At 28.4% G+C, this 144,179-nt stretch overlaps 33 protein-coding genes across 33 annotated transcripts in view; 20 read left to right on the plus strand and 13 right to left on the minus strand.

Moving 5' to 3' along the window:
- Nucleotides 1-8,584: 8,584 nt before the first annotated feature.
- Nucleotides 8,585-9,091, minus strand: OCT59_019338 (uncharacterized protein; the record flags this gene model as incomplete). The annotated part of the gene is made up of 1 exon (XM_066135967.1): nt 8,585-9,091. One exon carries the CDS (start codon nt 9,089-9,091, stop codon nt 8,585-8,587), a length of 507 nt encoding a protein of 168 aa, XP_066005207.1.
- Nucleotides 9,092-9,545: 454 nt separating this feature from the next.
- On the minus strand, nt 9,546-10,361 carry OCT59_019339 (uncharacterized protein; the record flags this gene model as incomplete). The annotated part of the gene is made up of 2 exons (XM_066135968.1): nt 9,546-10,028; nt 10,329-10,361. The coding sequence occupies 2 exons, from the start codon at nt 10,359-10,361 to the stop codon at nt 9,546-9,548; spliced, it is 516 nt and encodes a 171-aa protein (XP_066005208.1).
- A 21,541-nt stretch (nt 10,362-31,902) lies between these two features.
- OCT59_019340 (uncharacterized protein) lies at nt 31,903-34,728 on the plus strand. The gene is made up of 2 exons (XM_025321071.2): nt 31,903-32,402; nt 32,530-34,728. The coding sequence occupies exons 1-2, from the start codon at nt 32,150-32,152 to the stop codon at nt 33,957-33,959; spliced, it is 1,683 nt and encodes a 560-aa protein (XP_025169818.1). The 5' UTR covers nt 31,903-32,149; the 3' UTR covers nt 33,960-34,728.
- Nucleotides 34,729-44,145: 9,417 nt separating this feature from the next.
- On the minus strand, nt 44,146-44,517 carry OCT59_019341 (uncharacterized protein; the record flags this gene model as incomplete). Its single annotated transcript, XM_025327711.1, has 1 exon — nt 44,146-44,517. One exon carries the CDS (start codon nt 44,515-44,517, stop codon nt 44,146-44,148), a length of 372 nt encoding a protein of 123 aa, XP_025169820.1.
- Nucleotides 44,518-47,440: 2,923 nt separating this feature from the next.
- OCT59_019342 (uncharacterized protein) lies at nt 47,441-48,061 on the minus strand (the record flags this gene model as incomplete). The annotated part of the gene is made up of 1 exon (XM_025327712.2): nt 47,441-48,061. The coding sequence occupies one exon, from the start codon at nt 48,059-48,061 to the stop codon at nt 47,441-47,443; it is 621 nt and encodes a 206-aa protein (XP_025169821.2).
- A 3,353-nt stretch (nt 48,062-51,414) lies between these two features.
- On the plus strand, nt 51,415-51,796 carry OCT59_019343 (uncharacterized protein; the record flags this gene model as incomplete). The annotated part of the gene is made up of 3 exons (XM_066135970.1): nt 51,415-51,551; nt 51,659-51,703; nt 51,769-51,796. The coding sequence occupies 3 exons, from the start codon at nt 51,415-51,417 to the stop codon at nt 51,794-51,796; spliced, it is 210 nt and encodes a 69-aa protein (XP_066005209.1).
- Nucleotides 51,797-52,044: 248 nt separating this feature from the next.
- OCT59_019344 (uncharacterized protein) lies at nt 52,045-52,290 on the plus strand (the record flags this gene model as incomplete). The annotated part of the gene is made up of 1 exon (XM_066135971.1): nt 52,045-52,290. The coding sequence occupies one exon, from the start codon at nt 52,045-52,047 to the stop codon at nt 52,288-52,290; it is 246 nt and encodes an 81-aa protein (XP_066005210.1).
- A 1,123-nt stretch (nt 52,291-53,413) lies between these two features.
- Nucleotides 53,414-54,676, minus strand: OCT59_019345 (uncharacterized protein; the record flags this gene model as incomplete). Its single annotated transcript, XM_025321073.2, has 4 exons — nt 53,414-53,624; nt 53,702-53,942; nt 54,019-54,471; nt 54,535-54,676. 4 exons carry the CDS (start codon nt 54,674-54,676, stop codon nt 53,414-53,416), a joined length of 1,047 nt encoding a protein of 348 aa, XP_025169825.2.
- An 835-nt stretch (nt 54,677-55,511) lies between these two features.
- On the plus strand, nt 55,512-56,770 carry OCT59_019346 (uncharacterized protein; the record flags this gene model as incomplete). The annotated part of the gene is made up of 4 exons (XM_025332599.2): nt 55,512-55,665; nt 55,743-56,168; nt 56,241-56,472; nt 56,554-56,770. 4 exons carry the CDS (start codon nt 55,512-55,514, stop codon nt 56,768-56,770), a joined length of 1,029 nt encoding a protein of 342 aa, XP_025169826.2.
- A 270-nt stretch (nt 56,771-57,040) lies between these two features.
- Nucleotides 57,041-58,586, plus strand: OCT59_019347 (uncharacterized protein; the record flags this gene model as incomplete). Its single annotated transcript, XM_066135972.1, has 5 exons — nt 57,041-57,241; nt 57,319-57,392; nt 57,480-58,319; nt 58,384-58,444; nt 58,515-58,586. The coding sequence occupies 5 exons, from the start codon at nt 57,041-57,043 to the stop codon at nt 58,584-58,586; spliced, it is 1,248 nt and encodes a 415-aa protein (XP_066005211.1).
- A 2,048-nt stretch (nt 58,587-60,634) lies between these two features.
- Nucleotides 60,635-62,664, plus strand: OCT59_019348 (uncharacterized protein; the record flags this gene model as incomplete). Its single annotated transcript, XM_066135973.1, has 9 exons — nt 60,635-60,799; nt 60,880-61,020; nt 61,109-61,219; nt 61,317-61,488; nt 61,563-61,624; nt 61,690-61,745; nt 61,820-62,042; nt 62,110-62,215; nt 62,298-62,664. 9 exons carry the CDS (start codon nt 60,635-60,637, stop codon nt 62,528-62,530), a joined length of 1,269 nt encoding a protein of 422 aa, XP_066005212.1. The 3' UTR covers nt 62,531-62,664.
- Nucleotides 62,379-65,318, minus strand: OCT59_019349 (uncharacterized protein). The gene is made up of 4 exons (XM_066135974.1): nt 65,236-65,318; nt 64,844-64,913; nt 63,599-64,766; nt 62,379-63,508 (listed from the first exon to the last, which is right to left on the minus strand). Exons 2-4 carry the CDS (start codon nt 64,889-64,891, stop codon nt 62,964-62,966), a joined length of 1,761 nt encoding a protein of 586 aa, XP_066005213.1. The 5' UTR covers nt 64,892-64,913; nt 65,236-65,318; the 3' UTR covers nt 62,379-62,963.
- A 180-nt stretch (nt 65,319-65,498) lies between these two features.
- Nucleotides 65,499-67,181, plus strand: OCT59_019350 (uncharacterized protein; the record flags this gene model as incomplete). Its single annotated transcript, XM_066135975.1, has 6 exons — nt 65,499-65,520; nt 65,618-65,740; nt 65,814-65,851; nt 65,942-66,715; nt 66,792-66,836; nt 67,026-67,181. The coding sequence occupies 6 exons, from the start codon at nt 65,499-65,501 to the stop codon at nt 67,179-67,181; spliced, it is 1,158 nt and encodes a 385-aa protein (XP_066005214.1).
- Nucleotides 67,182-68,512: 1,331 nt separating this feature from the next.
- On the minus strand, nt 68,513-69,509 carry OCT59_019351 (uncharacterized protein; the record flags this gene model as incomplete). The annotated part of the gene is made up of 9 exons (XM_066135976.1): nt 68,513-68,520; nt 68,604-68,630; nt 68,699-68,712; nt 68,899-68,911; nt 68,963-68,977; nt 69,137-69,219; nt 69,298-69,320; nt 69,401-69,406; nt 69,477-69,509. The coding sequence occupies 9 exons, from the start codon at nt 69,507-69,509 to the stop codon at nt 68,513-68,515; spliced, it is 222 nt and encodes a 73-aa protein (XP_066005215.1).
- Nucleotides 69,510-71,368: 1,859 nt separating this feature from the next.
- OCT59_019352 (uncharacterized protein) lies at nt 71,369-74,627 on the plus strand. The gene is made up of 2 exons (XM_025321078.2): nt 71,369-73,458; nt 73,543-74,627. The coding sequence occupies exons 1-2, from the start codon at nt 71,422-71,424 to the stop codon at nt 74,428-74,430; spliced, it is 2,925 nt and encodes a 974-aa protein (XP_025169834.2). The 5' UTR covers nt 71,369-71,421; the 3' UTR covers nt 74,431-74,627.
- A 188-nt stretch (nt 74,628-74,815) lies between these two features.
- On the minus strand, nt 74,816-78,872 carry OCT59_019353 (uncharacterized protein; the record flags this gene model as incomplete). Its single annotated transcript, XM_025321080.2, has 16 exons — nt 74,816-75,320; nt 75,395-75,589; nt 75,661-75,723; nt 75,796-76,017; nt 76,103-76,238; nt 76,318-76,543; nt 76,617-76,746; nt 76,807-76,920; nt 77,007-77,137; nt 77,215-77,312; nt 77,379-77,556; nt 77,648-77,748; nt 77,825-78,057; nt 78,140-78,308; nt 78,403-78,607; nt 78,693-78,872. 16 exons carry the CDS (start codon nt 78,870-78,872, stop codon nt 74,954-74,956), a joined length of 2,748 nt encoding a protein of 915 aa, XP_025169836.1. The 3' UTR covers nt 74,816-74,953.
- Nucleotides 78,873-79,158: 286 nt separating this feature from the next.
- Nucleotides 79,159-80,813, plus strand: OCT59_019354 (uncharacterized protein). Its single transcript, XM_025309534.2, has 6 exons — nt 79,159-79,231; nt 79,303-79,645; nt 79,722-79,916; nt 80,005-80,072; nt 80,144-80,369; nt 80,449-80,813. Exons 1-5 carry the CDS (start codon nt 79,218-79,220, stop codon nt 80,346-80,348), a joined length of 825 nt encoding a protein of 274 aa, XP_025169837.2. The 5' UTR covers nt 79,159-79,217; the 3' UTR covers nt 80,349-80,369; nt 80,449-80,813.
- A 1,638-nt stretch (nt 80,814-82,451) lies between these two features.
- OCT59_019355 (uncharacterized protein) lies at nt 82,452-82,856 on the minus strand (the record flags this gene model as incomplete). The annotated part of the gene is made up of 1 exon (XM_066135977.1): nt 82,452-82,856. One exon carries the CDS (start codon nt 82,854-82,856, stop codon nt 82,452-82,454), a length of 405 nt encoding a protein of 134 aa, XP_066005216.1.
- Nucleotides 82,857-84,383: 1,527 nt separating this feature from the next.
- OCT59_019356 (uncharacterized protein) lies at nt 84,384-84,746 on the plus strand (the record flags this gene model as incomplete). The annotated part of the gene is made up of 1 exon (XM_025311621.2): nt 84,384-84,746. The coding sequence occupies one exon, from the start codon at nt 84,384-84,386 to the stop codon at nt 84,744-84,746; it is 363 nt and encodes a 120-aa protein (XP_025169839.2).
- A 1,255-nt stretch (nt 84,747-86,001) lies between these two features.
- Nucleotides 86,002-86,292, minus strand: OCT59_019357 (uncharacterized protein; the record flags this gene model as incomplete). The annotated part of the gene is made up of 1 exon (XM_025332600.2): nt 86,002-86,292. The coding sequence occupies one exon, from the start codon at nt 86,290-86,292 to the stop codon at nt 86,002-86,004; it is 291 nt and encodes a 96-aa protein (XP_025169840.2).
- A 1,184-nt stretch (nt 86,293-87,476) lies between these two features.
- Nucleotides 87,477-87,998, plus strand: OCT59_019358 (uncharacterized protein; the record flags this gene model as incomplete). The annotated part of the gene is made up of 1 exon (XM_025327717.1): nt 87,477-87,998. One exon carries the CDS (start codon nt 87,477-87,479, stop codon nt 87,996-87,998), a length of 522 nt encoding a protein of 173 aa, XP_025169841.1.
- A 1,389-nt stretch (nt 87,999-89,387) lies between these two features.
- On the plus strand, nt 89,388-89,993 carry OCT59_019359 (uncharacterized protein; the record flags this gene model as incomplete). The annotated part of the gene is made up of 2 exons (XM_066135978.1): nt 89,388-89,874; nt 89,980-89,993. 2 exons carry the CDS (start codon nt 89,388-89,390, stop codon nt 89,991-89,993), a joined length of 501 nt encoding a protein of 166 aa, XP_066005217.1.
- Nucleotides 89,994-90,939: 946 nt separating this feature from the next.
- Nucleotides 90,940-91,350, plus strand: OCT59_019360 (uncharacterized protein; the record flags this gene model as incomplete). Its single annotated transcript, XM_066135979.1, has 3 exons — nt 90,940-90,943; nt 91,016-91,248; nt 91,333-91,350. 3 exons carry the CDS (start codon nt 90,940-90,942, stop codon nt 91,348-91,350), a joined length of 255 nt encoding a protein of 84 aa, XP_066005218.1.
- A 539-nt stretch (nt 91,351-91,889) lies between these two features.
- Nucleotides 91,890-92,547, plus strand: OCT59_019361 (uncharacterized protein; the record flags this gene model as incomplete). Its single annotated transcript, XM_066135980.1, has 4 exons — nt 91,890-91,926; nt 92,098-92,131; nt 92,225-92,375; nt 92,467-92,547. 4 exons carry the CDS (start codon nt 91,890-91,892, stop codon nt 92,545-92,547), a joined length of 303 nt encoding a protein of 100 aa, XP_066005219.1.
- Nucleotides 92,548-118,532: 25,985 nt separating this feature from the next.
- Nucleotides 118,533-118,739, minus strand: OCT59_019362 (uncharacterized protein; the record flags this gene model as incomplete). The annotated part of the gene is made up of 1 exon (XM_025311623.2): nt 118,533-118,739. The coding sequence occupies one exon, from the start codon at nt 118,737-118,739 to the stop codon at nt 118,533-118,535; it is 207 nt and encodes a 68-aa protein (XP_025169846.2).
- Nucleotides 118,740-118,814: 75 nt separating this feature from the next.
- OCT59_019363 (uncharacterized protein) lies at nt 118,815-119,384 on the minus strand (the record flags this gene model as incomplete). The annotated part of the gene is made up of 1 exon (XM_025311624.1): nt 118,815-119,384. The coding sequence occupies one exon, from the start codon at nt 119,382-119,384 to the stop codon at nt 118,815-118,817; it is 570 nt and encodes a 189-aa protein (XP_025169847.1).
- An 11,979-nt stretch (nt 119,385-131,363) lies between these two features.
- OCT59_019364 (uncharacterized protein) lies at nt 131,364-132,731 on the minus strand (the record flags this gene model as incomplete). The annotated part of the gene is made up of 7 exons (XM_066135981.1): nt 131,364-131,440; nt 131,500-131,610; nt 131,669-131,807; nt 131,875-132,059; nt 132,135-132,190; nt 132,258-132,436; nt 132,510-132,731. The coding sequence occupies 7 exons, from the start codon at nt 132,729-132,731 to the stop codon at nt 131,364-131,366; spliced, it is 969 nt and encodes a 322-aa protein (XP_066005220.1).
- Nucleotides 132,732-133,281: 550 nt separating this feature from the next.
- Nucleotides 133,282-134,909, plus strand: OCT59_019365 (uncharacterized protein; the record flags this gene model as incomplete). Its single annotated transcript, XM_025321081.2, has 6 exons — nt 133,282-133,450; nt 133,525-133,551; nt 133,617-133,733; nt 133,801-134,331; nt 134,418-134,508; nt 134,576-134,909. The coding sequence occupies 6 exons, from the start codon at nt 133,282-133,284 to the stop codon at nt 134,832-134,834; spliced, it is 1,194 nt and encodes a 397-aa protein (XP_025169850.1). The 3' UTR covers nt 134,835-134,909.
- A 135-nt stretch (nt 134,910-135,044) lies between these two features.
- Nucleotides 135,045-135,314, plus strand: OCT59_019366 (uncharacterized protein; the record flags this gene model as incomplete). Its single annotated transcript, XM_066135982.1, has 1 exon — nt 135,045-135,314. The coding sequence occupies one exon, from the start codon at nt 135,045-135,047 to the stop codon at nt 135,312-135,314; it is 270 nt and encodes an 89-aa protein (XP_066005221.1).
- Nucleotides 135,315-138,646: 3,332 nt separating this feature from the next.
- OCT59_019367 (uncharacterized protein) lies at nt 138,647-139,720 on the plus strand (the record flags this gene model as incomplete). The annotated part of the gene is made up of 3 exons (XM_066135983.1): nt 138,647-138,655; nt 138,833-139,048; nt 139,274-139,720. 3 exons carry the CDS (start codon nt 138,647-138,649, stop codon nt 139,718-139,720), a joined length of 672 nt encoding a protein of 223 aa, XP_066005222.1.
- Nucleotides 139,721-141,162: 1,442 nt separating this feature from the next.
- On the plus strand, nt 141,163-141,477 carry OCT59_019368 (uncharacterized protein; the record flags this gene model as incomplete). The annotated part of the gene is made up of 1 exon (XM_025311627.2): nt 141,163-141,477. The coding sequence occupies one exon, from the start codon at nt 141,163-141,165 to the stop codon at nt 141,475-141,477; it is 315 nt and encodes a 104-aa protein (XP_025169852.2).
- Nucleotides 141,478-141,551: 74 nt separating this feature from the next.
- OCT59_019369 (uncharacterized protein) lies at nt 141,552-142,079 on the plus strand (the record flags this gene model as incomplete). The annotated part of the gene is made up of 1 exon (XM_066135984.1): nt 141,552-142,079. The coding sequence occupies one exon, from the start codon at nt 141,552-141,554 to the stop codon at nt 142,077-142,079; it is 528 nt and encodes a 175-aa protein (XP_066005223.1).
- A 1,085-nt stretch (nt 142,080-143,164) lies between these two features.
- OCT59_019370 (uncharacterized protein) overlaps nt 143,165-144,179 on the plus strand; it is a 1,375-nt gene continuing 360 nt past the window's right edge. The window contains exon 1 of the mRNA XM_066135987.1: nt 143,165-144,179. This exon is cut by the window's right edge and continues 360 nt beyond it. Within this exon, the coding sequence (XP_066005224.1) occupies nt 143,415-144,179 (765 nt within the window). The 5' untranslated portion in view covers nt 143,165-143,414.

The following is a 144,179-nucleotide window of genomic DNA, read 5'->3' on the forward strand; positions in this document are numbered from 1 at the left end:
CCATGTGGAGTAATTAATCCTCTGTTGAAACTTTTCGTCTTCTGATAATAATATTCGCAATATGGCGATTTGTCCAGAATTATTATATCCGTATCTTCATCATATTCTAACATTCTTCTGTTTATTTGTTCTACTACTTCCTTTCTAAATTTCCATTCTGTTTCTAATTTTGATTCGTGAAATTCACCTTTGTCTTTTCTTCTCCTTTTGAATGTATTAAATCTTACTTTTAATCCTTGCTTTTCCCACTCTTTAATCAAATTTTGTACTATACTTGTTTTTCCTAATCCATCCACTCCGTCGATTATAATAACTTGTGGCTTATTTTCTCTTCCCAATTTCTTTAATAATTCTTTTTCTGTCCTTTCCTCCAAATTCAAAAGTATTGCTTCTTTATCGGTAAAATATTTTTCATCATCTCATCTCCCTTTGAATCTTTTAGCATTATACCATTTATTCCTAAATTTGATATATCTCAATTTCCCCTTATTATTTTCTATTTTTGTTATTTCTTGATTCTCGTTCCTTTCTGTTTCTTTTTCTTTAAATCTCAGTCTTGATAATCCATCTGCATTTTTAATTTTCTTTCCACTTCTATGTACTATTTTAAAATCAAATTGTTGTAATTTCATTACCCATCTTGCTCTCCTTCCCGTTTGTTCCTTTCCATCTGTTAATCCTTTTAATGCTGCGTGATCTGTTATCACTATAAATTTCCTTCCTACTAAATATTTCTGAAAATGTTGTATTCCCCAAAATACCGCTAAGCATTCCAATTCTGTTGGTGGATAATTCTTCTCTGCTCCAACTGTACTCCTACTTGCGTAAGCTATTACAACCTCTTTATTTTCTTCATTCATTTGAGCTAACACTGCTCCTAATCCTATCTTAGATCCATCAGTTATCAATATAAATTCTCTGCTGAAATCCGGATATACTAAAATTGGATTTTCTGTCAATTTTGTCCTTAATACGTCAAATGCTTCTTGTTGTTCTTCTTTCCATTCAAACTTTTCATTCTTTCTTGTTAAGTTAAGCAAAGGTTTTGCTATCTTCGAAAAACCTTTCATAAATCTCCTATAATATGAACATAATCCTAAAAATGATCTTACTTCTGTGACAGTTTTCGGCCTTCTCATATTTTCTATTTGCTCAACTTTCTCTTTATCCGGTCGCAATCCATCTCTTCCTACTATATGCCCTAAGAAATTTATATTTCTCAATCCAAACTGACATTTCTTCAATTTCACAATCATATTATTCTCTCTCAATTTACTCAATACTTTATCTACATGTTCTATATGTTCCTCAAAATCTTCTGAATAAATCATTATATCATCTAAATACACTGTAACAAATTCTCCTATATATTCTTTTAATATTTTATCCATTAATCTCTGAAATGTTCCTGGTGCATTCTTCAATCCAAATGGCATAACATTGTATTCATATAATCCTTGTGAACAAATGAATGCTGTTTTCTCTTTATCTTCTTCTGCCATTTCTACTTGATGATATCCTACTGCTAAGTTCAAACTTGTGAACCAACTTCCCTTTCTAAATTTTTCTAACAATTCGTCTATCCGGGGTAAAGGATATTCATCTGACTTTGTCACATTATTTAGCTTTCTATAATCTATACAAAATCTATAATTTCCAGTTTTCTTTCCTGCTAACGTTACTGGAGATGCCCAATTACTCCATGATTCTCTTATCTTCCCCATCTTTAACAATTGTTCAATTTCTTTCTTTATAAACTTTCCTTTTTCATCAGTTTCTTTATATCTCTTTTGTGCTATTGGTCCTTGATTTTCTTCAATTATTATTTCATGTTTAACTGTATTTATCCTTCCCAGTTTCTCTTCGTCATATTCGAATATATCTTCATATTCCCTTATCAATTTTTTAAATGCTATTCTCTCCTCATCGCTCATTTCTCCCAGATGTGTTTTCTTTTCAAATTTTTCTTCTTTGCTCTCATTTAGCATCTTTACCGTCTCTCCTTCATTCAGAAAGCCAAGACCATTCATTTTTCCTCATCCCTCTTTTCTCTATCAGTTTTTACAATCGATAACAACTCTTCTTTTTCCATCTCCTCATATTCATCTTCACCCTCTGACTCTTCACTAGAATTGCCATCTATATCATCTATATTCTTTGGATCTCCATTAAATTCACCCCTATTCCCTGACTCCTCAAATTCAACATTTTTCTTTCCTCTAAAATCAATTGGTATTTCATATATTCCATTATCCCATTCTATTGTTAACAGACCTTCTTTCATATTTATTATCCCATATCTTAATAAATCAGTTCCTAATATTAAATCTTTTCTTCTCGAGTTGATTACTTCGAACTCCAAAGGTATTTCTAAATTTTTGTCAATTTCTATTCTAATTTCCACTCTTCCTAATGAAGCTATGTTATTTCCATCCGCTATTGTCAATACAACATCACTTTTCTTCATTATCGGTATATTTAATTCCTTTCTCAATTCATTCGTTATTACTGAAGGTCCTGCTCCTGTATCAACTAATGCTCTGATCATTTTTCCCTCAATTATTATATTACATCTTGTTGCTTGTGATTTTTCTTCTTTCTGATTAATATTCTTTAATTCCCCCGAGTGTAGTCAATATCTCAAACCATTTAATAATTTCTTCCTTACTTCTGGTCTTTCATTCATCATTTGTCCCCAATTGATTGGTACGCTTGAATTTACAAATTGCTCAAATGGATCAAAATCTCCAACATTTGGTATATTTCGATTTAACTTCACTTTCTCGTTTGTACATTCTCTAGCAAAATGTCCTTGTTGTCCACAATTGTGACACCTATTATTATTCTTTCTAGTTTCATATCCTTTCTGTAATTGTTCTTTTGTAAAACCCCTCTTATTATTCCCCTGTGCTTTTTGCTGTTGTCCTTACCATTGTGCATTTCTTCTTCTATCTCTTTCATCATTCATAACCTTGTCTTTATTTCTTTCACTCTTTCTAGGTGGTACTGGGAACATATCGTATCTCTCCTCATCTTCATAGTTATTCATTTCGTATCCATCGAATCCATTATTATAGTTATCATATCCATCACCCTCATTATATCCATCATATTCATCATTATATTCCATATTATACACATTATATCCTTCACCATAATATTCTTCATCAAGGTAATTAACTTGATTATTTTGGCTATATAACCCTTTATTATTTCCTCCATATGATCTTCTTTGACCTTCCCTACAAACTCTAGAAGTATGTCCTTTTCTTCCACATGTATAGCAAGTCATTCTATCCCAGTTCATATTATTTCTTTGGACATTATTATTTCTGATCGGTCTCCTATCATTCCTATTCCTTTGCATTACATATGCTTCATTTCTTTGCATTACATGTGCTTCCAACCTTTTCATTCCATTAATTAACTCATCCCATTCATCACTTTTAACTTCTTTATTTTGTAATTCTTTCGCAATTGGATTCATTCCTTTATATTTATTTGTCTCTTCTTTCAAAATTTCTTCCATGTTTTTCTCTTGTCTTACTCGTTTCATATCTAACCCCGTTGTTTTCATTAACAACTCATCTTTCGCTTCCTCTTCTCTTTTTGCTTCGTTAACTGCATCATTCAGATTCGTCGGATTACTTCTCCTAACATGATAACCTAGCATGGCATCTAACCCTTGAATAAAATAATTTACTTGATATAAATCATCTAACGCATGACCTCTAGTTGCAACTCTTAATATTGACCTAAATCTTCTAGTATATTCTTCAACACTTTCATTTGTTCCCTGTTTAATTCTTGTTAATTCTAACATTTTTCTTCTTTGAACATCATTCCTAGTAAATCTGTCGATTAATCTTCTTTTCAAATTTCTGTCCTCATTATGATCACACCAATTCACTAAATTAGCTGCTACCTTTTCTTTTTCTTCATTATACCATTGTAATGCGATTCCTCTCAAACAAGTTATGGCTATATTTGCCTTATTCTGTCTACATACACCTCCTCCAACATTTCCTTCTGGTCGTCCGCTTACTGTAAATGCTATCTCAAATTGTCTAATCCAATCATTAATATCTTCATCCTCTTTTCCACTAAAAGTTGGCATACCTACTATTCCTCCCATTCCTGCGGTCTGAATCCTATCCGCCAAAGTCTGTCCTGCTCCTAACGCATTATCTAATGCATTTGGTGCCAATCCCATAGCATTTTCCATTATTCTTCTTATTTGTGCTTCATTTGCCATATTTACTATATTCTCTTGAAATAATTCTTGTAAATTGTAATCAGATATTTCACTTTCTGTGTCAGAATTTTTAAAATTTAATGAACTATTCGAATCTAAATTTTGATTCAGACCAAAACCTCCTGTATTTATAACATTTTCGATTTCATTTTCAGATTCTTCTTCTTCAAAATCTTTATCACTTCCGTCCCATATTTCATATTCTTCTGGACTTAATATTTCTCCAATCTTTTCTGAATCATCTGTATTTTCTTCTTCTGATTCTTCATTATCACTCTTTTCACCACTTTCTTCACTATCTATCACTCCTGCTTGTTCTTTCAACAACTTATCTAACTTTTTCTTTAGTTCTTTTTCTGACTCATTTTTATTTCCTTGAAAGATTTCAATAAATTCTTTATCCAAAATTTCTCCATCTGTATATCCCATACTAGTTAATCTTAACAATTCCTCTTCAATTATCATTATTCCAATATCCTCAAAAATCTTCTGTAATCTTTTTACCCGATCATCAATTTCATTAATATCTTCTTCTTCACAATCTCTGCATACAGTTCCTCCTAATCTAAACATATCATTCATCCATCTTATTTTGCATCTTTCACACCAAGTTGTATTCTCATTTAACCACTTATGAATCTCTTTTCTTAATTCTTTATCTTCCAAATTTATCATTTCCATATATTTTTCCACAAATTCTTTAGTTATTATTATTCGATTATTTACTCCAAAACTTTTTATCCTCTGAATTTCTGATACATCTATTTCGTATCCCAATTTTTCTAAATCATCTTTTAATTCTGCTAACTCATCTTGTTCATCTTTCTGCATTTCTTTAATACATTCCCCACATTCATTATCTGTTCTGTCCATTTCGAATCTCCTAATACCACATCTTTTACATATTACTGTTTCTTTTTCTAACCATTCTCTCATCTCCAATTCTTTTTCCCTTTCATCCATTTCCTCTACCTCTTGGACTTTATCTATAAATATTTTCGTTACCAATATATCCATTTCTATCATCAACTTTATTCCTATCTTCCAAATGTATCTCAATTGATCTTCATCTATAGAACTTGTCCTTCTCTTTAATTCACTAAATTTCCATGATTTGTCTCCTATTATTATCTCTAATTCTTCCTCAGAACTATTTTCTAATTCGTAACTCGCTGGACTACCTTCACTCTCTGAATCCTCTGGTTCTTTTGTAAAGCCCCTAGTGTCTATAAATATTCTTATTATCTTTTGTATCATATTCTTATGATGTTCTTGAACATTATCTATTTCTATATTTTCATATATTATTCCTTGCATTAATTCCTTCACTTTTTCTTCACTTTCCGCTATCTTTTCTTCTTCATATAATAATTCTTTGAACTTCTCTATTGCTCCTACTTCTGCTTTTACAGCTCTAATTTCTCCTAATGCGACTCTATACCATTGCCAAAATTTCTCAAATCTTCTTTCGACATCTCAACCTTCTAAGATATATTTATGTTCTACTAATTCAGGATTCCCAATTAATCTGTCAAATACTTCATTCTCTAAATTTCTTTCGATATAATCCCTTACAATTACTAGTATAATTGTCCGTAATCCTTTTTCTTTCATTTTTGGTTGTATCCTATATCTTATTGATTCCGTTATTCTATCCATTATGTCTCTACATTTTCCCTTGTGTATTGTATCTTCTCTTTCTGAATTATCCATACTTAATAAATCTATTACTCCCTTGATCGTTACATTATTATATATTATTATTGTATCTTCGAACTTAAATAATGCATCCCAAAATTTCTTGAATACCATTAGTTCATTTCCTATCGGATGACATAATTCACAATTTAAACATTCATCTAATTCTCCCGTTCTTAACTCATGTTCTTCTTTATGTGTCTTATATTCACTTTCCCATTGATGGTACCATTCCATCGTATACTCCAATTAAATTATTATAAATATTCATCCAGAATTCAAATTGAAATTCCACTCTCTTATATATCATTTTTATCGCTTCTATTTTGATCTTCTAACCATCCTTTACTATATTGTCCTTTCCTATTACCTATATTGAATGTATAATCTTTCTTTCATTATGAATATTCATTTAACAACTTATTTTTTTTTCTAAATCTTTTACTTATTCATAATATTCTTATATTAATCTTTCAATCTTTAAATCCTCTTTTTTTTTGATTTTCACAAGTTTCTTCTGCTATTCTTATCTTTCATAATTTCATGTATATATTTTACTGCGCCATTAATTCAAAAATTATTCTAAGTCCACAATCTCCTCAGACTGCGGAGGTTTTTATTGCGCATTCTAAAAATTTCAAAAATTTTCTAAGTTTTACTGCGCCTCAAAATTTTCTTTTATCATCAAAATTTGTAATTTTCGCATTTCACGAACTTCAAAATTCTCATAACTTCTAAAGTTCGTGAATTTTTAGTTCTTTTTCATTATATATGTAATCTTTACATCTATATATTCAATATTACGCAAAATATCTTCTTTGTTTAATCTTGTACTAATTCTTATTATAACCATTATGTCGACACACAACATATTATACTTTATGCGACACACGCATTTACACTTATGCGACACACGCATTTATACTTATTTAACGGTGTTTCTTCTTATTTATTATCTTTTACAATTTAATAACCTATACTCGGCTTGCCTTTACCTTCACAATGAAGTATAGTAGTTTCGAGGTTTGCTATTCACATTTTATCATTTGACCAGCAAATATTCCTAAATTTCGCATTATTCCATAATATTCATCTTCTTTTCGTGAGTTCAGTTGCGCATTTTCCTAAATGCTTTCAGTTTTATCTGAAGTAGTTATACTCACGATGGTTTCTCTTTTTGCCTTGTGAATTCAATTACGCATTTTCAAAATGCTTTCAGTAGGGAGATGTTCCACTCACGTCTGAGTCCAGTTATTTTGATTCCCATCTGAAGAAGTTATATTCACAGCCGGTGTTTTTGTAATAGGTTCCCACGTAACCCTTGTGTTTTAAATAGGTTCCCACGCAACCCTTGTGTTTTGGTAATAGGTTCCCACGTAACCCTTGAGTTTATAGCTTACTCGTCAACTTTTCATTACAACATTGTATCCCCAGGAACTTCTGGCATTTGCAAAATACAATGGTGCCCCTCCCAGAATACAACATCTTACAAGGGCTTCCTTAATTTCTCGGTTTTACAATTATTAGCGCGAAAACTTCAAAGACGACAACTTTTGTGACTTACTACAATACTTTCCGGATTTTCCTGTAATAAATCTATTATTTTGAAACGAGTTCATTATATTCCATCATATCACCGCATCCTTCTTTTTATAATTCCTAAGGTAGGTGTATAATATCGCTATTTCGCCCGTTTCCATTTTAAAGTTTTTCAGGTACTTACAACCTTTTTCCCCAATCTTATATTTTAATTCTAATACCTCTTTTTCTGAGTTCAGATTCTTCAGAATACCACGTCGGTACCATGATCGGAACGATCTTTCCCTTCGCGAGCGATCAATTCACTTAGTTGTTAACCGTTTCCTTCTTAATACCGCATAGGTACTTGACTATAAGAAGATAGTCAAAATGTCGACGCAAAGTCAACATTTCCTTTCTCGGAGCATGCACCAAATTGTCACCCCCGTCTGCCACCCGGCGGTAAACAAGCTTCCCTGCTTTAATGTAAATTTGTTCTCCACGAAACATTAATATTCTTGCTTGGTTTAGTTTTATTACTACTTAACTTTCAAATTGCGATAACTCTCGCCACGATATTTCATCCATTATCTTCTTTCAAAATACGATAGTTCTCTTTACAAAAGTTTATATTTTATTCATTTCATAATTCTCGTTATGACATTAAATTCACCATGAATTTGTCCAATTAAAATTAATTAAGCGAACATTACAGTAAAGTTTAGGGCGAACCTATTACCTTTAAAATAACATTACGCTTTACTAACAATTAATTAAACAAAATTACTTTTTCATCATAAGAAAATAGTAACAAAAACAATCGAAACAATTAATTTTCATATAAAGGGTATTTTATTTATTCTTCATAAAATTCACAATTAACTAATTTACTTAAAGTTTTACATCGTATCTGACGACTGTGGAATTCACTTCCCATTCCGCTCCTATTTAAACCAACTTTCTTATTCTTTCTTTTCCTACTTCTTATTTCTTTCTAATATTTTATATGTTATCTTTTATGCGCTATCTTATATGCTATTTTATATGTTATCTTTTCTAATATGTTATACTATTTTAATATGCTATCTTTTCTTTAAAATAATCTTTCGCATATTATGTCGTAAAGATATAATCCATCTTTTGTGGCTGTGCTATCTTTTCTTTAAAATAAAATAATCTTTCAAATATTATATCGTAAAGATCCATCTTTTGTGGCTGTGCTATCTTTTCTTTAAAATAAAATAATCTTTCAAATATTATATCGTAAAGATCCATCTTTTGTAGCTGTGCTATCTTTTCTTTAAAATAAAATAATCTTTCAAATATTATATCGTAAAGATCCATCTTTTGTGGCTGTGCTATCTTTTCTTTAAAATAAAATAATCTTTCAAATATTATATCGTAAAGATCCATCTTTTGTGGCTGTGCTATCTTTTCTTTAAAATAAAATAATCTTTCAAATATTATATCGTAAAGATCCATCTTTTGTGGCTGTGCTATCTTTTCTTTAAAATAAAATAATCTTTCAAATATTATATCGTAAAGATCCATCTTTTGTGGCTGTGCTATCTTTTCTTTAAAATAAAATAATCTTTCAAATATTATATCATAAAGATCCATCTTTTGTGGCTGTGCTATCTTTTCTACTGCGTCTCGTCAGCTATTCTTCTACTGCGGCTGCAGTTCATCAATATTTTACATGTTCCTATTTTTTTTTGTTCCTTTAATTCGCTATCCTTCCTTTTTATATGATTTATCATTTGTGGCTTATGATTACTCCTCCTAATTGTTCCTATTGTTGAACTTGATAAACTGGTTGCTAAGCCACATCGATCAACTCCCCACTTGATCTATTGGTTCTCCGTTAATCATTTAATAAACATTACATCATGTAGATCATTCCTTCTCCTAAAAGTTTATCCTTTCCGGTTAATTTTATCCAATCATGTGACTTTCTATCGTTTGATCTTTTATTCCATATTATTCCTCCATATTATGCGATTACTTCAGTATCTATGGCTACAACGTTCCACTTAGTTCCAATGGCGTTTAGAACTCTTTCAATGCGAAATCCTCATTGTAAATTTAATGTTAAATCCTTTTCATTTAATCGTCCATTACTCCTCTTTAAAATTTTTTTTGTAACTTGGGATTTAATGGTTTGACCTTGCTTACGAGGTTTTAATGCACAAAGTAATTCCAATGTTCTGTAAGATTGCACCATGGAAACAAGGAATCTGAGCTGACATCTCCGAGCAACTTCTTGAGAAATTGAGTTCTTTATCAAACTATTGATTGAATGCCAGACGTGAGCTGATAAACTATTAATAGTTGCTTTCAACATAGAAATTCTTTCGCCTTCATTGACAGATAAAAATGATTGTAATGAATAGCTTGGTGTATTTAATATAGCTTCTACAGACGCTTGTCTGTCTGAAAGGTATCCAAAATTATTATTAGTCACAATTTCAATAATGGATGTTGGTTTGCCAAAAGGAGTCCTTTCAGTTTTATGCAAGTCTACCAAAAGAGCACTCTTAAAGGTAGAAAATTCGTCCTTATGATTAATAAAATTTAAGTAATCAATAAGTCAATTCCTATAATTCCCGGAATGTTTAAATATTAAATTATCTCTCATCGGAGGATTTTCAGGTAGCTTTTCGATACATTGAAGAAGCCAATATATGTCTTTGGCAACCAATTCAGCCGTAATATTCAGCAGTTTAACAGATTTGTTAAAATATTCAACTCTTATTCTGAGATTTCCGGCTTTTCGTCTTTCCTAACCTATCTGACTAAAATTGTATGGAATTGAGATCTCGTTAACTTTCGTCTCTACAATCCTAAGATCACTAACTGATCGAACGTGCAAAATTCTATCTGATTTCATATATTACATCAATCCAGTTTTAACGTTTATTGTAAATGACTTAATATTGGTTTCTTTTAATATATTTCAGAGCGTGAATGAGATGTTGAATACATTTGTATTCAACTTATCAGTGACTGTTTCCGCAAGTTTGACATTATCTAAAATTTAACAAATTATTAATGACCCAACTGATTAAAATCTTTCATACTAATATTATACCTTTCTTATTTTTTTTAATATTATTGTTGTCGCTTGTACCTTAAAAAAAAAAATCCAAATTAGTAAGATACTAATCAATATCAGTCATACAAATATATCAAAATCTTTTGTAATATTATATATGTCTTTCTTGGTTTTTTTTGTATTTTTAATATCATTATCATTTTTCTTTTATTGTTGTTGTCTCTTGTGCCTTAAAAAAAAAAATCAAATTAATAAAAATACCAATCAATATCAGTCATACAAATATATTAAACATACTTGTTGAAGAAATCATTTCGAGAAACCTTATTGTGGATTAGATGGAATGAAGGTAATATGAGTTAAGGAAAGTAAGTATTAAATGAAACAAAGTAAGGTAATGAAACAAATTTTTTGAAAGAGAAATTCAGATTAGAATTCGTTCTTAAATAATGTAAAATTTTCACATGCAAGTCAATTATCTCGGGAATGATTAATCACATTTAGAACTAACTAATTACAGAAAGTACACACCTAATTATTACACTAATTACAATTAGAATAATTATACATTTTTTATTTGCAACCAGTCATGTGACTTACAGTAATTACATTTGATTAATGTATTTTTTTTAACAAGATTTTTAAGATTGTTAAATTAAAAATTTATATGAATTTAATTTCATCATTCAATCTCTTTATCATTGTGAATCTCACTACCTTCAGAACAACTTGAACGATGTTATTACATTAAATACAGTAAGTCACGATTTTAGGTATATTTATGAGAACTGAATACGACGGTGTTCTACTTCAATCATTTCAGCAATCTTAGTTTGATCTTTCGCACATATAGTTGGTTCCATATAGTCATATATACATCGCCATTTACTAATTGATTCATAAAAATTTGAGGTATTAATTTCTAAGAGGTTACAAGAATTTTCACTGTAATTTCGCACTTTCTGAAGAAATCTTATTGTTGAACCCGCAAGGTTAAATGTGATCCACCTTACAGCAAGGATGCTAATTGAGATAAGTATTACAAGAAAATCAACAAAAGTCCCCATTGTAGCGACATTACGTTATATTTTATCTAGAACTTTTGTAACTGATTGGACCATCCCAATAAATATAAGTTATTTTTCATCCATAGTTTTATTCACCATATATCGATTACAGTCCAACATCCAACTTTAATTCCATGTTCTTCCACTTCTTTCAAAAGGGTTCTAATACCAGATAAGTTTTACTAGTTGATGATATTTGGAATCAAGAACCTTCTTTTTGTAGTACTTGAGTAATTACTTTGTTTGACGACTTTCTTGTTTTTAATATGAGCATTGAGTTCATCGAAAGAAAAATTGATCCATTTATTGAAATTAGACATCTGATTATATTCATGACGAATTGAATCTGTTAATTCTCCATTTGCATTTAATATTATGGCACAATCAATTTGAACAAGTAATATTTGTAACACCATTTTTTGGAAATCATCATTTTAGAGAATTGTATATTGAACTTTTGACTTTTCATTAAGGATCAAAGTATCATATTTTGCAAAAATAGCATACTTTAATCCAAAAAATCCATGTCATCTTTAAGGGTATTTGATTTGATTCGTTAAAAGAATTTTAGTTGGTTGATTTCCAGTCAAATCAATGATACCAGTATTCATTGTTGGCGTATTATAATTATCATTAAAAAATGATGTCAAAAAGGTAGTGTGCATTCTTTTTGATTCAATTTCTTGTGTTATTTTTTGGGAATTTTCGATATGTGTTGGTGTAATAATATGTTCCTTTAATCTGGTTCCATCACTAAACGGTGCAGAGTTATTAATTTTTGACAACTTTGACAATAAACATGCTTATTATCACTAATAAATTGTAGGATTTATCCTCTAAAATCTTTTTAAATAAAAATTTTCCCAATAAAACAAGATTTTGAAAAATTTCTACTATCTTTTGTTCTGTATTTTCATCTCGAGTTCTTTTGGCTAATAAATTTTCACTTTGAACTACTAAAATTTAATATAAATTACTTAATTATTTTACACATTTAAATTAATACATAAGAGCGACATTTTCACCAGTATTAGATGCAGTGCTTTTTCCATTTCCTTGAATAAAGTTATTGTTGTCAGGCTGGATGTGTAGTCACTACGTTCCTCCACCTCAACCTCACGGCCTCGCAGTACCTACTTGGACCCTATGGGCCCTGGTCATACCCCATATATACTACCGCCATGGCCACAGTGACCTTACGACTGGTCACACTACTTTCCAACTCTTTTTTTTTCTCCATTTTTTCTTATATATAAAAACTACTATGACCACTATGACCACTATGACCAGACTACTAAAAAGTGGATAAAAACACGAATAAAGCCAAAATCAGACAGAATATCCGGTCATAGTACTGTTCGAAAAACTTATGATAATACTATGGCCACCTTAGTTAGCCCTCAGGCTCCAAACACCGATTCAAGCTATAACCACCCTTTATCTACTTACCTGGGACACTGATGATCGCCAAACTATGACCACCGAACTATGACCACCGAATTATGACCGCTGAACTATGACCACCGAACTATAATTACTGAACTATGATTACTGAACTATGGCCACTTACCCCGTCTGAAAAAATAAGTAATTGAACAATGGGTATTAGGAATAGAGCGTATCCAGATAAGTTTAGAAGACAGTACTAATCTGTTTTCCTCTTTTTTGCCTCCTTAAGGCATTTATCAATATACTGCTTACACGTGTCATCGGCATCTAAAATTTTCTGTTCAAGTTTCTTGCATTGCCGATTGTAAGCCGTCTGATGCCTTTTGGCAGCAGTTTCTTTCTTCTTCTCCTTAGACTTCTTTTTAATCACCCAGTTTACCCAGTAAAAGTATTCTTATGCATGTCACAAACTGTACAATCACCATGTAGTTGATAACGTTCATTTGTGGTCATATCTTGTATTTCACTAGCAGTCTCAGTTTCCTTCTTGCACTTTAGACAGTAAAATCGTGTCATCTTGGGATTTGAAGTCTAAAATCTTTCCTTTAATTTGTCGTAATATGTTACACTTAGAGAATTACTATAAGTACTACAATCTCTCCAGAGTATCAGCACGAATTCTAAAAGGTGAAGAGCACTACAATCTATACAAAAAGCCCCTAAAGGAGAAGTCATCAAAGCGTTGTATGGAAACCAAATACAACGCATCAGGCAGATCTCGCAGAGATGCCAGTTGACCCCAAAGGATTCCACTATTTTCTTGTAGTAGTAGAAGTTGCAGGTAAACGAGTTGATGCAGAATCCCTAAAGGATAAGACTGCAAATAGGGTTCTCAATGGATTTGGCAAAATCTACAGAAGAAATCGTATTAAGCCACCAATACATCGACTGGAGACAGACTCTGGATCAGAATTCACCAATGATCAGGTATGTAATTTTTTCCTGAACAGCCTAGAGGTGATGATGAGGTTCGGAGAGCCAGGTAGACATAAACAGCAATTATATGCTGAAAGAGCTATCCAAGCCATCCAAGAACCCCTTCTCAAACGAATGGCCGCATAGAAGTTGAAGACCAGTGTGACATCCGTGGAATGGTTAGAAGATTTCCGTGATGTAGTTAGTAAAGTAGATGAACTCTGGCAAAGAAATCCCCAAGACATTCTGACAGGGTCACCCAAAGTGTCAAAAAAGACAGACCTCCTCTCTGAAGGAACACGTGTCAGAGTCAAGTTAGATGAACCTATTTCTGTACTTGGTAACAAACTTCACAGAAAATTCCATACAGGAGACATAAGATGGAACCCAAACATTCGTGTAATTAAAAAAATGATACTCTCACCCGAACAGCTTCCTACATATCTCCTTAACGGACCACATGGTCGATTAGGTGTATCCAGATGTGCATATACCCAAAAGGAATTGCAAGTAGTTCCTATTAATAAAAAGCCCCCACCTGACTCTGCAATAAGAGGACAACTTGAAAGATTTGTTCCTGAGCAGATACTTCAGCATCGCATTAGAAAAGGTCAACATCAGTACTTGGTCAAGTGGGAGCGATACCCAGATATAGAAGCCACTTGGGAACCTGCTGACCGGTTGGGAGAGGATGTCCCTGACTTAATTCGCAAGTTTTGGGAATAAAAAAATAAAAGAATTAAAGGGCCTTATTTTTTATCTCTCGATTAGCATCAGGAACTATCAGAATAAAAATATTCTTCCCATCACAGGTAAGGGCAATATGTTCACGCGATTCATGGACATCATAGTTGTAACGTTTCAAACACGTCTGGCTCAATCCAATTTCCCTATGCTTGTAATCATTTAAGACTGCAAGGTCCTCAGTGATAATACATTCAGGAGTGGGTTTGATTGAAACTTCTTTTACCATGCCGAATGTCCTACCTGTTCCTGGAGTACCATATATGTTGTGTGTAATACTCTTGTCGATATCCAACCCTAATTCCTCAGCAGCTTCTCTTTGAATAAAAAACACATTAGCACAAATGTCTGCTAAACACTGAATTGCTATCCCACTAACCTCCCTATCCAATGCTAAAAGATCTTTAGTATTCTCCAAACGAGCTATGTCAATATCCATAGGATTGTCTTTCCTGATATTCTCTTCTTGTTTCTTCTCAGCTAAATCCTAAACCTCTGGAATCTCTATGACTTTTCTAGCAGACATTATCTCCTTCTGAAGAATCTCACGGAGTAATTTCCTAAAGTCTGCAGAGTGTAGACCTTAACAGGCTTAATAAGTCATTTTTAGTAATATCTTTTGCAGGTGTAGACTTACTACCAGTAACTTTCGCAGGAATCTTAACAGGGGCTTGCTTTACCCCTTAAGGGCACACTAGAAGAGCTAACTGCTGTCTTATTCAGGGACGACTTAAGAAGTTTTGAGATACTCAAACCTACTTTTTTTTTGACCCAACACGAACCATATAGACATCACCATCTTTTTCTCTCAATTCTACCTTTTCACCAAAACTCACAGTATCAATGTCTATAGCATTATCATTAAGATCGAGATTTCTCATTGCTCAGGTCAAATCCAGATCATCACGTCTATCTTTAGCCTTCTGAAGTTGATTTGTAAGTATTTTAGACGTTCCACGTTTATATCCCATAATAAGATCAATAGCATTTTGATGATCATCTAAAGTCCAAGCAGAAGCACCAGGATCATCACCAACATCAGGTTCTACATAACTATCATCCCAATCAGGATTCTGATGATCCTGAATAACATGTCTCTATGGTTTTGATTGAACAGGTTAAATCTGCTGTCTATAGACTGGTGGATTACGAACTGGTCGAGCTTGTAATTGTTTAAATTGCACCTGAAAATTCTTGGTAAGTTCCTCAGCTTGAGCCTTAAATAACTCTTGTAATTGTTCTTGAGTAATTCCAGATGACTTTGATGTCAGTACGACAGGTTCCTATTTTTCTAACGGAGGTTGAATTACATCACTGTAATCTGCTCGAACTCGTCGATTTTTATCTTGTAACCCTAAACGCATTTCAGTCCTTCTTCGTTTTAAATTTCTCAGATGTTTAACCAAGTCATCTGGATTAAGATTGTGAAACCTTTCTGCTTCAAAAATATTATCAGCTGAAAGACCTTTAAAGAACTGTTCGATAATAAGATCATCAGTTAAAACTGCCGCCCGAAATTAGGGAATTTTACCATTTGTCGAAACCGAAATGGTAAAATTAATTTAGGAAAAATACTTAATTCCGAAATGCCAAAACTATTCCGAAATTCTGATTGGCTGTTATAATATCACGTGACCAAAATTAAAATTTTTACCAAAATTACAACTGTATTCTATTACCATAATTCTGGCTCCGTAGCGATCTTCCTGACACGTGTAGCTTCGTTTTAAGCCTATGTTTGCTTTGTGTAACATATATACTATATAAGGAAATTATGCGTCTTTATGCACTAATGTTACACAAAGTGACATAGGCTTAAAACAAAGCTACACGTGTCAGGAAGATCGCTACGGAACCAAGAACATGGAATTAGAATACAGATAAAATTTTAGCAAATTTATAAAGTCATGTGATTTTATAATAGGCCAATCAGAAGTTTCGGACAATTTCGGGAGTTTCGGAAAGATTTCGGGATTTCGGAAGAATTTCGGGATTTCGGAATTAGTTTCGGAAACAAAATTCTGGCCGAAATTATTTCAGAATTAGGAAATAATTTCGGGCGGCAGCTTTAGTAGTAATAGCAGTGACTATCAGGATAGTAAGCTGTTAAGGGTACTGAAATCACCCCTTTTTGTTATAAAATTTGAAATAATTTTATAGATTTTTAATAGAAGTTTGCTATTTACCACCACTGGTGGTCAGCACCAGTATCACGTGATTATAATTAATTAATGAAAATTAATTATTTTATTTGTATAATTTTTTTATACGACCGACTAAAAATAAAAAATTGTGTACACCTTTAATTTTTAAGAACACCCCAGTCAAATAAATAATAATGGCAAAAAGAGTATAAGGAATAAGAAAGAACAAAAATAGTAATAAGAAACAATATAGGATGAAATGATAATGGAAAAAGAACAATAGGAGACAAAATAACAATGAAAAGAAAAGTATAGGATGAAATGATGAAGAAAAAGCAATATAGAATGAATTGATGATAGAGAAAAAATGATATAGGACATGATGGTGATGAAAGAAAATTATAAAGTGATATAGAACGAAATGGTAATAAAAGGAATGGTATAAAGACGAAATTATAATGATGAAGTGATATAAACCGAAATGGTAATGGAAAAGAATAATAGGAGATGATTCAGACGAAATAGCAATGAAAAGAACAGTATATATGGGATGAAATGATGATGAAAAGCAATATAAAATGAAATGATGATAGAAAAATAGGAGACAAAAAGGTGATTAAAGGAACGGTATGGGTTGAAATGATGATAAAAACGTAATATAGAATGAAATGGGAATAGAAAAAAATGATAAAGACGAAATGGTGATGAAAGAAATGAAATGATGATACAGAACAAAATTGTAATGAAAAAATGATATAGGATGAAATAGAGATGAAAAAATAATGTGGAACGAAATGGAGATGGTAAAAAAATGATAGGAGACGAAATGGTAAAGAAAGAAACAATAGGCATAATAGGAAAGAAAAAAAAACTATAAAGCCCAAAAAAGAAGTGAAAGTCCAACCAAAAAAAGAAAGATATATAGTTAGTTAAAGAAAATTAAGTCCCAATCCCAAAAGACCAAAAATGAACTTACTATTTATAAGGATACTGGTGCCAAGTTTTAAAGCCGTTAAAATGTGGAAAGAACTACTTACAAATAGTGACAAAGTGGTGAAGTGAAATGAAATGGAGGTGGAAGAACGAAATGGAAGCAGAAGTGACAAAGTGGAACGAAAAGAAGAGAGAATAGTTAATATTAATAAAGGAAAAAAGATATACACAACGTTAAAAAATATGTATAACTTACTGAAAGCAAGGGAAGCAACTACAAAAAAAATAAAATCACGTAAAAAAAATAAAAAATAAACTAATAAATCTGATGAGTGACGCAATAACAAATAGAAACACATGACACTGGTGCTGAACACCACTGGTATTACGTAGTAATTTTATTTTTAATATTTTAATATATTAATATTTTTTTAAAAAAATAATATTTACCAATAATATTTTAATTTTGTAGCTTATGTAATTATAAAAATTTAATTGTAATTATATAATAAAGTTTAATATTTATCATAATAATTAAAGATAAATTTTAAAAATTAAATCAGTAATAAATTAAGAGTTTTATTTTTTATTGCATCTACTTTATATTGTATTCCTATAATATATTATATACAAAAGTCAAAAATGACATTCTAAATCCTTTTTGATATATTAAAAAAACTTGTAAAGTGATCAAAAATACACATAGTATAAGGTTTTTTATAGTATATAATAAATGTATAAAGTTTCATACCAAGATTTTTTAAAAAATAAAAAATTTTAATAAAGTCATATAATCAAAATAATCAACATAATTAATATATAAAAATTATTAAAAAAGAGAAATATGATATATCACAGATGTAAAAAAAACATATTCCATAAATTAATAATTACTAATATAAAATAAAGAATTTTGCTAACTTTCTTTTTAGAAGATGTCACCTAGGTGACATCACCTGTACTAAAAATTAAATTTTATAACTTTTATAACTGGAAATTTTATTTTTTAAAATAATATCATCAAATTTAATAACTTCAGCGAACCCAAACCTTACCCTAATCCTAAACTCTAACCATAATCCTAATCCTAACCCTAATTCTAATTTTCTAACCTAATTCATAATCTAACCCTACCCTTAACTCTAACTAATCTACATGACATAAGTAATATCACCTGGGTTAAATCATATAGAGAGAAAACTGTCTTATACTAAAATAAAATATTTAATAATAGATAATTTTTATTAAATTTAATGAAAAAATAGAAAAAAAAAATTTGTTAAATAAATCAAAATTGACATTTAAAATTAATTTTAATATTTTAAGTAAACTTACTTATAGAATAAACAAAAATATACTGATATATTATATATTTCTTTTTAAAATTATATTTATTAAAAATTTTTTTTTTACATAACTTTTTAATAAAATCATATGATGCATATATATTGTGCCTCAGATCGATTCTTGCCTCAGATCGAAGCTGAGATTGTCACCTGACGCACCTCATTTGAATCATGCAATAAAGTCTGTTATAAGTAAAGTTTTTTTCTCATTAATTAAACCACTTTTTGTAACATATTCAAACTTGTGTGCCATAATGAGTTACGCATTTCCTGAAATTTTTATGTAAATCTGATTTATATTGAAGTTTATACTCGTGTTTTATCTTAAAAATCATTAAATTTTAAGTCATTTTCAAATGAAAAGATTTTTATGAGTATGATTCCAACTATTCTGAAATTTTAGGATTATATACTTAAAATTATGATGAATAAGTTTACTTAATACTTAAAAATACATTAAAGTTGGAAAATTTGATGTTTAATTATAACTCATTTTATTAGCAATCGAGATGCGTCAGGTGACAATCTCAATCTGAGGTGCGTGAGCTTCAATCTGAGGCAAGAATCGATCTGAGGCACAACATATATAAATACTCTCTTAAAATATATTTTTTATTATATTATAAAAAAAAATCTATTTTTTTTTTTATTTTCTAATAATTATTATATAGTAGTTTGTATTATTAAAATTATATTTTTAATAAACTATTATTTTTATTAAAATAAAACATTAGTTTATATATTTATTTTATTTTTAATTATAAAATATATTTATTTTATATGAATTATATGAACTTATAATAATATAAGTTTATTTTTTTTTTAATCGCAGCACATTTATAAATTTATTAAAATAATAAAAGTAATACATAATAAAATTAGGGCGGTGACATATATTACGTAATATCATTTTATTATAGACGCTTACCCCCACCCCCAGGTAAGATATCCTGATCACGTGAATACAGATCATTTCCTTTTATAAAATTATTTATTGGTATTTCATCATATTTTCATCAGAATTTTTTTTTTAAAAAAAAATTGATTTAATGTTCCGTTCATTTTAATGATATAAAGCATGTTAAATAAAATTATTGTTTAATAAGAAAATTTTATTGTGAAATAATCTAATTTATTTTTACAAGTTTATTTTTATTAAAATTCTCAATCCCCCATGTTCTGAAATTCTAAAATCTCAAGTCCAAAAATCGTAAACTTTCATATAATCAAAATATGAATTGAACACATAAATCAATAATATTTAATGATATACAGTATAGCGATTGCGATACTTATTACTGTTTATAGCTGCAGTTCGCATTTTCTCGTTATAAAAGAAGAAATGTGAATTGCCGCAGCACTTCGCACAAATGCATTTAACTTAAATTTAAACTCTAAACTTTTTACGCTTCGATATTAAACTCTATTCACAATTTATATATTCCTAAAGTTTTGTAAGCTGTTTTTTTTATTGTTATCAAAATCCAACAAAATTAAATAGTTACAGCTTAATATGAACCGTCAAACCTTTTTTCTCAGCCCCAAGTTTAATAAAAAACCGATTTATAGTTTACAAACAAATAAATATCAAGAATTTACCAATGCCTACGTATATAGTATTATGGTTAAGACGGGAAATAGTGATCCTAACCGCTCTAAACTTTGTGAATTAGTGACTAAAGAATGGAACAAAATTAAAAGAAAAGATAAACCAGAAATTGATGATATTATTAAAGATTACCTAGCCACACCATATAATTTATGTAATATACAAACAATGAGGTCAATACCATCTGGATCTAGAGAAAAATCTCTTCCAAATCTTTCCACGATTTGTACAGTGGATCCTGTTCCAGAAATCTCTATTAATGTATCATCTCAACAAAAGACAGCAAACGAGATACAAATAGCTAAAAAAAAGCTTACCGAGTTTGAGCAGATCTACCACAGGTCGAAAAGTAAAAATCAGGCATCAATCAGTCACCAATCAGGCAGTTTGCTAACTTTTGATCCAGTGATCAGAAAAAAATGAAATATAGCTCATTGGAATCATCTCAACAAGACGAATCCAATGGTAGTAAAATCGCATTTCTAGGATTAATACTTGATGAGAAATTAAGTAAAATATAAAAATAAAAATGTATCATTTATATTTTATTTAATATTTTATTAACTATTAATCCTAAAAATGTGATTTTACTACCATTAGATTCGTCTTATTGAGACGATTCCAATGAGCTATAATTCATTTTTTCCTGATCACTGAATCAAAAGTTAGCAAACTGCCTGATTGGTGACGGTATTTGGCGAAAATACCAATCAGTCACCAATCGGTCACCAATCAGCTACCTGATTGGTGACTGATTGGTGACTGATTGATGCCTGATTTTTCACTTTTCGACCTGTGTACAACATCACAACTGATTCTCAATTTCGGCTTGATACTTTTAAAAAAATAGGAAGCCTTCGAGATGAAATTAGATCTAATAAAGAAAGAATCATCAAATTAAAAAGAAATGCTAATTATGCTCAAAAGTGCAGAGAAAAGAAAAGAAAATACTCGATAAAAATCAGGAAGTAATACGATATGACAAACCTGGTCATCCCTCACTTCTTTTTAACCATCCGAATTTACACGATCATATCCATGATTCTATCAAATTTAGGGCGGCTGACAAAATGACGAAAAAAGGTTATTAAGGTCTGAATCGTTGAAAACTTGCGAAAAAACTCTGAAGAAAATTATAATGTTTATATGGTGAGAACCACATTGAATAATTATTTGTTACCTCACCAATCTAATTCTATCACTGCAAAAGCGCATCATCATCTGGTGTGGATCGCGGTAGCCAAAGTTTCACATACTGAAACACGAGATCATTCTGATGGTCATTACTGCCTTGCATCTGTCAAAAGCGCAAGACAATTTGCCACTGTCTTTGCCAATAATGCCGTTATTATTTTGCAGGATGACAAGGCGAAAATAGATCTTGGAGTACCTGCTGTAGGTCGAACGTTTCACACTTTGCAATCAGTTAATGAGCTTGTTAGTGTGACAACTTGCCATCTTTGTACATCATCAATGGTCCCTTGGTACATTCTCACTTTCACACATGCAAGACCTCAAAAACCTAACTCTGGATCCTAAATATAATGATGTGTTGAAAACAAACGAAGAGATTAGACCTATTTGGGTGTTATTGGTAGATGGAGGTCTGGACAAAAATCCAAGACATTTAAAAAATATCAAAACCTATTGCCACTTTTTTCAAAAGTTCGATTTGGATTACCTGACTGTACAAACACATGCTTCAGGTCAGTCCAAGTATAATCCAGTTGAAAGAGGTATGGCAACACTGTCCGGAAAATTAGCGAGTATCACGCTACCAATCGATCACTTTAGATTACACCTAAATACACAAGGCAAGGCGTAATCATTCGAGCTAAATTTTCTTTGAAATTTTTGATATGCGTAATCACTTTGCGATATTTGGCGTAAAGATTTGATTTTTGGAAAAAGTGTTGATGCACGGTATGTCGAAGAGCTTACTAACCCGTTTGAAAACATAGAGTTTGAGGGTACAGATAAAGAAAAAGCAGAAGAGCAAAAACAACAAAAAAAGAAACAAAAAAAGAAAACAACATACCAGAATGTTTTGTGCTATGAGCATAGATCGAAAATCATTGTAATTTATGTCAATATTCTCTTGATATTAAACGTTGTACAAATTCAAGTTATTGTGGGCTATCTTATACAAAAGAAATTAAAGATCTTCTTCTTTCAAATAATGGTTTTTTGCCTCCAACTACGAAAGCTAAAGATGGACATTTCACAAATCCCATATACCTTCTTGAATATTATAATCTCTTAAAAATTCTCAGGTACGATTCACATTGCCCATCCATTGACCAAATGACCTATTCGCGCCTTTGTTGTTTGGTGTGCAACAAATACTTTTCAACTTTTAATTATTTGACAAAGCATAAAAAAGCGATGCATCCAGTCAGCCGTGAACGACCTAAGGAAAAGTTTAAGTGTAATTCAAATTCTCTTGATGATTTCTCTCTCCACTTCATGTAATAAAAGTGGCCTTTTTTTGACGAAATGAATTTAAGGGAATATATATCAGATAATGAATGATCGTATATTAACTTAATTTCCCTATTATTCTATTATTGTATGCATTTGTATACATATAAAAATAAAATTCATTTTATTTTTTTCTAAATTTAACGTGGGAAACTATAGTAATACAAATGATTAATAAATTTTTAAGCCACTAAATCGGTTATATAGGTTGATTATATCACGTGATAAATATTAATATGTGTAACATAAGATTTTTCGTGACCCCCACCCCTAAAATATTACGTAATAAATGTCATTGCCCTTATTAAACTACTTAATTAAACTAACATTATTAATTTATAAACAACTCGTCATATTATAAAATACCCACGTGTGCACTATCAAATATAACATAAGTTTACAATCTAAATATAAAATGATAATTTATATAAAATTACAAAAATTTACATTTAATTTATAAAACTTAAGTTTACATAAATTTTTTTTTACATAACTTTTTAGTAAAATCACATGATATACTCTTTTAAAAAATATATTTTTTTAATATCCAATATTCCATAGGATCATGTAAAGCAAAATTTTATAGTTATCTGATAGTATTTTATATGCAATATCAAATATGAAATTTATTTCATTATTATTTATACAATAAAATTATATTTATATACATTATCAATTCTATAAGCTAATTAATGAAAGAAAGAAAATAGGTGATAAGATTATACTTTGTTAGACTATTAATAAACTATTTATACATGATCATTGAGGCCTCTCAGATATAAAATTTATCTGATAGAAAATGATTACATTATTTTTACTTATTACAGGAAAATGATTGGCTGAATAAGCCACTTTGTGGCTTATTTTCAGCAAATCATTTACCCTCCATAAATAAAAATAATGTTATTCACTCTTTTCCATCAGATAATAATATATTATATTATAAATAAAAAATCTATTTTTTTATTTTCTAATAATTATTATATAGTTTGTATTATTAAAATTATATTTTTAATAAACTATTATTTTTATTAAATAAAATATTGGTTTATATATATATTTTATTTTTAATTATAAAATATATTTATTTTATATGAATTATATGAACTTATAATAACATAAGTTTACAGTCTAAATATAAAATTATAATTTATATAAAGGTTTTTACTTCAAATCACCGGGGGTGATCATCACCGTTAGCCAGAATTATCAATTTTTACCGGCACTATATTTTTTTAATGCTGGTCGATTATAATAATTTCAGTTACCGGTGATCATCACCCCAGTGATAGTTATAAAAATTCTTATATAAAATTACAAAAATTTACATTTAATTTTATAAAACTTAAATTTACATAAGTTTATATATTATAATCTTATAAGATTTAAATTTGCATAGATTTGTATTTAATAGTATAAAATTTATGTAAATTAATACTTTAAAAATTTCCTAAAATTTATTTTACTTATACATTCAAGAAGAACTATAGGAGAAATCATTTCCAAAGATAATGTAATTGAATAACAATTATGAATTGATAAAATATTAAGTTTAAAAGAAATTCCAGTTGATAAACAGTCTTACTGTCTTAGTAATAAAGATATGAAAATAATAAAATGAATAGAAAACAAATAAATTCCAGGAAAATTAACATCATATTTTATCATTTTTACAAAACTAAGTGAACAATTTTAATTTAAATATTTGATTTATTTTTTTTTTACTTTTAAATCACATCACTGGTATTATGTGTTTTCACAAAACCTATGGCCTTAGATTAAGCAAGTAATACTAATTAAAATTACCCAACACCTTCAAAATGATTAGAAAAAAATTTAATTAATAATAGTTAGGCTATTCCAAATTAATTTTTAGTTTAACATCCTCCCCCTCCCTCTATTTTTGATAATTTAAACACATATGTTCACATATGTTTAAAGCACCCCCTCTCTTTTGAAATTGGGTGTACCGAATATTTCCGATTTTACCGAAAACTTCTGAAAATTTTAATATATATCATGTTTGTTTAAATCCCCCCCCCTCCCCCTTCAAATTTTTCAGCCAGAAAGGACGTTAAACTAATTATTAGTTTGGAATGGCCTTACTATTTGCAAAAAAAAAAAATTGAAAAATTAGTGAGTATATGGCACAACATTAAATACTGCACAGTAAATACCATGGTGTTGAACACCGCAAGTATGGACGTAATTTTTGTTAAAATCAGAAGCGTATGTGAAAGTATGATATATTGGTTTTACGTTGAATATAGCAAAACACCATATCTGATCTAAAATATTTAATATAGAGAAATTATTTGAATTATTGAATTAATGTATCCCAAATAATATATGGAAAGAAATTTCCAAAAAAATAAAATTATTTTAAAATAAAAAATTTCATTTTACAATAATAATTTCCTAAACTTCACTCTTCCTCCGCCTTGTAACTTGAAACTCTTGTAACCTGATATTTTGACAATAAATGAGATATCTATATATAGATATCTATTTTTATAATATATCTTAAGAAATCCAACAAACAAGTTTTCTGATTCAAAATGGCAAAAAGGCCAACTTTCAAATCGTGGCTTATTATCACGTGATTTAATGATTTATAATGAATATGGTCTTTCACATGAGAAAATGAAACCTAATAACCCTTAATAACTCATCTCTTTGATTGCGTTTATTTTTGTTTATTAATTGTACGACATATTTAAAGCGTGTTTGCCATATCGTGTATTAAATAGTACGCGTCACGAGAAACAAAGCAATTTTTTTTTATCTTAGATAAAATCAATTTCTTTTTAAAGATATAGATTGGAAGTATTTAAATTGATTGAGTTTCATTTTATTAAAATCACATTCAGTGTAACCAAAGAACTAATTATTTTATTACACAAAAGTACACAAAAAGAATATATAATAAGACACGGGGGGGGGAGGGAATGGGGTATGTAATGTATTAGTAAGAACAAAAAATTTGATTGGCTAAATTACGGGAATGGATTATTTTATTGAAATTTTTCAGGGGAAAAATTAATAACCATTTACAGATAATGTAATAACGTAAGCCGGGAAGTGTCATTTCAAATGAATTTTTTAAGATGATCATTATTACATGTGGTAAATTTAAAAATTGTATTTATGTACACATCAATATCCGCGAAAGATACAGAATTCTATATTGGTTTTCAGAGAAGAAAATGCAAGAATAAATGAATTTCTATTTTGTAAAACATAAAATCGGAGTGATATTTGCGAGTGATATTTCCGACTAAAGATCTTTCTTGTGCATTTAGTTAATGTAGCATTGCATATTTTACATAATATGTGAGTATGTGAGTATGTGAGTATGTGAGTATGTGAATATGTGAGTTAAGAAGAATGAAAGAATAATATCGGAATTACTAAGAATTTCTATTCGCTATGAGTTGCTATCTAAGGTACTATCTACTTATAATAATATGCAGTACAATATATTTATGTGTATATATATATATTATTATTATTATTATTTATTATTATCTATTAATCTATTCACTTTACCCATTTCGATTATATACCAATTATTCTTGTCATGAATCTATGTAAAAACTTATGTATCACATATCACATTTTTTTAAAAAAAAAAAAATTATCGCATGATTAATCGGCCGATTATATACAATAATTGATAAATCCTATTGTTTTTTTCTTTGTTCTTTTTTTTCTACTCTTAAAAAAAATTTCTCCACATTTTTTTTCATGAATGGAATTTTTTGCACATAACTTTCATATTCATGGTACATCGGTTTTATAATTTTATAAATTAATGAAACGTTAAAATCGGTTCAAAAGAAAAATATATACCTAAAAGAGCATAATATTTTTTATGATAATATTATGACTATCATAATATTGATATGCAAAATAGAATTAATATTAAAAAAATCACTAATATTAATTTATCACAAGTAAAAAAAAGGATATTATTGTGATTGAAAAAAATACTAAACCGAAAGTCAAATGGTACATGTGACACCAAAATGCATATCCATTATTTAAAGAACCTTTTTATTTTTTTGATTCTTACGAAATTAATGTGTCATTTATATCAAAAATAGATGATATACAGGCTTACTGATTACCAAAATTATAAAATTTTATAAAAAAACGCGAGTTCTCTGCAGAAATGTTCTTTGTTCCAATTATGAAACTTTAGATCTTAAAAAACATTCTTCGATTAAACTTAAATATAATCATACATTGTTCTAAAGAGTTAAAAGAGGGTAACACAAAAAAAAAACGATTATTCAATTATAATATTATAACTGATTAAAAGATTATTATTTTGTTTCAGAAATATTCTCATATTCACTTTATCTCTCTTCGATTGTAATACATAATAATCCATAATTTAAGTGCGAACGCCTTACTCTTTACTTTTTTCAATATGATTAATCGATATATTTAAAATTTTATACGATAATCATGATAATTTTACCTCGTGTTATTGATGTACAGACAATGTAATTCATGTGATAATTAACTTACATCGAGTGTTTTTGCGCGTAAAATCACGTAAAGTGACACAATAAAACAATCTAATCTCTTCCATAATTATCTACAATGATATCGATAATGTTTACGAAGCTTTTTTTTTTACTTGAAACAAATGGTTTGGTTACAATAAACTTTATATAATCTTTGAGAAATGAAAAAAAAAGAAATTTGTAAAAAAACAAAAAAAATTTTTTTTTTTTTTTGAATAAATCCTAATAAATTTTTATTTTCAACCCTATTAAGAAAAATTAATTATAATTATCACAATTTTTTTTTTTTTTTTTGACGCATACTGTACATACATAAAGCATAAATTAATTTTTCTTTACAATATAATAATCTCTCAATTGAAATGATTTTCACTTTATAAAAGATATAAATCTTATTATACCTAAATTAGTTTTATAAAATGTGCGTGCGCAAAAGTTTTTTTTCATTTTTTTTTTTTTGTTGCATGTTATGTGGGCGTTTCCATGCATTACATGTTTACAGTTTAACTCTTTTTCTTTCTTTCTTTTCTTTTTTTTTTTTTTTTTTTTTTGCAAACCACTTAAGTGAAGGGCGATAGAAACACTCATCTTTGTGCAGGGTTCTTGTTACACAACAAATTGATCCGTGCCTCAAAGTTAATCTTTGAAGTGAAATAAATAACCAAAAAATTCATATGGCTTTATATTTAATGTATCACTGAATGAAAATTAAATCAACCAATTATATGGTAATCAACACATTACATACATACATCAAACTAATCAGTAAATGATAAGAACATGACACAAAGTATAATCTTTTTTCCGCAGTATCCTTCTTCTAATAATAATAATATTATTATTATTATTATTAATATTATTAATTTAATTAATCATCGGTTATTACTTATTTCGAGTTGTGGCTAAAGGTATTTGAATTGCCATTTTTTATAAGAACATTTTTTAATAATCGGGTGAAAAATTAATTATTAATAATAACCTTCAAATTAGACTTCTCACCCCTCATCCTTCTTCCCCCCTCATTAATATATTACTAGTACCACCTTAATAATATTTTTGCAACATAACTGAATCAATAAATATCAACAAATATAATATATATAAAAATATTGTGGGGTAAACTTGTAATAAATCTTGTTTATATTATTATTATTATTTTGGTCTATGATTGAGTTACCCTTATTTTTTTTTAACAATACTAAATCAACTCGGTTACCTCGGTTAAAAGGCGCGTTTTTGCCCATTCTCAAAAACACAGATCGACAATTAACTGAACTAAAAAATTATTTAATCTCCGATCTTCAATTACAAAAAGTAACAAAAGTAATAAGGATAATGATGGTTTGATTTTTGGATATTGGATAATTCACATGACGGCCGAATATATACAATGATATGGCGTCGTTTCCCGTTGAGGTTGAGTAATGAGTATTACTAAAGATTATCTTCTTCATTCATGTATTCCAATTTTTTTATGAGATTGGAAATTTTTACAAGAGATAGAACAAAAAAAAAAACATATACAGGTTTTAAATATTTATTATTTATTATTTCGAATTATTCGAATTATTCGATAATCAAGAATTAATAAGAATTTTGAAGAATTTTTTTTTTATTATTTGTGTAATTTTGATTATTATTTTGATATTCCAATAAATTTCTTGATTTTTTTTCAGTAGATTCGTAGATTCTTTCCTTAAAATTCAAAATTCCTGAATTAAAAAGAAATTTTAAATTTAAAGTTTTGTCATTTCATAAATTTCCCAGATTTTCCAATTTTACTGTTTATTATTATTTATATTTATTTTCCATTCATCGTAAATTATGTAATAAAAGCAAACTGGCAAGAGAATGGCATATTTGAAAGGATCGAGATATTAATTACTTTTTTTTTTTTCAAAAATGCTTAGTCTGTAAAGATGTCATATCCGAAAATTTTTATATGTATTTTTTTTTTTGTCAATTTAAGAGAGTTTATAAATTTTTTTTTTTAAACGTAAAAATCCTCATCACATGACATAATTAATTTAATATATACAAATATGACCTAAATCAAATAATATGAACAATATTATCAACAATAGTTATTTTCACGCATAAAAAAAATTTTTATTTATTTTTTTTTTTTGGGGGTGGGGTAAACCTTAAAATTAAATGTACATTAAAATATTTTGTGGGGTTTAGTTTTTTTTTTTAAAAAAATCTAAAGAAATTTTTGAATAAAATTGGAAGAAAGAAATAATTTTTTGGTTAGAACAATTTTTGAATATATGTATATTTGTTTATTTTATTTAAATTTCTTGATATTTTTGGATACTTATTGTAATTATTAATTAATGTTTGTTATTTTCTTTTGGAGTTACAATAAAAAAGTTATCGTTTTTGTTAAAAAAAAAAAAATTTTAAATTTATAAATTTTATAAATTTATAAATTTTTTATATTTTTATATTTTATATTTATATATTTTTTTTATATATTTTTTTTATATATTTCAAAATAAATAAATAATACATTTAAATAAATATTCATTTAAATTATAATAAATTATAATAAGAATTTCATAATTTTCATCATTTTCATATTACATAATAATAATATATTATATTGTTCCCATTATTAACTTCTTTTGCTAATTCTAAAATCCCGATCTCAAGATCTCAAGGAGAGAGAAATTTTATTTATTTATTTTTTTTTTTAAAAAAAAAGGTAACCTCTTATATATTTTTTTTCCTTATATATTTTTTCCTTATATGTACTCCTCCTTCCCCCTCTTATTCTATTATATACTATACATTTTTCATTATATATATATATATTCTCTTAATATTACGTATCTTTTCTCCCTACATTTTCATTTCATTTATAAATTTAGTAATTATGAAAAGAATGCACTGATCGTAACACAAGAAAGTATTTGTAATAATTCAAAATTCTCTCTCTACGATCTTTTATTACATCATCAACTTCCCTCACCCTGCGTCTTATTGAAATTTCCTAAATTTCTTAATTTCAAATATTAAAAATTTGATTTTCATAATTTTATTCCTAATAAAGTTATTCTTACCAACTTACATAATTTCTCCGCAGTTTTTCAACTTCCAAATTTGTAAAATACCTATAAATTTTTTGTAAATCCTTATTTATCCAATACAAAAAAAGAATGAAAAGTCATCAAATATTTTTTTTTTCATTTTTCTTTTTTTACTATTTATTTTAACGAAATAAGAAATATTCGGTGATCATCAATTCGAATCATCGACGCCTCATAAAAAAAAAGAATAAAATTGTCCGTTCATTATTTCCAATAATCCTTTCCCCGCTTATTTAATATAAAATATAAATATATGCTAGTATTGATGTTATCTAAGTGGAATGCATGTGGATTCAGGGATTTACTATTAAATATTTCAAGTAATCAAACAGGTTTATGAAACACATGGAATGATGTACATAAAATATCTTCGGTTGTAAAAGTTTGTGGCAACAATTTTCTGGTGATTATTGTTATTTGATTGAAAAAATCAAAAAAAATCTTTTTTAGTTTTGCATCACATTCTTGTGTTATTGTTATTTGGGTTGTGATGCACACTTATCCGATTACATTTTCATTTTCACACGAAAACCACATGAGAATGAAGCAACTTATACATAATGATATCATAACTATACTATAACAATCATATAAAAAAAATAAATATAAACATATACACAACATATTAATCTTTTTTTTTTTATTTAATCGGTTAATATTTGAATTCAAAAATTCAAATCGAACTATAACAGATAACAAGGAGAGAACAGGTATGTAAACTACTATTTTTTTTTTTTTTTTTAACTAAACACAGCATTTCAACCCAGTACAATTTAGCTCCGGTCTGAGTATCAAACTTTACCACTTTTTTTTTTTTTTTTTTTTCCTCCTTTTCTACCTTACGAAACTTTTTTTCCCGTATTTCCGTAAATTTACGAGAAAACAGTTTAATTATTTTGGTAGCTGGTAGTGGAAGAAAAAATTTTTTTTTTTTAGAATATATAATAATATAAATAATAAATAAATATATTATACATATATTATAATATTATATTATATATTATATATTATATATATATAATATATATATATATATATGACACATTCATATATTATATATAATACACACCACACACACACATATATATAATACACATTATTCCTTCCTTTTATTTATATATAAATTTGACCAAAAAAATTTATTATTATATTTTTTTTTTCCTCGTTAAAAAAAAAAAAAAAGAATTTATTTTTTTTATTAAAAGAAAAATATATATATATAAGTAATATTTATTCGAGCTCGACTAAATTTTTCTTAAAAAAAGAGTAGAGTAATAAAAACTTTAATATTTAAGTAAACAAAAAGAGATGGCTCCACCACAAACGCCTCGTAAAACGAAATTAACTGTTGATATTCCTTCGAGCTATTCAAATACTAGTTGTCCCGATTCTCCTAGTTCTCAATATGTAGCATCTCCTGTATTCACTCCGTCTAGACATTTTGAAGGTTCTGTACCTGCTTCACCAACGTTTTCGGGAACGTTGAATAGTAATAGATCTCAGGCGGAACTTACAGCGTTGCTAAAAGAAGCCTATAATACAATACGAGATAGAGAAAAAGGTAAATTTTTTTTATTATATTCAATTCGTTTATAAAGTGGGAAGGGAAAGTGACTGCTCAATATAATATTATATCATGTGAAATTACCAATTTAATAAAAATATCAAAACTTTTTATTATATTTTAGATCTTACACTTGCCGCCGAAATCGGTAAAAGTCTTCTTGAAAATAACATCGCGTTAAAATCAAAATATGAATCTGCTATAGTTCAATTACAACATCTTCAAAGAGCCAAATCAAAAGCTGCAACTTTCACGATACAAAATGTTGAAAAACATGCCGCCCCTATAGCTCCTCCAAATACTTCTTTAGAAAATATTTCTGAAAATGAATATGATGAAATTAGTGATACTGAATCACTTCAAGGTTGGAGTACTTCTTTCGATTTACCTTCACCATCAAGTGAAGTTCCATTTAAAAGAAAAAGTCCTCGAAATTCTTCGGGTTTAAATTATAAGGACCTTGAAAATATTAAAGAATTAGAGACTCGAAATCAAGAACTTCAACAACATCTTGATGAAGCTATAAGAGAATATAATGATTGTGATAAATCTAATAAATCAAAGATACGTAAACTTGAATCGGATCTTCAACATTATATTGAAGCTTGTACGTTAGCTACTCAAAAAGTGGAAGACCTTGAAAAAGAAAATGATCGTCTTATTCAAAAACAAAAAACTGATTTTTGGAATCTTAAATATACCAAGAAATCAAATGAAAATGAAAATTTTATTGAGACATTATTACATAAAGTTCAAGATTTAGAAGATCAAAATCATCTTATTGAAAAAGCAAAAGTAGAAATTGAACGTCGTTTACAACGTACAACGACTGAATTGGAAACTTTTAAAAAAGAATATAATGATTTATTAGAAACCTCAAAGGATTATGAAAGGTTACAACTTGTAACTCATGAACAACAACAATATATCAATGAACTCAGCGAGAGTCTTGAAGAACAACGTGCTTTGGTCGTAAATTATCGATCTGGTATGTGGTCTGCAAAAACTTCACGGGCAAATTCTATCTCTGATAGTGGTGGTATAATGTCAAATGCATTAAGACGTTTAAGTGATCCTGACGGGATGCGTGCCATGTTTGGTGCTGCTCCAAAACAAAATAATCAAGATAATGGAATTGGTGGAAAGATAAAAAAATCTTTACTATCAGAATTAGAGAATGAATGGTTCCGTGAACTAACGATATTTCAAAGAGATGTAAAAAAAGGAAATGGAAGTGGAGCTTCTTCACCATCTTTCTCACCAATATCTTCAGAGAAGGACCTTAATCAATTCTTTTTAGATAATGGTGCACGACTGGATGATGAAATGGTGGATTACTTATCAGATGATGAATTTAGTTTCTTGGATGAATTCGAAGTAGATAACGAAAAAGCTAACCGATTACGAGAATGGTTTTGGATAAGATGGGCAAGAGCTATATATCTATTCCTAAGAAAGATATGGAGGTGGTGTCGTTTTATCCTCATTCTTGTAGCCGCTGTAATTATGGCACTATACCGTGGACCTGACGATGTCTTGCCCAATGATGTATGAATTTAGGACAATGTTAATAATTTAGATGAACTTTTTTTATTCTTTCCCTACTCCATTTTTTTTTTCTCAAAATTAAACGCCATATAACATAAACATATTTTTCACAATTCAAAAATCAAAGAATAGTTAGAATATATTCTAGAATATTGTTTTACGATTATGTATTATTATTTTTGTTTATTATGTCAAATTTTTTACCTAACCTTTATATTTTTTTTTATGAAAGTTTTATATTTTTTTTTCTCGTCATCTATTAAAGGAAGATGAGGTTGTATTATTTTTTTTTTTTTTCTTATTTTAGTTTTTTAACTGGATGTAATTTCAATGTACAATTCCTTTAATTTGTCTCTTCAAACCGATGCTATGTACATTTACCATAAACTATTCGTATCAATCATCCATTGGACAATATTGACCGGGATCAAATATCAATCCACTTGTATTTAAAGCAATATTATTATATAAACATCATAGCATTTTTTTTTTCGTATAAACATAAAAAAAAAATTTCCCCACCAACAATCACACGCTTTTTTCCATTGATTGGTATTTTGATCCGGCAATTTTAATCTTGTTTTTTTTTGTCTATATTTAATCATATTCATTCATTATTTTTATATTTTTTTATTTATATATTTATTATTTATGGTGGGGATTTTTTTTTTTAAAAAAAAAATCTTAATTTCTTTACTACAGTATATATATTTCTTTTAGGTTTATAGTAGTATTCTTTATTATTGTTGTTTGACTCATTGTTATTTTCTTTTATTTTACAAATTTTTTAAAAAAAAAACGAAGGAAAAAAAATAAAAAATAAAAAGCGTGAAGAAAAAAGCATATTCTTCTCACATGTACAAAATTCGTCTAAATAGTATAAATTTGATGCAACGTTCCAAGTAATAAATACCAAATAGTATAAAATTGCACCAAGTATGGGTAGTAACATACTGAACATACTGGATGTTAACATGATAATAACATGATAATACTTGATTAACATGATGATATAATAATAAAGATAAACATATTCTATTTAACATATCGAATTCACATGATTGGAATTTTTTATAATTTATATTAACTTTGGCCAAAATTAATATTTTAGCTGAAACCTTTTCATGTGAGTTTTGGCCAAATTTTCAAACTTAATTTAAGCAAAAACATGATAAAAAATCAACTCTAAATTTGGCCAAAACTATAAAATAATTCTTTAGAGTTTTGGCCAAATTCTAATATAACTATTACATTAAAGATTGTGAAAATGTCCAAACTATAGTTAGGCCTTTAGGAGTTTTGGTTACAAGTATTGGTGAAATTTGCTGAGCTACACTTAGCAAATTATATTAATGATTATATTCTTATTGCAAATACATATAAGGCATAGTATTACAATTATAAGTAAGGTTGCTATTGAAAAAATTAGAGAGTTTTAGTAAGTTGTCAAATACTAAAATAGTAAAACTTTGCCAAAACTATATAAAAGTTTTATTAAAAAAAATTGGTAAAACTCTGAAAAAAAGCAAAACCTAACAAAACTTATTATAAATGCTGAAACTGCTGAAACTTTACCAAAATTACAATAAAACTATAGTAAAATCTTGGAAAAACTAATCATAGAATTTTAGAGAGATTTAAGTAAGTAATTTTAATTATAAAATTATATTTTACTGAATAACTGTTTTATCAGGCTTATATAATAGGTATTTTTTTTTTATACAACTTAATAACTGATTATACTAATATAAATTACCAATTAGTAAATATCTAATAAAATATATATATTGAACTTATTATTGTAAACTTATAAAATTTAATATATAAAAAAAAATTTATATATTAAACTTCTACTAAACTTATACTTCTTAACTATAAATTCAATTTAATTGTATAAATATTTTATTTAATATTAAATAGTTATTAGATATAAAAAAAATAAAAATATTGGTTAAAAAGTAAAACTAATATTATTTTATCTAATAATTAAAATTTAAAAAATATTATAATAATTAATACTACTAATACTTATTTTAATATTGTTATTAAAATTCTATATCTAGTATATTTACCTCCTATTTTACCTATAACAAATACTTAATATAAAAGAATCCTTCCATTTTTAGCAATAACTGGACTCTTAATTACAAATATAGAATTTAATATACATCAATTATACTAAATTAAACAGAAACTTTATTATTTAATAAAAAATACTGGAATTTATTAATTAGATAAAATATAGAAACTAAATTTTATTATTTAATTTATAAATAATTAGCAATATTTCTAATTATAGTAATAATATGATACTAAAGAACTGAATATAAAAAAAACTAAATAAAGTACTTGCAAATAAAAACTTTCTATTTTTTTAAATATATTTACAATTTTATTAACAGATTAATATAATATAAAATTTCAATATTTAAAGAAACTTTTAAATAATATTGCTATTTGTTTAATATATTTTATATTAAAAAATTAAATGTTATTTCAATTTATATCAGATATTACTTAAAATTTTTTTTTAAATTTCTTACTTGACTTATATATACTATTCAAATTACTTTAGATTACCATAATTATAAATAAAATCTTAAGTTCAATTATTTAATTCATTTTTATTATAAATTTAGTTAATTTAAAGTATTTTTATTAACAAAAAATAGGTCATCTAAATCGTTAATAAAAATGTCTTTTATATTCCATTTAACTTTATTATTTAATATAGGATATATTCTATTTAATAAAAATTTATCAATAATATTTATAACATTATTACAATATAAATCAGTTGTAGTATTTAACTTTGCTTTTTTTCCTGTAATAATAATTGCTTCCATGTATTAATTAAATTATTTCAATTTAATAAAACCTGAAATTCACTATTTTTACTTTCTTTATCTGAATCATTATTCTGAGTATTAGAATTTTCTTTTTAGATTTCTAAGTTAATAGGATTTTTTTCTTGATTCTCTAAATTCGTATTACTATTACTATTTATAATAATTATAAAAACTATCAGTTTAGCAATATTTTCTTTTATTTTTTGTTGTTGAATAGTTTTCACTTTATCAACTCTATATTTATATATATATTTTTTTTCTGCAACACATAATTTTTTATTAAGATTTTATATAAAAAGTTAATACAATACATGTAAAACTAATCAAAAATCCTAAGTAAACATTAAGAACTATACCATTTGCTAACTCACAGTGAAGTAACCATGTGTGCATTATTAGTAAAGGACTTAAGTTAGGGAAGTAAATCTAACTTAAAGGTATTCTTTTTTAAATAGGTATTCCTTCTTTTGGTCTACACTATGAGTGCTTCCAAAGACTCACTACTACTGCAGATAAAACTCAAACTCAAACAAAAAAAATAAAAGGAGCAATAATAGAAAAGTCAGTAAAAAAAAATCAAAATAAGGGTTAATTAAAAAAATATTAGTATTCTACAAATACGAAGTCCCACTATAGTGTTCCATTCACCTTACCTATAGTTCACCAAGCTTGAGTAGTCATTCTATCAATTCTTAAGTCTTTATAGTAATAATTTAATTTTTGCCAATAAAGTAAGTTTATCAGATTCATTACCATTTAAACTTTTCTTCATATTCCTGATAGTTTTAGAAATATTTTCTTTCTGGAAGGATTGCTCTTTTTATTCTTGTTATCTGTAATAGTTGGTCTAACCTTGTGAACTATGTTTTAGTTCTGCTTCTGATTATGGCCATTTTTCTTTATTGATCAATTACAACATTAATAAAGTTGAGAGGAAAAATACTAGTTAGATCCTTCAGTTCTTTGGCCACTTAAACTTTGGAGACATTATAGTAAATCTTTATATATTTAGATTATTAAAAAGTATCCAGATAGATCCGTTAAGATATCCGGATAATCTTCAATCTATCATTACAGATATCTGGATTGTATTTTATTAGACAGATCAGTTTAACGGGTGATAGATATTAAATGGATCAGATTGACAGATAACGGATTATTTGTAGATTGAAGCTCTAACCCTATAAAAAGTATTTATATTTTTTTTTTTTTGCAAGGTAGTGCAATTCGATGAGTTTATTAGTTATATGAAATTACAGGATTGTCTGCTAAGTGTATAACTAATCTATTAAAACTCTGAACCAGTTCCCCATCCTATAGATTGCTCCTGTGCCCTATCATCACTAAGGATGGGTCCGCAAATGATTTTCAAATTCCGCAATATTGCGGATTTTGAAGTTGAATTGCGGTTAGTAGCCCGTAATTCCGCAATTCAGTTTTGGTGTTTTCTTACATACAAAAAACACCAGAACTAATAGGTTTTTTATACAAAAATGCTGGAACTATTGCTTCCGGCATATTTTTTAATTTTTTTTTAATAAAAACGCCGGAACTATGGGTTCCGGCATTTTCTTTTAATTATTTTATATAAAAACGCCGGAACTATAGGTTCCGGCGTTTTCTTTTAATTTATTTATATAAAACGCCGGAACTATGGGTTCCGGCGTTTTCTTTTGATTTTTTTTATGTAAAAACGCCGGAACTATATAAAATGCCAGAACCTATAGTTCTGGCATTTTCTTTTGAATTTTTTTTATGTAAAAACGCCGGAACTATAGGTTCCGGCGTTTTCTTTTGATTTTTTTTTATGTAAAAATGTTGGAACTATAGATTCCGGCGTTTTCTTTTGATTTTTTTATGTAAAAACGCTGGAACTAAGGTTCAAAAAGGCGTTTTCTTTCAAATTTTTTTTTAATAAAAATGCCAGAACTGAAGGTTCCGGCGTTTTCTTTTAATTATTTTATATAAAAACGCTATCTAGGTTGCGTTTTCGTTTTCTTTTGATTTTTTTATGTAAAAAACGCCGGAGCCCAGGTTCTGGCATTTTCTTTAATTTATTTATATAAAAAACGCAGAACTATGGGTTCTGGCATTTTCTTTTAATTTTTTATGTAAAAACGCGGAACTATAGGATTCCGGCATTTTCTTTGAATTTTTTTATGTAAAAACGCCAGAACTATAGGTTCCGGCATTTTCTTTTGAATTTTTTATGTAAAAACGACCGGAACTATAGGTTCCGGCGTTTTCTTTTAATTTTTATGTAAAAACGAACGACCGGCCAGGTTCTAAGGTTCGGCATTTTCTTTTAGTTTTTTTTTAATAAAAACGCCGGAACTAAGGTTCCGGCGTTTTCTTTTAATTTTTTTTTTAATAAAAACGCCAGAACTAAGGTTCCAGCGTTTTCTTTTAATTTTTTTTTAATAAAAACGCCGGAACTAAGGTTCCAGCGTTTTCTTTTAATTTTATTATGTAAAAACGCTGGAACTATGAGTTCCAGCGTTTTCTTTAAATTTTTTTTAATAAAAACGCCAGAACTATAGGTTCCGGCGTTTTCTTTAAATTTTTTTAATTAAAACGCTGGAACTATAAGTTCTGGTGGTTTCTTTTAATTTTTTTTTATGTAAAAACGCTGGAACTATAGGTTCCGGCGGTTTCTTTTAAATTTTTTTTAATTAAAACGCCGGAACTATAGGTTCCAGCGTTTTTTTAAATTTTTTTTTATGTAAAATAATTTCTTTTATTATTAATAATAAATAGAAATATTTTTTTTTTTAGTAGTAATTATATTTTATTAAAAAAAAGAAAGTTTTTTTTGTGGAATATTTGCGGGATTGCGGATAATTGCGGATTTGTAGATTTGCGGATTTTTAGATTTAAAAATCCGCAATGTTCCGCAATACCGTAAATCGCAATTATTCCGCAATTACATATTTGCGGCACCATCCTTAATCATCACCAATATAAAATTCACCTATATCCTCCTATAGTAGCTATCAGATTATATAGGATCATTATTATCATATGGCTTCAGTATGTGCTTTCACTACCCTCTAAACAAAAAGAAGAATTATATTTGTATTTGTACATTTTGATATTATTATATACCTTCCAAATCACCCTATTTCCTTCTCTGATAAATTGATCTATATATTGTCTAGTTTTTCCAAGAGCAATTGACCATTGTTCACTATGTTTAAGAATTTTCCTTCCCTTTAAGTCATATGTAGCACCATCTATTTGTTGAGTTGGGGTTCGTTCATATGTAATACGTTGATGTGCTGGTATTTTCTTTCTTAAGTCTTGCTTCTTGATTCCTTTTATGCGTTCCTATTCTGTTATTAAGTTGCATCGTGGTTGCCAAATAATTCTATAAAATTCATTAACAAATATTTCTAAAAGGAGGGTAGTAATTGTTAGTGTAGCTTTTTCTGACTTAACAATAAGCTTGATTTCTCTATATTTTTCTTTTGGAAAGAAATTCTTTATCATTAATTGTGCATGGGGAATAGGTAACTCTTGATTTGAATCTGTTGTTTGAACAAAAAATTTTCTATTCCACAAAAGTAATTGTTGTGTGTCCTCTTGATTTAGTTGGAGGTATTTCTCTTGTGATAGCAAGTCTTTAAGCATTTGATCACATTTATGCCTGGTGTTGTTAGCCACCACTAACCATTTATCTCTAAGTTGTTGACAATAGATTATGTGATCATCATCTTCATTTTCTTCAAGACACATTCTACACTTTACATCCCCATATAAGTCGTATCTCTTTTCTTTCATAATCTCTAAAGTTGGTAGTAGATTATTTGTCAATTTCAAGTGCTTAATAAATCTGTCATTTATTGTTGATGTTGTACAATTAAGTCCTGTGTTTTTTTTAAATAATGCCCAAGTGACTTTTTCTTCTATCACACACGTTGTGTCTTGAAAAGTTGTTCTGTGTGCGCGGTTGAAAGACCATGCTGCCTCTAGTGTGGACTCACATATATTATCTATAAATTTCCTAATGTGTCTGTCAACTCTTTTACCATCCCAATATATGTCATATTTTAAATCCGTTTGTTGTGAGTCATTAATTGTAATGCAAGTTAGTCTTTCTGTATCATTCTTGGCCACTCTATCAGCTTCTTCATTACCTTTGACTCCTGAGTGTCCTTTAACTTTTGTTAATTTTAACTCTAAGTGTTTGCTATCAACAAGATTAATTATGCTGCTGACTATACTGTGGTTATTACTTTTACACCATACTCGAATCCTATTTTTTCCATTTGTCAGATTTATTCTAGTGTGATTAATACTGTCTATTGCAGCTTGAGAATCTGTAAAAATGTTTACTCTCTGTCTTGTTTGCAAGACAAGTATGGCTGATAGGATGGCTCCTAATTCTGCGCGTGTGGATGAAGGCCATTCTGTAATTGAGCTGCTGCATTCCAGTATCACCTCCTCTTTATCATTCAGTATTACCCAACCCGTGCCCATATGTTTTGTAAAGGTGTTTAAGTTCGCATTAAACTGAGTTGTCAATGAACCATCAGTATATATGTTAATCATGTCAGATGTAAGGTTGCTTGTCTAAACCTCTTCAAAATCCTACGATTAGTTTCGTCAAAATTTTACTATAGATTTATTATAGTTTCGGCAGAGTTTCAGCATTTATAATAAGTTTCGGCAGTTTCGCCTTTCTCCAAAGTTTCGCCAGTTTTTTAATATAACTTTAATATAGTTTTGGCAGAATTTCGCTTTTCGGCGAAACGCCATCTTGCCTAAACCCCTAGGTTTCGGCAAGCAACCTTAGTCAGATGAATTGAATATTGACCTTAAATGATGCAATAGCGCTATGTGTTGTATCATGGCTTCCTTATTCGATAACGTGTTTTGAATGAGAGCTGTATCATAGTCATATATCTGTATGAGGCCAGGTATCCGTTCTGGGATATATTGTCTCTCAAGGTGATTTCTAATTTCCAGAATATCTTTGATACTTTTAGTGTTGAGAGTGTTTTGGCAACTAGAGATCCTATTTATGCAAGCTTAGGCCTGGACGGTTCCTGTTAAAATAGCAGCCGCGACCTCCTTTGTTCAACTTTTATCATTTAATACGCAGCCACTGCAACGTTGTATAATTATTACTCCGTTGTCATCTCTCTGGTTGTCAGCATTAATAGCCCAATGCTGCATTGTATATCTTCCTGACCGGCCCTTTTTGTCAATCTGCCCTATTACTAATCGATTGGCCCTCTGCGTATACACGAACTCCTTTTTTCTGCCATTTATGGATGGAACTTTTTTTGTCATCTTTAATTGCTTGAATGTTAATTGAGATTCCTCTGTCCATTCCTGACTCGCTTTCTGAGTTAGAGGACTCCACACTTATCTTACACAGGTCTTTAAGTTGAGATGACTGTTGTACTAGGCCTAATAACGTGTCGAACCATTTCGGAGTCCTACCTCTTGCTTGTCTCCTATTAAAGTCGCATATTTGTTGCCATGTGACTGTGTTCAACGCGTCGTAATTCAGGAGTTGCAAAATTCTGTGTACAGAGAGCGCTGCTGCTTTTCTTATAATGAGTTCCTTATCTTTTTTCTGCAGTTCCGGCGCTTGTTGGTATACGAAGTCTCGCGTTTGGACCGATTATTGGTATGTTCCATTCTTCACTCTCCGTTAATGGATGGAATTTAAACAGATAGTCATGTGCTTTCCTTGCCACGTTGTACGCATGATTGTTCAACATCTTATTCGGGACTGTGACGTCGAGGTCGATCGTTAAGATACACGACGTTATGTTCAACGTTAATTGTGCTTTTTTTAATCTCATTTTGAGCATGTCTGCTTATTTCGTTTGTGAATTTAGAGCTACCAGGAATTCCATAATCTGCGCAGCTATTTGGTTTCTCCATAGGTTTTTTAACTTGCCTTGTGCAGAATGTAAGAGAATATTATCGTGACAACTAGTAGGGAGCCGCGCTTTATGTTTGACTACCTTCATGACTGGTCTGAAGGTTTCTTCGTACTTCTTATTCTAAAAAGTATTTATATTTAAAATATAATTAAAAACTTTTTAAAATATATTTAAATTATACTTAAAATATATTTAATTTAAAAATTGCGAAATACTTATAATATACTTAAAATGTATTTAAAATTATCTTAAAATATATTTCTAATATATTTAATTTTTGCCAAAATACTTAAAATATACTTAAATTATACTTAAATCAAAATTTAAGTATATTATAGATATATTTTTTACATACTTAAAATATACTTATAATATATTTTATAATATATTTTAAGTATATTTTAAATACATAAAAAATATACTTATAATAGTCTTATAATATACTTAAATTTTAATTTAAATATAATTTAAATATATTTTAAGTATATGGGCAAAAATTAAATATATTAGACATATGTTTTAAGATAATTTTAAGTATATTTTAGATATATTAAAAATATATTTTAAGTATTTTGCAATTTTTAAATTAAGTATATTTTAAATATATTTTAAATATATTTTAAGTATAATACTTTTTATAGGGTAAGAAATACTGAGTCCAAAAACCTTCATATTCTGGCAAATTCAATTTAGTACCAATGATTTTATCCAAATCTGCTCAATTTTTATAATACGTGATAAGCTTGTGAGTATTCTTTTCCTAAACAATTTTAAATACCTTGCAACTTATATAGAAAATTGGCAATTAGAAAAGGTCTAATAAATAAAGCATTAAGATGATTACATTTTCAGGTAAATTTATAATTACCATTTGAAATCATTTTCTTTTCTTTTTTTATTAAAGATTCCAATTAGCCAGATACTCTTGAACAAGTAAACCCTTAAAGGAGCAGTTTAAACTTCTTGATTCTATAAGCTTATAGTCCACTTGTTGAAGTTGATAGAGACTGTGATTGTAAAATATTTCTTCTAACTCTTTGTCTTAAAAACGATCATGTGACTCCATTTTTCCAGATGTTGAAGAATATCAAGTTGAGCCCAGATGGAGGGAATATTATACAAAGTTAATTCTTAGATATTATCCTTTAATACTGGAGTATATGATCCTATCATAACTGATTGAATTTTTTTTAGAGAAGCGTGAGTTTATTTCTTCTTAATAAGCTGCACTTTACTATTTATTACTTGATGCTTAGTCGCGTTTACTTTTTACCTATTACTAGGTGGTATCACGATTACTGTTTACATATAAATTCCTGAAAACCATTTCTGCAAATGTAATAATCTATCCTTTTTCTTTAAGGGTATAGGATACGGCTTTGGTGTTAAGTTTTATAACACTCTTTGGATGTTAATTGATGATTCAATCTGCATGTTTATTGATTAGTTTTCATTGTTTAGATTGCTAAGTTCTATAACCATTGATTGGTGTTCAGCATTTTCCAAAATTTTCAAATTCATAGACTTTACATCATAGTCATGTACTGGCATATCATTAGTAGATTCTGTTGATTCCAACTGTGCTACTTGTTTTTGAAATGTTTTCTCAATGAAAGATTTCATAAAGATTTCGTATTCATTAGCAAAAGCGGTAAAAGTAAATAACAAGTAAGTGAGTTGTACATTATTCTTGATATCAAGTTTTTTAAGTACAATTTTATGGTCTTTAACATATTTTTCAGTATTGTTATATTCTTTAGCAGATAAGATACACTTTACATAGTTGTTAATAGCGGTTGGACAAGTAAATTTCATATTCTGAAAGATAATACTAAAGGTTTCAAAAAGACTTTTTCTGTTAATAACACATTTAGTAACCTTTTTCAGGTCAATAATATTAGTATATTTAGCCAAGTATAACATTTTTGAAGCAATAAAATTAAAAAAATAAAATTATTATTCTGTTAAAAAATGGACATAATGATTATCAAAAAAAGTCTTTTTTTAATATGATCCTTATGTTTAGTGATGTCTGCCTAAATCCTTTTTGCCAAAAATTTCAGTTTCGTCACCAACTAGTTTCAGTTTTGTTATTGACTAGTAAACTATATAATGGTAATTTTTAATTTTAATTTTAATTATATAAAATTATAGTTTTATTATAAAAATATATAAAATTAATTATATTTATAATAGTTTTATACATTCTTTTTAAAAAATATTATATTTTAATAAAAATTTATTTTTTAATAAGTAATTATTATAATTAAAATCTATGGAAATTTATAAAAAATCTATAGAAATACTATGAAATATTAAATTTCGCCATTTTGTCTTTTAATTTTAAATGTCTAAACTATTTCAGTTTCATCAAATGACTAAATATTTCAGTTTCGCCCAGCATCTCTACCTATGTTTATATAAAATTGCAGTATGTAATTTAAGGTTAGTTGCCATGAGTAACGATTATTATATATCAAATTACAACCTTTAACAGTTTTAATATTATAAACATAAGCTGTAAATTGGCTGTAAATATCACATGATTGTAGTTAGCTAAAAGATGGTAATTTTGATTTACAACCATTATATTTACTTGACTTTTAGATTTACAACTATTTACAGAAATTAACACTAATATAATTTATTTATTTTAAGTATTTTTTATACTATTTAAAAAAAATAAATTTATTTATTATTACATTAAATTATAATTTTTTAATAAGATGTGAAAAAAAAAGAATAGATTTATTTGTGCAGATCTATTAGAGTCAGGTGATTTTTTCGCTAAAGTCACAGTTTATATAATTGTATATGCATTTAAAATATTGTAAATATATTTCAAGAAATTTATTTCTGAAATAATACATAACTATTGTAATTTATTGCAAATATATAAAATGTATTTCAATTTATCAGGCATTTACTAATTGGTGATTTATGTTAGTACAACCAGTTAGTAAGCTGTATAATAAATACCTATTACGTAAGCCTGATAAAATAGTTACTCGGCACAACGTGACCTCATAACTGTGGCACTGTCGTGCCTTACATGTATTTGCAATAAGAATATGATCAGTAAAATTTACTGAGCTGTGCTCAGTAAATCCTACCAATCATATTGCTTATTGCAAATACAACAGTTACTCAGCACTTCGTGCCGAGTAACTATTAATTATTTATTTTGTAATATTTCTATTGTTATTTGTAATCTATTCATAAACTATTTCGAAGTACATCACAAAAATAATACAATTATAATTTACCATTACAAAATAATGTTGTAATTATAGAAAATTAATATCAATTTATTTAGTTTGTAATATTTCTGTTGTCTATTTGTAAACTATTTTAAAATACATTACAAAAATAATATAAAGGTACTTTACCATTACAAAATAATATAATAATTACATAAATGCTTCTAAAATACTACCAAAACATTAAAAATATATGCCAAAAAAAGTGTCATTTTTAGCAAAGTAGAGTTAAAAATAAAAATAAAATATAAAATTAAGGTTAATTTAGATATAGAATTAGAAGTATATAAGCAATTGTATTGATTTATATTTAGGCTAATTAGCAAAATTTAAATGCAAATTATAGTTATAAGAATTTTAGTAATAACCTAATAATAAAATAAAATATATATTTTACAATATTATTATTTATTATTATTTGCTATTGCAAATTATTAACATTTTATATTTTTTAAGATTATAATATAACTGGTAATAGTATTAATAATCAAAAGAAAAAAAAACTTAGAAATATTATTATAGATTATTATTATTTCATTAAATTTATTATTTTTATTAAATATATTTGAAATTACTTTAGATTTAGTTTTAAAAAAATCTATTTTAAAAAGTATGAAACATTGATTTTTACTTAATTACAAAATCTTATCAATATATAATGATTATATTTAAAGATAGCACTTGTTTTTATATATATTCAGTTTTTTATTAGTTTTATATAGCATTATTTACTACTATTTTTTTAAGTTAATAGTAGAAATTTTATATTATACTAATGCTGATAATTATAAAATAGAATATAGGAATATAAGAAAGTATTGAATTTATATACAATAAACTCTTTATTAATACATATACTATTTAAAAGCCTCAAAATAATAATGGATTAGAATTTATTTTTAAATATTACAATAATATTTAAAAAATTTAGATTCAAAATTATATATAAAATTGAAATATAGTCATATTATAGAATTTTAAGAAAGTATTAAATTATTCATTAAAAAATAATTATAAATAAAGGAATTTAAATAAGATAACTTTAGCTTATATTGATATTGCTAATAAGAAAGTAAAATATAAAGCTGATATTTAATTAATAAATATTGATTTTTTTATTATACTCAAAAGGAACAGTACAAATAGCTCACAGGAACATTATGCTCCTAAACGGTTTAGCAAGAAAAATGTAAAGTATGATATAGATAATGTATAGATAATAATGTATAGATAATGTTATATATATTTTTTTATATAATAAAGTATTATCGCTAGATCACGTAATTTTATTAAGGTGACGTATAATATTTATCACCTCAGGCAACGATCTTTTTAATACAGTATATAAAAACAGAATAACATTTATTAATTATATTGTTACTAATGAATAATAAAAATAATAAAATATTAATTTAATAAAATTAATTAAATATTAACTAGTTAAAATAGAGAGTATGATAATTAGATTATTCGGATCTTTATGATGCAATTGGGTATGATTCGGCAGTTGGATTATTCAGATCTTTTGGATTTCCTTCAAATCTTTTGGCAATTGGATATAATTCGGCAGTTGGATTATTCAGATCTTTTGGATTTCCTTCAGATCTTTCGGCAATTAGGTATGATTCGATAGTTGGATTATTCAGATCTTTTGGATTCCCTTCGGATCTTTCAGCAATTGGGTATGATTTGGCAGTTGGATTATTCAGATCTTTTGGATTCCCTTCGGATCTTTCGGCAATTGGATATGATTCAGCAGTTGGATTATTCAGATCTTTTAGATTCCCTTCAGATCTTTCGGCAATTGGGTATGATTCGGCAGCTGGATTATTCAGATCTTTTGAATTCCCTTCAGATCTTTTGGCAATTGGATATGATTCGGCAGCTGGATTATTCAGATCTTTTGGATTCCCTTCGAATCTTTCAGCAATTGGATATGATTCGGCAGCTGGATTATTCAGATCTTTTGGATTCCCTTCGAATCTTTCAGCAATTGGGTATGATGCAATTGGGTATGATTCAGCAATTGGATATCCAGAATGCGGTAAAGCATTTACCATGGAGAGGGCGACTAATAAAAGAATTCCAGAAAACTTCATGATGATTTGTAATAAAAAATTAGTTTTTCTTTACTTATAAATGTATATATTTTTTACTCAGAGCAAGCAAAATCACAGTCTTTTTATAAGAAAAGATAGTTTGACTAATATATTAATTATTTCCTTTTTACTTTCGTCATTCTTAATTTTTTTCCTTATTGCTGTTTTTAAAAATGGTATATATCTTCGTACATTACGTGTGAAAGGGTAAAAAAGAATAATTTATTTTTTGGCGATCAAAAATCTATTTCATAAGTTTTTCGGTATAAACAATAAAAAGAAAAATAAACATATGTTAGCTCCTGAATTAAAATCTTTGAGCATAGTGGGGTAAAGTACTTGTATATGAAGGGAGAATTTAAAATTTTTTATTAGGTTCCTATTTGATTATAGTGTGATTATTAAGGACCTTAAAAGTAAGAGATTTGATTGGCCGAAAAATTACTATGGAAGTTGTATTATTCTTTATAAACTAAACTTTTTTAAAAAAACTTTTTTCGATAAATGGTTATTTGCATCTTAGTGAGATCGATCACTTCTAAAAATGTCAGTTACAAAGGACACAGGACACAATGACTCAATATAGAACTTCCATAAACATCGGGTTCAAGTACTGTTCAAGCCATACCAAAATATTACGGCACATTATACCAATTCGGCGATGTAATACTGGTGTAATGCTATTTTCATATGAATCTTTGAACAAAAATTTGGTGTAATATATTCACCATTACGCCGCGTATTATAAGATTCGAATATTCAAAAATTTTTGAAATGTAAATTTGAATATGATTCAAATCTCACATGATATTCGAATCTCAACCGGATATTCGAATCTCGTGTGATAAAATATCTTTAAACAATAAATTAATAATTTAACGGAAATATCTATTAGAAGTAAGAAACTGTTACACTTATTTGTAATAAATTTCCTGATCACATTCGAATCTATAGTTGATTTATCCCCTGCCATTTACACAATAGTAAGTGTTTTATAGTATATTGTGAATAAATATAATATATTTATTGTTGAATTTTATTTTTGTTCGCTTGGTTTTTTTTTTCATTTTAAAAGATTTTAAAAAAAATGATTAAATTTTAAAAAGCTTCGGAAATCGGAACTATTATCATTACACTTATTACACTTGAAATAATATTGAGATTACGAATAAATTAAAAGAAAGTTTTTCTCATTTGGAAAATGCAAATCTTTCTGAATTACTCAAATTTTCAAATCCGTCTATTATAGTTTAATCAAATAGTTCATTTTTACTGTAAATACATTTGCATAACCGTGTGGTGCCGATCAGGGGATAATATGCCATTTCACGTTCGGCATTTTAACATATGCCCTAAATAATTCCATAATAAAATGCCGTAAGCTGTAATGCCGTAAATTTTTATCGCTTACGGACCGTTTTCTGACAGGACTGGCCGTTTGATCACGTGTTCGTGCATAACTCTGCATATCTTTGGCCAAACCTGTCGGGCAAATGTCCTGTCAGGAAATCATCTGTCAGGAAATCGTGCCATAACCATAATTTCAAATTTATATATCGTAATTAAAAAAGAAATTAAAAAAAAAAATCTTTTTTTTTAGGAACGGTTAGCAGAAATCGTGCCGTAACCTTTTCAAATTTATATACCGTAAATAGGCTTGCATAATTTAATTAAAAAAGAAATTAAAAAAAATTTCTTTTTTTTTTGGCGGATTTTCTGAGTTTTCTTTGACATTTATTTTTAAGAAGCGACATTAACTTCGTTTCTTTTTTTCGTTTTTTTCATTTTGGTATAATAAAAAATTTTTTATAGATAGTAGTATTAGAAAAAATAACAACAATTTAAGATTGTATTGTAATGAATTATTTAATATGACTAATCATAAAATGAACAATGAATAAATGAATTATTCTTTATTTACTATTTATTTTATTTGCTAATTAATGTTTATTTATTTACTAATTATAATGTTTATTTTTACAAAATATACATACTACATTTACTAATTTACTAATTTAGTCCCAATTCCTCATCAAGTATTGCTTCAAAATCAACATCTGAATTCTCATAATCTACAAGTTCGTCAGGTTGTTTATCAATTTGTTCTCTAAAATCATCTTTCATAATATCTGTCATAAGCAAATCATTATTAGTATCATCCTCAATAATTCTATCATTTGAATTTCTTCCTCATCATCATCTTCAATTATTTATCGTGGCTGTAGTTATTTCTCGCAATGCAGTTTTTCACTCAAATTATTGCTAGAAAATTGTAGCTCTACAATGACAAAAGTATATTGATTTTCACTTTACCATGAGGGAGGATCGTAAAATGAAACTCGATATTAGTAATAATTTTTATATATCTGAGAACTTAGATGCCATCTGAAAAATTCCTTTTGACCCATTAACCGGCAGAATTGTCAATACTTTGGTTTTGGTACGAAATCTCGAAAAATCATTTGAACGATATCGAGTTTGGATTGTCGAGATTTTGTTGTCGATCTTGTGTTAGTCGTACAAAGTGATTGTCGAGATTTTGATAGTCCGATAAGGTACACCCTAATGTTACACCAAATTCTTTTTTATAAATAGCCCCCGATTTTTTGGTATTTGGTATTATTATGTTATACGTGCATGTCATTCGATTATTCGAATGAGCTTAAACGAATTCAAATGACCCTAGTTTTACTATAAAACTAAAATTAGATTAAATAATAATAATCTTAAATTCCGGCCAACATAACTGTGCCAAATCTGCGCACGAAAATTCAGTCATAACGTAGAATTTATATTTTTTTCTGGGTTTCAATCGGTGGTATATCTGCAAACGCGAAAATCGAGAGTTAAAAACAAGGGTCAAAAAATCAACCTTTCAGTAAAATATCAAATAAAGACCTTTCTTTATATTTTGTATATTTTTTATATTCTCAGGTGGGAAGATTTCAGTTTGTACTTATGAACCGTTCAATTGATTCATATCGTATTTATATTAAATCGGCAAATACCGGTTGATATATGATAATGATGAAGCATGATGAGTAACGAAATGTTCTAGATACTTCGAAAAATATTATCAGGGGTTATATTTTTGTGTGGTATAATGGTTATGATTGGGGTTCCGGTCCTCGCTGAGTCGGTTATCTTCGTTAATTACGTAAATACGACAAAGTATCGGCGCCAAAATGTTTGGACCTTTGAAGTTGAAGGTGGCGCAGGAATGAGCATTTCAATTCTAAAGGAAGTAAATTTATGAGAAAAATAAGAACGATTTCAAAAATTTTGATGCACCTATGGAAGGTGGATATTCCTGGCGATACAAACGACGTTAAACTGAAAACACTTCCCGTTATATGGATAAGGAAAATATTACTATAAAAGAACTCGGAGGTGAAAAGTTGACTCCAATTAGTGATTTTGGCGACATCTCTATGTGTGACTCCAAGAACATCTGTGTCATCGTACAACCGCCACCGTTCTCCACTGGTAAGTATCTCCTAATTTTTTTACTTCTCGAAAAAAGATGATTTCACTTTTCTGTTTTCTATATAATGTATTGATCACCTTTGTCTCTGTTTGCTTTGTACTGGATCACAGATATATATTGTATCATCACAGACCTTTGTTATCTGCCTTGACAAGGTACATATGTGTAAGCTGGTATTTTTAATCGCGATCTTATATATTTTTAACCTAAACTTCTTTAGATGGTCTTGGTGGTACATCGCTATATAAGTCACTATATAAATATGAGCAGAATGCTTATAACATTGAGGGTATCTCTCTTACTGACCCGACATCAACCAAAGATCTGATTTTGTGTCTTGTCTGGCCAAAACACTTGAGCAAAAGAGGGTGGTTCTTGTCCAGGCATTCATTAGCCCAATTATTGGAGAATTACTTAATAATTAACTCATCAAGACTACTCAGAGTAATAAGAGTTTCATTGCTATGGGGATCTTTTGTGGGAAAGAGATGCGAATATGATACATTTTATGAAGATTGTTGGTGTAGAATGGTATGAATGGGTAGGACAGTGTCAAAAAGTTCCATCTATTTTAATATTAGACGAAACTCAGACGATCTATGAGGATGTGAATAAAGCTGATGAAAGTATGAAGGGTACAGGAACTGCAGTTGAATTCTGGGGTGTCATTAAATGTGCCTTCAAGGGTCAAATCTTAGTGTCATTATGTTTGCTTCATATGGAACTGGTAACAATTCTGTAGAACTAGCGGGCTCCTGTCTCTATACCATTTTGGAATAACATGGGGTCTTACAGAAATCAGATTTACTCATGAAGAGCTAGAAGCATATGTTAAGGATTGTTGTGGCAAGAACTTCGGTGATGACTACATTATCTCACAATTTATTAGGTATATCAAATATGCAACAGTTGGACATGTTGGTTTAGTTCGTCACATATTGCAACATACAAAGGATGCAATGCAGTAATAAAAGTTTGACTTGGAAAGAAATCTATATGTATCTTAATTCAGAAGATTTCAGCGAGACTGTTGATGATTGCCGTGCCGCACCCAACTCAGATTTCTTTCCAATGAGCAAATGAAAATATGGCAATATGTTTGCTTAAAAAGGAAAATTGGATTTACAGATTCTGATGATGATAAATATTTAATCAGATCTGGGGTTCTTGTTATCGATGATAATAATAATAATTATCGAAGAGGAACCGAGCATTAGGAAATGTTCATTTTCTATCATGTGATGTGGGTTCATATTATGGAATTGAGGGATATATAGATTTTTACATAGAAGGATTAGAATGGGCAATAGAGAGTTCTTAAGAGAAGGTTTGGATATGGAAGAACATAATAGAAGATTTGATAAAATTATTGGTGAATACAAAGAGATTGTAAAGGTTACTAAAGAAACAACGATTATTGATATTCGAAGTGAATCAAAAGAAGTTCGAAAACTCAAGAAGGGATTTGTACATGTATAATACTCTAAAAATTATGATTCATATATGATAGAATGCCTCAAAATCGGTAACAGATATTTGTGAAAATTAGGTTAGCGATGTTATTTACATATTTTTTTGTTTAAAAATGCGAAGGCATAGTTTAAAATAAATAAAAGTATAAAACTTATTATTATGAAGTTAAGTATTTTATTTTCGAATGTATGCTAACACAGCAAAAAATTAATCTTAAAATTCGAAATAAAGATCTTTATTCATAAAGAAATACATGGCTAAGTAAAATAATGGAGAAGTGAGGTAATTTACCGAGACCTAACGCAGTTGTGAAAATCACCAGTGGTGACAATCACAACATATTGATATTATATAAATTAAAAATTTATAACTGCATTATTTACGTATAATCTTTATATTCTTTTTTTATGTATGATAATTCTTATCGTAGCAGCAGAAAGGATAATAGACCACGAGAATATAATTATCAATTTCCAAGTAGGAGTATAAGGCAATACAATATTTTTGGAATTGAAGGTATTTGTTGTATAGTGAGTATCTAAATAAATGTAGAAAGAATATATTGAAAACGAGATCGCGGTTGATACTAAGAATGCTATATTTCTTTTTATTAAAAATAATAAAAAAAAAGTTCATTAATATAATAAATCATGTAAAAAGATATTTTTATAAATACATACCCGATAATGTTATTAATAAGTACATAACTAGCAATAATTCCAAATACATGCACGAGAGCAGCAAGAGGTAATAATAAAACTTGATTTGGATGAGTAATAAATTTAAGCTTTTTATTCGCGGTATTTTCTTCTTGATCATCCGAATGAGAAGGTAATACAGGTTTTTGTTCTTTTATATAATAATATGTATGAAGATAAATTCTCACGAATAAGATCACGAGTGTAAAATCCAATATTAAATCTGAGAAAAAAAGGTTAATATTTTTTATCTTTATGTTAAAAAAAAAATTGAAAGATGATTAAAAAAAATAATATACTTTGCGCTTTAAAAGCAATATAATCTAATGGCCATTTAAGTATAGTGATTAATAAATTAATTAAAACAATATAAGATGAACAAACAAAAAATACTAAAAATGTATTTTTATGAATTTGTCCTTCAAGTGTTAAAAAAAGGATAATTATTAATTCAATCAAATTATGAAGTGAATTGAGAGTAGACCAAAGTTTTCCCGATTCTAAAATATAATAATTCAAACTAGTAACAAAGACGAATAAAGAATAATAGGCTAACTTTTTATTGAAAGATCTTGTAGTAATATTAGAAGGGTTATTTTTAAGAGTAGTAGGATAATCGGGGAATATAAAATAAGATATATAAGCTTTTGATTTAGATTTCTTGTAAGAAAATATTATTGATATTATCGTTGAACAAAAAATCAACATAATTGGAACCAATGTTCCAGAATTTAAAATTTGTTGATCGAAATCTAAAAAGAAAAATAATTAGTGATATAGAGTGATATATGTTATATGGCAATTAATTTATGTACTTTCTATTTCACCATGCCATACTGGAGATCCTGTTAATTTCGATCTTTCTTGTTGAGGAGGTGAAAGTTTAATAAGTTTAAATGAATAAAGTATTCCTACTAAACAAATTACTGTAACCGAAAATAAAATGAGGCGACGCATTTTCATTGAAATAAAAATATTTTTTATGTTATTTATATAATATTATATTTGTCATTTGGTTATATGAAACTTGATGGCTAAGAAACATTAAAGGTTTAATTAAAGAACAAAATATACCTTAAAATGACATATAGATCATTAGGGAAGAAATGAGGCATAGTCATTTCAACTTTAACGATCCGGATCGGGTCAGATCTGAAAACTAACCGTTCACGGATGGTACTTAGAAAGTCAATCATTAGACCATTAGACAATTTAATCCGCACATTAACTATATACAGTTAGTAAACTAATCCGATTGAATCCGGACCGGATAACGCCTTCAGATCATCCAGATTACAAAAAAGTAAATTTTATATTTTATTATACCATATTATATGATTCCCGCATTACAAGGAATTTTCGAATATTGAATTGCGCAGCAATGAATTATTTGAGAATAACTCCAATGAAGTCTCAATTGCTACACTGTACTTACAATGATATAATGAGCCTCATTCAAAGTTTTTTAAAATTTCGAAAATAGCATTCATTGATTTATTATTAAATATTATCCCTATTATTATACTAAATTTGTAAATTAATGTTATATAGAAATTTATATAAATTGGGTTTTCAATGATTTTAAGATATCGTTATCGTCTCTTTTTTTAGGTAAAAATTTGTCATCGGAATTCGGAATAGTATTAATGAGTTATTTTTATAAAAGTAATATTTTTATCAACGTATTTATATCCATTTCATGATGATCACTAAATTATAATTTTAGAAATCTAGACACAAAAAATTGAGTATAAATGTCGAATTCTTTTTTTTCGAAAAAAATCTTTTAAAAATGAATATGAAGAAAGGACAACGCGTCATTATATTTTCAATAACAATAATTTGTTTAATAGGATTATTATATACTTTTAAATCCTTTAGATTTTCAACATCTCAAGAAACTTCAAAATTAACAGGATTTCCAATATGGTATGAAATAGAAAAAAGTAGGTTAAGAATTTAATATTTTTCTGCGGTGATACTTTTGTCCGATTTATATATCTAATAATAATAATTCATTTAGGTGAAGCTTCTATAGCATGGTTTGGATATCTAATTATCATAATTTTCTGTTCAACTCTAGCATCATTAATATTTACACATAATAAATCGATACCAAAAGTTTACATTTCTTACTTCATATTTCCTGATCATCCTGATTATAATCATTCTTCAACTCTTTCTACTAAATTTTTTAATAAAATTCTCGCATATTTTTCATTGTTTACATTTATTTCTGATTTAGCGTTACAAATTTTATACCCAGGAAAACTTTGGTCTTCATTTGATTCATTTCATAGTTTACTTGAGTTGATAATTATTCTTTACTTAACATTTGGTCAATTTAAATTTTTTATATTTTTTATCTGTATGAAATATATCATTTTAGTTAATTTATTAACCATTACACTTAAATGGCCTTTAGATGCTATTTGGTTCAAAATGCAAGGTAAGAGAAAAACATATAAAACATATCTGAAATACTTTACGCTGATCTTTTTCTTTCTTATATTCTTAAAAGATTTGATGTTGGATTTTGCTCTTGTAATTATATTCTTGAGAATCTATATTCGTACTTATTTGTATATAAAAAATCAAGATTCTTCACAATTTCCGGAAGGGAATGATCCACAAGAAGAATTTAACTCAAATACTAAATTTAGTAAATTTACAAATCAAATTATTTTATTACCTATTGCCGCTTTCGTACATATGTTTGGAACCATCGCTACTCTATTTGTTCATCCTACTGGGTAATTATTTAAATATGATATTTTGAAATTTTTTAAAATTTGATTAATTTGATTAATTAATAATCACTTTATTTATTATAGAGACATGATATTTATGTTATCACATGCTGTCTCATTCTTGATGTATACTTTTTATATTTACTTAGATACTCATTATACAACAAATATTTCCAATTTCAAAAATATTGTATTACCTTATACTCCTACTTGGAAATTGTTATTTATCTTCTTGTGGTCAATCATTCTTTCAATTTTTATTTTAAGAATTACTGCTTTATTTCTTCTAATTTCTGTATAATAATTATATATTATTACGCCATTTTACTTATGCTGCGTAATTCACATAATGACGTATCTAAACTTTATAAATTTGCAAAAACAGAAAAAATTAAATTGATATATAATTATTAATCACTTCATTAAAATTATTTCTCAATTCCATAAAATACATCGTATGACGTGTAATTAAAATGTATAAAATAAATATTATTATCTCATTTTGTTAAAAAATTTTTTCTCACTTCTTCCTTAACTTTTCTATTTTCAATATCACTTATATTCTTACTTAATGGCTACTCCAAAAGTACCAATAGTTAAAGGTCAATATCCAATTCCTTATAGAGATCTTACTGATCAAAAGAAAAAGTTTCGTTCTCATCCTTTGGGTCAATCCTCTTCTTCCTCTTATAATTCCATAAGTGAAAATGAGGATTATGAAGATGATGAATACGTTGTTGAAAAGATTCTTTCTCATAAAAATAGACCAGATGTAAATATTTAAAAAAAAATAAAAAAATTAAAGAGTTTATTATTATTATTTTATATAATATATTTTTTTAATATTAGGGACGTTTTCAGTATTTCTTGAAGTGGAAAGACTATCCGGATTCCGAAAATTCGTGGGAAGATGAGGAAAATATGTAAATATAAAGAATTTTTTTTAAACTTTTTTTTTTTTTAAAAAAAAAATATATATATATATAAATTGAGAATTTTTTTTTTATCAGTTACGCAACAGACCTTTTGGAAGCATACTGGCGTAATAAATCAACCGCAAGTTCTTCATCATCTAATGGTTATAAAAGATGTGTAACCTCTTATCCTAAACCTTCTACTAATGGGAAAACGAATGGACTTCAAGTTAAAAGTCAATTTAAAAGACGAGCATCTTTCAACAAGAAGAAATCGTCATCTCTCACTATTTTTCGTCAATCGAATGGAATCTCCAATCATGTTACTAATTCTTTGTCTAAACCAATTTCAACGACTAATGATTATTCTCTTGTTAAATACAGAAATGAAGATTCTATGAAATCAAATTCAATTCAAAAGAAAGATAAAATAATTGAAAAGGAAGTATCACCTCAACCCAAAATGCAAAATAAAAATGTTAATGATTCTTTGTCCACTAATAAAAATGAGGATCGTGAAATTGCACGTGACGTTTGTGATGTAAATGTTCGAAACTCCATTAAGGATGTTGATGATATTTCTTCTTCTGAAAGTGAATCCTCTTCCGATAGCGATGTAACACTCAAAGATACCATGGAAATAGATGATGAAAATGTTGAAAATGATGATAAAGCACTGTTGCCACAAGATGATCTGGAAGAGGATGAACAAATTTCTAACAAAGGTTCAAAGTCGAAATGTTCAAAAGTTAAACTTGGGCCAAGAAAACCAATAAGTAATAATCGTGTTTACGAAAAGGAAATTCTTTATGATGATAAAGGAATGAAAAGTATTATACGTAATATTGATGAAAATTGGGATCCTTATGTCAAAGAAGTTGTTGCTATTGAACCTCATGATAAACTACCGAATGTACTTTGGATTTATATTTCATGGTAAGCTAATGAAAATGATACAAGAAAGAAATCAAAATAAATTTAACGATAAATTTTTTTTTAGGAGAGGTGGTTTCACATCAGTTCATCTTAGTACGGAAGTCAATAAATTATGTCCACAAAGTGTAAGTAATAAAACATTTATTATAATGATTTTTTGGTAATAAACATAACATTCTATACATTTAATAATAGATAATTCAGTATTATGAAAAACGCATTGTCTTTAAAGGCAGTCTTAATTATAAGAATCTAACCGGACAATAAAATAGGAAAATTTCGAATTTTTCGATATAGATGATATAGAAGGGAGTATGTGTCATATATTCTGGTTTTGCTACATTTATATTTTATGTATATAATGTATATATATTATAGCTTATTTTAATTCACTTGTGGAAGTAAAAATATGTTAACAAATTTTGCTAAAAAGACAATATGAATTAACTTTAGGCATTAGATTTTTGAAGAATATCGAGTTATTTTTAGGAATATTAAAATAATTTTTTTGACAATTATGAATGAGATTACACATAATGATTGCAAACATTCTGCAAGAACAGTTTTAAGATGAATAAAATTTTAATATTTATATGGATTATAACATTAACTTTTGAGACAAACTTACAAACTTAGTCTTTTGCAGCTGCACTTTTTTTTCAAATTTTCTTAACAACTTTGCTTTGCATAGCTTTTTAGCCTTAGAAGAACATCCAAAGATTGCGAGAGGTATCGGAAAATGCTAGATCGTATCGCAATTTTCTTGTACTATAATTTTACACGGAATATTTGATTTTCGCGCATATATTTTTTATAATATTGTTCGATTATTATAAAATGACTATATTGAGATCTTTAGTGTGCTGTGTGCATCCTAGTGCTTCGATCCGGATGAAAACCGTCATCCGGGTTACACAAAAAAAGGACCCGGATTTTATCCGGATCAATCCGGATTCTAATCCGGGTCAAATAATCCGGATAGAAACCGGAATCCGGATTGGATTTACAACTGATCGGCAATAATTCTGGCCAGAATTCATAACGCCGGCCGGAATTACAACTTTAAAAATATCATTTTTCCTAATAAATCAGGATCTAATGAATTTCTTTTCCAAAGTGTAATATGCAAACTATGGAATATATTAATGTATTTCCTCCAGACTTAGATGTGGAAAAAGAAGACTTTATAGAGGAATTTTTGCCTGAATTTGAATCAGAAGAATAGTAAAAATTAATTTTTTTATTTTGTAATTTTTTTTTTAAATACTCTAACAATTTAGCAAAATTTTTTATTTTTAAAAATTTTTTTTTATCTTCATATTTGAATTGAAAAAGGTGTATTTTTTACATTTTTAAAGTTAATAAAATAAAGAACATTTAAATATATTTTACATTTAAAAAAAAACTATTTTACAGTTCTTTTCTAATTAGTCAGAACTGTTTTCGCGCAATAACTCGCTATCCAGTGATCGTAAAAAAATGATTAATGGATCATTAGAATCCACTCATAGAGAGCTTTCGAATGGTACCAAAATAACCTTTCTAGCATCAATAGATGGCGAGTTATTCATGTAAATATTTTAAAAATTATCTCATCATCTATCGAAGCTAGAAAGCTCATTTTAGTACCATTCGAATGCTCTCGATGCGACGATTCCAATGAGCCATTAATCGTCTTTCTACGATTACTGGATGGCGATATATTGCGCGAATATAGTAAATATATATGAAAACTCATCCGGATTCCGGTTCAAACCGGATATTTTCCATCCGGATCAAAATCCGGGTCAAAATCCGGATATCCGGATAAAAAAAAATCCGGATTCATCCGGATTCATCCGGATGAGACAGAAACGGATCGAAGCACTAGTGCATCCAGTGTTAATTGACAATTATCATACTTCACAAATAAGATGAGTAACAAAAATTCAAGAGCATTTAAACATTTTACCAAGTCATTATAACCTTGTTAACTTGAAAAAATATTTCATGCTTGTAACTTTATCAATCTTAAAATTAACATGTAAATAACCAACGATTGAAAAATCTCTTTAAATTATCATCAATACTATTTAAATCAATTCTTCAAATCATTTAAATCATTTTGAAAACGAATTAAATGTCGGTGATTAAATGGCATTATTGGCAATGTACTGTATGCACTCTTATTTCAGTGATTGTAAACGTTAATAATCCTAACAATTCCCAGTTCGCGGAGCGATCCTAGAGGAGTTTGAGATTTGTACAACCAATCAAATTGACCAAAATTAATCTTTATAAAAAAAAAAATTAAAAATTCAATTTTTTTTTTTAAAATGTCAAGATTATTTATTAATTCTAGATATGGTTTCATTTTAAAAAAACTTTTAAAAAGTAATTTAAAAAAGACATTATACTCCAATAAATATTTTTATTCAACAACACAAATACAAAAAGAAGAATTAACACCACTTGCTCAACAATTAAAGAATTTAATATCTGTACATATTTATGACACCATAGTTTTTATTCTATAAATTATTCTTTTGTTAAAAGATATTTTTAAAAAATTTTACTATAGGAAAAAGGACCTATATCAATAGCTACATATATGAAACATGTATCAACAAATCCAAATAGTGGATATTATATGAAAGGTGATGTATTTGGTGCTAAAGGTGATTTTATTACTTCGCCCGAAATTAGTCAAATGTTTGGTGAGGTAAATTAATTATAAAAAAAAAAAAAATTAATAAAAACTTATAACACTTACACTTTATTTTAATATTTTTATTTTATTATTTATGTAGTTGATTGGAATATGGTTGATATCACAATGGGAAAGTCAAGGAAAGCCACAAAAAACGCAATTAATTGAATTGGGACCAGGTAGAGGGACATTAATGGAAGATATGCTTCGTGTAAAGATTATTTAAATTTAAATTTATTCTTTTTATAAAATAATTTTATTTTTACGAATTTAATAATTTATAACGATTTTTTTAAATTTTTAAATAGGTGATGTCAAATTTTCCAGATTTTTATAATACATTAAATGGTATACATTTAATTGAAATTAGTCCCGAATTAAGCAAATTACAATTTAAAAGATTAAATGAATTTCGTGAAAATAATACTGAAAGCACGAACTATAAGTTTTATTGGCATAATACGATCAATGATATATTAGGTAAAAAATATAATTTGTTTTTTTTACAAATATATATATATATAAGATTTAAAAATTAGAAAAATAAATTTTAGACGGATGGTCTTTGATTGTTGCTCATGAATTTTTTGATGCCTTACCTATTCATAGATTTAAGGTAGTATATTTTTAATATAAAGTTTCAAACTTTGATTATTGATATTTATTTACATTTTAATTTAGCTTACAGATAAGGGATGGAGAGAATATATGGTTGATATTGATACTTCAATTGATAGGTAATTTTTTAATATTTCTTTTGAATACATTATCGTTATATTAATTTATTTATAAAAATTTTATTATTTTATAGCCCATATCATTTCCGTTTAATTCTTTCACCAGATTCCACAAAAGAATCTATAACATTAACATCATCACCACAATATACAAAATTTAATATTGGGGATTGTATAGAAATATCTTCGGACTCTTGGAATATTACTCAAAAAATTTCGAATCAAATCTCAAAATTTGGTGGTGCCGCTTTAATTATTGATTATGGTCAAGATTATGTACAAGACAATACATTAAGAGTATGTATGATATTTAACCAAGTTTATCATAATAAATAATATGATAGAAATATTTCATTCAATATAGGCTATTAGAGATCATAAATTTGTTCATTCTTTAAGTTTGCCGGGACACTCAGACTTAAGTGCTGACATAAATTTTTCTTATTTAAAAGAGTCGACTCAAGGAAAAGGTATATTATGATATAACAAAAGCATTTTTTTTTCCCCTGAAATTAGTGAAATATCTTACCAAACCATATTTACTTTATATAGTTAATACATTTGGACCGGTAACACAATCGAAATTCTTACACTCAATGGGAATAACGACAAGATTATCAATGTTACTTGATCAAACAACTTCTATTGAACAACATAAAATTTTATTTAATTCTTATAAAAGATTGGTTGACCCTTTAACAATGGGAAGAATTTATAAAGTATTAGCTATTAATCCTAAAAATTTTGATCAAATTCCATATGGATTTGAATCATTAAAAAAATAATTTTTTTTAAAAATTTTGCCAATGTACAGAAAATTCAAAAACGATGCACAAAATCTTAATTATTTTTCCCTCCTTTTCGTCTCTCATATTATTAAAACAGTAAAATAAAGAGCTATTAAACTATAATGATTGATAAAGTACTTTTTCTTCCATATTATATATATACATGCAAATTACTTTTCTATATAATTTTTGCATATGATTATAAAATTTTTTCCTCCTTGAAAAAATAAGAAGTTATGAAACATGAATCTTATTTTCTGAAGTGAACGGGTGATATTAGGATTAAATAAATATTATCTTGGAAATTTTGTGAATTAATTTTTTTTTTTTACTAATTACATACATCAAAAAATAATAATTTGTATTGTATTTTAAACTTACCGTCATAGACCAAAATATATATATATAATATATATAACATATGACTGAATCATTTAGAAAGACAAGTATTTGACAATATGTTTGCCACTGAATAATCATAATCTAACCTGATTACCAATTTCAGAGCCCTGCCTTCTGCTCGACGATAAAACATTGAAGGTGTATCACTATCGTGAGTTGCCGTTGGAACAAAAGCATGATAACCTGAATGAAGTGGTACATATGTTTGTCCGCCGCCATTATAGGATGTTACCGTATGATTACTTCCACCAAAAGGACTGGAATGAGCTGTCGAGTAGGGATGACCTTGCATAGATGATGGTTGATTAGATGTAACAGAATTATTGTTTGTCCTAAATGTTACTCCTAAAGGAATTCCATTAAAAAAATTGGATGAACCTCCTGCATATCCAGTTATTGTATGTGACCCATATCCTTGTGATTGATTAATAAATGGTGTAGTACCGTAACCAAAACCAACATTTTGATTGCTACCAAATTGTCCATTTGCATTGTTGTTTGTTTGATTAACATTGAAAGTTGAACCATATTGTCCAAAATGATTGTTTGTTCCACTTCCGAATGGTCCACTACCTATTGAATGATTTCCACCATCGCCAAATGGTGAAGTAAGCGAAGAACTATTTCCTGATAGTCGATTGGTGCCAAACTGAGTTCCATTACCTGTTGCTTGATTTCCTCCACCAACGAATGGTCCGTTAACAGCTGGTCCATCTCCTGTTGCTTGATTTCCACTAAACGGGGGAGGACCAGGCGCTTGTCCATTCACATTTGTCGAATTTCCTCCAAATTGTTGTCCGTTAACTGATGTTCGATCCCCGTTGAAGTTTGGACCATTTACAACATTTGTTTGACTTCCTCCAAATGTTTGTACATTACCGTCCGCTTGATTAGCACCAAATCCAAGTGGCGTTTGAGAAACGCCAAAATTAGTTCCTTGACCTCCAACCGCTTGGCTTATACTATTAGAATTAAACCCATTAGTGTTATTACCAAATAATCTAGTGATGCCATTTACATCATGTGCAACGTTATTTAAATTGTTTTGTTGGTTATTATTTTGATTAAATGTAGGCCACGATGAAACTGTGGATGTATTATTGTTTGCATTTATTATATGTTGAAAAGTCATCATATTTGGCTGTGACATCCTGCTTATGCCACCATTAAATCCCATATTATTAAACGAATTATTTAAGAAACTGTGATTATGTGATTGATACGGGGACATTAATGCACCATATCCTCTTCTTGGTTTACAATTATAAAATTCACATCTCCATGAAAATTCTGGAATTTCTGATTTAATATGTCTTTCTATTGCATCTCCAAAATGTCGTAATATAACAAAACCAACCATATTAAATGGTTTCATAATGTCTGCTATTATCTCACTTTGACCTTGTGCTGGATACCACTCTAATTCTTCAATGGTTCCAAAATCAGTTATAGCCATTTGAATTTCAGTTTGAAGTTGATTTATAGCTATATGAACAACTTTTTTAAGAGCTGCTACAAACGCATCAACTTTAGAAGCTACTGTAAGTTCTCCTGAAGTAACAGCAGCATCTTTAATTGGTAATTGGAAATAATCAATTTCTTGGTCAAGTTCTTCACGAGTCACTGCTACAAGATTTTTCTCTGCTCGATCGCTCCACAATATTTTTCCATTTCGATAAAATTCAAGAATATATCGAAATGCATACCCATTTCTATCAATAAAATATTCATTACCATTTTTTGGATGCAACATTTCTCTATTTCGTTCTTGAAACATTGTGCCAAGTAAAGTGTCGGGAAATGCGGTCAATGTTGAAGGATATGTCTCGTACTAAAATTAAAACATCGATTTTGTTGTAATTTAGATCAAATTAATCAAAATAAATAAATATTATTATAAAATCAAACCTTTACTCCTCCAACGTTGAGGATAATTGTCTCCTCACGGGCAAACATGGTTTCGTTTTCCCTATTGGGGCTTATTTGTGAAGTCATATATATATGGTTTATATGTTAAAAATTAGAAAAAAAAAATAAAAACTAGGACAAATAATAACATGACGAAAATAACGAAAAAAGGGGGTAAAAAATTAATTAGTTTAAATATTACTTTGAAAGTTTAAACCTTAATTTAAGTAATAATAAAAATCCATTTCGTAATTGAAACGAACCTTTAGAGAAATACTGTTTTAGCCGCAGTATTTATTAAAAAAGTTTTTTTTTTTAAAAGTATTATAATAGACCGTCATATTTATGCAATAATAAAGAAAAAAAAACTTTTAAAAATACCACGAGATTACCTCAAAATCAAGGTTCAAAAAAAAATGAATACAGGTGTATAATACGTAGTAAATGAAAGAAAGTTATCTTTTTTTTTAACCACAATTTTTTGCGTAAAAAAAAAGGTCCCACTTTATATTCAGCTAATCGAAAATTTCCGCCAACTTTATGCCGAATTTATATTTTATAGCTCTGTGTCACAAAGCACAAAAATTCGACGCCTTTACATGACATAACGCGTATTTTGGCTTTTTTTTTTTACATCTAATACACTGTATTTAATATGTCAACTCCAAGTAATTCTGGTATGTAAAATGTTATATAAACAAAATTCAGCCTAGTCAGGTTAAAAAATCTTTCCTTCTCAAATAATTATTTTGTAATTTATGTTTAATGACAAAGATGTTCAGGCAAAATTACGTGCGTTAGTTGATATGTTAGTTGGATATTTAAAAGAGACTAATAGTCCTAAAACATTACAAAGCCATGAAAATGTTGATGGTGAAGCTATTGTAAACGATCTTGGTATGTTAATTCCGCCCTTTTTATGCATTGAAATTAAATTGCTGATTTTTTTCTATTTACTTTTGATTTTTAGGTAAATTAGGAATAATTCTTGCAGATAATGCAACAAAGGTGAAAGAAAATATAGCAATGATTCTGTTACATTTTTATTTCATTTTTATTTTAATAGGAAAATTAATTTAAAAAACTTTTTTTTTAAAGGTAACAATTGCTTGCAAACCTCCGTGCATACCAATATCAGCTATACCAACAATTGAAGCTATGGGAGAAACATTATTTCGTATAAGTGGATATATTGAATCAATACCAATATCAACGGGGAAAACTTTAATTCAAATAATAAAATCAACAACAGAAGAAATTCTTTTCGATTCAGCAGCATTAGCAAACTCATTTTTGGATGAACCTGTAGATCCAAGTATTATAACATCAAAAGGGTATCTTATTTCGACTGGAGTTGTATGGGAAGCGTGTGATCGATTTAATAATTTACCAAAAAGTAATAAACAAGCTGTTATAACTAAATGGGAAGAAAGGTTAGAATTATTGAAGGATGCTATTTTAGAAATCAAAAAATTATTAGATCAAGAGGATAATCAGGGAGATGAAGACGATGGTTGGGATGAGATATTTGGCGAATCTATTAATGTAACATTATCAACGAAAGAAAAAGAAATTGTTGAATTATCTTTAAAATTATTTGATTTGGTGAAGAGACTTTTCAACAAAACGTTGAAAAGATATATAGTACCTTTGGATTTACCAACATATAATTCATCAAATGAAAAAGAAGAAACTGATGGAAATAGATCATTAACAAAGATTAATCAGACACTTGATCAATATATGGATTTATGTAAATTGATTTCCGATGCTGCAGATGAATTGGGAACAAGTTTGTATCCTCCTCAAGATTCAATGGCTATAGAATCAAAAGTTAATGATATTTCTTTACATTCTCAGGAATTGATAAAGGTAATTTTACCTTTTGCTTCCCAAGAGGATGTTAATTGGTTTAACGCTTGTGATACACAATTTAAAAATATTTTAGCAGCCTATCATAAAGAAGAATAATGAAAATACTTCACGTGTGCATGTATATTATCACTATCACGTGTGCATACCTCACGTAATACCTAGGGGATAGATAAATAAACGGGGGGACAACTCAGGGTTACACATATTTATGATCACAAGACAGAACTGAAGTCACATAAAATTGGTTACACAAAAAAAAATCCATATTAAATTTCGCAAAATTTTTAGTTTTTTTTATTTTTCTCAGCACACATACATAGAAGAGCAGCTGATGTTAAGAGTTAAGGTTGTGCGTGCTAGCTCTATACAAGCGAAGTTTTTTTATCCAAATATGACCACTGGTTGCTTTGTTCTTAGTTTTTATATGTTTTTACCACTTGATAATAGAAAGTTAGAAAATTAAACTTTTTTTTTACAAGATCTTAATAAAAAAATTATAAATATTTTTATCTAAAACATTTAAAAATAGTGTTTACTTCCTTTATTGTGTATTATTTTCAAGTATATAATAAAATTTTATATAATTTTGAGGTACTTAAAGTAGCTGATGCTAAATATCTTAAGAACTAGAAACGCGAAGGCGATAAAATTCACATCATGTATAGCTTCGCAATGTGCCGTCATGGTGTGATTGTATCATATCGTAATTATCACTTTTTTATTAAAATAAGACCATTGGGATTTTCAGATTTTTCGCACATCTATAGTAAACTATAGTAATTTATATATGGCTTCAGTTCAATCCGTGATCCATATATTTGTGTAACCACGAGTTGTCCCCCCCGTTTATTTATCTATCCCCTAGGTAATACATAGACATAGGTAATACGCCAACTTGTAACATTCACGTGACACACGTGACATAGAATATTAATTAATCAAATAAATCACGACCAAAGATGTATATTTTAATTTTATTTTTTAACATTTTTTTATCAAGTCTACTGTAGTAAATACGTAATGCTCAAAAATAAAATGAACTTTGATATACCGAATGATATATTTCTCGGTGTTCAATATTGTAATTTATGTAATAGAAAAATCGAGTTATGTAGTAGTTTGCACATTATTAACTCGTATCACGTGTTACATATCAGTTTACTAATTGCGAGACTTTTGCCCTTTTGTCTTCAACATTGGACAGGAGATGTTTGTTTGTTCTCGGATGGAAGAGTATATTTGTAGTTTTGATCCTTTTTTGTTTTTGTTGGTTTATTTGATTTATTTAGATTGGTAATCCCTACGGTACATAAGTGCCCGAAAGATCCATTCACTTTTTCAATATTTTCAAACATAATATTTTCAGCAGTAGTGTAAAAACTTTGTGATGTTTTTTTTATTTGTCAGCAAAGGAGTTTTTAATATTGAATTAGTTTAATTCTTTATATTTATCTATTTAGAAATTTTTTATATCCAATTATAATACACAATAAACGGTTTACGCGCTTTTTTATAATTGAGACTACTGTAGTTCTATTAGTGTACTGATCATCAATTTCTTAATGAATAAGCTTAAAGCTTGCTTTTATATAATGACACGAAAAATAAACTTTTATTAATACATTTATAACAATTCATTACATCTCTATTATTAATAAACTTTTGCGAGCATGGAAAAAAACCCCATAAAAAGAATCCAAATTCTGAAAAAATGATTACGACGAAATTCAACACTTTTCATTCTCTATTGATCATTTCTTTGCATAAGTGCTTCCTTTATTCTCTCAAAAAACACTAAAGTTCTAAAATCCGCAAAATTTCTATATTTTAACCATGCCACGCAGGATATCAAAAAAACAAGTAAAGCAAGAGATTTACTTCAAACCTGTTAGAAAATCAACAAGTACTGTTGCTGACTGTCAGCCAGCATTGACAATTACAGGACCGGATCTTCCCATTAAATACTTATATACCGGAAACGGTATCCGGGATAACTGTAAAATAATTTATAATTATTTATTAGTTGTTTGTTATTTTAATCTAACTTTATAAAATTCATTTTAGGTTTAAAATTATTTTATCAATCATTGCTGGATGCGTGTAATGAAAGAGACAACGAGATAACACGACTTAATATGGCAGAACTTGCTAAGAAGATCGAAGAAAGTATTTTTACTAACACTGGATCAAGTCCTTATGATGTTAAATATAAAACGTGTTGTAGAAGTAAGCTTTGGAATCTACGAGACAAGAGAAACTCTGAATTTGTAAATAAAGTTATTAGCGGAACTATCAAAGCTGAAGACGTTTACAAATTGACGGGAGATGAAATGCTTTCTCACGAAAAATATTATCAAAAGCAATCAGAAATAAGGAGGATGGTTGAAAATTGTGTCAGATACGAATCAGATTTAGTACCAATGAAACTTGAGTCAGACGGTTCATTGAGTTCTTGCATGTCTGGAGGTAGTGGAGGGACTGTTTGGGTTTCCCGTAATATGCTTGATAAATCTTAGTGTTTTATATGATTAGTAATGGTCTAATTAATAGATGTTGCATATTAATTATATAGCATATACTTAGACTCATTGAAAATTAGATGCTGTAATAATATTTGTTATTTAATAATATAATATAATATACACAATATGGCTTAATAATTGCAAGAAAAATATCACATACCCTATTCTTCCTTTTTTTTATCTTTGTTGCTCTGATTTGAAAGAAGGATAAAAATAATATATTCAACACATAAAACAGTATTAATTTTCGGAGTTAAAATGTATTTCATTGATTTAAAAATTACGCTACCTGTTAAAAGTAATTAAATACTGATGATTGGCTTTCGCGTAACGACTGAACCGGTTCCTCGTGTTACAATTCAGTGATTGGACAATTTACTATCCGCAGTATGGATAGTCAATAAATCATTTATCTGACGAAAAGAAATAAACTTAGCATTTTTTTTCACAAATTTTCTACCATGCCAAAAAATATTTTAAACATAAAGAAATTATTCGATAAAACCTCAAAAGGTTAGTTTTGTTATTTTTAAGCATATTCTTTTGTTAGTTTAGAACTAAAATAATTGCCTTGATAGATAAAAATTTAGAGAACTTTAGTAAAACCTCTGTAGACATTCTCCATAAGGCTGAACTAAATTGATTTTCTGTTTAACAAAATTCCCCTCTCAAAAATTCTAAGTTTATATAAGCATTAAAAAAGGAAAATCATCAATTTTTAATTTTCCCTCAAAAATTTTGATTTTATGAAACAGAAGTATTTACAAAGTAGGTTAAGCGTGTCTCACTTGTTTGAAAACTATTTATCAGTTCAGCCTATCTCACTAGTTTGAAAACTTTACTACACATTTATCTTTATTTCAGTTCATTCAGCTGGTTGAACAGTTTAGAAGAGCCATGGCAAAAAAAGTTGATAGCGGAGTTTGTGCTACCATTCATGTAAGTACTTATAGATACAATAAAAAAACTCTTTTATAACTCATGTTATAGGCCTTTATTTTTTTTGTTTTTTACTCCTCTCCCCTCATATTTTCAAAATTTGATAGTTAATAATTTTAAAAAATTTGAAAATTATTTTGGCCCCCTTCCCTCTCTTTTCTCAATAAAAATTCGTGTTAAACAGAAAATCCAATTGATATGGCCTAACTGGGCAAAACAATTGTTAAAAAGACATAAAAATGATGATAATGAGGATCCATTACTTTTGATTGAATGGGTAGAACTTGGTTTACTGTGAAAGATCCTCAGCATACCAAAGTTAATTGTACGTGTATAACCTTAATATTACATCAGTAACATCACTGAGGATTTGCGTATCTTCCAAACGACACAACTATAGATGAATGGGACTTTTGGAAAAGTTTTCTCTGGCAAATATCATGGCCGAGCTGTTACTTGGAAAACCTGTGATGCGGATAAAGAAAAAGAAAGGAAGAAACGTTAAGGGTTGAAGCGAATATATACTCAACTTTAAAGAAATGTCAAGGTATGAATCTTTTTTTCGTGTGATATTTATTGATATTAACTTGTTTATATTGCAATATTAGGACACGCTATTCCAGTTTGTTCTATGAAGGATATATTTATGACGGTTATCTCTATACATTGGCATTACAACTAATTGAAGATGCTTATTATATAGATCCAGCAGTACTTACTATAGAAGAAAAACAATCAATGGTAAAACAACTGGAGTCAAATACAGTTTTGGCGTCTTACATAATGATATTTCTCAGAGAAATATTCCCTCTGAGCCAAAAAGTCGCCATTTCTTTTTGGTTAAGCTAAGTTCATAGGTACTAAATCACAAAGTTACGCCTTCAACGCAATCGAAAATTCTCAATCCACTTCGGCATCATCTTTTTCACCTTCAAAGCTTGCAAACATACAAGGAGGAAAAGAGATTAAAAAAATTGTTACAATTTTAGTCATCTAGATTAATATATTCATTAATTTCAATTTAACATTATATTATAAATAATTTATAATGCAAGTTAGACTTTTGCTCCGAAGCACAAAAATGTAATAAATTACAAAATAAATAATATATTTGTGCAAATATAAAGCTTTTCAAATTACGTAATAAATGTCACTGCCCTATTAGTGTGATTGTAGCTGATTATATCACATGATATCGATCTAATTTCCATAACAGAAATTTTTTTTTCTTTAAAAAAAAAAATGTATTTGTGGGATGAACGAATGAAAGATTTTATATCTATCCTCCAATGTAAACATGCTAAAGAAGAGATTGCTGGAACTCAAAACAACGATGGTTCTTTCGATATATTACCCGGCCAAATTATCGACGAACTTGCTATAGTTGCAACTGAAAATATTTCTTCTTCCATTCGTATTACCGATGATCGTGTCAAAAAACTTAATACCAAAGTATGGAACACATTCATAACAGTAGCCTACTGCAATATAGTGTTAGGAAAACATAAATCAAAATGGAAAGCTCAAAGCGAAAAGGCCTGCGCTTGGTTGCATATTCAAATTGGTGATGAGAAATTAGAAAATAAGATTTTAGAATCTTGTGAGAAAGCAATTATTGAGAAAGTTATTAATAAGAATATTAAGAAAGAATCTTTTTGGTCTTCTACACTCAAAGGTGTACTTAAATATAAAAGTGAAGATGTATCTGCTACTCTTACTATCCTTCAATCAATAAACACTCTTGAAACAGTCAAAAATATTGTTGATAACCAAAAGGCCGATGGTTCTATTAATTTAAACAAAACCATTTCCGATCAAATTAATATCTCTTCTGACAACATACAATCATCAATTCAGATTTATGGTGTTAGTGAAAAATTAAAAAAAATCTCAAAAGATGTATGGGAAACAGCCTTGTCACTCCGTTACTTAGCTATTACTTCTCAATCCCGAGATCAACATAAATTACAATCTGAAAAAGCCAAAAAGTACCTTATCGGAGATCTCAAAGACATAGAATTAGTAGAAGAGCTATTAACTACTTCGGAAAAGATTATTATTGAACAAAGGGTCAAAAAAGAAAATGAAGATGCCATGGCTACTGTCAAAACCTCTACCACAACCGAAAAAGCAAAAGAAATAGTATCATCCCAAAAAGAAGATGGATCCTTAAAACTCCCTGACGCCGTTTCTAAGGCGCTTGATTTTGAATCTAATGAATCATTAGTTTCATCTATTAAAACTTATTTCATCAATAAAGGAACGAAAGCACCAGAGAACAAAAAATTACTCGATACCGCTATAATCTTATCCTTCCTCAGAAAAACATCGTCTACTGACACTTCACCAGAATTGAAAGAAAAAGTTGCAAAAGCAGAAAAATATTTGAAGACTGAGTTAGGAAGTGATGAAAAAATTAAAGAATTACTTAAAAAAACCGATACAGCTGTTGTTGATCTTGCAACGAAAAAAGTGAAAAAAGTGATCAAAGAAAAAGCGGATCAAGTGATTGTTGAAAAAATTCAAGGAGCTGTAACTGAAAAAGATATCACAGAAGTCATTGAAACTCAAAATAATGATGGATCATACAAAAAAATATCCGACCAAATTACCGAAAAACTTGGCATAACTATAATCGAAAATATTTCATCTTCCATTCATATTATTGATGAACGTGTCAGAAAATTCGATACCAAAGTATGGAACACATTCATAACAATAGCCTACTGCAATAAAGTGTTAGGAAAATGGATAGTTCAAATTGAAAAAGCCCGCGCTTGGTTACATGCTCAAATCGAAAATGAAAAATTGGAAAATAAAATTTTAGAATCTTGTGAGAAAGTAATTGAGGAAGTTTACAGTAAAAAGAAAGAATTATCGGCAGATAAAGTGAATACTAACAAGGCATTTTTAACTATTCCTTTATTATCAACTTTGGTCATTTTATTTTTTCTTGAATATGAAGAATATGATAAAATGATTGAAGAAAATATTTTCACACAAATTAATGGGAGAGTGAAAGTTATTATTAGCCAAAAATATATTAATGAAATTGATAATCAGATAAAAAATTTGCAACCTATTAAAAAATTGCTTCTGGAATATTTGGTCATTCAAAAAAATAAAAGAGCTAATCACATAACAAGGCTTGTCGAAAGTTGTAATTCATTTTTCCAAGATCTTTTGAAGAATGAGAGTAACACATATTTGATACCTTTAGCTATTACTTTTGCAATTGTGCATCTTACTGTCTTAAGAGAATCTATAAAATTAAAAATGGTAATGTTATAATTCTTATTCCAGAATATTTTGTATTTAAAAAAAAATGTTTCTTTTAAAAAAAGAACATTATCCTTTTTTCAGCCAAATTTCGGGACTGATGAATTAAAAAAAATGATTTCTCAATATCAAAGTTATTTTACGGATTCTTTCGATCAATTCTTTATGTGGAGAATGAATCAAATAACAACAAAAACTTTGATATCTAATGATTCAAACTCAAAATCACTCTTTTCGTTTCGAGCTAATGGCGAACTTAAAGATAATATTAGTAATAAAACGGTGAATTACATTGCAAAATCTTCTAGTGAACAAATTTTTACGAGAGTCTTTGACCTTATCAAATTAAGAATGCTAAATGAGGCCAAAGCAGAACTTATGAAAATGTTTTTACCCATTTTTTCATTAGATAAATTCATTCCCAATAATAAATCATCATGTGAACCTTTTAATATTAGAGGCTTTTGGATCGGACCATATGGAGTTGACACTTTTCCCGACGGTCAACACAACTTTGATGATAATAGTAAATTATTGTATAATATATCTGAAGATGATCCTGGTGTTATCACAAAAATTAAATTAAGGAATGGTTCAATAATTGATAGTATGCAAATTTTTTACGAAGATGGTAGAATCGGAAGAATTGGAGATGGAAAAGGCGGAAGAGAATGTGCCATTTCAGATCTGGATGAATTTTCAAAATACATTATAGCTGTAAATTTAAAGTTTGGCAGAGGGCTACTTTGTGGTATAGAATTTATTTTTAGTGATGGTAAAACTACGGGAACCCTGGGTGATCATCCTAATGCTTGCAAAATAATTGAAGAGATTCGAATTGGTCCATTTGGAAATCATAATGAATTTAGGTTATCAGGAATTATTGGAGGTGGGGGAAAGATAATTGGTAACGATCATGGTGAAAATGTTGCTCATATAGCATTTTATTTTCAATATGTACAAGATATATAACGATTATAACGATTAATCATTTTTTATAAGTCGTATTAGATCTATATAAAATAACTTAGTAACGATCATGGTGAAAATGTTGCTCATATAGCGTTTCACTTTCAATATGTACAAAATATATAACGATTATAACGATTAATAATTTTTATAATGAAATCGTATTAAATCTACTTTTCATTTGTAATAATGGATAATTTATTTTTTTTACGCACGTTTATATTAATTCTGTAAATCAAGTGACAAGAGAAGCATGTAACAAGTATTTAATATATATACTCTCACTATATGTGAGTTTGTATTATATATAATAACATATAATAACCATTAATTAAATAATCTGATATAATTAATTTAAAAAAAAAAACTTCCCTATCGATTTTTTTCTTATTAATTTAAAATATTTATTTATTAGATATGATATACTACTTTATTATACAATAGAAAACAAAAATATATTAATTACGAATGCAATAAGAATAAATAATAACTAAGTTTACAAAAAATTTTTTCATTATTTCTTAATCTATAAATTTTTTACACCTCTTTCGTTTCCTTTACTTTTATTGTTAATAACACTATTATTTACAGCTAATTTACCAGTTTTTAACCAACTTTCATAAGCTTGATATCTACTTTTAGCTACACCGCTACTGTCATATTGACTCGAGCCAGCTGCTTTTATTATAGCATATTTTCTAGGATATTCAAGATATTCATCATAAATTTTGGTGTCTATTTTTGGTACTTTTAAATCGGTTATCGGATTTGGAAGATTGCCACGACAACAAAAATTTGCATAATGGTGATATTCCGAATGACTCTTCAATGAAGGATCTGTATCTCCATTTGGTGTTGAAGTTAAAACCATATTTTTATCCTGATTCACATATCTATAAATGAAAGAAGGAAAAAGTTTTTAATTACCAAAAAAATTAATTATAAAACAATGATAAATTAAACTTACTGTTTGTACTCTTCGGCTTCATTGGAAGATACAATTGGATTTAAACTTTTTGATACTATTGATTCCATTAATGATAGATTATCCTTTTCTTTCTTCGGTTTTTCTTCAATTTTCTTTTTTTCTTCAACAATTATTTCCTTTGGTTTAGTATTTGGTAGCGCAAGCCACTTTTTAACACCACCAATATTCATCAATCTATTAATAAACAAAATTATAAAAGTTGGCTACAAGCTAATGTATTTTTTATGAACTTTATGAATACGTACTTTGCTGCTTGTGGAGTTGTACGGACTACAAATGGGCTATAATCATATGTTCCGAGCTCAGCACTATAAATAATATATATTACTCATCAATAACCATATTATATATCAGCGAAAGTAATTAATATGATAAATCACCTCGAAGGTATGTATTTCGTTGTGCTATTCATATTTGAGGCAAATAATTTCTCAAATGAAGTAAATAACCGTGGACGATAATATTCTACCCAATACCCTGTATATGGATCAGTCTCATCATCAAATTGACGTGCTATGCGTGGAACAAGTTGATATCTTGAGATATCAAGTTGTTGGTCATCTTTTGGCTGAAGAACGTCCTTTGTCCACCAATGTATATAACTTCATCATAACAAATAGTAAAATTAACTGGACATAAATACAAATATAAATAAGAATAAAGGTATTAAAGGAACATATATTTTACCTTCTACGTTGCCTCTTAAAACGAGGATCATCATTATGTAAATAAAAATCATTTGGCAATTCCCATAAATGTGGTTTTTCTTTCTCCGGGGTAAAATTTCCGAGGAAAAGATTAATCGCATCCTGCTTTTCGGCATCTACATAAATAATTTCCGTACAAACATTTTAAGTTAAATGTCGAGGTTTCTCTGAATTAGCATAGCAAAATTAACATACCAGCAAAAGCATTGTTATAATATCTCCTTAAATTCTCAATCAAATCTCTAGAATGGCTTGTCCATTGGTTGATTTTACGATATGAATCAATTGTATTAACCAAATTTGATCCACCATATTGCAATGCTATTGTGTCACCGTGATCGTGATACATATCTGTTAACATGTTCACAACATCAGAATCTACCGAAACCCAAGGTTTGTCGATAATCCCCAAGGCATATAACTATAAATATAACGTGAAAGGTTTTTAATTGAAATACTTAAAAATTTAGAATATTAAAATAAACAAAAAGTACTTGATGTCCTAAAGCACATTTTCCAATAATCAACTGAGCGGCGTTTGTACGGTCCAGGCAATCAATACAATTTGTCCTTACAATACCATTTTGGCGAAGACACATTCTTCGTTTTTGAGGTTTTCCTTCTCTGAAATCAAAAAGAGAATTAATTATAAAAATTTAAATATATTCTCTTGTTTATACGTACTTTTCTTCTCTTTTTAAAACATTTATCCATGCCTCTGGTCCACTATGGAAAAATCCAGTGTCGGCTAAATATTCTTCAGCAAAACCTTCCATCAAGTCTACAACATCGTCATCACTGTGAATAAAATAAATTAGTAAATAATACCTATTATTAAAAATTAATAAATATATAAAATTAAAAAAAAAAAAATACATATTTACCCCTTTCTAGCTTTTGACATATCCCATGCAATATACTTTAGACATTTGTCTGGCAAGAATTGACTTAAATAAGTCATAGTCTCAGAAAATTCATCTCCCAATATCCCCTCACGTGGGGTTTTTTCTTTTGTCTATAACAAAATTGAAACTATTGGTAAATTTAATTATTGCTTGTAGTAACAAAGTACAAAACCACAATTATAAAAACCTTGATTAAATTCAAGACAATTATAGGCGCTCCATATCGTTTAAACATATTATCGAAATGCAATGCCGCGGCAGCAAAGAAGGGATCTCGGAAGTTTACTATGATAATAATTAGAAAGTTAATATTTTTAAAATTAATTGAATAATTTTAGGAATAAAGCTCACTTTCTATAGGGGGTTTTGGAGCCATGTTCACATCCTGAGACCAAAACAATGGTATAGATCCACGGTGTTGGACATACGAAGTATAATACGGATTATCATGGAGCCCGGATCGATGAAATGAAGTTGTACTCATCTCTGATACGATTTGCTCTGTTTCAACGTCATTAGCGACATAACCCTAATAATCACAAAAAGAATAAAATATGAAAGGATGAACAAATATACGTAAATGAAAATAGAGCATTATATACTTAAATAGAAATAATCACTTGATCATTAACACCACGTTTTAAGAAACGAGCTCCAGCAAAATAACGAGATCTTCGCGCAATCAATGTCACGACAATATTTCGTCCGAAAATCGATATTTCTGATCATTAATTAAGAAAGTTTATTTAATTTTTCTTTTTAACTAAAGAAATAAAAGTTTACTCAGATATACTCACTCGATTGATCGACGAATCCATGTATAATTGGCAAAATCCAATCAGAATTATTTTTTAGACTTCTGAATCCATTTTCTAACAAATAAGAATTCCAAACAAACATTTCATTATAAGAAAAATTCCTACGACTCGGCGGTCGTGTCATATTGTGTTGTAATGTATGTGTAATATCATACGTATAACTAAAATAAAAATTTTTCGTCAAGTCAACGTTATTGAAAATATTTATATATCTGTTAAATTAAAAAAGAATTTGTTAAAAAAGTTGATTTGATATGAAATATAGATATAAAAATTTAAAATAATTTTAGTTACCTTTGTTCATCCGAATTCTTAGATGAATTCTTTTCAGGCTTCGTTCCTTGGGCAATTGGTTTAAGAACTGTTTCATCAATATGATAAATATAATGACCTCCTATTAAGGCAACAGCACTCCTTTTTGTAATTAATGAGATATAATATCCCTCGGTAAACTTAATAAATCCTGTTATTACAAATAAAAAAGATTATCTCAGATTGTTCTCTTGCAGTATTGCGTTAATGCGTTACAATGGCAGAACTCTTCTTTATCAACTCACCAACAATTCCATATGCTGTTATAACTTTGTTTAAACCTCCTGATACTCTATTTCCTTCTTCAAGGGCCGTTAAAATATCATTTATTTCTTGTTTAGAATATATAATATCGTCCTCAATCACAGTAAGTTCTGTAGGCGTGGATCGATCAATTTTCAATATTCGGAATCTACTGTCACTTTGATTGGATCCCACCATATAATAATTCTTTTATGTCAAAATGGATGAATTGATCTTTTATTAGCATTCAATCGAAAAAAACAATAAAATTCAATTAAGATTGACAGCTTACTGTTTTAGTCTCATATAATGTAAATTTATTCAAAACTAATCGATCAACTTTATTTGATTCAGAGTCAAAGAATTCCATTGCGGGGGGTGCTGATAGTCGACCTCCAGGTTGTTGCTTTATGCCCGCTTTTTCATGCAAATTTATATCAGGAGACATTGAATGTCGCAAGTCTGCGGACATGTTTAATAACGTGTAATTTCTTAATTTATATATTTAACAACTTATGCAAGGGTATAATTTAAACGTTAAAAATAGTATAATAATAGTCAACCTTAATTATAAGACTGGCTAATTCGTCAATTATGAGATATTTATTTATAAACCATTGATTCATAAGTCAACTTCAAATATCAAAAGACGTATTTATGTGTTGACAGGTAACACAATAACGCCAATCTTATATTATGTAATAAATTCAATCACGTGATTTTGATCTCATCTGTTTATTTTTTTTTTGTTGCTGCTTGCTTTTTATTAATTCTTATTATCATTTGCTACACCTCAATTACACAATTGACTTTAACAATGACAGATACAAGGTATACACACAAAATATGTACTAAATTATATTAAACATTTAGTTCTAATGTAATATAAAATATTTTCACAGTAGCTCGGAATCTGATTCTTCAAGTGAAGATTCTAGTGTTTCTGAGTTAGAAATGGCGGACGTAGATGACTTTGAGCAAGCTATGATATCCGTGGATAAGACATTTTATGAGGTTGAAATGGGCCTAAGCTCAGGACCTTTACGGACGAAAAATGAGATTATTGATATAACAATCCCCAAACCTACGATAGAAATAACGTCTGATATGCATTTAACAGAAATCGGCTCAATACTTCATGTGGTGGAAGACCAAATAGTTATTAAAGTTAATGCTACCGGTGAATATAAAATTTTGGATGTAGGAACAGTTTTGGTATTAGAAGATAAAGAAGTTCTTGGTGAGGTAAAAATTTTAAAGATCATTCTTCAATTGAATTTATTTTGTTATTCTTAATATCAATTTATTTTTCGCTTATAAGATATTTGAAACGATAGGCCCTGTGGCACATCCGATGTATGTTGTTCGTTTTAATGACATTAACAAGGAGAAAGTCGTAAGGGATGCAAAGGTATTCGGTGTTGATGAACTGTCAAAATTTGTATTTACTCAGGAGATATCTGAGCATAAAGGGTGTGATGCAAGTAATGCATTTGATGAAGAGGTCAATGAGGAGGTATTGCATTAACAATAGATTATAAAAAATTTCTCTTATGAAACACTTTATACGTGACAATGTTGATTAATAAAATTGTAAAATATAGGAAATTGAATTTTCGGATGATGAGAAAGAAAAAGCATTCAACGAGATGCAAAGAAATAAAACGAATGAGTAAGTAAATATTCATATAATTTTAATGATGGATATGAAGTTTTCAATTTATATTTCTTTTTCTTTTTAAGTCCTGCAAGTCCTGCAACAACTTCAACACAAAATATAAACAACAACCGTAGAAGCCGTGGAGGTCGTGGAGGTCGTAGAGGTCGTAGAAGAAGGGCAACAAACCATGGTGACCAAATAAATAGAGAGGTTCATCCCCCTCAGAATGATCAGGGATATGACATTGATTATAACATATTGCCCAGACCAAACTCGCTTTCAAATTAGTTTTCAGTAAAATAATTTTCAGTATGTTAAATAAATTCTTTTATGTATTTAGTATATTTATTGTACATTTTTATTTATATTAATCGATACTACATTTTAGAGATTAGAATTATGTCGAACGTGGATCATCCACGGACGGGCCAGATTCTTGATGAATATCAGGGTTAAAGAAGCTGGGAAGGCAACAAAGAACGGGATTGAATTATTGAAACTAGTTTATTGAAACAATCACAATCAAATTCGTACTGGTAGTACTAATAGTTCTGTACATATTCATGTATATTAGTAATTGCAAGCAAAATTTTTGCAATATTTAAAAGATATATTCTCTTTATATTAACCCAAAAAATACTGCATTAATAAATTACTATGAATTAAAAGTATTAATTATTAATCAAGGATGTATTATTACTTTCAAGTATTGAAAATATTAAAAACTACATTATCATTATTAATTTGAATCATATACTTACAAGTTAATTTAAGCAAAATTCATTTTCTAAATATATTTAAATCATATTATTTTATTATGAGTTTGGAATTAGTAATTTTAGTTTGCTGGTGGCAAACTGTTGCACAAAAGCAAAGCATACTTCGTACCTTTGGCTTTGGTCAGTGATATGGTATCCTCATCAAAATAAAATATAACCGTTTTTTTTTTATCTATTTGTATTATAAAACTTTTAAGTTTCTGTAAACGATAAATTGTTTGTTGTTTTGTTGTTTATGATAAAAAGGAACAAACGGATAGTTAATTACTTAATTAGCAGTGAATATGCTGCGCACGTGATTTCAAGATGTAAAATCGTAAACAAAAAAGACATATATTAAGAATTACATTCTGAATGTCCTATGTGCAATAATCAATTATCGCTGCTATAATGAAAAAGTAATTTAGAAAGTTCTCTCCAGAAAACGACCTGGATTTAGGCAGAAATGCTAATTGCACAAGATTTTTTCCTGTAATCCTGTTATTTCGAGTATATTACCTTCGTATAGGCAATGTGTGACACGACTACTTTGCGATTAAATCCAATTTAGCGTCATGTGACTCACGCAATACGATACACCTAATTAAACATTTTATGACACCTCTCTAGTATTTCTTGCATCTTTGAATGAAATAATTAAAGTAAAGTATAAGGAATCTGTTTTTTGCTTCTTGAAAATGATAATTAGGATTAAAATAAAACATACCAACTACCAAATACCAAGGTATTCCCAACATAACCAAGTACAATTAGTTGCACGGGATAATTGCACATTTACCAATCCATTAAGATTTGGCTATAAAAATTTTAGAGATTCACACGAGCATTTACTGTAATGCGATGTTTGTCAAGTGACCATACTCGTCTATGGATTAAATATGGTTAAAACAAAATGTTCTTGATTAGTAAGTAATTAGGATAGTTTTAATAAAGTACACTTACTTGTAATTCATATATTTCTTTTATAAATTGGTGGCAATTTTATACGACGCTTAATGAAACAAATAATTAGTTATTTAAAAGAAAAATAATGCAATATATAGAACCTTCTATGCATTGATACCGACCACTATGACTTAATACACTTCGGTCTTACTAGCTAAAATATTACCTAATAGTAAAATTATATTAAAATCAATAAAATGGCATAAAAGATAAATATTTAATGTATTGATCGATTTAGTCTTAAATGAAGCATCTAATTTTGGCATATCTTTCCCATAAAAAAATATTACTATGCTGAAAAATCAAGCATTATCACTTAGATTAACGGAAAGTGTAACCTTCGGATTTTAATCAATTCCGGTTTCATTATTATTACGGTACAATAAATAAACTTTTTGATAATTTGTATGACATAAAACATAAACATATTTATTTCCTTAAAAAATCATAATGTTCTTAACTATAAATAAACTATATAAATTAAACATAAATATTTGATCAAATATTCGATTTATTAAATACGGAAATGTAGAAGTATAAACTTAAATACGGAAATGGAAAAGGAATGTATGTATACATATATATAAGTATATATATATATCATATACTATATATTAAAAAAAAATCGAAAATATAAAATTGGAATAAACGAAAATATACGAATGAATTAAATTGACCAATTAAGTTCTAAAGAATCCGTCAAAAAACAATCATTTTTTAAGACTGATTGGGTCTTTACAAACTCTTTGAAGAAGCAATTACTTAATCGGTTAGCACAAGATCTCGCAGCATTTTTTCGAACATGATCTGTTAATTCTTTATCTTCTGGAGTCAGTTGTTCTCTTTGAGAGCGTGTTTTCCAGATGTCTCTTTGTTCCTCCGTCATTTTTTCTTTCCACAAATAACCAGCAAACTTGTTTAATTGTGATGCTCGTATTTTTAATCCTTTTGGAACATGTTCTCTTAATTCCTTACTAAATAACAGGAAATGATTTGGCTGCTTTTTTTTCCTTCCAGCTATTCCAAAACCATTCGAACTCTGAACGTATTGATGTACGTGGAATTCACTCATAATAAAGAAATTTCGAATCGGTAATTTTATAAAATTAAGCGAACGAACGAAATACGTAAAATATATATATGTATATATATATATATATTTTTGAAATAAGAAAGAATAAATCGAAACGAAAGCTCATTTTCTCTACTTTTTATATTCGAATTTCCATAATCCTGTTTGACCATATGTTAATCCAAAAGTAATACATCAATTTCATATATTTAATATTTTAAATATATGTTTGGGGAGGATAATACGTAATTTATTTATCATATGATCAGAGAGCATTGATAATTTTCCAACGGGCTTTCCCATCTATTTCTTCGTCTAAGGAAAGAATAAATAAAATTTTGAACTATTGTTTAATTTGTGTGACTTATTATTATTCATCATGTTTCGATCAATCCCACCAATCATACAATAGTGTATTGCTAATTAATGGTTTATTGGTTGACCTTAATGATGAGTTTACCTTTATTTTGATCTTAATGTTTTCTTTTGATTACAAAATTTATGAAAGTTCTCTTCCATAAAAAGTGTAATGAATACGTCTGTTTTTTTTTTTAAAGAAAAAAAAAGAAATTCAAAAAGTTCAAATTATTAAAATCGCGTCATAAAGTCACATTTGTAACACAACAACAATAATAATACCCTATGAAATACATGGATATAACATTATTGGCGAGATAATAACCCCTTCTTTTTGTTGAATTTTTCAATTCATAAAAACAAATAAACAACTTCATATCTGATAAATTTGCGAAACAACAATACGGAGTTTTTGTAGCATCAATCTATAAGACACCAAATCCGTTAGGTAAAATAATCTTTGTAATTAGAAAAATTAGAAAAAAAAAAGAAAAAGGCTTTAGTAGTAAAGTCGAGGAGTGTTATATTATATAATCGGAAATCGGACATAATTTATGTGTAAGTGATGATACAGTGATGTCATTTTTATCATATTGAGTCACACACTTTTTAATGAAAGCTAACATTTTTGTTTGGTCGACTTAAGAATATACCTAATTAGGTTGAGTAAAAAAGAGTCAAATTAATTATTTCATGTAACCTAAACTAAAAATCATTGTAAAATTTATTATCCCCTTTTTTTTAGCAATCACACAACATTCATTCACTGAATTACTTTATTGGTAAGAAGCAAAGAGGCGTAAATAGTTTTACATTTCTTTTTGAGATCAAGGCAAATTGTTTCTATAAGTAAGTTACAGAAAAAAAATGGAAATGATCGGCATTATCATGGCCATCTTAACATACATTTTTTCGGTCAACAACCATAATGAAGAAAGGTGAAGTTATAAAATACTTATTTAAAATTGTTATATTTCATTGTCTTGGGTTATTTTAGGCTGTACGGAATTTATGTACGTTTTTTATTCCATAATAACATGTTCTTTAACATATCTTTTATTTAATTAAAATTATTATGCTGGAAAATATATATATATATAACTAAGTAAATACCTCTTTCCATTTGAGCACGAAATAAATCATTATATTTAACATTCGAGTTATAATATCATGATGTATAACGATAAACGCGTAAAAATATCAAAAACAAGAGCTCTTAGGGCCGCTAACCCTTATTTTCAATATCGAAATTGCAAGATTGATCCTAAAAATAAACGTAAGATGACCGATCATTCAAAAATTACCGCTCCGGAATGGGGAAGCATGACCGATTTAGAAAAAAGAAGATTTAAACAGGCTTCCGTAAAAGAAGCTTTAGATAAAGAAGCTGCTTTCGGAGGTAATGGCCTAACTAAGAAATCGTTCGAACAGTTTGGTGATATCGCTTTCGTGATTGAATGTCCCATTATTCAAAACAAGGAAGATTATTTGTTTAACAAATATACTCGAAACACTGATTTCAAATTAAAATAAATTTTATCGACAAAAACATCTTTTTATTGTCTTTTTTATTATTCTTTTTAAAAATTTTGTTTGACTTTATTAAGTTGCCCCTATTATAAGATAATTTCCTATATAAGGTCTTTTTTTTTTATGAATTTTATATATATATGTATAGTAGTATGATTTTTTAGTCGTTAAAAATAATGGAAGTATTTCTCCACAAAAATTATTTATAAATTACTTCTAACCTTTTTTAATTATAAATATGTATAAGAGCAAAATTTTTTAAAAAAATCATTGTTATTTAGTTACACTGCAGTTATACATTGATTTTTTTATCAGTATATCATTTTAATAAATAAACAAATTATAATTTATAAGCAGATAAATATTTTATTAACGATATCGCTCATATGATTCTAGAATTCTTTATTGTGTGACATTACATGATCGGACCGATCGGCTAATTGGCGAAATTGACGGGATTGATCGAACTTCCATTTTAGTAAATCAAATCTTTGATCGACCAAATTCACTATATAATTCGAAGTTAGCGTAATTATATTCACAGTTAAAACCTAAAATTTGCCAGCCCTGATAAATCATTATTAAAGCTGCTTTTTTGCTGGAAAACCAAAAAAAAATTAAATAATAAAAAAAAATTTCCTCCATATGTGACATATTTTCTACGGTCGATAATGCATATATAATACATATGCAACTAATAAGTCACGTGTAAAATGCAATGACGTACTATTTGTCAAATGGGAGTACACTGTAAAAAATTCCGAAAATAAATCAATAATGTTATAATGATGTCATTTCAATTGTCAATAAGTATCCCCGACACTCCATTGTCTTATTTTGTACAATACTAATTATCTGTTATTATGCATGATTGGATCAAATTTAAAGTTTATTACTTGCAAACAAGAAATTTTCCGAAAATGTCTAAAAACAATTTATTTCATAATAATTAAAAAAACACGAATAAAATATATTTTTTTGTTTATTATCGAGGAACAAAAAAAAAAGAAAACGAGTCGATAAAATTCAGATTTTTTTTTGCCAATTTTTCCGGATGAAAAAAAAGTATCGAATAAAATTAAATTATATATATATATGTGTGTGTGCCAATTTCGAATAAAAAGGAAATATTATATATAATAAAGACGAAGTAATCAGAACTCACTATGCGAAATAAAAACGATTTTTTAAAAAATTTTATCTTATACTGTGTATGATATAGCGATTTTTTCAGGGTTCATTATATCGGGTTCTGACTTTATATCATAGTACAATTCGAACATTCTGGATTGCTACCAATACTATTTCCGCAAACACAGATAAAATTAAAATCATCAATCTCAGAAGCACTAATAATTTGCGTAAGGTTGATGGTTGCAGGCGAATTATTAGAAGTATTGACGACCTGGATAATGCAATCCTTAGAGTTTTGAATGAGATCCTTACGATCTCTATTTAAATGATACATTTTCTCCCATTCCTTTATTTCATTTTCCGTTAATTCCTTCCATTTACTGGAAGCCAATTTGCTCAAGTCTTTCATTTTCATGTTTTTCATATTATATTTTTTTATTAAATCATTACGAAAAAGAATGAATGCATTGGGTTTTCTTTTTTTAATTTTTCGTGTATTAGTGTTGGTGTTAAAGGAATGTGGTATCATGGGAAATGTATCTTTCATGATTTGTAAACTAATGAATGGTAACAAATAGATAATTAAATCTGAGAAGAGGTGTGAAAATCAATGAAGTATTTATATTCGAATTTTTCATATGACAATTATTAAATAAATATAATTTCTAAACATTATTTCGAAGAAATTCGGTGACATAATAATTATGAGTAAGATTCAAGCAATTTAATTAAATGTATTCGGAGTGAGATTTGAAATTGATAAATTTGACGCATGGTTGGACAATGACCAAATAAATAACAATGTTCTTAATCGGATTTTACATTATAGTATATATAAAGAATCTTCGGAAAAGTCTTTCCTATATTTTCATTCATTGTAAAATAATTTTATTACCTTATTAAGGGACAATAACTTAATTGTTAACTATAAAATTTCATTATTTAAGCGTGCTCCTTAATCCCGTTTATGACACGTAAGGAGGCGCAACAGGCGAATCAAAGATCATTTACATACGACGATTATTTTTTTCATTGAGGATTACCAAAAATGCTATTAAGCGACCTTGTAATATAATTTGGTTTAAATTAAATCCATATATTTACTTTATGTATATTATATGTAAAGTCGAACTGTGGCTTGTGACTAATTAAAGAACATCAGCCTTATCAAAATGAGAATCTAAATGTAGTAATATTAACAAAGATGTATATTTAATATATGCTCGGCTGAATGCTATCATATACATCGCATATTCGTATCAAAAAGAATGAATGGGTCAGCTAAACTTATGGTAGTATTAAATTGACATCTGGATTTTATTCTGCATGTTTGCATAATGGGTGTAACCTAAGATTTCCTTTATTTGATTACTATAATTAGCCAATTAAAATTTTTATTTTTAACGGAATCAAATTACAAAATCAAAGATGGGAAAATAACAAATTTCTTTTACAGAAAAATCGATAACCGAAATATGCAGAAGTTCTATTTTGAAATTCTATTTTTAACTGATAACAAGGTTTGAAAAAAAAATTATAAATTAAGAATTTTTTTTATTTTTGATCCAAAAAAAAAAACAAAAAAAAAATTTAGATATAATGAGCAAGCCCGTAAGGCATATGAATGCGTTTATTTGTTATCGAAAAGATAATATTGATCATGGAAGTAAACTAAAGATGACGGATTATTCAAGATTTATTGCACCAAAATGGCAAGATGAAAGTGATTTATTCAAAAGAAAATATTATCAAGCTGCCGCAAAAGATTACGTAGAGAAAGAAATGGCTTCTGGTGGAAATGGTACTACAATAAAATCTTTTGAACAATTTGGTAATATTGCATTCGTTAACGAGACGCCGATCTGTCATGGCGTTAATCTTCGTGATGATGATGATAGCCAAAATTCCGATCAATATTTTTATGACAATCGTAATAATGATATCAAACAAGAAACTGTTCCAATAATCAATGAAGAAGATTTATTTAAAGAATTCACAATAGATAGTGATTTTTATTATATTCAAGAACCTATTGATATAAGCAAACAAACTATGATTCCATCGTCAAAATTAGATCTATTTGATAATATTGATAAATCTAATAATAATGATAAAAATTAAATTACCATAATACGACATTATTTTTATTTTATTTATTTCGGTTATCGTTATTTCAAGATTTCGTTCGGAATTTTCTTTTATTATCCTTATTTCCTTTTTTTAAAATTCGGTCGTTATTACAACACAAACTACTAAGATTTTTAAATTAAGATTATATGTTTCTTTTATGTATTTTTATGTACTTTATTGTATTTTTATGTTTTCTTTTATGATAATACTAAATAAATATATAAATATAACGGAAATCTTTCTCCAACTAACTAAAATTGTCATAGTAAAAAATAAGAAAGGTTTCATTATATTACCGTTTTATAGTAGAATTTTCATTATTCGTTGAATACATTAACCATTTTTGATCCATTATTAAAAAGCGTACTTGCACTACAATAATATAAACAGACTGTAAGACACTTGTAATTCCAATCAAAAATCTTCAAATTATAGATGTCAATACTTCCGAATATATATTCGAGCATATATCGTAGTTTCATAACTTTCACTTCATTTTGATTTAAAATAATATTTTGTAATAAGAATAAGTTATCTTTGTATGATTTGAAAATTTATTATTACGATTACAAAAAAACTAAAAATCACCTTTTTTTGCATTCTTCATGAATGCATATTTTTTAACCAAATTTATTTTTAATAATACTATAATGTGCATGATACAAATCATAAAAAGGTAAGAATTAAGAATATTCTGCGATTCAATTGCATTATCGGTAAACTGTGCACAATCGGAATTCGTTCCAACATAGTAATGACTTTTGTCAGCCGCCTTCAAAAAGTAGATTCCGGAAAATTACGTTACAATATCTTTTATGCAAATACTTTAGCTTATTAAGATCAAATGCATACTTTAAAAGCTTTTGTACTTACAAAATTTGATATTCGATTTCTTTCAATTTAGGATATTGTTTTCCGTCTATATTTTGTTCATTGTAGTGAAAAGTTTGATATCATATTGCACAATAATAATTTCTTTAATATATTGTCAAAAAAAATTACACAAGTCTGTTTAATCAGGAAAGAAAGTGACTTTTTTGTTATAGTGAAATACGGAATATGAATTGCGAGTTAATTTAATTATATCCGAAATTGATTAAGTAGATATTGTAAATGAGGGTGATTTCGATCATTATTTGGATCGTCGATTACTTGTTTATTTAGGAAGATGAACATCAATCAAATTTCAAAAATTGGAATCAGGAAGACAATCTGCTAATCAAATTTCATATATAAGACTGCGCATAATTTTTATAATATCATCGAATTGCAAATTTTTGGAAAATCAATTCCGATTATCATTATAATCTTTTCGGTATAATTTTTTTTTTCTTTATAAAAAGCAAGTATTTTGATTCATCGTCAATTTCATACTTCAAAATGATTATTATTTGCGACCCAAACAAAAAAAAGGAACATTTTCCAAATGCTTTCCTAATCTACCGCGCATTAACCTGGAAGCTTTACAAAAAGAATTCACCAAATGTTAAGCAACAGAATTATTCTGTTGCAACTGGCGGTCGTTGGAAAGACGTCCCAAACGAAATTAGAAACGTATATACACAATTATCTATCAAGTTATCTGAAGATAATCATGTACCGGATGGATTTTTAATCTTTCGAGCAATCAGTTGGGAAACGTTAAAAGAAAGATATCCAAATGCAACTATTGCATCTGAAGAATGGGACCGGCTACCAAGCGAGGATAAGACATTTTACATAAAATTATATGAAGAGTTGTCAGAAGCTACGAAAAAAAAGAAAATTTTGAAAAGCAAATTAAAAAAGCAAAAAAGTAAACGTGTACAAAAACCTCAAATTAACAGTCAAAACTTAACCGACCAATCACCACATTTTCCTTATAATGGTTTTTTTTATAACCACTATCATTATCATGATTATCATGATTATTTTTCTGAGTATTATGACTATTATTATAATTATTATAATAATAATATTTTTTTTTACATAGATAACAATATCTGAACTCTCTCTTTAAAGCAATATCTCAATATTATTCAGATTTTGTTTAGAAATTTTCTAAAAATATTTGGAATATTTTTTTGATAGAAATTTTATAGATTTATTTTTTTTTTAGTTTGTTTAAGCATTTTTTTATTACAAATTTTTTATTGCGTCTCATTCTACTGTATGATATAGTAAATTAGCATATTCGTATTTTTAAAAAATGTTTATAAGTCATGTGAATAAAAAACAAATAAACTTAGAGTATTTTCAAAAAAAAAATCACCACTTGTACGACCCTAAACTTTTTTCAATAAATACCCTCGGAGAATCATTTTTTTTTTCATGATCTATATTATTACGTCACCAAAAGTTTATGCAGGACAGCAGGAGTCTATGTCACGATGTATTCAATAAAATATATATATACCAGTTATATACCCATATATACCCTCAACCCTCTTTCTTTCTAGAAACATGATCGAAATGGTTGGATCGTATAATTGTTTGCGTCTAGATAATAATTACGTTTTCCAGGTTGAAGTTCATGAAAAAGAAGAGGACAATTAGAAATTTTTCGAAATTGGTAATAAAAATCAATTTAAGAATGTAAAAGTTGGACAACTCGCGAAACTTATCTCTCATGAAGGAAAGTTTAAGGATTTTGATATATTGAATCTTTGGAAGGTTGACGTTGATGAAAGTGTGCTTAGTCCAAGAAGATATTAAAAACCTTGGAGGAATTGCCAAAGCAAATTTATAAATTATTTTCAAGGGATATGAACCTAAGGAGGAAGATAACATCAGCATTGTTGCTGTCATCTCAACCACAACTGATGGTAAGTGTCTCCCAACGTTTTACTTCACGAACAAGAAATTTCAGCTATCATTCATCGTCATCTTCGCTTTCTCACCATCATATTTTTTTTCACAACCACTAGATCTTGAAAGAAAGAGGCGAATAAGAATGCGTAATAAAAACTATTGTCAGTTTGCAATAATATCGAAATATCCAAATTTACTCATTCATTTATATTATGCAGGACTTTCATCAAAATCAACTGCTGATGCAATAAGCGAAGCTGAAAGACTATTTGATTTATATTTTCAGGACCTAGTAAACGTTGCAAAAAACGCGTACGAATCGTATTCATATTTTGAGGCACCAGAAAAAAATTGTAACAAAAAATTCATTGATGATAAAAAGATTTCGGTTGCTAACAAAGAACCTAATTTGCTTCTGCATAACCTTCCTGAACAAAAGGGAATGTTTCTGGTAAGTAAGTGGTGTGAGATTGAGCCTCATCATATACAATTGGAAAGATTTCCGTAAATTTGTCTTTAATGTCCTTCAAAATAGTTTGACAAAATGAGTTAAGAACTTCCACATCTCGAAATATTAAATATAGCTCTCTAATGATGATGTGACTGAGCTGAAGGAATAACCAAGATTTAGGCACCATTATAGTGTTATGTTGTCCAGCTACATTAAAGAGATGTTTAAGCAAGAGCAGGTGTCTAACAATGCAACTCATTACTGCCCGCTCCGCAATGCTTCTTTGGGTTGTTTATCTTGGATCTTATCTCTCGCCCAACGTGCTGATTCTTCCAAGTCAACAGATCCAACACTATATGGAAAAACAATTAAGTATAGGCCATAATTCTGGCATAAAGCTTCAAAACATAAGCGAGTTTTGCCACAACCAGAGGTTCCCAGAATACTGTTTGCTAGATTTTCTTTTATATGCTTTTCAAAAGAATCATAATCAGTAAGGCCTCTTTCACCCTGTACAACTTAATAAAGATAGGGCAAGACGGTTTTTCTCCATAGTGGTTCGGTGTTATCAACTTTAAGTTATTCATTTATAGGAGCATTTGATTGCATAACTGGGTCTGGACTATCATTATTGCGAGCAAATGATAAAATATCTACAAAAGCAAAGGAGGAACTACAGTAAGTTAATTCTGCCGGTCCCAATGACTTGGGATAACTTAATTGATTTTCTATAGTGTTTCAACCTTTAATCAATTTGGTCGAATTGATACCTCTGGTGAATTACTCGAATTGGCAACGAGAATATTTCCTCTAGAAGAAAAACGATTTGCTGAATTTAATCTTTTTCAGTTTTTACAATTAGTTTCTTAACAGGGTCGCTATTGTTGGTCGTGGGCATGGATACATTATCTCATTAAGTCTGAGCATTTCGATCCCAAAAACAGCTAAATGAACTCGTTACTAAACTTACAACCAGTGCTGACAGTTTACCAAGAAAAGAATATAGTATTTACACGGGCTTTGAAGATTTGCAAAAACATCCTTCTGAGCGACCTTCTTATGTTAAAATGTTTTCACATTGGAATCAAAACAATGCTATGAAAATTGGAGAGACAAGCTTTTCTGAAGTATTTACGACATACGCGCCTAATTTTACTTCTACATTTATATTCAACACTTTTAACTTTTTATTTCTTTTATTATTACTATTGTTGAAAGAGCCATCATTTTATATTCTATGACAGGAAAACCAATAAATGTTTACCAGTAATTGTTGTTTATCCTTGTAATCAATCCTAAGAGAAAAAGGCAATACCAGCGATACCAAGAGTAATTATTGACATGGAGAATGCAAGCATATTATTTCCTAAAGATTGTCAAGAGTGGATTAAAGATTTTAAGGAAAAGATTGGCATATGTAAATAATGAGAAAGCAAAAATTTGCATCTAATGAAACAACGCATTAACAAAGTTTCACCCACATTTTGAGCCCACGATTTTTTAATTTGGACATGCACACCAACTGGTATAATCTCGTAATTAGCAATATTAGCAATAGAAACAAAATAATTAGCTATAGATATTTTTCGTAAATGTGAGAGAAGAAATAATGTATGCTGGATCAGCGTACTCCCTCCCTCTTTGATAGCATCATACATTTTGCTTGCTACTTCACTTTATTATTTAATAAAATTTTGCCTAAATAAAGCTTTATACTTTTTAATTTTATTGGAAAAAATAAATTGCGCAAATATATCATGATTTATTACACTTTTATGATTTAAAATATTTAAAATGAAAAGTTATATATACATTGTAACTTGTAATAAAAAATTTATTTATGTTCCATCTAGCCTTCTAGCATAATACATTATCATTGATAAAGAATAATCCTAGTTAAGTAATTCTAGTACCCACAAACTGGTCGAAGTGAACAATCATTATAATTGATTCTAATTTTCTCACATAAACACTATACATCCAGATAGTTAAAGTCGTAAAAATTTTTTTAATCTTATTTCTTCCTTGCGCAATTTCGGCGACTCATTATCCACGATCTCACTCAAGCCAAAATCAATAAAAAAAGTAATGGCGACTCTTTGGTTCATATAGAATATTTTGCTTTGAGATGTCATTGTGAAGGACGCCGCAATTATATATTGACTTACTATTATTTTTTTTTCCTCTTTAGTGAGTCTTTTCGGATCAACGTGATGGGCGCCCTCAATTAACTGCAATACTAACGCAAAAAGATATCCGTCATAAATGTAACCTTTATAGAGCAAACGTGGAACAGCACGACCTATTATCAATATTACGATAGATAAGTTAATAATATCTAAAAAATATTATGAATAAAAAAATTTGTACCTTGACATTCTTTCAAAATAGAGTAATATGAGCCTCATGTTCTAGCATTTTCGTCGCTTCTTGCTCCTTGTACGCATCACAAGTCTTCCATGCCACAGTTGACCATCATAATAGCCAGAAAAAACCTTTCCAAAGGTTCCACTACTTATATATTTACCTATTGTAGTGATTCCTTTGGAAGATGGCGCGGTCACTCTCTTCTTGCTACCGGTCTGAATCGAAGAACTCTTCCTCTTCTTTGAACTAGAAGAACCAGGAGGAATATAATCATCGTCAGGATCATCACCAGGATCATCATCGTTATCGTCATCTTTGTCATAATCATCGTCATAAGATGTAAAATTGTCATCCATTACACGATCCAATCTATTATCGATGGTATCATTAATAGCTAAGTGACTGATGTGGTAAACACACTCGCGTAAAGCGGATTGGTACCATCAGGATGAAAAACACGAGAAACATATAGGTTATTTGATTCATTTTCCGGTCGTCTGAGAAAGTACGTATCGGAATAGTTTGTCAAGATCCCGTAATGAGGGCCATTGCAGGCCATTTCGCCAAACACCCGAGATAAGATCCTTTTTCTAAACCTAAAATCTCGATTCGTTATTTGAGCCCGGTCAGCATATCGATAAACTTCCCAGAGGTTATAACTACCTAACCTCAAATTGTGAAACATTTTAATCTCCACAGGCATCAAGCCCACTGTGGGATTATTAGTGCATAAAATGAAATCGGAAACACCCAACATTCCAGTAAATCTCGTTTCTGCTCCTCCTAGTAGTGCTTCAACTGGGTATAAAACATTAGAATAAAAACGAAGTTTTGCATCGTCTTCTACGTGTAGATCTCGTTGCATTAGCTGGGAATACAGGGAACTGTCCTCCCGGAATATGACGGTTCAAAATGACACTTCGGTTGAAGTCACGCCATTCTCTCACGACATTGTGAATGCGGGATAAGCTGGTTCAGTTGTATTAGTTGAACCTAGAACCTGCCATGTGCAAACCGGGACGACGCGATTTAGTTACTGATTTGCTGTTTCAGTCATCCTTCGTATTTGATGCCATCATGTACGACATAAAGTTTCACAAGCAATTATAACGTATCGCAGACGATAACTTAACATGGTCTTTGAATGAGCATCCAGATGCTTATCCTGGACCAGCAAATCTAATTGGATGAGATTGTTTTGTGTAACATTTGTCTTGGAAAAAAAACAATTCGCGTTTTTTAAAAAAAAAGTTACGAAATGCCTTTTTTTAAAGCATTTAATACTACCGTTTTAAAGTAATATGTTATTTAAAATTTGTATTTTGGTATGCATTTTATTAAACTTTATTAATAAATAAGTAAAATTGCATATATAACTTTATAAAAAAGGTCTTTACATTATTTTTTACTGTAATTTTATTATTAAAATTATTTTAACGTTAATATCAAAACAAAAGTACAAAGTAATAGTATTATATTAGCTTTAAAAGTTTTGTTATAAATGTGTAATTTACAACCTTTTTTGAACAACTTTGCTTAACCCCAAAACTTAAAAAAAAAACACTTGATTTCCAGAATAATATCAATATATCATAAAACTCTTCAAAAAGAAAATAAAAAACATTTAGTATTATCATAAAACTACAATAAATACAATTAAAATTAAAATATGCAAACTGAAATGAAATATGAAATACTAAGTACTAACATACCACAAAAAAGAATAGAGAGTAAGAGATAAAATAAATTATGCCGGAGTTATGTAATAAAAGGGCTGATTAGCCAATCAAAAGTTGACTGGTCCAGAATAAGCATCTGGACCGGTGGATCAGGTTAAGGATGGTCTCGAGTTTTATGGTCATGTGATTTTACTAATAGTATTTAAACTCAATATGCTCAAATATCAATTTTTGAGCACAAATGAAATAAAAACAATTATTTTGTGTATTATATTATTAAATCAGGTTTAAACTAATTGCTTGAGTAAGCAAACTTTACTAATACACTTATAAGCATAGTTTCAAACATGATTCGAAAATTGGGTTTAGGTAGAGCAGGATTCAAATTAGTTTAATCGGGTTTAGAACCCGAACTGAACTGCTTAAGCAATCTAACATCCCTACTAAAATTGCAAGATACTCAGAATACTGTAGCCCACAATATACAGTATATTATCCTTATATTGGTATATATAAAAGAAAAACTAAACATGAAAATTTATCAAAGGAAAAATAAATATATTATTTTTATATATAATGTATGAAAGGATCCAAATATAAAGGAATCGTAAGGATATGATTTTTCAAAAGGAGAAATTTGTAATATTTAAGACTTAGGAATTACACAGTGAAATTCGATAAAAATTTCGATATATTGAAAAAATGAATATATAAAATATTTTTAATTGAATATAAGTAATATATAACTTCGATTTATATAATTCTGAGATTTATCAAATCACGTTACTTAAATTTTATTGGTCTATGATCACGTGATCCAGTTTATCGACTCATTTTTAGACCCAAATCTGACTTATTGAAAATCTAGTTTATCGAATTTCACTGTGTAGTTATAACAGATAATTTAATTAGAATTATAGGTAATAATTCATTAAGTAAATTATATATATAAAGAACTATTTTTTGCTTTTCTAATAAAATTATTCTTTTGTTATTTGTGTATTTAATACTAATTTTGTAAAATCAATGTAATAACATTTTTATAGTAGGTTAATCCTATACTATTAAAATTAGAAAAATTAACAAATCAACTTAAAAAATATGATTTTTTTGAATATACAGTAGTTTTGATATCAAATTTCTAATTAATATATATTTTTTTAATAAAATAATGGCTATATTTAACAAACAAGTTATTTTTAAAACAATTTCAAGAAGAATACCTAAAGTTAATAAACACTTTGAATTAATTCATTATACAATAAATATTAAAATTAAAAGAAATGAAATTTTGTCTTAAAAATCTGTATAATAATAGTCAAAAATAAATAAAACACAAATTAGTCAAATTATAACTGGTTATAGACTTTTTAAAGTTGTAAAAATAAATAATTCTAAATATAAAGATTGGAGATCTTATTTATACAATTACTTTTAAGGGATAAATCGCCACTCAACCGGAGAATTTTAATAGTGCCGATTTATGCAAATTATCGCTAAAAATGGCTAATACTCTTTTTTTACCAGATTGTCATATCATCATGTGATATGATACACAAATTTTAAAGATGGTAATTTATAGTGACAATCCTAGCTAAGCCACTTGCAAAGTTTGAAATCGCTAGAGTTTCACGTCTTTGACTTTTCTATGTAGGAACGCAAGATTCTGATGGTAAACTTTCTATTAACCCAAATATTGGATGAAAAATTTTTGAACATTTTTCACTGTAACTAAGCTATATTTGGTTTTTTATTTAGTTTTTAAATCTTTATTTAGCTTTATTTGAATCTTTTTAATATTCACATTCTTTGTTAAACTTGTACAGTTTCTACTAAAACTACATATGTATACCTATAGTGCAAGTTTATGAAATATTTTTTTTGGACATGAAAGTTATTGTATACTGTTTTTTTTCACTTATTGGAAAAAAATTTATAGTAAAGAACAAGAAATTCCAAAAAATTTTTTTTTATTAATTACAAAGCTCATAAAATTAATTATAGAATGTCGATCATTTTCTCCTGTTGAATGACGATCTGTCTCTTAATATTAATAATACTGTATTTCTAACTTTGTAATAAATGATAACTTCTACTATTAATTAAAGAATTATTTATGCAAAGTTAATTTTAAATTATTCTCTTATTTTATTTTAACATTTAATTAGATTGTGAGAAATCTTATAAAGGAAAACCAATTTTTATTTTAGGATGCAATAATCAGTAGTATTAGAAATTAACTGTAACCAAGAAATTTTTAGTTAATTAGCCAAATTAGTAAATTGGCTAATAGCTAATAGTTAAAATTAGCAAATAAAATACTATTGGAAATTACTTTAGCTAATTAGTTAAATTGGCCAAAATCTGCAAATCTTTTTTAATTATAATCTAATATTCTATAAAACATCTATTTTTTTTAAAATTAAAGACTTTTAAATTTAAATATTGCAATATATTTAAAATGTCCTTTAATTATAAGACTTTTATTGAAAAACTGCAAAAAAAACTAATACTTGGTAAAATTATTGCATTTGTATTGCATATAAGAATGTTAATTATTATTAATTTTATATATAAGTTGTTACTGATTTTACTGAATAACTTATTAATTAAATAGCTAAAATAAAAGGATTGAAAATAATTAATTTTACTATATTTAATAAAAAATTACTGTATACTGTAAGCTATAATACTCTAAATATCAGGAAGTTAATTCTGTATTATTACATTGATAATTCAAATTTTTATTATAATAGCAGTATAATAGCATTATTTCAAAAATTTATATAATAATCAAAAAATTATTTACATATAATTTTTAGATAAGATTTAATATTTTAAATAATAAAATTGATAAAAAAAGGAACTTTTTTTATATAAAAAAAAAGGGAATACTAAATGAAGGACCCCAAAATATATATGTAGAAGTCAGTGGTCCAAAATATGCATTCTTTCAGGGCCAGAATTACGATAATTTCAGCCATTATCTAAATTAGGAAATATTATTTTGGCTGGGATTATCCATAAAAGGAATGATCTACATAATTTTTTTGACTCATTATACTAAGGTTGCTTGCCAAAACCTAGAGATTTAGGCAAGATGGCGTTTTGCCGAAAAGCGAAATTCTGCCGAAACTATATTAAAGTTATATTAAAAAACTGGCGAAACTTTGGAAAAAGGTGAAACTGCCAAAACTTATTATAAATGCTGAAACTGCCGAAACTCTGCCAAAACTATAATAAATCTATAGTAAAATTTTGACGAAACTAATCGTAGGATTTTGAAGAGGTTTAGACAAGCAACCTTACATTATATGCAAACTCTAACCTAACCCTTTTATGTATATTTTAGGGTCCTCTAAATGACTCTGCTTATTTATAATAAAGACAACCATAGAAAATTAGCCCTTTACTAATAGTTTTACTTTACTTTTTTTTAAATTCTATTAGTTAATTAGTTAAAAAGAAAAAAATCATAACAATGTAATATAAATTTCCTTTTATAGTAGGATTTGCAAAAAATTTTATATATAATTTTTATCTTAAATCTGGAGATAATTTATCTTATAAATAAGAGAGCAATACTATATATTAAGTTATTATATGATTCTCGTTTACTTATAAAGATGTGCTATTCTATTTTGTGCTTAAAGTAAAAATTATATATAAAATTTTTTTGAAAATTCTACTATAAAAAAAAAATTTTATGTTATATTGTTATAATTTTTTTCCTTTTTAACTAATTAACCAATAAAATTTAAGAAAAAAGTAAGGTAAAATCATCAGTAAAGGATTAATTTTCTATAATGACTTTTTTATAAATAAACAGATTCTAGTACTATAGCTTGTAATATATGGTAATTTTTTTAAATAAATTAAAATTTGATGTTCAAAAAAGTTGACTTTAATAAAGTACATAATATATTATAGTTTTATAATAAATTTTTTTTATAATATTTAAACATATTACAAATTTTTAGGAATTATTTAAATATTGTTTAAATATTATTGATATTTTTTTTGACAATATTGGTATACATTTATATAAATATAATTATATATATCATATATTTTAATGTAATATTTCTTTAATTTATTAAATGTAGTAAAGAAACTTTTAATATAATTATTGATTATCATAATATTAATAATATATTTGATTGTATTATTGTGATTTGTAATATAATAAATATCATAATATAATATAACAAATTATAAAGAAAAATATAAGCTAAAACATCAGGAATTTTTTTTATATAATAAATATATATTATATTATATAGCCATACATAAAAATCTTTATAGTCCATAGGGATCATGAACAATATAAAATTATGTAAAATATTGTGCAAAACTTAAGAATATTGTATATATTTATATATTAATCACTAAATATTTCATTTTAAAATACGTAAAATTACACTTTCAATTATAATATTTTTATTTAAAAATATATAAAATCGCAAATAATTTTATTTAAAAATACAAATTTAATTAGCACCACTATATATTTTTCTATATATTCTTATATAATAATTTTCTATTCTACCTAATCTTTCTGCATACCATTCTATGATAATATAACAATAATGAAATAAGTTAAGAATTAAGCGCAAATTCAAAATACAATATTTATTAAAATACTAAATAAGATACCTGAAGTTGATTAAAATAGACTTCTTTTCTATTTTAATTCCACTTGAATTTTCATTCAGACCAACTTAACTTATAAATAGATAACTTACTGCTGAAAGTATACCGTTCTTAAATAATAAATCCCACTTGTTAGATATCATTATTAGTTTAATTTTTGAAATTTTGTTAATATATGCAAGGAAGCCTTTTTAACTTGTTCTTTTGTTGGATATTTGTATAGTCTTCAGTAATATATGAAATATAAACCTAACGAATAAAATGTTTATTAATGAGAAAACGTATATGCATTATGATAATCATTTAGTATTACTTACATCAATCCAACTGTGCCCTTTTTTGTTTGATGATACTGCTTTTAAACTTTTATCACTTGACCCAATAGCATCTTTAATTTCACTTAATTCTTTTTGGAAAGTTTTGTTATCATTTTCTAATCCTATTACCTTGGTTGATAGAAATTTAAGATCTTTTTAGTTCTGCATTACAACTTCAAGGATTTTCGTTAATATGCGAGAATCTGATGCTAAAAAAATTAATTTCTAATATAATACATATACACAAATATAAAAAAAAAATAAAGAATTGTAAATAAAAATACTTGTATTTGTGTGTAATAAGGTTGAATCATTTTCATTTGCAGAAACTTGAGAAGATTTGTTGGAATCATCAGTTTGGTTACCATCATTCTCTTCAAACTTATCATTAGAACATAATAAATTAAAGTTTTTTTAGTAGTATTTTTACATTGAATTAATGAAAAAAGTAACTTAGGGAAAGAAGTTGATTTTGGAGTGAAGATTAATGTATTTTTTTGTAAAGTAGGAGTAAAAAGTGACAAATGAAAAGGTCCAGTATTATTTCGCTCTAATAATGGTAATTATGATGATTTTTCTTTTTAGTTTTCTCATCCTTATTACTATCATCTGAACTTGATACTATTGACCTTTTATGTTTATCATTCAAAGCCTCATCATTTATTGTTTTATCTACTACCTCTATTAAATCAGGATTTTTACTTTGACTATGACCTTTACACTGAACTTTACTGGAATTTTTATTTTCAACTTTGGCCTCTACCTCTGCCTCGACCTTGATTTCGACTAGCCATGTAAAAATTTATTATATATTATGATATATAAATTAAAGAGATTATATTGAAGAATATTAATATATATATAAGCAGTAAAACTTTTATGAAGTAAAAAAAAAGAAAAATATAAACGCGATCAGTTAATAATGGTCATATTTAAACTTTTAGTCTATAAAGTTACACTAAAGTCTAAATTAAGCTTTAAAAGTTTAGTAACTGCCGGATAATTTAGTGTGTTGCAGATCATCCATTAAATTATTCGGCAAACTCTTAAATATTTTACGTCATTAATATCCACATCATTATCTAAACAGTACGTCTAAGGTTGCTTGTCTAAACCTCTTTAAAATCCTACGATTAGTTTCGTCAAAATTTTACTATAGATTTATTATAGTTTCGGCAGAGTTTCGGCAGTTTCGGCATTTATAATAAGTTTCGGCAGTTTCGCCATTCTCCGAAGTTTCGCCAGTTTTTTAATATAACTTTAATATAGTTTTGGCAGAATTTCGCTTTTCGGCGAAACGCCATCTTGCCTAAACCCCTAGGTTTCGGCAAGCAACCTTAAGTACGTCTCACTTTATAATATGCTACCATACTAAAAAATATAAAGAATAAAAATAAAAATTATATATACATGGATGTAAAAAATGAGTAAAAATTCTATAGCTAATTTAATTGGACCTAATTTTATCAACAATGTTATAAATTTCCTACTTATTACTACGTCTTCTTAACATGAATTACATATCCTACAAAAATTTCTTTTGATCTCACATGTCCTTCAGGTACCTGGACTTGAATTCAACCTTTCTTGTTATTGGTTTTGCCATCATCTGCTTGCTTCAATCTTCTCTCAAAGGTTTTGGTTCATTCAAAAGTCTGACAACCTGAAAAAATATTAAGAAATAGTTCCCCTTTCTTTAATTTACATTCAAAGTCCAGTTCATCTTAGCCTAAAGGAAAAAAAATAAAAAAGAAGTTAGTATGTTTCTTTATAGATTAAAATACGTAACAGTCAGCAACACATCTTTACCTGAAAATAAAATACTGCACACTCCATTTCAAGAGAAAGCCAAAAATCTAAAAAATGCAAAAAGAATGCCGTTAGTTGTTGTTTCATAATGCCATTACACAACTATCTACCCAAACAACACTTACCATATTCCACTTCAAGAGAATGCTGAAAATCTAAAAAATAAAAGAAAAATGGCATTAGTTTTGTTTCATAATGCCATTTCATAACCATACATTCACCTAAACTCCTCTTATCATATATTACACTACTCTGAGGGGCCAAAAACCTAAAAAATATAAAAAAAAGGAACGTCAATAACGTTTTCAGATAAAAACAATAAAGAACAAACTCAGCTTACCTAATTTTGCTAAAATCTAAGTCCAGAAGGCCGTCTTTACTTCATTCTAACGGAATCCACAACCAGAAGAATGTCCCTAAAGAAAAAAAAGATAGGAACGTTAGTAACATTCTCAAATTAAAGAACCAAATACTCTCCAGTTTAACTTACAATCCTGGAATTTTTGGCTAAAGTTCAAATCTAATTTGGTTATATCTTTAATATTAAATGTAATTTTATTATTTTATTTAAAAAGAATAATTTAAAAAAAAAGATCGAATTTATCAACCGATCAGATCAGTAGATCAGCATCATAAATAGAAAATTTGAAATTTACATGTATATCATATGATCTATAACCATAAATTGTGTCGAGTATAATGGCGTAATTAAATTAATTACGCTGGGAAGTAAATTAAAATAAAATCTGTATTTTTTGTATGAGAATTTAACATATTTAGTGATATGATTATGAAGAAGCAGATCTTTAGAATGCGATTGAGTAATTTTTCCGTAAATTTTCCTGAACTGTTTGCTAGGTATGACTTTCTGTAATTGGCTGAGTAAAATTGAGATACAAATTTTTTTGTTTGGAAACTTTGTTTGTGGAATTTTAAGTATGTTTTACAACGTACACTTTGTTGAACTGTGTGTATCCAGTTTCTCATGTGGAATTTCTCTGATTGGACAGCAATAAGAAATTTTTTTTCTACGATTTTTTGCAAGGTTTTGATAGAGCTATAATATCGGAAGAGGGGAGAAAATTTTTTCTTGACTAGGTGTAATATATTAAAAAATTTATTTGAGTTATCAGTTAAAGAAAAGTGTTTGAGTATAGTGCAACAAATGAAGAAAAAAGTTGGTAATTAAATTTCTAAAAAAGTGCTTGAAACCTTGAAAGAAACTCTTTAACGTTGTCACCCCCGTCTGCCACCCGGCGGTAAACAAAGTTCCCTGCTTCTGTTATATGTGCTCTTAGCGAAACATTAATATTCTTGCTTGGTTTAGTTTTATTACTACTTAACTTTCAAATTGCGATAGCTCTCGCCACGATATTTCATCCTTTCTCTTCCTTCAAATTTACGATAGTTCTCTTTACGAAAGTTTATATTTTATTCATTTCATAATTCTTGTTATAACATTAAATTCACCATGAATTTATCCAATTAAAATTAATTAAGCGAACATTACAATAAAGTTTAGGGTGAACCTATTACCTTTAAAATAACATTACGCTTTACTAACGATTAATTAAACAAAATTACTTTTTCATCATAAGAAAATAATAACAAAAACAATCGAAACAATTAATTTTCATATAAAGGGTATTTTATTTATTCTTCATAAAATTCACAATTAACTAATTTACTTAAAGTTTTACATCGTATCTGACGACTGTGGACACTGGTAAAAAAATGGTCTATCCTACACATATCCTACACATATCTTACATATATCGGGTACTCAAAATGTAGAAAATCATACACAAATAATACACATATCATATACATATCGGGTACTTATATATATAGTATACCTATCAGGTACCTGATATATGTATGATATATATATTAGTACCCGATATGTGTATGATATGTGTATTATTTGTGTATGATTTTCTACATTTTGAGTACCCGATATATGTAAGATATGTGTAGGATAAATCATTTTTTTACCAGTGGGAATTTACCTCCCATTCCGCTCCTATTTAAACCAACTTTCTTATTCTTTCTTTTCTTACTTCTTATTTCTTTCTAATATTTTATGTTATGTGTTCCCTTTTATGCGCTATCTTATATGCTATTTATATATTATCTTTTCTAATATGTTATACTATTTTAATATGCTATCTTTTCTTCAAAATAATCTTTCAAATATTATGTCGTAAAGATATAATCCATCTTTTGTGGCTGTGCTATCTTTTCTACTGCGTCTCGTCAGCTATTCTTCTACTGCGGCTGCAGTTCATCAATATTTTACATATTTTTATTTTTTTGTTCCTTTAATTCGCTATCCTTCCTTTTTATATGATTTATCATTTGTGGCTTATAATTACTCCTCCTAATTGTTCTTATTGTTGAACTTGATAAACTGGTTGTTAAGGACCCCGGATATCTAATATAAAGGTCATAATGGACTTTTGGCCAAAAACACCCCTTTTTGCTGAAACTCAAAAAATCGTTTTTTGTAAATATCTCAGCATCCAGTAATTCAATTTTAATGAACTTTTTTTTATTTTGTAGCCCTCATTTAGCTCTACAATTTAAAAAAATGTTCATCAAAATTGGACCACTGGATGCCGAGATATTTACAAAAAACGATTTTTTAAGCCGGCCAATCTGCCGAAAGTGTGACTTATGACCTGTTTTGGATATATCCGGGGTCCTGGTTGTTAAGCCACATCGATCAACTCCCTACTTGATTTATTGGTTTTCCGTTAATCATTTAATAAACATTACATCATGTAGATCATTCCTTCTCCTAAAAGTTTATCCTTTCCGGTTAATTTTATCCAATCATGTGACTTTCTATTGTTTGATCTTTTATTCCATATTATTCCTCCATATTATGCGATTACTTCAGTATCTATGGCTACAGTTTGCCCCCACCTAAAATTTGAGTCCCATCAAATTCGAACTATTACTTCAAAATTTGTCCTATCAATATATTCTTTCAGTAATTCACCATTTACTGGTGTTTTCAATATCTTCCCTTCCATAGTTTTAATTCTGTATGATCCTTTAGAAATTATCTCATGTACATAATAAGGTCCTTTCCATTTTTCTTCTAATTTTCCAGACCATTGTTTCTCTTTTGCTGCGTCATAATATAGTACCTTATCTCCGATTTGTAACTTCTGCTTTATTCTATTCTTTTTATCATGGTATGATTTTTGTTTTTCCTGAGATTTCCTGACATTTTCTTTAGCTTGATTCCTAATGTTTGGTAATTCTTCGATCAACCCATTAATTCTCTCTGCCATGGTAATTTCCTTATCTTCTAAATCTAATAATGTCTTCATTTGTCTTCCATATATTAAATATCCTGGTTCTATTTTTGTTGAATCATTTCTTTTCATTCGATATGCGAATAATACTCCTGGTACTTTCAAATCCCAATCTTCAATATTATTTAATTTAGCTAACGATTCACATAGTGTCTTATTAAATCTTTCAATTAATCCATTAGTTTTCGGATGATAAGGTGTTGAAAAATTGTGTTTTATCTGAAATTCCTCCATCAATGATTTCACCAATTTGTTATTAAAGTGACTCCCCCTATCGCTTAATATCCTCTTCGGACATCCATGTCTACATATTATATCTTTGTAAATAAATCTTGCGATTTCTTTAGCATCTGCTATTTTTAATGCCCTTGCTTCAGGCCATTTTGTGAAATAATCCATTGCTGTGACTATATATCTATTATTCCTTTTCATTACTGATAGTGGTCCTACTACATCAATTCCGATTTGATAAAATGGTTTTATGACTTTAATTACATTCAGTTCATGTTTTCCCATTGGTTTTCCTCTTCTCTGACAACTATTACATGATTTGACATAAGCTTCTACATCTTTTCTCATTCCTTTCCAATAATATCTGTCTTTGATTCTATTGTATGTTGCATCAATTCCAAAATGTCCTGCCAATTCATGATCATGAGCTATGTACATTAATCCTTCAAATTCATGTCTTCTTATTATTTTCAGTCTTTTTCCATCCTTTATTTTATAAATTGATCCTCCTATAATTTCATATCTTTGTTCCTCATTGATATTTTTCACTATTCTATTGTACTCTTCTTCTTCCATGTTTATGTTGTAATATACAAGACTAAAGTGTTGTAAGAATTTAAGTGTTGTAAGGGTTTAAGTGTTGTAAGGGTTCAAGTGTTGTAAGGGTTTAAGTTTTATAAGGGTTTAAGTGTTATAAAAATTAGGTGTCGTAAAATGGTACTTATTATTATCCTGAAATTTTATTCATATCTCTAAATTTTTAATAACGTTTTGACCTGTTTAATACTTCCTCCCAACTTTCGTTATCATTTTTGATCTCTATATTCTTATATTTTTCTTTATTCTCATAGATTCCTTGATGTTCTTCAAACATTTTAACCATATCCATATACTCTTCTTTATTCAATGTATCATAAGATGCTTTATATCCCTCATTATTCTTCTTAATTTCTCTTCCAATATAATTTTCCCAACATTTCTTGTTCTCCAAGAAAATTACTATTGCATTATCTATAATATCCTTATATTTAAATATTTCTTTTTCCATCTTATAATTTCCAACTGGACTAATATACCCTCTGTCAAAACTCCTAGTTTTCTGATAAAAATATTCGCAATATGGTGATTTATCCAATATTATTATATCCTCATCGTCAAATTCGATCATTCTTCTATTAATTTCTTCAACAACTTGTTTCCTAAATAACCATTCATATTCTTTTGACGGTTCTTTAAACCTTTCATCGTCTTTTCTTCTTCTTTTAAACGTATTAAATTTCACTTTTAATTTATTTTCATCTCTTAATTGTTTAATTATATTTGCCACTACTGTAGTTTTTCCTGTGCCGTCTACTCCTTCAATAATAATAACTCGTGGCTTATTTTCTCTTCCCAACTTCTTTAATAATTCTTTTTCTGTCTTTTCCTCCAAATTCAAAAGTATTGCTTCTTTATCGGTAAAATATTTTTCATCATCCCATCTCCCTTTAAATCTTTTGGCATTATACCATTTATTCCTAAATTTGATATATCTCAATTTCCCCTTATTACTTTCTATTTTTGTTATTTCTTGATTCTCGTTCCTTTCTGTTTCTTTTTCTTTAAATCTCAGTCTTGATAATCCATCTGCATTTTTAATTTTCTTTCCACTTCTATGTACTATTTTAAAATCAAATTGTTGTAATTTCATTACCCATCTTGCTCTCCTTCCCGTTTGTTCCTTTCCATCTGTTAATCTTTTTAATGTTGCGTGATCTGTTATCACTATAAATTTCCTTCCTACTAAATATTTCTGAAAATGTTGTATTCCCCAAAATACCGCTAAGCATTCCAATTCTGTTGGTGGATAATTCTTTTCTGCTCCAACTGTACTCCTACTTGCGTAAGCTATTACAACCTCTTTATTTTCTTCATTCATTTGAGCTAACACTGCTCCTAATCCTATCTTAGATCCATCAGTTATCAATATAAATTCTCTACTGAAATCCGGATATACTAAAATTGGATTTTCTGTCAATTTTGTCCTTAATACGTCAAATGCTTCTTGTTGTTCTTCTTTCCATTCAAACTTTTCATTCTTTCTTGTTAAGTTAAGCAAAGGTTTTGCTATCTTCGAAAAACCTTTTATAAATCTCCTATAATATGAACATAATCTTAAAAATGATCTTACTTCTGTAACAGTTTTCGGCCTCCTCATATTTTCTATTTTCTCAACTTTCTCTTTATCCGGTCGCAATCCATCTCTTCCTACTATATGCCCTAAGAAATTTATATTTCTCAATCCAAACTGACATTTCTTCAATTTCACAATCATATTATTCTCTCTCAATTTACTCAATACTTTATCTACATGTTCTATATGTTCCTCAAAATCTTCTGAATAAATCATTATATCATCTAAATACACTGTAACAAATTCTCCTATATATTCTTTTAATATTTTATCCATCAATCTCTGAAATGTTCCTGGTGCATTCTTCAATCCAAATGGCATAACATTGTATTTATATAATCCTTGTGAACAAATGAATGCTGTTTTCTCTTTATCTTCTTCTGCCATTTCTACTTGATGATATCCTGCTGCTAAGTCCAAACTTGTGAACCAACTTCCCTTTCTAAATTTTTCTAACAATTCATCTATTCAGGGTAAAGGATATTCATCTGACTTTGTCACATTATTTAGCTTTCTATAATCTATACAAAATCTATAATTTCCAGTTTTCTTTCCTGTTAACGTTACTGGAGATGCCCAATTACTCCATGATTCTCTTATCTTCCCCATCTTTAACAATTGTTCAATTTCTTTCTTTATAAACTTTTCTTTTTCATCAGTTTCCTTATATCTCTTTTGTGCTATTGGTCCTTGATTTTCTTCGATTATTATTTCATATTTAACTGTATTTATCCTCCCTAGTTTCTCTTCGTCATATTCAAATATATCCTCATATTTCCTTATCAATTCCTTAAATACTGTTCTCTCTTCATTGCTCATTTCTCCCAGATGTGTTTTCTTTTCAAATTTTTCTTCTTTGCTCTCATTTAACGTCTTTACCGTCTCTCCTTCATTCAGAAAGCCAAGACTATTTATTTTTCCCCATCTCTCTTTTCTCTATCAGTTTTTACAATCGATAACAGCTCTTCTTTTTCCATCTCTTCATATTCATCTTCACCCTCTGACTCTTCACTAGAATTGCCATCTATATCATCCATATTCTTTGGATCTTCATTAAATTCACCCCTATTTTCTGACTCCTCAAATTCAACATTTTTCTTTCCTTTAAAATCAATTGGTATTTCATATATTCCATTATCCTATTCTATTGTTAACAGACCTTCTTTCATATTTATTATCCCATATCTTAATAAATCAGTTCCTAATATTAAATCTTTTCTTCTCGAGTTGATTACTTCGAACTCCAAAGGTATTTCTAAATTTTCATCAATTTCTATTCTAATTTCCACTCTTCCTAATAAAGCTATGCTATTTCCATCTGCTATTGTCAATACAACATCACTTTTCTTCATTATTGGTATATTTAATTCTTTCCTCAATTCATTTGTTATTACTGAGGGTCCTGCTCCTGTATCAACTAGTGCTCTGATCATTTTTCCTTCAATTATTATATTACATCTTGTTGCTTGTGATTTTTCTTCTTTTTGATTAATATTCTTTAATTCCCCCGAGTGTAGTCAATATCTCAAACCATTTAATAATTTCTTCCTTACTTCTGGTCTTTCGTTCATCATTTGTCCCCAATTAATTGGTACGCTTGAATTTACAAATTGTTCAAATGGATCAAAATCTCCAACATTTGGTATATTTCGATTTAACTTCACTTTCTCGTTTGTACATTCTCTAGAAAAATGTCCTTATTGTCCACAATTGCTACACCTATTATTATTCCTTCTAGCTTCATATCCTTTCTGTAATTGTTCTTTCGTAAAACCTCTCTTATTATTCTCCTGTGCTTTTTGTTGTTGTCCTTGCCATTGTGCATTTCTTCTTCTATCTCTTTCATCATTCATAACTTTGTCTTTATTTCTTTCATTCTTTCTAGGTGGTACTGGGAACATATCGTATCTTTCCTCATTTTCATAGTTATTCACTTCGTATCCATCGAATCCATTATTATTATAGTTATCATATCCATCACCTTCATTATATCCATCATATTCATCATTATATTCCATATTATACACATTATGTCCTCCGTCATAATATTCTCCATCAAGGTAATTAACTTGATTATTTTGGCTATATGACCCTTTATTATTTCCTCCATATGATCTTCTTTGACCTTCCCTACAAACTCTAGAGGTATGTCCTTTTCTTCCACATGTATAACAAGTCATTTTATCCCAGTTCATATTATTTCTTTGGACATTATTATTTCCGATCGGTCTCCTATCATTCCCATTCCTTTGCATTACATATGTTTCATTTCTTTGCATTACATGTGCTTCCAACCTTTTCATTCCATTAATTAACTCATCCCATTCATCACTTTTAACTTCTTTATTTTGTAATTTGGATTCATTCCTTTATATTTATTCGTCTCTTCTTTCAAAATTTCTTCCATGTTTTTCTCTTGTCCTACTCGTTTCATATCTAATCCCGTTGTTTTCATTAACAACTCATCTTTCGCTTCCTCTTCTCTTTTTGCTTCGTTAACTGCATCATTCAGATTCGTCGGATTACTTCTCCTAACATGATAACCTAGCATGGCATCTAACCCTTAAATAAAATAATTCACTTGATATAAATCATCTAACGCATGACCTCTAGTTGCAATTCTTAATATTGACCTAAATCTTCTAGTATATTCTTCATCACTTTCATTTGTTCCCTGTTTAATTCTTGTTAATTCTAACATTTTTCTTCTTTGAACATTATTCCTAGTAAATCTGTCGATTAATCCTCTTCTTAAATTTCTGTCCTCATTATGATCACACCAATTCACTAAATTAGCTGCTACCTTTTCTTTTTCTTCATTATATCATTGTAATGCGATTCCTCTCAAACAAGTTATGGCTATATTTGCCTTATTTTGTCTACATGCACCTCCTCCAACATTTCCTTCTGGTCGTCCACTTACTGTAAATGCTATCTCAAATTGTCTAATCCAATCATTAATATCTTCATCCTCTTTTCCACTAAAAGTTGGCATACCTACTATTCCCCCATTCCTGCGGTTTGAATCCTATCCGCCAAAGTCTGTCCTGCTCCTAATGCATTATCTAATGCATTTGGTGCTAATCCCATAGCATTTTCCATTATTCTCTTTATTTGTGCTTCATTTGCCATATTTACTATATTCTCTTGAAATAATTCTTGTAAATTGTAATCAGATATTTCACTTTCCGTGTCAGAATCTTTAAAATTTAATGAACTATTCGAATCTGAATTTTGATTCAGACCAAAACCTCCTGTATTTATAACATTTTCGATTTCATTTTCAGATTCTTCTTCTTCAAAATCTTCATCACTTCCATCCCATATTTCATATTCTTCTGGACTTAATATTTCTCCAATCTTTTCTGAATCATCTGTATTATCTTCTTCTGATTCTTCATTATCACCCTTTTCACCACTTTCTTCACTATCTATCACTCCTGCTTGTTCTTTCAACAACTTATCTAACTTTTTCTTCAGTTCTTTTTCTGACTCATTTTTATTTTCTTGAAAGATTTCAATAAATTCTTTATCTAAAATTTCTCCATCTGTATATCCCATACTAGTTAATCTTAACAATTCCTCTTCAATTATCATTATTCCAATATCCTCAAAAATCTTCTGTAATCTTTTTACCCGATCATCAATTTCATCAATATCTTATTCTTCACAATCTCTGCATACAGTTCCTCCTAATCTAAACATATCATTCATCCATCTTATTTCGCATCTTTCACACCAAGTTGTATTCTCATTTAACCACTTATGAATCTCTTTTCTCAATTCTTTATCTTCCAAATTTATCATTTCCATATATTCTTCTACAAATTCTTTAGTTATTATTATTCGATTATTTACTCCAAAACTTTTTATCCTTTAAATTTCTGATACATCTATTTCGTATCCCAATTTTTCTAAATCATCTTTTAATTCTGCTAACTCATCTTGTTCATCTTTCTGCATTTCTTTAATACATTCCCCACATTCATTATCTGTTCTGTCCATTTCGAATCTCCTATTACCACATCTTTTACATATTACTGTTTCTTTTTCTAACCATTCTCTTATCTCCAATTCTTTTTCCCTTTCATCCATTTCCTTTACCTCTTGGACTTTATCTATAAATATTTTTGTTACCAATATATCCATTTCTATCATCAACTTTATTCCTATCTTCCAAATGTATCTCAATTGATCTTCATCTATAGAACTTGTCCTTCTCTTTAAGTCACTAAATTTCCATGATTTGTCTCCTATTATTATCTCTAATTCTTCCTCAGAACTATTTTCTAATTCGTAACTCGCTGGACTACCTTCACTTTCTGAATCCTCTGGTTCTTTTGTAAAGCCCCTAGTATCTATAAATATTCTTATTATCTTTTGTATCATATTTTTATGATGTTCTTGAACATTATCTATTTCTATATTTTCATATATTATTCCTTGCATTAATTCCTTCACTTTTTCTTCACTTACCGCTATCTTTTCTTCTTCATATAATAATTCTTTGAACTTCTCTATTGCTCCTACTTCTGCTTTTACGGCCCTAATTTCTCCTAATGCGACTCTATACCATTGCCAAAATTTCTCAAATCTTCTCTCGACATCCCAACCTTCCAAGATATATTTGTGTTCCACTAACTCAGGATTCCCAATTAATCTGTCAAATACTTCATTCTCTAAATTTCCTTCAATATAATCCCTTACAATTACTAATATAATTGTCTGTAATCCTTTTTCTTTCATTTTTGGTTGTATTCTATATCTTATCGATTCTGTTATTCTATCCATTATGTCTCTACATTTTCCTTTGTGTATTGTATCTTCTCTTTCCGAATTATTCATACTTAATAAATCTATTACTCCCTTGATCGTTACATTATTATATATTATTATTGTATCTTCGAACTTAAATAATGCATCCCAAAATTTCTTGAACACCATTGGTTCATCCAATTAAAATTAATTAAGCGAACATTACAATAAAGTTTAGGGCGAACATATTACCTTTAAAATAACATTACGCTTTACTAACGATTAATTAAACAAAATTACTTTTTCATCATAAAAAAATAGTAACAAAAACAATCGAAACAATTAATTTTCATATAAAGGGTATTTTATTTATTCTTCATAAAATTCACAATTAACTAATTTACTTAAAGTTTTACATCGTATCTGATGACTGTGGAATTCACCTCCCATTCCGCTCCTATTTAAACCAACTTTCTTATTCTTTCTTTTCTTACTTCTTATTTCTTTCTAATATTTTATGTTATGTGTTCCCTTTTATGCACTATCTTATATGCTATTTATATATTATCTTTTCTAATATGTTATACTATTTTAATATGCTATCTTTTCTTCAAAATAATCTTTCAAATATTATGTCGTAAAGATATAATCCATCTTTTGTGGCTGTGCTATCTTTTCTTTAAAATAAAATAATCTTTCAAATATTATATCGTAAAGATCCATCTTTTGTGGCTGTGCTATCTTTTCTTTAAAATAAAATAATCTTTCAAATATTATATCGTAAAGATCCATCTTTTGTGGCTGTGCTATCTTTTCTACTGCATCTCGTCAGCTATTCTTCTACTGCGGCTGCAGTTCATCAATATTTTACATATTTTTATTTTTTTGTTCCTTTAATTCGCTATCCTTCCTTTTTATATGATTTATCATTTGTGGCTTATAATTACTCCTCCTAATTGTTCTTATTGTTGAACTTGATAAACTGGTTGTTAAGCCACATCGATCAACTCCCTACTTGATCTATTGGTTTTCCGTTAATCATTTAATAAACATTACATCATGTAGATCATTTCTTCTCCTAAAAGTTTATCCTTTCCGGTTAATTTTATCCAATCATGTGACTTTCTATTGTTTGATCTTTTATTCCATATTATTCCTCCATATTATGCGATTACTTCAGTATCTATGGCTACAACGTGTATAGAGGAAGTGTAAAAGGTCTTTCAGCAATGCCCTAAGGCGAAAATGTGTCTTTAGTATATGGGAAATATATATCAAAAAATTTGGTTTGGTGAGAAAAAGTTTATTGTTTGTATGATTATAAATACCAAACTGAAAGCAAGTTTTTAAGATTTGGATGTCTATATATTAAATTTATTAATGAATTTTATATTGTGCTAATTGAAGTACTGATAAAAACTGTACATATTGTTCAATGATTTAACCATAATAATGCATATTTTGTAAACAGATATATCAGCTGGTAAGAATAATTTTATAAATTAATAACTAGTTAAAAATATGTAAAATATTGCATAATAATTTTAAAAATTATACTCATTTTTACAAAATTTTATACATACATTTTTATGTAAAATTATGTAATTTCTATTTATTCTTCAAAATAAAATTATGAATTATTATATTCTTTATATAGGTTTATAAATATGCAATTTTACATAAAAAAATAAGTAACTTTTATATTAAAAAATGTTATTATTTTTTTTTTCTATGTAAAGGCGCTGTGACACGCCACCCATAGGATATTAAAATAAAATAAAATACCATATGTTGCCACCGACGTGTTGAGTTCGAATATTATCTATGTTTGGTTTAAAATAAGAATTAGTTACAAAAATTACAAAAAACATTATTTTCTTACCAAATATTATTTTAAAATCTCGAACTTAATAATATAATATTAATTAATTCTCAAGTGTACAATGAGCATATTCATATTGAATAACTTTTTAATAATTAATATTTTAATATTATTTTATTTGAGCCAAAAATTGACTGCCGAATTTCCTATCGAAATCCACTTGTATTTATACATTTTTAGAAAAAATATTTCTAATATTTCTAATAAAATTTGAAGATCTATTATCATATGACTATCTCGTTACACTAAACTAAACTATAAATATAATTTTATTGGCTAATTATTTATCTATCGGTTAATTATTTATCCTTCGGCTAATTATTTATCCTTATTCTATTTTGTTGTATTTTTCAGTTATTACATTTATCCTCCTCTTGAAAAATTTATGTCCCATAAATTAAGAATTGAATTCGGGTCTCAAACATATTATATTATTATATATGGTTCAAATATTTCCCTATCAAAATATTCCTTTAATAATTCTCCATTTACTGGTCTTCTTAAAATTCTTCCATTTAATTCTTTACTAATTTTGTACAATCCATTTATTATTACTTCATGTATATAATATGGTCCCTTCCATTTTTCTTCTAGTTTTCCTGTATGTGTTTTGTATTTTATCACGTCAAAGTATAATACTTTATCTCCTATTTGAAAGTTTTGTTTTCGTTTTCCAATTTTATCATGATATTTCTTTTGTTGTTCTTGTGCTTTTTCAATATTCTTCTTTGCTTTATTTCTTCTTATTGGTAATTCTTCAATTAGACTGTTAATTCTTTGTGTTATTGTAACTTTTTCATCTTCTAAATTTAATAATATCTTTATTTCTTTTTCATATATTAAATATCCTGGTTTTAACTTTGTTGAATCATTCTTCTTTGTTCTACACGTGAATAAAACCTCTCTTCCTCCATTTAAAATGTTGTAAAGGTTAAGGTGTTGTAAAGATTAAAGTGTTACATCCATTCTAAAACATCCTGACAATTTGTAATTATATATTATATATATTAACTTTCCATTTCCTATCATTAATTTAATCTTTATATTCTCATATTCATTTAGCCTTCTTCTTTTAATGTTTCATAAAAATATCCTATATCTTCTCTCAATTTATTTGTTTAATTTTCTACCATTATTTTCTCATCTTTTAGGCTTGTCATTCATCTTAAATTTAGCGACTAATTTTTATCGATCATTTTCATTAACATTTCTAAAAATAGATCTCTAATTTTAGTAGATCACTATATTTAGATTCCATTAACCTAATTTGTTATTTTAGCCCCTCAATCTATCATGTTTCACTATTTAAAATATTTTTCCTTTGTTTCAAAAATAATTCTTCTTACTCCAGAAATTTTCCACATGTCATCATACGTTTTATATTATTATTTCTAATTAATTTTTATTATTATCCAATTATATTTTCTTAATATTGCGCAATTTTTCTTCATAATTTTTCTATCGTAATACTCATATCTGATCTCTTAATTTTATCATTTATCTCGATAAATTCTTTGTCCTCAAAATAATTTATTTTTACGCGTTTTACGTGTTTTACGCATATTATCTTCCATTTAAATATCCATAAAATTCTACTTATTCACACTCCTTTTTCTTCCCACATTATTTTCATTTTTATTATTATTATTATTTTATTTTATTTTATTTTATTTTATTTTATTATTATTTTTTTTTTTAACTCCATTTTTCCTATACTATTTTATCTCAACTTCCTACGCTGTGATTTTAATTTTTCTTAGGTAAGCAGCGCTAAAGACGGCTGGTTCTATGATGGACTTGGAGAGTCCAAACCTCTGCACATTATACGTGTATACTTTTATAGTCCCTAAAGTATAATAAGATATGTTTGGCTCAGTGCCTGAGAACGTTCCGCTACAGTTTTAATGATACTGCTTATAAGATTGTCAGAAGTCCGAAGGTTTCAAGGAATATCTCGGTTATGCCAAAATGGAATGCAAAACAGATGTCTCCTTCTGACTTGAACGTACTCTATTTATTTTAGGTTTCTCGTCTCATATTTCTCTGTCCAACAAAATCACTCTTTCAATTAATCAGCTAATTTGTCGATCCATCTAATCTGTTGCTCATCTCATCCATTTGATCACGCCATTATTTTACTAATTGTAGATCAATTTAATTTTGTAAGTATTCCTCATGGTTGTTTTCTAATTCTTTCCTATTACCTTGCAGCTCTTATTAATATTTTCTCATAAAATTCTTTACTTTTCTTTTTCCTCTTTTTTTTTTTTTATTTTACGCTTCATTATTCTTTCAACAATTTCATAATGACTCTCGTAACTTTCTGTTTCACTATATTTCTTGACTTATTGGTAAATAATTTATTATTTCAAAAGAAAATGATTATTATTCTATTTAATATTCTGTAATCTAACTTTACACTTTTCAATAATTTTTATAGTCTCTTCATTATAATTCTCACGGTATATACTTTTTGGCTTGTTACTCCTCTCTTCTATTCCTATATAGTAAGTATTATTAAACTTCTTTTTAAATACTCTTCTTTCTTTTGTAATAATCCAACTCAACCAAAAATCATTTTTTTTTTTTTATTCCATAGGTATATTTTCTTTATTTTTCACTCTTTTGTCATGTAACTTTTCTTTTAATTAAACTGGATATACTCTTAGATTCTACAGGTAAGCAGCGATAAAGTTTTAGATCAGTTTCAATGATACTGCTTACAGTCAATATTCGTATCGAGTAGTTAGTTATAGGTGATTAGATGCCTCGCAAGAGGTTAAGGGCGTAAAATTTTCAATCATTAACAAACTATAACTAATCCTTGCCAACCCTTTAAAACTCTCTTCTTTCTCGCATTTCCCTTTCCCTTTATTATTATTTTCTTCATCGTTGTGCGCTCCTCATTCTGTACGATGTCCCCATTACTTTATTAGGTATACGATACACTATTTCAAAGACTTTTACAAACTCGACCTCCTTCAACACATGATAACGACATTAAGAATTATTGCATTTCCTCAAATCTTTATATTCATTTTATTTCAGAATAGTCTTCTTTATGTATATATTTTATATTCTTTCTCATTTACAATATCGTTATTCTATATCATAATAAATTTTCATATTGCTTCTTCTAAATTTAAATTATTCCGCATCATTCCAAAATTTTCCAGATTTCTTAATTTTCCCGTTGTAATAATTTCAAAGATGATCATCATACTTTACTTTTCTATTAACATCTCTTCTTTCTAGTTTTCTTTATCTTCTTGTATTCTTCACAACTTTATTATATATTACTTATATTTCTGTATCATATATATTAATTAATAAAGTATTAATTCTATCATTAATTTGTTAAATATGAAATTTACACATGATTCTGTTCAACATAAATCTATAACTCAAAAATAAAATTCCTTTTCAGTGACCAATTATTTTCTCAATAATTTCCAACTTGATTTTTAACTTTTTGTCCATATATTTATACATCATTAATGCTTTACAAATGCTACCATCGTTAATATTTTTGCTTTAACTAATTTAACTCTTATTTCATCAAGAAATATTTTATACTATTTCCTTTTTCTGATTCATTTAGTATTCTTCTTACTGTTTCTTTTATTTCATTTTCATCATCCTTAACTTCTTTTATTAACAAATATTTTTCAATTATCCTATATTTTAATCTTAACTCCTTAATTTCATTCTTATTCTAATCTGCAATACACATTCCTTTATTTTTAAACCATAGTAACGCATTTCCTAATAGATATGTCTTCACAATCTTAAATCATCTTTAATTTTTATCTTTGACAAATATTTTTCTACTTGATTCGTCTATTCTTTTAGATCTTCTCCTGTTACACCATAAAATATTGGTATTCTATTTTAATCTTTTGTATTACTTCTTAAAATATATATATACTTTACATTCTTTTTACGGTACAAGTTTTGCTCTTTTTATAATTTTAATTAAACATTTTATTTTCCTTTATTTATTAATTCTTTTATTTATTATACATCTTTTCATATTTCTTATAATTTCACTTCATTTGAAACTCTCAAATTTCATCTCTATATTTTAACTTCTTATTCTTCCATTTCTTGTACACTGGTGAAATATTCTGTTATCTCCACTATTTCTTTCTTAGTACAGTTATCTACTGATGTAATATCACAACTACTTTCAAATACTCTTTTCTTCTCTATCTTGTCAACTAATAAACAAACTTTTTCTGCTTTTTCCATCATTCGTTTTAATCCCTTCTTTGTTCTCTTTACACCTGTTTCTATCATTTCCTTATATATCTTTTCTCGTTCCTCTTTATCTGTTTTCCTTTTTCTACTTTTCCTTTTCCGTTTATTAATTTCTCATTCTAATCTCTCTTCAAACCTTTTTCCTAAATAATAATGTATTTCTAATAACATCAGATTATTCCTTCTTATTTTATAATATAATTGTAATAATGATAATCCTTCATTTTCCTTTTCTAACATTTCTTCATCAATATCTTCTCTTTTATGTTTTAGTCTATTCATTAAGATTTGATAATTTTCTGATTTAACTATTTCTTCATTTTCTTCATTATTATCAGTCTCATTCTTTTGTATTTCATCATTTATCTCATTATTTTCATTATTTTCATTTATTACTATATTGTCATTATCATTATTTTCGTCATTCTCATCTTTTTCTGTATTAAATTCTGAATCATCATTAACACTTCTATTCTCTGAACTATCATCACTTTCTTTCATTATTACTTCATCAAGTTCAATTTTCTCTTCATTAAATAATTTCTCGGTAATTATTTCACATGTAATAACCCAATTCTTTAATCTCATATTATTTTCATCATAGAATTCTATTTCAATACCATCATTTAGTTTTTCTTCAACTTTTCTTAATTCTTCTTTCGGTATTTTAACCTTTAATTTCATAATTTATTATTTCTTATTTATTTATTATTTCATTAATCAGTCGCCCCTGCCCAAAGGGCAGCTATATATATATTTTTAATTTGATATTTTCATATTTTCCTATCAATCATTCATTCCTATTGTTTTATTAATCATTCTCAATACTTCACTAAATTCTTTACTCTTTAAAATATCATATAATTTAAATTCTAATATTTTCAAAGTTCTAGCTTTGATTCTATAATTTCTCTATACATTCTATAATATAATCTATAATCGCGATTTTATTTATAAAATTTCCATATCTTGCGCAAATAAACTGTGATCAAAGCTAGGGATTATTTATAACTGGGGCCGCCCAGTGTCAGACTAATATGATCACCAACAAAGGCTTATTTATACTGGGGTTCTCACAGTTCTATATACCAAATTAAACTTTTTAATAACTTTTAATCTTTTTCTTATATTAACTTCCAAAATATTTATTTCAAATCTATTTCATATTATTTTATTTCTCGCATTTCGTTTTATAATTCATTAATATTTTCTTATTATAATTGGATAACCACGGATTTTTAAGCGATCAACGTACTAAAATTTCTGTTGACATAACGCCCCTGGTGACACAACTATTTCTTCTATTATTTTCTTATTCATTTATATTTTTATTAATCAGTCACCCCTGCCCAAGGGACAGCTATATATTTCTTTTACTGCGCCTTATCACGTGACTTATACTTTCTTTTATTTCTTTTATTTACTGCGCTTCATCATGTGATTTACATTACTCACGTGATTTGTACAACATTTTATATTGTTTACGCAACATGCTTACGCAATTTCTTTTATTGCATCATTTTATTTAATATAATTCATTATTATCTTTTATAATCTTTCATATCATTCTTTTATTGTAATAAAATTATTTTCGTATAATAACATTTCAATATTTCTCATATATACAATATCATTTAATTTTCTTCTTCATTTAGTAACCTATACTGGGCTTGCCTTTACTTTCTTCATAGAAGTATAGTAGTTTACGGGTTTGTCACTAATAACTTTTCTCTTCTTATAATACTTTTGAATTTTTCAATCATTTATTAACTTCTTATTATTCACAAAATTCATTCTCCTTATAAATTTTTATTTTCATTCAATTTTTAAATCTTTTCATTATTATCTTGAATATTTCATTTATCCTTTCGATATATACTTTTTTAATATATCGTATATTTCATTTCTCATATATTCCGTAATATTCCTTTTTCATAATATTACTTTTACTATATCCTTTTTTATATATAGTAACATTTTTCTTATATTTCAGATAAGTCTTCCTTATCTTATCATTTCTTTGATGATTTCTCATATCATCCTTCCTTTCTCATATTTCTTTGATGATTTCTCATATCATCCTTTCTTTCTCATATTTCTTTGATGATTTCTCATATCATCTTTTTCTTATTAATTTTACAAATTTTTTTTTTCATTTTCTCATATTATTTTCTTCTATTTCTCATTTAGATTTTGTATGAAGACAACAATCTTTTACTTTCTCGCGAGCATGCACCAAAAATGTGACACGCCGCCCATAGGATATTAAAATAAAATAAAATACCGTATGTTACCACTGACGTATTGAGTTCGAATATTATCTATGCTTGGTTTAAAATAAGAATTAGTTACAAAAATTACAAAAAACATTATTTTCTTACCAAATATTATTTTAAAATCTCGAACTTAATAATATAATATTAATTAATTCTCAAGCGTACAATGAGCATATTCATATTAAATAACTTTTTAATAATTAATATTTTAATATTATTTTATTTGAGCCAAAAATTGACTGCCGAATTTCCTATCGAAATCCACTTGTATTTATACATTTTTAGAAAAAATATTTCTAATATTTCTAATATTTCTAATAAAATTTGAAGATCTATTATCATATGACTATCTCGTTACACTAAACTAAACTATAAATATAATTTTATTGGCTAATTATTTATCTATCGGTTAATTATTTATCCTTATTCTATTTTGTTGTATTTTTCAGTTATTATAGCGCGATCATGTTTATTGATAATAATGTTGAAGTAATACAATATATTTACAAAAGTAAAATAAAATAAAGTATTCTAAATAAATTTAAACATTATCAATACACTGCCCCTCCAAAAGGAAAAGACTGACCTGTCACCTTGAGGTCAAAGGTGACATGTCATGAAAAACCTAAAAATTTGACCAATGACCTCCCTTCTCAAAAACTAAGCTATTCCATAGCTCCCAACGTGAACTTACTATTTTATCTAATTTGTTAGCCACTAATTTAGACTTGTTGGCCGATTTTTTCATCTTAGTATTGATCCCTTTCTGATGTTCTAAATCAGCTAATTTAACATTTCTATACTCCCATATAAAAATTTTAAAGTCAAAAATTAATTTATTAACCAAACCATCTAATAACTTTGTCTTATCTTTATCTAATATTTTATAACTCTTAAATAAGTTAATCAGATCTATATGTATAAAACCTTTTGCTAGCATAGACAAATTATATGCCTTATTAAAGTCCCAAATCCTACAACGCAAGATTTCTTTAAAAATGTTATCAGAATTTACATTTTCCACTTAACTATTAGTTAATATCAGTTCATGTAAGTGTTGCTGAAATTTACCGGTTTACTTGTCCTAAATGTTCACATTTCCATAAATGTGTATATGTTTCTTTGTCTTTTAAACACATAGGATATTTCCATTTGGAACTATAAACATGTGGCTTCCTTTTAACTAAATTATCCAGCGTTGGTAATTCTTCTGTCCAAATTTTGACTTTAAATGAATTTAATTCATGTTCTGAAAAATTTGTTAATTTAGTATTACCTTTAAGCACTCTAAACGTACTTGACCAGTCTATCTCTGTAAGCATCTCAGAATTATTCCAACAATCATTTCTGTGTAAGTTGAAAAATTCTTCTATCCATTGAGTTTCCCTTATGTGTTTAATCATAATTGTAACTTCTTTCTCAATAGGGTTATGATTCCAACAAACATTTCCTTTATACATTAAAAGTCTTGGATCGATAAAGACAGGATCGTTATTTAAAGCCTCTTTAGCTAGTTTATCTACTACATTATTGTATTCACTATTATCATGTGCTTTAACTTTGACTAGCAATACTGTCAAATTGAAAAATTTGATTATTTTGAAACTTAGTATCCACCATGCGTTGTATTGACGCTTTCCTCTAGATATCTGTTGTAAAGACTCTTTTTTTAATTGATTGAATATATTAATTATGGCTTGTGCATCAACATATATTGTAATGTTCGCGTCTTTGAGACAAACTAGTAACACTAATATGATTGCTATAAGTTCTGCTTTAAATGCTAACGGATTGTCAGTAATATTAACATTAAATTCAAACTTTTTTGGACCACTGATCAAAAAAGCACTTCCCATCTCAACTGATGTCAGTGAATATTTTTTAAATGACTCATCTGTATATGCTTCTATATCCTTGACAAATTCTAAACTATCTTTGATCTTTAACAGGACCCCGGATATCTCCAAAACAGGTCATAAGTCACACTTTCGGGTAAACATAGCATGAGCTTGAATTTTATTAATTAATGCCGAAGTAACTTTAGAGAAACACAGAGTGATCTAAAAAGTACCGCAACAAGTGCAGAACTAATAGAAAAACAAAGAACAAATAATCTTCTGAAATTACAAATAAGAAAAGCTAAGATTAAAAATCCCACCCTCTCTATATAAATAACTACGGCTACTCCCCCCAAATATATCTCAAAATGAGTAAAGTCGACTATGCTATACGTAACCCATCCAGCGCCGTACCCACTCCTAGAATCGGTAAAGAACCTTTGAGCTACCATTAGCACTATCAAAAACGCCTAAAATTCAATTTCCCCTATTTGACTACATACTATGGATAACAAACCTATTTCACAAAGACCTCTGGGAACTTTTTAGTGTCGTGCAGTCCAGCCAATGGGGAACTTTTTAGTGTCGTGCAATCCCCGAAGGGACACCCACCTCATTTCGAACGATCCCAAATGGAGGACACCCACCTCATTGCGAACAATCTATCGACCTAAGATCTACCTAGATAAGTCAATCCAATGATAGTCCATCATGTGACCACCTTGATCAGCATACTACAAAAACTGCGATACCCAACCTGTCACCCCCCTTATCACTCCAATGATGATCGATTTTGAAAATTGTAACACCAAGCCACCATGACGATCAAATTTTCCAGTATCCCCCACCCCCCAAAGAAAATAAGGTTATACCGAAAAAAGCGACCAAGAAAAACAAAAAGCAAAAAATAAAGACATAAACCTCAGGAAAACTCGAAGTGCAATGAGAAAAACCTGAGTAAAATTCACCAAACATACACCTCAACTCCGTCTCCTTATTTTAGAAGACTAACTCCCCAGTTAACAACATCAACTAGCAAGAAATACGTTGGTCAAGAGCTCTTTCCAAGAAATACCGGTCCGGCCTGCGAACCACTTGGCCAGTTAGACTTTAAAGGCGTAGGAACCAAGATGCACTACTTTTCAACCTTTCAGAAAGCCCAGGGGAACATTCGTATGGAACTGCCATCTTACAGTATTATTGGTAACTCCAAGACTCATGATAACGGTCCTAACTCAATATAAGCCGTAAGGAGTTCGGGCGAAACTAAAGACCTCAGTAATAACTTCATATAACATCGAAAAGTCCTTTTACTATTACTCAAGGCAAAAAATCCTCATATTTTTCATCCATAACTTCATGGGAAAAAATGGGCAGAGCCCAACGGGGGAGAAAGTACGATCATCATCAAGTCACACTTTCGGCAGATTGGCCCATTTTCAGGTTTCCCAAAAATCGTTTTTTGTAAATATCTCGGCATCCAGTGGTCCAATTTTGATGAACTTTTTTTTAAATTGTAGAGCTAAATGAGGGCTACAAAATAAAAAAAAGTTCATTAAAATTGAATTACTGGATGCTGAGATATATACAAAAAACGATTTTTTGAGTTTCAGCAAAAAGGGGTGTTTTTGGCCAAAAGTCCATTATGACCTTTATATTAGATATCTGGGGTCCTTCTTTAACAGTTTATTTCTAACACTTGGCGAATGAATAAATGTCAATAAATTAGAAGGGGTCCGATCTGTAACACTATCTACTAACTTCGTGATACTATTATTTTCGGCTTGTGCTAAACATTCAAATACCGACATATCCAATATGTATCTATCATCTATGCTTTTCGCATTGATTTTGACTGATCTGTCAGTATCGTTTATGGTTAACAGGCATCTCTGTTTGACACTTTTCCTTTTACTCTTTGTATGAATTTCTTTTAAATCACAACCTGAACATTTTTTAATAATAGGCAATTGTACAGAAGGAGATATATTATCAACTCCAATATCATGTATCCAATGTTCAACAATTGTACCTTCAACCTCTGTTTCTATAACTCTTCCTAAATACACGACAGCATTTTTCTCATGATAAAATGCTAACCAGTTACGTTTTTTAACTTCTGGAACCAAGTCTTTACTGATGCACTTGTAATTTCTTTCCATGTGAAATTCACTTTTAAGTCTTCTAGATGAATCCTTTTCCAATAAACACTTCTGTTCTATAGATTTAAACCAACTAGGTTTACGTCCCTTAGTATTAATCCCTAATGTTATTCTTAAATCTCTATAATTTAATAATCGATCACCTCCTGAGGAGATCAGTTGACTAATAAAATATATGCTGTGTTTCATTAACTGTTGGTTCATTCGATTTTTGAATAGTTCATTATGTGTAAAGAAATCAGTTATACACAATGAACCCCCTCTAATAATATTCTCATCTTGTCCACTACTTCTAAAAGTTAAATTGTGATCATACATTATTGCTAATGTTGCTGCTAAAATGTTATATTTGACCTTAAGATCACATGACTTAATGTTCCATTCTGTCGTTGGCGATTTAGTTAAAATCATTTCAGATTGTAACTGTTTATTACGTATCCTTGTAATAATACCTAATACACCTTGTGTATTGAACTGATTGTATAACCTTGTTACTTGTCTTTGTAATTGTATCGTACCAATGTCCTTAACTCCATAACCTAATGATGAGTGTATTACACTATTTGGTATAGTAGCAACCAGTGATGTTTTCTGTTTAAACATAGAGCGACATAATTTATTCAATTGTTCTATCTGATTATGATTCCAAATTGTTAACTGTGATTTATATTCAATCCTAGGTATGATGACATGATTGTATATATATTTCATTTGTAGATCGGTAACTCGTTTCTTACGTATAATCCTATTATAATTTCTAATTATATCTTTACATTGATTTAAAACGAATTTCGTGTTTAGGTCTAAATTAACCCAAACTCCTAGAATTCTGACTGATTCTCCCGCCTTAATCGGTTTGATTTTCCTAATCTCTGATCCAAAATTGATATCAATTTCTCCGTCTATAGTTTGTATTTCTTCATTTGTTGTCATTGCAAACTTCTCATAGTTTATCTGAATATTATTCATCTTATTGAATTCATTTGCTATGTCCAGGATTTTCTCTAGCATATATTTACTTCCTGTCAACCACGTTACGTCGTCCATGTACGTTTGAGATGAAACAATAGCAGATAATGACTTTTTATGAGGTACTTGTATATTAGTTTTCCAGGAGTGTTCTATCTTGTATCCCAAACGTAAACTATCAATTTCTGTCAATAGTGGATCGTAATATATTGTCCACAAAAGAGGTGAAATGACCTCCCCTTGATCTATCCCGATTTGCGATGTGAACTGTGGAGTAACACCATTATATCCAATTATAGCTTTTTTACTGTTCACGAATAAGTTTGTAATCAATTGTATCAGTATTTTAGGGATTTTAATTCTGTCTATCGCCAGTTTTAACATCTCTACATCTACCCGGTCATATGCCTTAGAAAGGTCTTGGAATATCAACCAAATGTGTTTTTTGTTGACTTTAGCGTCTTCTATACAGGTATTGATAATTCGTAATGATGTTTCTGTAGATCTGCCAGGCAATGCTGCGTGATTACCACCTTTAGTATATTTTTTTCCGCAATTACAGCTGATAACCTTTTCATAATGATCTTAACTAACGTTTTCCTCAACGTCTCTAAGAGTATTATAGGTCTTGTTTTAGTCAACATGTGTTCCCATTCTATATAGTCTTGGGTATAGGATACAACAAGGCTTCTCTCCATTCCCCTGGTATATCTCCTATTTGTAAACACATATTTGCTAATTTCAGCGTTAAAGCCTTCATATTGGTACCCAAATGTTTTAACTCTTCATTCGAAACCTTTGATGGACCAGCAGCTTTATCTTTAGTCAACTCCTGTATCGTATCCATCCACTCTTCTTCCGTGATCTCCTTAACGGTAGCATTATACCAATCTGTGTTAATATCATTTTTTGGTGCATACTGCCTCTGCCATCTATCGCTCATTGCAATTCCATCATTCATCTTTTTCCCAGCGGCATTTTGATAATGTTCTATCATTGCTTCTGTAATTTCTTTTTCTGTCGAACATAACTGTTTTTGGCCGTCCTTTTTTATAAGAACTTTATCTAGTACTATTTTTTTTCTTTTCCTATTTAATATTGAATCCAGCATATGTTTTTTATTATCTTGTAATTCCCTGCATCATTTATCAACATAGTATTTGATCTGTTCCTCTTTGTATAAGTCATCTTCTTCCGCATATTTGATTTGTGTAATTTTAAACAGATCGATGATCAGATCTTTAAACTCTTTAATATTCATTTTTAGCAGTGGTTTCTTTTGGATCTGTAGTCTTTGCAGCAATTCCATAATTGTATCATAATATTGTTTGATAAAGTTATATGTGACATCCGGTTTGGTCAAATCTTTGAGTTTTTTATTTGTTAACTTCATCAAAATTAAAGAAAGTTGTCGAAGTTTCTTCTTATAAAAAAAACAGCTTCTGGTAAATTATCTTTATTCGGATGCGGTTTCTTCGTTGGTAAATGTTTTTCGCTTTATTTATTATCTGCTTTATAGAATTCCATATTCTATTTAGTGTAGTCGTTGTAGGACATTCTTCAATTTTTAACATTTTTAATTCTTCCTCTAGGATTAATTCCGACTGCTCTGTGAATGTCTTCCATTGATCATCTGTAATCTTACTGTAATTGATGACTTTTTCTACTTTATGTCTTCTATTCATAGCCATTTGCAGTTTTTTGAAGATATCATCAATGCTAAAATATGACGTGACTGCTGAATGGTCCGTATTGAAAATGTGAATTTTATTCGTTAATGCATATATCAAGTCTGGGATCAATTCAAAGTTCACCCAATTAAAGTTGATTCTTGATGTAATATTGTTACGACGCCATATTGACAATGGTTTGGTGTGAAATAGCACATTCGTGTCTTTAAATCTATAGTTGTTTAATATTTTAAACAAGCTAAGTTTCCACGGTATTGATAAATTTTTCTGTTGTTTGTCTAGAAATTCTTCATATTTAATATTAAAATCTCCCAAGACTATAATCCGACTTTAAAGTTTACGTTCTTTTTTTATAATGTCATTAATTTTGTCGTATAACTCCAAGATTTCTGTTTTTTGTGTATTATTCGCGTAATTATACACTAAGATTATTGATAAATGAATCTTGCCTTTCATGTACATCGTCAAGTGTATTAATCTTCCTTTGAATAAGTCTTTGGTTTGTACGTGTTTAGCATAAGCTTTTTCCATAATAATCCCAACACCAGCGGAATAGTAATTTTATCATCATACGCTCATCACGAATTATATTCCTTTTCGTTTCGGTATAAATTTTCCACACTGCTATTTTTAAGTTTGGTTTCTGTTACCCCCAGGATATTAATCTTATTTATTTTCATGAAATTTAATAATTGTTCTTGTTTCAGATTGGTATTTAGTCCTGCCACATTGATTGTCATTATTTTAAATGTATTGTTGATATCCATAATGCCATCTTTCGCTGGCAATATATTTTGGGTTTATTGTTGGTGTACAATCATTATTGACTATTGTTTGGAAGTATTGTGTCTTTGTATCCATTATTCAGACTGGTATCTTGACTATTTGGAGTAATTTTGTTCATAAAGTTCTCGAACATGTAGTGCATATTAGAAAGGGATAAAAACGCTGAATCCATTCTTTTCTCAAAGTTATCCAGTCTTTCATTTTCTTTTTTGTCTAATGTCTCTTGTACATCAACCAACATGTTACTGTCTTGTTGTGTCGAAGTTTGCGGCGAGATAGTTGCAGTCATTTGTGTCATTCGTTCTGTCTCGATCGGAGCAGCTTCTCTACTTTGTGTCTCAACGTTAGTTGGCCTGATAAAGATGTCAACTTTTTTATCTCTCACGATTTCCATTGTTCTAATACGTTTATTATTGCTATTCTTAAAAGTTTCATTGACTGTACCAAAACTTAGGCTAACTTGTCGTGTATCACTCGGCACTTTTGAATTGAGAATCTGGACTTCTACGTTCGCAAGCCTGTTGTTAAATTTATTTAACAGGTTGGTGAATTGTTCCATTTTTGCTTCTAGTTTTGTTAACTGGTCTGCTGTACTGGATTGGATAGCATTTTCACTCCATGGTCTTCGTTGGGTTGTGTGTCACTGGTAAAAAAATGGTCTATCCTACACATATCCTACACATATCTTACATATATCAGGATACTTCCAATGTAGAAAATGTCATACACAAATAATACACATATCAAATACACATATAGGGAATTAACTTATATATATAGTATACCTATCAGGTACCTGATATATGTATGATATATATATTAGTACTCGATATGTGTATGATATGTGTATTATTTGTGTATGATTTTCTACATTTTGAGTACCCAATATGTGTAAGATATGTGTAGGATAAATCATTTTTTTACCAGTGTGTGCGTTCTCTTTTTGTTTCCCTTTGTTATTTACTGGATTTACCTGTTGTTGTTTGGCGGCAGATTGTGGGTTATTGCTATTGCTTGAGCCTTGATTAGAATTCATTTTAGCGATGTTCACATAACTATTTTGTTTATCTTCCAGTTATCTAAGCCGTCTTCCCAATAATTGGTTAGTTCTTCATATCATTGTTTCGGAAATAGTGGATTAAAACCCCCTTTAGCAGTGGGTGCCTTTACTTGATATCTTTTATAAATTGATTGATAAACACTATGCGTACGTTGCGCTTGTTGGTATTTATTGTTTTCTGGGCAGTTTCTAAGCTTGTGAAATGATGATCTACATACATGGCATGTATTTTTATCCACAAAATTGAGCCCTTTATTGTTATATGAAAATTTGTGTTTTCGCGTCACCCATTTCTTGTTCAGAATCGAAATAGAACCATACGAAACGTTCTTTTTCGTAATTTCTTGAAAATTTATTTTTGGGTAGGAATATAGCTTTCGCCTTTGTGATATTGGCTATCTCTGCTAGGTCAATGGCACATGTACTACTAGGTAAGTTAGCTAGTTTAAGTACGTATTTGAATCTGTGATTTCTTTCTTCCCTAGATAAGGTGGATGGGAATACTCTGAATACATGTTTACAGAATCTAATTACCCATTCTTTTTTGAAACGTTCTTCTAATTTGTTGTCAGCGAATGTTACTGCCACCTCGTAATATAGTTGTTTAATATTGAATTTGATACTCTTTACGTTCCCAATCGAGCGTAGGTGTTGCTCGAAAATATCTTTTTCTATATCTAATGGTACATCCCAGATGCGGATTTCGTATGACTGTTGATTATCTTGTGCTTGGTTGATCCCTTCAATTTTACAAAATCTAACCTTATTACCTTTAATGATTTGGCGCTCCAAAACTTTCTGAGCTGATTGTTCTGACTCATATGTAGCTTTGATTACTTTAATACCTTTTATAGTTGTAACAACGTATGTCCTCAACCCTGGTACATCTGAAATAATCTGATAAACGTAATTCTTTTTTTCTGTAGGGTTTTGTTCTAGAATAATTTCGAGCGGAAAAAAAAGTTGGAACTGTTTGGCTTTCCCAATAACGGTCCAACTTTGTTGCGGTTGTTTATCTGACTTGTCTAGCGCTGTGCTAACAGTCGGTTCATTTTCCTTATGAGACGGTGCATGCACGGAGGAGCACAGTCTTTGACCGTTGTTGTTCTCAGGTTGTTGAACTACGGCTTGGTTCAAAGAGAAAGCGTTATTGCTTCCTGACGGTTGTGAAGAGGTAAACTCAACCCCTTCCATCTCTCTCCTTTTATAATATACGAAATAAACGATTTCTTATGGCTTTCCTTATAACTTTTCTATATGTAACTGTAAAATTTTTATTATAAACTGCAGTGTGAGAATTTGTCCTAATAATCGACGGAGAGAGTTTTTTTATCGCTTTTATTAAAAAATATTATTATTTATATATTTTTATAAATATATAAATTTTATATAAAAAATTATTTAACTTTATATAAAAGTTATAAATTTATATAATTTTATCGATCTTAAAATTTCCTGATGAATATGTAAAGTTTTATTATACTCCAATATAAAGAAATGGATGGATATTAACAGAGATTGTGAAAAAGATCTTGCTAAATGGATTAGAACTGGTAAAATTATTTATAAAGAGAATATTTATGTAGGAATTGAATGTTGCAAAGGTTTTGTTGATACATTAAATGGTGGTAAAGCTGTTGTAAAATTATTCAATTACCAATATCAATTAATAAATTGTAGGAGTTATTGAGAGTAAAATTTCCCATTAGGCAAATATTCTTCTAAATATATTTTTTATAAGAAATAATAAACATATAAAACTACCATTAATGTAAAAGAATATATTAAATAAAAGGTGATTTTATTGCTCACCAGAGCTGCATCAGAATTTGATTAAGAAACATTTTTTCTTCACGAATTTGTTGATTTAAGGTTAATATATTAACGTTTGTAATATTCATCAAGATCATCTTTAAATTTATATGATTCCTTAAAATCTTTCAGTTCATCTTTTAAAACTAAAATAATAGATATTATTTTAGTAATTTAAAAAAAAAAAAATTTTTTTTTTACTTACTATAATCTTTTAATCCTTTTCCAAAATTTTTGTGACAAATTATTGAATTTATCATTGTAATTATTGTTATAAAAAATGAATTTACATCCAGATTAAGATTAATTGTTGTTTCTATATATAAATTGGTTAGTTTAAACTTCTAGAATATTTATTGTCATATTTACAATACCTAAAATATATCCAGAAACATATTTTTCTTGTGAAGTTAGTACTTTAGAATCCGCAATTAAATTATAAGTATAGTATACACAAAGAGTTAAACTAATAAGATAAAAAACAATCATTATATTTTTTGATTCATTGCGAACCTATAAATGAAATAAATATTATAATTAATCCCTTTTTTTCATAAAAGTAAAAGTTTAAACTAGTTACCCCTTTAATCATTATTAAAGCAATTATACATAATAAGATACTTGGCCAAGGTATACACTTCCAGAGATCAATCGGACTGTTTACGTCAGTTCTGTATATAGATATATAAGTATCCACCGAAAACATAGCAGCTAAAATTTGTGCGTGACACAAAGTTAGTTGCAAATAATACCACATATAGATTTCTGTAAAGTATATTGATATGATATTTTAGAATAGTATATAAAAAAATTCAACTTTAAAAAATGAAAAATTTTAACTTCTAATTTTGGTATCTATTTCTTTGTTCGGATTGATAATCACAAATAAGCTTTTCCTAAATGTACAAATTAGACTTTTTTAAGTTTAAGTTAATGTAGATTACAAATTAATAATTTATTTACCCTTCACGACATATCCAAGTACTAACTATAAGCAAAATAAGTAATATTGTATGTAAACCTACAAACGCTAAAGAACTGGAAATTCTTTCAAGATAATAATATATGAAATAAATATATACAATGAGTGTTACATTCACGAAAAAATATATCATTATATGGTTAATAGTTCTGAATGTTGCCTAAAAAATACAATAAATAACCGCACTTTAAAAATTAGATCATAATTTATAAAGGAGCTCTTACTATAATTACCGTAATAATTCCAGATGTAATCACTAACATTGAATTAAAAAAAAACTCTAGAATATATACAAGAGCTCTCTCTATGTTATTTCTTTTTATAATCCAAACGAAAATGTTTCCGACCAAGACAGCAAAAGAATTTGTAATAATGATTATACAAATTAAATTCTCTCTTAAATATGGAAGGAAATTCTTCTTGAATTCGTCAAAATATTGAGAAATTTTCTCCATGTTTGTTATGTTTGTTTAACGGGATATTACTCTATGGTTAAAATATACTAAAAGTTTTCTTGGGATTGTTACTAGACGGTTAGGATTTTACTTTTGCAGAAATTAATTGCATATTTAAATACATTACCGAGAATCAATTTCTGTACTAGTAGTACAAAAAGCCAAAATGAATACATCTTTCAAAAATTTCGGGTACTACCCCGGATTCGGGCTTTTACTTTCAAAGCCTTGGCTTTTTTACCGTACTTGGCTTTTATCCACTTATCCGTGGGCTTTCATAGCCTTTGGGCTTATCCTATATTCATACTTAGAGCTCAATATAAAGAACCGTAGAAATTTTGTATAATTGTTTATATTGAGCTCTGCATCCAAGGGTAGTACCCGAAGTTTTTGATCAGAACGGCGCTTCATAATTTTCGAAAATAAGCTTCGATTGTTTTTTTACCATATATGGTTCCTGCGTGTTGCCAAAAAAAAAAAATTTCAAAATTAGGATTGGTCTATAAAATAGCAGAAGGAACCTAGCTTGTATTAAACTCTCATAATAAAAATGTCTATTTTTAAATCTTTTGGTCTTTTTCGAAAAACAGAACCTAAATTTTTCAACATATTACGATTGTTGACTGCTCTCGTCTTTACATGTGCTCTTGGGTATTATGTTTGGATTTCACTTAACAAATTCGTTTCCGAAATTAATCCTATATCTTTAACATATCCAAGTATCTAATTTACGTTATATATAATGTAAAATCTTTAAACCTTAGTTAACTTTTTTTTTTTTAAAAAAAAATAGAGTTTCATATTTGCCCAAAAACTTTAAGTAAGAGGTTTAAAAAAACATTATTTTAAGGTTGCAATATATACTTATCAATTTCATAATGAAAGGCGACGATAATAATTCAATAGCAAGAATATCATTATACAATTTATACCATAATAGATCAGATTCTCATTGGTATATTATTATTCCTAATAATTATTCGGTCAATGATGACAATAAACGTAAGTTGATTTATATTAAAATTTGACGAATGATTTTTAAAAATTTAATTATTTTTCTATTTCACAGTTATGACCAAATTTTATCCGAACATGACTAACAATTTATACAACAACAGTGTTATTAATGGTATTAATGGTAGTGATGATAATCGTTGTATGGAATTTGCATTTAGAAATGACTACATCAAAAATCCCAAAGGACATCATAAGAACGCTCTCCTCTTTATTATTACTTTGGATAATTCTTCAATTTATAATTACTTCGAAATTATTTTTGAATCATTTTACATTACAACAAAAGTTACGAAATCACTTAGTGATGATGAACAAGATATTAATGAGGTGAAATTAAGTCAAAATCAATACTTTATTACTCCAGGACGATTTCATATGTGTACTTTTTATTTCAAAAGTGCGAAATATTATTCTACATCTCTTTCTGGTCTTCTTGGTTTTGATGCAGATCAAGATGAAATGGATATTGTAATAGAAGATAATATACTCTCTCAATTGCCAAATACTTTCAATACTGTGTTAGAATTGACATATAAATATGATTTCATAGTTAATGATGATGTTAAGACATTTGAAAATAATGGTAATTAATAATTTTATATCAATATTCGTATTTATCAATATTCGTATTTGAATAATTTTTACAATTAATTTTCCTCTTTCTTTTAGTTATAAAACTTATATCAAGTTTTGGTGGTTTTTATAGTGCTATAAGCGGAGTATTTATTTTACTATTTGGCGCTTCAAAACTTTCTCCATGGTAAATATTTTAAATCATTTGAAACGATATTGAAAAATTTTTAACGATTTATCATATTTATTCTAAGGGGAATTTGTCAAATGTACTTGTTACGTTGTTGGCCATGTCGTCGGAGTTTTAAAAAACATTTGGCAAATAGATACGTTTCTCGTGCAGGAATACCATTAGCAGATGATCCATGTAGTCTACCAGAGGGTGGTAGAATCGAAGATAGAGTAGCCGTATTGGAAATTTTGTTAAAAGAGTATTACATTGATAATTATTATCTAGATGATTTAAGAAAAACACATGAAAGATATTTTAAAAATACAAATACTAAGAAATGAAAATGTATGATAATATACGTTTATAAGAAGCTAAAATTTAACCATTAAATTGTTTCTTTTTTCTTTTCTTGTAGTAACCGGGTTTAACTTAAACTACTTTAATAATTAGGAAATTATTATCTGTTATCAATTTAAGTACTTACCAATGAAATTTACTTTGATTGTTTGTATTATATTAAAATAAAAAAAAAATTACAAGAAACTTTCGCCATGTCTCAATCATCTCAATCATCTCAAAGCAGTGTAATTAATAATGAATACGAGTGGTGTAAGCAATGTCAGATAAACTTTTTAACAGAAAATTTTACAAAATGGACTAGCGAAAATGAAATAATTGATGATTTCATTCAAGAAACGCAATTAAACGTTGATGAATACGATAATGTATTATTTGAATGGATTCTGTATAATCAGTTTAACGTTAAAGAAATAAGCAAAAGTGATTCCACTCCAGTATATTCAGTGATATGGGAGAAATGATGAAAATGAATTGATAAATTTAATTATAAATACATCTATATCTTTTAATGTAATAATAACTTTGTATTAATAGGTTAAAACATATACAATTATAATATACCCTTCTCAGCAAACCAGATACGAAAGATTATATCATGGTTTCAATATTGTGAAGAATATTGTAAATAATGCGGTGAGAAGAATACTGACAAACGGTGGTGTAAACTGACAAATAAATTATTTTATGAAAGAGTTTGCAAACTGGATGTTTTCATTCAAGAAAAGCAATTTAGCATTGATAAGCGTGATGACAAAATATTTGAATGGATACCATACGATCGGTTTAATGGCGTTAAGGAAATTAATGACGGGATGGATGAGAAATCGGATGAAAGGATTAATTTAAAATGTTTACGTAACTTAAAAACAATACCGACGAATTTTTGAACGAGGTAGTTTAGAAAATTAAACACTTCTTTAATGTAATAATAATTTTTTATTAATAGGTTAAAGCATACTTGGCAAACGAAACAGAAATATACGGAATATCTCAAAATCCAGATACGAAAGATTATGTTATGGTTCTTAAGAAAGAATAAATGTTGTGAAAAATGTGATAAGAGATATATCAATACATGGTAAACCATGTCAAATAAAAGAGTTTCGCAAACTGGACCAGTGAAAATGACAAGATTGACGATTTTTATCCAAGAAATGCAATTACGCATTAATAGTAAAGCTGTTTAATATTTGAATGGATACCATACAATAAGTTCAATAGTGTTAAAGAAATAGGTAAAAGTGATTACTCTGCAATATGGAATGATCCTACAATAATGATAAAACGGAATTAATTAGAGAGTCAGATGAAAAAGTTAATAAAATTGTTATAATTTTATTGGAACCTTTTCTTTAATGTAATAATGATTTCTGTTTTAAATATTTTTACTAGGTTAAAACAGGGCCTCTTTACTTTGTTGTAGGGTTTACAATAAAAATTGCCTCCGCGTACGAATTTCAATAAATTTTACCTTCGCGTACAGATTTACTCCAGAATTGGGGTTCGACGTACAAAACTCATATAAATATACTTTTTATCATTTTTTTTTTGTCAATTAATTTAATCATAAATATGAATCCCAGCAAAAGAAGTATCCAAATATTTAAAATAATATAAAAAATTTTTGTGAAGTTCCTCGTATAGAAATCGAATTTTCAAAAAGTTTGATGTAACAGAAATGTGATTATTAAAAAAAAAGTTCAGTGTATGGAAGACCTGAAGTTTAACGTACGGATTTTTGTACGGAAGTGGGCGGAAGTTTCATTGATAAAACTGTGGGGCCCTGTTAAAACATACTTGTTGAAGGACATGCCAATAATGACATTCTTAAAATAAATAGAATTTCTCAACATCCAGACACAAAGGATTATGGTTCTTGCGTATGCGAAGGGTGGAAATTTTCAGGATTGGATGGGATTGAAATGAGTATTAGCCGATATTTGTAAAAGACTCGCAGAAATTCATCAAAGGAGGATGGTTCACCGTGACTTTCACACAGGAAATATATTGTTCAAATTTGATACTTATTCGATTCTGAACTTAATGCATTTATTTCAGATATGGAATTGTGCGGGAAATTGGTAATATGGATAATAAAAATATTTATGGCGTCATGCCTTATGTAGGACTAGAAACCTATACTCAAGCAGCGGACGTATATACAGTAGCTTTGGTATGATTATACTGCCACCCACTAGAAGACAACTTTTTGCTGACAGTAAACATGATGATATATGTAAAGAAATTAGACCAGAAATATACGAGCCAGAAGCACCAAAATGCTACATTGACTTAATAAGAAGGTGCTGGGATCCAAATCCGGAAATTGAGGAAATGATTTTTTCGTTTCAAGAATCATACTATGGAAATGATCACGAATTCAATGAACAGTTTAGAGAAGCAGAAAAATATAGAAAGATCATTTTGAGGAAGATAATGATATTAATTATCAGCCATTTATACATCTCGGTTGCTTAATCTTTATTTATCTGACTGCTTAGACTGTGAAATATGATTCAGGTTGGATAAGAACATGAAATAATATTTTGTCATTAAGTATTATTATTATCAAAATATCGTTAAATGTTATTATCCCCTACTTATATGATGTATTGCATCGTTGAATTTAAAGAAATAATTATTTTTGTTCAACATTGGTTATTTAGAGTAATATGTAATAAGGATCGGTTTGCCGTAATTGAAACACATATTTTGATCATTCACCGCAGTACAGGGCTAAACTACATAAAACCCATAATCCTGAGTTTGCAAATTTAAGATCGGATATAAATTTACTCTTGCAGAGGTCGAAGATCGCCTATAATCAACCAGAGACGCGAGTTGATCTTCAGATCACACAGAATTTCTGCGCAACGCCGGTGAGTCTGTGCAACGTATTGATTTTCCATAATCGAAAAGAAGTTATGGTATGCTAACCAGCTAACCAGTTTTTCCGAGAAAAAAAGTGAAAAAATGCTTAGTTACACTACAGGTGATGCCCTATAAGTAAATAATGACGACAAAACCATATGTCATGAAGGGCTAAGGACTTCGCAATTTCGAGATCGCCAGATCTCCATGTGAAAAGGTATGAAGATACTCATTGTGCTTTCAAAGCTTTTCTCGGCATCATACGACAATGTTAATCACGTTACCATGTCTCCTGTCCTTCGGTCCTTTCAGCAAGATATAAAGCATGTAGGAACTTGTGGAAGTTCAACCAACCTTTCTGCAATAACCTTCCCATAAAAAATTTAGTTTATGTATATGCCAGAAGTTATGCTTACATGGAGTGTGAGTAATTTTTCACTACGGGTCTTGTGTTTAGGAATGCAGTATGTCTTCGATAATGATATTATAAGTCTTCCGTTACCGTAATGCGGAAAATGTTTGCGATTGAGACCCCCTCCCTTTTCTCATATAATTCGAAAAAAAGAAATACACTTTCAAGATTTCGGAAAAATGTGACTGTAACGCCCTGAGATCTTTGATTGAGAGGATTTATCATACAGACATACAGTCATGATGATGATGACTCATCTGACGCACAACATATATACCACAAATCCTCCGAATTGTACAACTGTCCCACTATTTTTTAAATCGAAAATGTCTACAAGTACCATCACTGAACCCTCATAGAAGATATAATACGGACGCTCTTATAACTTATTTATGACGTTTTCGTGTCGAAGGGGTTAATGGTTACAGCTTTCTTAGGTTAAATAATGATTTACTTAAAGAATGTGGCTTTCGGTAGAAAAAAGAATATCAGACTCTATCCTTCAGTTAAATGGTCAAAGTAAGTTCTATCATAACATAATTTAATGTTTGTACGCTTTGCGTGTTATTCAACAGATGTCTTTCAAAGGCAGTTATTTTCGTAGTATTTATTAATCGTTCCTGTTATTTACCTGCACTGTAATTTAATATCAAATACTTATTTAATTCTATGAATATACCCATTTGTCTTCTACAGGGCTCCTTTCTATTAATGAAGTTTTATCGTGCATTCCACTACCTCTTTATTATCCTCAAGATACTAGTAGATCGATTAGCTCAACAAAAAATAAGTGGCTCTTGGCCTACAAGAATAACACGATGGAAAGGATTTTTAGCAGAAGTAGATCGGTACAACTTCGATGAAATAGAGAGACTTGAGAGACCGCATTTTTTAGTGATAACATCTACACTGGTATGGAAGTCAAATATATTTGGTGTATTGAACAAAGTTATGAAAAATTACAAGTTTGCGAAGCAGAAGGATTCCAATTTCTCTCTTGACTCTGATATTGGTCCTTTCACACCAGTTTATACTTGCCGTCTTAGAATAGATAATACTTTCTCGAAGCAAATCTTGGCAATCGAAATCAAGAGATCCTATTACAGGATTTTCCAAGGTTCACTGATTCTGATTTAGAGCTTTGGAAGACGAGAGCTTATGGCGGGCCATTTATATGATATAATTGGGCAAATTTACAATTATATGTCATCATTACAACTTCAATATGGAGTTCTTTCAAGCTATGATAATCATTGGTTTCTGTATCGACCAAAAAATAACAATACTGAGCTTCAGATTTCTCATTCTTGTGCATGTGATTCAACCAACCCACCTGTGCTTAAATCATACGTATATTTGGCTCGATTAGCAAAGGAAGATCCCGCATCTCCCCATCTTAATATAAATAATAGTAATAGGAAACAAACTTTAGCTTTACAGCAAAGTCAACAAAATTCTGGAAGTGGCCATATTTCCCAGATTTTCAGAAGTTTGAGTAATCCTCATTATAACTTGAGAAGTACATCCGGGGATCAGGGATTAAATGAAAATCAGGATCCAACGGAAGAGGTTTTGATTGTTTAGAATTTGTTTGAATGTTCATTAGGCTATAGGCTATGGGCAGACTGGAGGAACTTACCGATGTAAATTCTATGGGCAAACATTAGCTTTAAAGGATTTAGATCTACAATTCTTTTATAATATGAAAAATGATATCAAAATATACCAACGTCTTTCTAAAATTCAAGTAAAGTATATCCCAAAATTGTTATGTTATGGTTATTATGGGGTGGAATGGGCTAAGTTATGGGTATGGCAATTGTTGGTACTGTGTTGAGTTTTCATAAGATAGAGAAATGGCAAAAGAATCAGGCTCTCAGGGCATTAAAAATAATTGATAGTCACAACATTCTTCATAATGATATTCGAAAGAAAACATCTTAGTTAATGACGAAGGCAATATATTTTTTATTGATTTTGGGAAGTCAATTATAACTGATAAAAAGAAGTTGTTTCATCAAGAGAAACCATTATTGAATTTTTATATGTAATTAATATTGTTACGTGAATATCATTAGCTAATTTTAATCTTGATTGTATTTTCTATATTATACGATTATATGATTAAAGTAATAACTATTTGCTATATTATGCAAAAGCAAATAAATGTGATTTTTAAATGTCATTAATGCACAGTTAAATTTATAACTGTAAATTTCATACGTAAGCTACCTTATTCACACACATAACCAGCCGAACGTCACGCCAGAAACATTAACAACAGATGAGGTAGTTGATACGGTAAATAAATTTAGGAAGAATTTACTGGGTGAAGATCTGCCACAAAACCTATCGACTTCAATCAAAGATTACACCTCACCAGAACAGGTAGTCCTAGTAGTTGATAAATTTAGAGAAGATGAAAGGAAATATTTGAATGGATCGTCACGATGTTGTCCAAGAAACATACGACAGCTGATACAACATTACCGACGACTACTCAACAGAACTTCACGAATATAACACCGTTAACGCTTCTTGCTCAACAAGGTTATCTAACCCACAAGAAAAAGTTGACACTGATACGGTTTGTATTAAAGAGGGTAAGAAGCGTATCATTGGAGAACAAGGTGATAGGAGTAAGGTAGAGGATGCTGAAAACGAAGGAGGAGAATAGATGACATATCGTGGGAAAGGTATAGGTAGGTAGAGGTGCACGGAGTAGAGGTAGACATGACGAGTTTTCGTCGTATCCATCTAGGAATTAGGATCGAATTTATCGAATCGATTATCGAATAAAAATCGAATTTATTTATTGTAGCGCAGTATTGATAGTTTATTAAATGACCACACTGAAAAATAAGTTTTAATCAGGTTATTATGCTGATCATTTATCTTTTATTTCTGCCAATACCGTTAAAATTCCCACACCCTAAACCTTCTTTTTAAAAAAATGGCAACTACTACACGAAGCGGCGTTAATGACGGTTAAATAAAATAGCAAAGTTAATATATACACAGATAATATGGGTGTAGTCGAATTATGGTCTAGTTTGTTTAACGAGAATCGAATTATTTGGTCAATGCGCCGAATTTGGAATATTAATTTTGGAGCGGTGTGGAAAACCCTAGATCGATTCATTAATGATAGTAGATTTGAAATTTCTATTTTTAAAGTTAAAGTCATTCAAATAATTTGGGCTGACGGATTATGCAAAGCGGCGCTTTTGGATAAAGATGAAAGGATTAACAGTGAAATTAATATCAACAATGATTATACATGGGAATACTCAGTATTTTGGAATAATACGATGGTTAAAAGTAATCCACGTGAATTTTGAAAAATATCAATCAACTAAAATATAAAGCGGATTGGCTAGCGCTGGATATTAATTGAGCATATAGGATTAATATTATGGATATTGAAATAGATTGGCCAGCATCGCTAAATATAATCATGAAAGAGTTCAATGGCATTTCTAGCTTAAATAATGATAGCACCGCATATAATTTAAAAAATTATTTAGAAATATTACCAACTTTTACAATGTTAAAGTTAAATCAACGTAATCCGGAATTTTATGAAACTAGCAGATGTTGTCAATGTTATGAAACGATTGAAACGTGGACGCACTTATGGATTTGTAGAGAAAATGATACTACTATGATACAAATTATTAATGAGACGTTCGAAAAGTTGAATTGTCGATTAGATGAAAACGACTTTAGAATATCGTTTAATTATCATGCTAAGTTGTTACAAATATTGAATGAGCGATCGTTAATGATCTTTAACGGAAGAATTTTTCATGAAACAGTCAAGGGGATTGTCAACAAAAAACTTTATTTGGGTATTAACGATAACACATTTAAGGATGTTATCAAGGAATTTGTGTTTAATATTAAAGAATATGCTCGGAAATATATCTGGAATGAAATGTAAAAAATTATTAAATGGGAAAAAAGGAGGGAATAACGATGGCAATGAAAAAAGCAGGTAAAAAGGATCGTTCGCTAATTGTTTCATATGGAGGGGTGGTGAGTGAGAGAACTAAAAATAGGTTTAGTTCTGATGCTCTTAATAGATGGGTCCAATGTAGTTACGTTTTCGAAGTTCGTAATTATTCTTTATTAGATTGATTTTATTTCATTATATAGATACTTTATTTAACGGATGTTCTAGAAACGTCTACATTGTAATAAATTATATTGCATAAATATTACAATATTAATATTAATAAAGTTTTTTATTAAAAAAAAAAGAAAGAAAGAAATCGAAAATCGAATTTTAGAATCAAAACTTGCGAAACGATTAATCGCGATTAATCTATTTTAAAATCGATTCTAAAATCGATTCTAATAATGATAATAAATTCCAATCCCTACATCCATCATTGCACGCCGATGGAGTTAGTAGATAGCAATTGCTGCTATGTATTTCTTTATGTCCTTAAATTTATTTGTACTATCTACATTTTAAATATTATAATAAAGAGATGCGCGTTACTAACAAAAAAAAAAAATCCTCAGTCCTTCACAACATACATCATTATTTACTTACGAGGACTAGACATTTTTTTACATTTTTCTCATATTTGTTTGGGAAAAAATCAATTCTATTCTGTTCCGTTCTGGATCGGATTAACAACAAATAAAAAATTGATGATCCGAATGTTCCGAATTGATATAATTGGTGATTAAACACGATTTTTTCTACTCAATTTATAATTAGCCAAATTAATTTCACTAAAATCGGCTATGAAGAACAGAGGTTAATACGTTTTCTTTTCGAACATTCTAATATCGCACAAATCACCCATTAATTTTATCACATAGGGGTACTGGGTACATAAACGAAACGAAAATAAATTAACAAAAGATTTCATTGTTTTGCGGACATGGTTACGTATGCTACTTTATGGCATTGATTCCAAACATAGTTAGACAAATACATGGATACCCGTCACGGTTCTGTCGATCAAGTAATGTATATAAATATGTCATTCATGCGAGTAATTATTCCGTACCAAAAGGTGAACCAGTGCAGTTCGCCATGTAGTCGTTTGTTTGTTTGTTTGTAAAACCTTTTACATTAACTCTAGATTTTCCTTAAAAGGCATTTTATAATTTAAGATTATAGATAAGCAGCATAAACCAATCACAAAAAACTTCATGTTCTTCATTTTTTTATATAAGAAAAGACTTCCCACCAATTTTTTTTTTCCTCCAAGATACCTAATATACCTTGATTTTTGCTTCAACACAAACAAATCGCAAAATGCATTTCCCTACATTCTTTCTTTTTACTGTCTGTCTTTGTTTTTTAACATTGAATGTTGTTGAGGCAACCAACAACCGAAACTGCCGTAATACCGTAACTATTACCAGGAATAAATGCTATCATACTCCTACTGTAACTAAGACCAAGACCAAGACTAAGACCAGAACAGAGACCAAGACCAAGACCAAAACTATTACGGTATCTAAGGCTCCCAAAACCATCACCACCACCACTACTGTAAAAAGCCCTAACCAGACAAAAACCATCACAGATACCGTCACCATCACCACTACTGCAAAAGACCCTAACGAGACAGAGACCGTCACCACCACCACTACTGTAAAAGACCTTAAAGAGACAGATACCGTCACCATCACCACTACTGTAAAAGACCCTAACGAGACAGATACCGTCACCACCACCACTACTGTAAAAGACCCTAAAGAGACAGATACCGTCACCATCACCACTACTGTAAAAGACCCTAACGAGACAGATACCGTCACCACCACCACTACTGTAAAAGACCCTAAAGAGACAGATACCGTCACCATCACCACTACTGTAAAAGACCCTAACGAGACAGATACCGTCACCACCACCACTACTGTAAAAGACCCTAAAGAGACAGATACCGTCACCACCACCACTACTGTAAAAGACCCTAAAGAGACAGATACCGTCACCATTACTGAAAAACCTAAAACAGAAACCGTCACCACTACTACAACTGCTTCTACAACTACAACTGTAACCAATTGC

The sequence above is a fragment of the Rhizophagus irregularis genome, chromosome 28 (genome assembly GCF_026210795.1).
Source record: "Rhizophagus irregularis chromosome 28, complete sequence".
Lineage (NCBI taxonomy): Eukaryota > Fungi > Glomeromycota > Glomeromycetes > Glomerales > Glomeraceae > Rhizophagus > Rhizophagus irregularis.

Coding starts and splice junctions, on each gene's coding strand:
- OCT59_019340 (XM_025321071.2), top strand. CDS start 32,150: ATGGCTCCACCACAAACGCCTCGTAAAACGAAATTAACTGTTGATATT. Junction 32,403..32,529: donor AATACGAGATAGAGAAAAAG/GTAAATTTTTTT, acceptor ATTATATTTTAG/ATCTTACACTTGCCGCCGAA.
- OCT59_019349 (XM_066135974.1), bottom strand. CDS start 64,891: ATGTTTGCCCGTGAGGAGACAATTATCCTCAACGTTGGAGGAGTAAAG. Junction 64,767..64,843: donor TCAACGTTGGAGGAGTAAAG/GTTTGATTTTAT, acceptor TTTTAATTTTAG/TACGAGACATATCCTTCAAC. Junction 63,509..63,598: donor TGGAGGAAATCAAGCAACAG/GTAATGGAACTC, acceptor ATCATTCAATAG/GTAGTGGACCATTCGGAAGT.
- OCT59_019352 (XM_025321078.2), top strand. CDS start 71,422: ATGTATTTGTGGGATGAACGAATGAAAGATTTTATATCTATCCTCCAA. Junction 73,459..73,542: donor AATCTATAAAATTAAAAATG/GTAATGTTATAA, acceptor TCCTTTTTTCAG/CCAAATTTCGGGACTGATGA.
- OCT59_019354 (XM_025309534.2), top strand. Junction 79,646..79,721: donor ATAAAGAAGTTCTTGGTGAG/GTAAAAATTTTA, acceptor TTCGCTTATAAG/ATATTTGAAACGATAGGCCC. Junction 80,073..80,143: donor CAAAGAAATAAAACGAATGA/GTAAGTAAATAT, acceptor TTTCTTTTTAAG/TCCTGCAAGTCCTGCAACAA.